The sequence below is a fragment of the Schistocerca serialis genome, chromosome 5, assembly GCF_023864345.2.
Source record: "Schistocerca serialis cubense isolate TAMUIC-IGC-003099 chromosome 5, iqSchSeri2.2, whole genome shotgun sequence".
Lineage (NCBI taxonomy): Eukaryota > Metazoa > Arthropoda > Insecta > Orthoptera > Acrididae > Schistocerca > Schistocerca serialis.
Genome location: NC_064642.1, coordinates 111,512,801 through 111,656,979, shown reverse-complemented (window position 1 = coordinate 111,656,979; position 144,179 = coordinate 111,512,801).

Below are 144,179 nucleotides of genomic sequence, written 5' to 3'. Positions count from 1 at the left end.
TAGCAATGTGCGGCTGTTTGCTGATGATGCTTTGGTGTACGGGAAGGTGTCGTCGTTGAGTGATTGTAGGAGGATACAAGATGACTTGGACAGGATTTGTCATTGGTGTAAAGAATGGCAGCTAGCTCTAAATATAGATAATGTAAATTAATCCAGATGAATAGGAAAAAGAATCCCGTAATGTTTGAGTACTCCATTAGTAGTGTAGCGCTTGACACAGTCACGTCGATAAAATATTTGGGCGTAACATTGCAGAGCGATATGAAGTGGGACAGGCATGTAATGGCAGTTGTGGGGAAGGCGGATAGTCGTCTTCGGTTCATTGGTAGAATTTTGGGAAGATGTGGTTCATCTGTAAAGGAGACCGCTTATAAAACACTAATACGACCTATTCTTGAGTACTGCTCGAGCGTTTGGGATCCCTATCAGGTCGGATTGAGGGAGGACATAGAAGCAATTCAGAGGCGGGCTGCTAGATTTGTTACTGGTAGGTTTGATCATCATGCGAGTGTTACGGAAATGCTTCAGGAACTCGGGTGGGAGTCTCTAGAGGAAAGGAGGCGTTCTTTTCGTGATTCGCTACTGAGGAAATTTAGAGAACCAGCATTTGAGGCTGACTCCAGTACAATTTTACTGCTGCCAACTTATATTTCGCGGAAAGACCACAAAGATAAGAGAGATTAGGGCTCGTACAGAGGCATATAGACACTCATTTTTCCCTCGTTCTGTTTGGGAGTGGAACAGGGAGAGAAGATGCTGGTTGTGGTACGAGGTACCCTCCGCCACGCACCGTATGGTGGATTGCGGAGTATGTATGTATATGTAGATGATGCAAATGATTCTTGTCTCATTATCACAGTCTACACCACGAGTCTGTGTCACCTGGAGCGACATACTGGAATGCAGCATGGTAGATATCGAAATAGACGACAGAGGGATAGAGAAACAATTAAAATCGCTCAAAAGAGGAAAGGCCGCTGGACCTGATGGGATACCAGTTCGATTTTGCACAGAGTACCCCCCCCCCCCCCCCCCTTCTTGCAGCGGTGTACCGTAGGTCTCTAGAAGAGCGTAGCATTCCAAAGGATTGGAAAAGGGCACAGGTCATCCCCGTTTACAAGAAGGGACGTCGAACAGATGTGCAGAACTATAGACCTATATCTGTAACGTCGATCAGTTGTAGAATTTTGTAACACATATTATGTTCGAGTATAATGACATTTCTGGAGACTATAAATTTACTCTGTAGGAATCAGCATGGGTTTCGAAAAAGACGATGGTGTGAAACCCACGAGACTCAGAGGACCATAGACACGAGTTCCCAGGTAGATGCCGTATTTCTTGACCTCCGCAAGGCGTTCGACACAGTTACCCACAGTCGTTTAATGAACAAAGTAAGAGCATATGGACTATCAGACCAATTGTGTGATTGGATTGAAGAGTTCCTAAATAACAGAACGCAGCATGTCATTCCCAATGGAAAGAAGTCTTCCGAAGTAAGAGTGATTTCAGGTGTGCCACGGGGGAGTGTCTTAGGACCGTTGCTATTCACAATATACACTCCTGGAAATTGAAATAAGAACACCGTGAATTCATTGTCCCAGGAAGAGGAAACTTTATTGACACATTCCTGGGGTCAGATACATCACATGATCACACTGACAGAACCACAGGCACATAGACACAGGCAACAGAGCATGCACAATGTCGGCACTAGTACAGTGTATATCCACCTTTCGCAGCAATGCAGGCTGCTATTCTCCCATGGAGACGATCGTAGAGATGCTGGATGTAGTCCTGGGGAACGGCGTGCCATGCCATTTCCACCTGGCGCCTCAGTTGGACCAGCGTTCGTGCTGGACGTGCAGACCGCGTGAGACGACGCTTCATCCAGTCCCAAACATGCTCAATGGGGGACAGATCCGGAGATCTTGCTGGCCAGGGTAGTTGACTTACACCTTCTAGAGCACGTTGGGTGGCACGGGATACATGCGGACGTGCATTGTCCTGTTGGAACAGAAAGTTCCCTTGCCGGTCTAGGAATGGTAGAACGATGGGTTCGATGACGGTTTGGATGTACCATGCACTATTCGTCCCCTCGACGATCACCAGTGGTGTACGGCCAGTGTAGGAGATCGCTCCCCACACCATGATGCCGGGTGTTGGCCCTGTGTGCCTCGGTCGTATGCAGTCCTGATTGTGGCGCTCACCTGCACGGCGCCAAACACGCATACGACCATCATTGGCACCAAGGCAGAAGCCACTCTCATCGCTGAAGACGACACGTCTGCATTCGTCCCTCCATTCACGCCTGTCGCGACACCACTGGAGGCGGGCTGCACGATGCTGGGGCGTGAGCGGAAGACGGCCTAACGGTGTGCGGGACCGTAGCCCAGCTTCATGGAGACGGTTGCGAATGGTCCTCGCCGATACCCCAAGAGCAACAGTGTCCCTAATTTGCTGGGAAGTGGCGGTGCGGTCCCCTACGGCACTGCGTAGGATCCTACGGTCTTGGCGTGCATCCGTGCGTCGCTGCGGTCCGGTCCCAGGTCGACGGGCACGTGCACCTTCCGCCGACCACTGGCGACAACATCGATGTACTGTGGAGACCTCACGCCCCACGTGTTGAGCAATTCGGCGGTACGTCCACCCGGCCTCCCGCATGCCCACTATACGCCCTCGCTCAAAGTCCGTCAACTGCACATACGGTTCACGTCCACGCTGTCGCGGCATGCTACCAGTGTTAAAGACTGCGATGGAGCTCCGTATGCCACGGCAAACTGGCTGACACTGACGGCGGCGGTGCACAAATGCTGCGCAGCTGGCCATTCGAAGGCCAACACCGCGGTTCCTGGTGTGTCCGCTGTGCCGTGCGTGTGATCATTGCTTGTACAGCCCTCTCGCAGTGTCCGGAGCAAGTATGGTGGGTCTGACACACCAGTGTCAATGTGTTCTTTTTTCCATTTCCAGGAGTGTACATAAATGACCTTGTGGATAACATCGGAAGTTCACTGAGGCTTTTTGCGGATGATGCTGTGGTATATCGAGAGGTTATAACAATGGAAAATTGTACTGAAATGCAGGAGGATCTGCAGCGAATTTACGGATGGTGCAGGGAGTGAGAATTGAATCTCAATGTAGACAAGTGTAAAGTGCTGTGAATACATAGAAAGAAAGATCCTTTATCATTTAGCTACAATATAGCAGGTCAGCAACTGGAAGCAGTTAATTCCATAAATTATCTGGGAGTAGGCATTAGGAGTGATTTAAAATGGAATGATCATATAAAGTTGATCTTCGGTAAAGCAGATGCCAGACTGAGATTCATTGGAAGAATCCTAAGGAAATGCAACCCGAAAACAAAGGAAGTAGGTTACAGTACACTTGTTCGGCCACTGCTTGAATACTGCTCAGCAGTGTGGGATCCGTACCAAATAGGGTTGATAGAAGTGATAGAGAAGATCCAACGGAGAGCAGCGCGCTTCGTTACAGGATCATTTAGTAATCGCGAAAACGTTACGGAGATGATAGATTAACTCCAGTGGAAGACTCTGCAGGAGAGACGCTCAGTAGCTCGGTACGGGCTTTTGTTGAAGTTTCGAGAACATACCTTCGAGGAGTCAAGCAGTATATTGCTCCCTCCTAAGTATATCTCTCGAAGAGACCATGAAGATAAAATCAGAGAGATTAGAGCCCACATAGAGGGATACCGACAATCCTTCTTTCCACGAACAATACGAGACTGGAATAGAAGGGAGAACCGATAGAGGTACTCAAGGTACCCTCCGCTTGCGGAGTATGGATGTAGATGTAGATGTTGAAAGGGACACCTCCACCAGGCCGTTCCTGATGTACTACGACCAACAGCTGAAATAGGTTAAATGAACAAATTCACTGTCGTCCTGACTTCGCATTTCTCTCTCTACGGATGAAAATCAAAGAGTTCTCTTTCTGTTTAATCTGTTGGAAATGAATCTGATTCTTCCTTGTTTGTGTCAATCACTGTTGATTGATTATGAATGGTAGTACTTGTGGTTGTGTGTTTCCCATACCATGTGTATTGGTTATTCTTTCTATGGTAATACCCAGAATACAGTTTATTTTCTATTTATGTTTGTAAAGTGAAATGAGTTTGAGGATTTTTCACCAGCTCAGCTGATATTGTTTTTGGAAAACAGTGGAGGCAGTTTTTGGGAGGAGATCGTGGTCTCCAGGGCCTGTTATCTCTCGACGTGTATGTATGGATGTAGATGTAGAGCCCGTGATCTTGCAGGCCAAGGAAATTGAAATATTTTTGAGCTTTGTTAAATGGTATGTGCTAGCGTTTTCTCTTGCTCCACAGAAAATAACTCTTCTGCAATCAAAACTGGGCCTAAACGTAACTTCCCCTTGTTCATCAGTATGCATTTTTGCTTTTGCACATATCTGATGAGGGTTGGATGCTTCAGTTCTTTCATTTTATCTGCTTTACAAATACTCACTATATTCTAACTAGGTTTAACGCGTTCTTCGTTGACTCTTCAGGGAATAATCTAATGTAGGCAGCGGAGTGGTCCCGTGGTTAGCGTGAGCAGCTGCGGAACGAGAGGTCCTTGGTTCAAGTCTTCCCTCACGTAGAAAGTTTAATTTTGCCGGTACGGTAGCTCAGCGTGTTCGGTCAGAGGGTTAGCACCCCTCTGTAATAATAAAAACTGAGCTAATCGATCAACAACGAACTTAAATGGATGTCTTACGACATCCACCCCGAGCAGATGCAACGAACAAAAGCGAACAAAATGAGATTAAAAAAAAATAATTAAACCATCTACAACTACAAAAAGTTTCATCAGTGGTTATTGTCTCCTTTTTCTTTTAGTCTTGTGTGGTAAACTGAAACTTTTCACTATGCCCATTTGATTATTATTCTAGTTTGCCTCACGCACTTGACAAATCAAAACTATATTGAAATATAATAAATAACTGAGATAGGTTAATGCTTATTACTCGTGTCTGTACTTAGGTTAATGTTGTTCTCAAATATATAACACAATATTTTAAAACCACCATTAAAATGACTCAGGAGGCAACATTAAGATGGCAAAATTTACTATCCGCTGCTGAAACCAACACTCTGTCACAATGAATTTCTATGCTGTGGCAGCTATTTAGAGAGTTGCCCAACACCAGAAAAATAACTCGAGCCTTAGCCATTAGTGGCACCAGCAGTCAAATCTTACAAGGGAACCTCCCCATCGCACCCACCTCAGATTTAGTTATAAGTTGGCACAGTGTATAGGCCTTGGAAAACTGAACACAGATCAATAGAGAAAACAGGAAGAAATTGTGTGGAACTATGAAAAAATAAGCAAAATACACGAACTGAGTAATTCATGCGTAAGATAGGTAACATTAGGGAAAGTGGAAGGTCGGCAGCGCCATGGTCCCGTGGTAGCCGGCACGGTAGCTCAGCGCGTTAGGTCAGAGAGCCGGTTGGCCTCTGTAATAAAAAAACTGAGTGGAAGGATCAACCACCGAGCTTGAACAGGATGTCGTGCGACGTCCGCAGCGACCGAACAAACGATCAACGCCGCACAGAATTAGCCGAGCAGTCTGGGGCGCTGCAGTCATGGACTGTGCGGCTGGTCCCGGCGGAGGTTCGAGTCCTCCCTCGGGCATGGGTGTGTGTTTGTCCTTAGGATAATTTAGGTTAAGTAGTTTGTAAGCTTAGGGACTGAGGACCTTAGCAGTTAAGTCCCATAAGATTTAACACACATTTGAACATTTGAACACAGGTGATCACGTACGTATCACAAACATTTCGGACACGTAAAAGAACATCGGAGAATACAATCTTTCACACCATCAGATGTTAAGCCGACACGGTAGCTCAGCGTGTTCGGTCAGAGGGTAATGTGCCCTCTGTAATAAAAAAAAACTGAGTTAACAGATCAACAACGAACTTAAATGGATATCTTAAATAACGACGTCCGCCCCGAGCAGATTAAACGAAATAAAGCGAACAAAATGAATTTTTTTTTTAAAAAAAGAAAGTGGTTAGCGTGAGCAGCTGCGGAACGAGAGGTCCTTGGTTCAAGTCTTCCCTCACGTGAAAAGTTTAATTTTTTATTTTCAGTTTATGTGACAAACTCTTATGTTTTCATCACATTTTTGGGAGTGATTATCACGTCTACAAGAAAACCTAAATCGGGCAAGGTAGAAGAAGCTTTTTACCCATTCGCCAAGTGTACAAGTTAGGTGGGTGGACAACATATTCCTGTCACGTGACGCACATACCGTCTAACATTCTGCGTGGTGTCTGTTAATCTATATTGTGTCTCCCTACCACTTTCGCGCAACGACGCTCTGAGCGTGTTTTTTTAGGGAATTGACTAGTTTGAACCTGGGACCTGTTGTTGGTAAGGAGACGTCAGACCACACATGACATATAGAGTTCAGAGGAGTTCAGTGAGACTAGCGATGATATAACCAAATACTTAATGATTTCAGCGTCAGCTCTACTGCACTCCCTGTAAAAGAATCTTAATACTAACTAAATTTAGTGGAAGGGGTTCAAGGCTTCCCTATTTTTAGTTAGCTGGTAAAATAACGTCGAAAAAGCAGTTAAGTTTACCATTGGAAATTTTATTCTACTCACAAAACATTGTTTATAAATTGCACTATTGATAAAAGGAAATGTTTTAATACAGGATGGTAAAAACCAACTGTGTTCAACAAAAATGTGAACGAATATTCCCTGATTTGGTTTCCATGTTCTACAATGGATCGAAGGATGACCTATGCCATATCACATCTATAATCTAGGTTTAAATTAAGTTTCACAAAAGAGAAAACTATCAAAATGGTCTACAGTGACCCTCAATTATCTTTAATTACTTATCTAACTTGTCGTAAATTGCAGTGGCTGATGTGGCTTCTCAATAATTATATAACAGAAAAATCATCGCGTTTCAGATTTTTACTTCAAGTGGCAAATGTGAACACCATGAGCTTTAATTGACGATCGACTCTAGTATTACGCAAAAAGGGGGTGTAACAGATGAGACTTCTGCAGTTCTGAGTGAAGCTTTATGCGCTGTTATGCGGCATCGCGTGCGTTCATTACCTTGTCGGTGTTCGTGAGGGGGCGGCGGACAGCACAGCTCCGCTCACCTCGCCGTCTCTGAAGCAACTCTCCTCCTAACTTCTCCTTACTACAATTTACTGAAGTTGGTTTAAAATAAACTATCTGGCTGTGTTTTCATCTGACCAATCAGGGTCTCAATGTTAACCTTAAGCTCTGCCTACAAAAATTATGTCTATCCAATGAGAAACGTTATACTTTTAGTGGTGGGGCAATGTTTTTAAAGTTTGCAACGTAACAGAGACGCGAAAAAGTCTCACGCTAAAACTTGCGGCTGGGATGGCCCTTTTAGTGTTATCGTAAGATCTATACTGTTCTTCTGGAGGGCTCTAGCTTTTAACATGGGCTGGGGGGTGGTTCTAGCGGTTAGCTGGCGATGTGGGTGTCCGTCCCTTATCGTAGGGCCTTCTAACTTAACACGGTTCTGCTCTCGGCTTCTGTTCTCGTTTCACCCCTCGGAACTGCGTCTGTCTCACGGTGGGAAGGTATGACATGCATTTAGGCATTCTTGTGTTAGTCTGTGGTATTCCATTTGCTCACTCGTTACTTTGGTTAATTTAATGTCACGATTTATTCGGAGCTATGTGACATACTACTGGATTTGCTTATCATGTCAGGGTTTTCATGGAAGGTGTTGGGTTTGCCTGACACCTTACAGCCGTCACCAGTGTCGTATAGAATATATCAGACGTGTTTTCCTGTGGAGGAATCTATTGACCTACGACCTTGCGATGAAATGTTTTCGTTTCCCATTGGAGAGGCACGTCCTTTCGTCTACTAATCGCACGGTTATGCGGTGCGGTCGCAAAACACAGACGCTGAACTTATTACAGTGAACAGAGACGTCAATGAACCAACGGACAGATCATAACTTTGCGAAAATAAAGAAAGTAAACCTTTCACTCGAGGGAAGACTTGAACCAAGGACCTCACGTTCCACAGCTGCTCACGCTAACCACGGGACCACGGCACTCCTGCGCACACGTTAATCCTTGACGTTGCATATCTTGCGCATGGTCTACTCAGTTTGTATATTTTGCTTATTTTTTTCATAGTTCCACACAACTTCTTCCTGTTTTCTCAATTGATCTGTGCTCAGTTTTTCAAGGCCTATCCACCTTCCCAACTTGAAACTAAATCTTAGGGAGGTGCGATGGGAAAGTTCCCCTTGTTAGTAGTGGTATTATTTCACTGTGCCACATCTTTGCCTACTGCCATCAGACACATTTAAAAGTGCAAAAAATCGAATACTAGTTATCGGAACTATTAGTTTCTTCCACGGGAAGGAAAGAGGAATGGTAGTGGGCGGTTATAAAGGAAGGACCCGGGCTGAGCAGGACACACCCTGGTATGAGGACGAGAGGAAACAAAGGTAGAAGCTGTCAGAGAGTGGCAGGATGAAGGAAGTGTATTGGTAAACAGTGCATCAGCTTTAGTCTGGGTTAACGCTATTTACATGTGTTTACACTTAGGTTTACGTTAATAATAGTACACTGACGGAAAGAATCGCAATATCAAAAAATAATTAATGTAGAGTAACGGAATTTCGGGAATAAATGTAAAGTATTGCGAATTCATAGAAAGAATGATCCTATATTGTATGATTATATGATAACGGAACAAACACTGGTAGCAGTTACTTCTGTAAAATATCTGGGAGTATGCGTACGGAACGATTTGAAGTGGAATGATCATATAAAATTAATTGTTGGTAAGGCGGGTGCCAGGTTAAGATTCATTGGGAGAGTCCTTAAAAAATGTATTCCATCAACAGAGGAGATGGCTTACAAAACACTCGTTCGACCTATGCTTGAGTATTGCTCATCAGTGTGGGATCCGTACCAGGTCGGGTTGACATAGGAGATAGAGAAGATCCAAAGAAGAGCGGCGCGTTTCGTCACAGCGTTTTTCGGTAAGCGTGATAGCGTTAAGGAGTTTAGCGAACTCAAGTGACAGTGCTCTGCATCGCGGTGTAGCTTGATGTCCAGGTTTCGAGAGAGTGTGTTTCTGGATGAGTTATCGAATATATTGCTTCCCCCTACTTATACCTCCCGAGGAGATCACGAATGTAAAATTAGAGAGATTCGAGCGCGCACAGAGGCTTTCCGGCAGTCGTTCTTCCCGCGAACCATACGCGACTGGAACAGGAAAGGGAGGTAATGACAGAGGCACGTAACGTGCCCTCCGCCACACACCGTTGGATGGCTTGCGGAGTATAAATGTGAATGTAGATGTAGAATATATTTGACTTCATAACTTATTTAAGTGATTAACATTGCGAGATCACACGTAAATGCAAGCACGAGATAAGGCATTGATAAAGTGAAATGCTGGTGCACTAATAACCGGTGTAACCACCAGAATGTTGACTGCAATAATGCAAACGTGCATTTACTGTGTTGCACGGTTGCCAGATGTTAGTTTGTGGAATGGAGTTCCATGCCTGTTGCACTTGGTCGGTCAATACAGGAATAGCTAATGCTGATTGTGGATGACGTTGGAATTGTCGTCCGATGATGTTGCATATGTGCTCCACTGGAGACAGATCTGGTGATCGAGCAGGCCAAGGCAACATGTCGACACTCTGTAGAGCATGTTGGATTACAACAGCCTTATGTAGCCGAGCGTTACCAACGCACCTCCTGGAATGCTGTTCATGAATGGCAGCACAACAGGTCGAATCATCGGACTGACTCACAGATTTGCAGTCAGGGTGCGTGGGATAACCACGAGAGTGCTCCTGCTGTCGTACGAAGTCGCACCCCAGACGTTAACTCCAGCTGTAAGTCCAGTGTGTCTAGCACGCAGACAAGTTGGCTGCACGCCCTCAACTCGCCTCCTCATAACCAACACATGGCCATCACTGGCACCGAGGCAGAACCAGCTATCAACATAAAAGACAACAGTCCTCCACCCTGCGTCCAGTGAGGTCTCGCTTGACACCACTGAAGTCGCAAAGGGCGGTGGTTTGGGGTCAGTGGAACGCACGCTACAGGGCGTCTGGCTTGGAGCTTTCCTTGAAGTAACCGATTTGTAGCAGTTGGTTGTGATAGTGTGGGGCCAACTGCTGCTCAAATTGCTGCTGCAGATGCAGTACGATGTGCCAGAGCTGTATGCCAAACACGATGGTCTTCCCTCTCCGTAGTGAGACGTGGTCGTCTGGAACCCAGTCTTCTTGCGACCTTTCATTCTCGTTACCATCGTTTCCAACTATCATATACAGTGGCTACATTTCTGCTAATATCTTCTGAAATATCACAGAAGAAACATTCAGCTTCCCGTACGCAAAACCCTGCCATGTGTGAATGTGAAATCGTACCGAAATAATGGAACTGAATTGCCCCAACAAATCAATACCTCAAAAATCACTCTAACATGGAATCCTGAGGTGTGAAATTAAATGACTATTTTTATTCTGTCGACAACCAATAATAATAATTAATTGAAGTAGTAAGTAGGCTGCTTCTGTGTTGGCAGCGCTGTGTAGCGCTTTGCATTGGATCTCTGACTGCGCTTTCTTTGTAAGAGACTCTGTGGCTGGTTGGCGTCGTTGTTGTAAGTTAATCGCCAGTAGTGTTGGGTAGTTGGAAATTAGAGTCGCCAGCAGTGATGGAAGTACTGTTGGGCAATTGGAGGTGAACGGCCACCAATTATGGATGTTAGGTGTGAGAAGTTGGCATTGATGGAGGGTAAAATTAACAGTTAAAATCGTTTTGTTACTCTGATCTTCTTACAACAAGTGTCCTGTGTTTCTAAAGTTTAAGTTTAGATTGAAATATAAACGCAATCAGTTTTTGCTTAACGTTTACAAAAGTCTTTTTACGCTGCTGGCCATTAAAATTGCTATACTAAGAAGAAATGCAGATGAAAAACGGGTATTCATTGGACAAATGTATTATACTAGAACTGACATGTGATTACATTTTCATGCAATTTGGGTGCATAGATCCTGAGAAATCAGTACCCAGAACAACCACTTCTGGCCGTAACAGCCGGTGTGACCAAGCGGTTAAAGGCGCTACAGTCTGGAACCGCGTGGCCGCTACGGTCGCAGGTTCGAATCCTGCCTCGGGCATGGATGTGTGTGATGTCCTTAGGTTAGTTAGGTTTAAGTAGTTCTAAGTTCTGGGGGACTGATGACCTTAGAAGTTAAGTCCCATAGTGCTCAGAGCAATTTGGCCGTAACAACGGCATTGACACGGCTGGGCATTGAGTCAAACAGAGCTTGAATGGTGTGTACAGGTACAGCTGCCCAAACAGCTTCAACACGATACCGCAGTTCATCAAGAGTAGTGACTGTCGTATTATGACTAACCAGTTGTTCGGCCACCATTGACCAGACGTTTTCAATTGGTGAGAGATCGGGAGAATGTGCTGGCCAGGACAGCAGTCGAACATTTTCTGTGTCCAGAAAGGCCCGAACAGGACCTGCAACATGCGGTCGTGCATTATCCTGCTGAAATGTAGGTTTTCGCAGGGATCGAATGAAGGGTAGAGCCACGGGTCGTAACACATCTGAAATGTAACGTCCACTGTTCGAAGTGCCGTCAATGCGAACAAGAGGTGACCGAGACGTGTAACTAATGGCATCCCATACCATCGCGCCAGGTGATACGCCAGTATGGCGATGACGAATACACGCTTCCAATGTGCGTTCACCGCGATGTCGCCAAAGACGGATGCGATCATCATGATGCTGTAAACAGAACCTGGATTAACGCGGAAAAATGACGTTTTGCCATGCGTGCACCCAGGTTCGTCGTTGAGTACACCAACGCAGGCGTTCCTGTCTGTGATGCAGCGTCAAGAGTAACCCCAGCCATGGTCTCCGAGCTGATAGTCCATGCTGATGCAAACGTAGACGAACTGTTCGTGCAGATGGTTGGTGTCTTGCAAACGTCCATATCTGTTGACTCAGGGATCGGGACGTGACTGCACGATCCGTTACAGCCATGCGGATAAGATGCTTGTGATCTCGACTGCTAGTGATACGAGGCCGTTGAGATCCAGCACGGCGTTCCGTATAACCCTCCGGAACCCACCGATTCCACATTCTGCTAACAGTCATTGGATCTCGACCAACGCGAGCAGCAATGTCGAGATACGATAAATCGCAATCGCGATAGGCTACAATCCGACCTTTATCAAAGTCGGAAACGTGATGGTACGCATTTCTCCTCCTTACACGAGGCATCACAACGTTTCACCAGGCAACGCCGGTCAACTGCTGTTGGTGTATGAGAAATCGGTTGGAAACTTTCTTCATGTCAGCACGTTGAAGGTGTCTCCACCGGCGCCAACCTTGTGTGAATTCTCTGAAAAGCTAATCATTTGCATATCACAGCATATTCTTCCTGTCTGTTAAATTTCGCGTCTGTAGCACGTCATCTTCGTGGTGTAGCAATTTTAATGGCCAGTAGTGTACAAATCATATTAAATCGATTGTTATTATATTAGAAGCAATGTGATAGAAAAAGAATCAGTGAAGTGAGTGGTAGAAAAAGTTATTGGAATAAAGGTATGAAGCAATTGGAAGAGCACTACCGTATCCCCGTTGCACATTCAATCACTAGTACGAATGCAGCCCACCAAGTCTTTTAGTTACCCCTGTGGTTGACTGAGTAATAAATGGAAACTTAAGTATCACTGGACCGGGGCTAACAGTGCCGTAGAAACGGTACGTCCGCTTTGCAAACACCAACGCCCCACCTGTCGCCGATGCTGATGCATATTCTCACCAGTCTGCTATGGCGGTAAGCCGACCGTGTGCGGTCGCATGTGAAGAACGAGAATCTCGCTCGTCAGGACACCGAGAAGTCCCATCCACCGTCGGAACTCAAAGTTCCCGGCGTCTGAAACCAGCGACCAGATGAATTTAGCATATAAATGGAAAGAGGCAAGCCAGACAGCTTGTAACCTTTCACGTAGTCCTGTTACACGACCTCGTTTAAACTCAGTGAGGTGTTGATAATGGGGTCTTTGTCGCCTTAAAGGGAGTCTTGACTAACATCAACTCACTACGTCCAGTCTCAAACGTAAATAACGCTCACGACGGATACAGCGTATATTTAAAGCAAACCTTATTTGCATCCTTATAGTGGCGCCACTAACGCCGGTCATATGCGACTGGCATGAAATCTGAACAGACATCATCTTTCAGACGTAGAAACACGCCTACCAACTTTCGTTTATATGGCACAATTCCTTCTTGGTGTTGCGATTTTTTTTTGATTCGGTTTATTCTCACACACATTTCTAAAAAATCCATCTTGTCGCTCCAGTTATAATGAGAGAATGACAGGAAGTTCTGGGCATAAATAGCGAATTTCCTTTATTTCCATGCTGGAATATAGGATTAAAGTTATTAGTGAAAGATGTGATACATTTTGTCATGGCACCAAAATGAGGAATATACGTTGTAACACGATACGTTATGTCACACGATGACGAAGCATCATTACCATTTTTTGTAGATGAAAAATCAGTACGGCCCCAAATCCTAATAATTATACATGGTGGAACTAAATTCTTTATTTTACAAAAAGTAAAGAACTTACAAATTTGTAGTTTGTGGTAAATGAAAGAATTAATCGTCAAGTTTGTTTTTGGATGTCTTAGTTGCAGATAGAAGCTGAGTGGAGAGCACTGCAATCGCTATTGTCAAATGACGACATACGAGAAGAAGGCACATTGTGTTCTGCGATATTACGAGAAATAACCTCCAGTTATACTGCAACGAAATTTTCAAAGACCATACGGTCGAGGAGCACCTGATAGGAGTACTGTTGCGTGGTACACGAATTTTAAACAGACCGGCAGTGTGTTGAATCTTGCACGAACAGGGCAGCCTCAGGCTCAGTGAACAAAGTGCCGGAGCTGTGCAAACAGGGCTTCTTACGAAGCCCTTCCACATCTACTCAACGCGAATCTGGTGAAGTAGGGATTCCTAGGACCACAAAGCGAAGAATTCTGCATAACAGATGGCACCTGCATGCTTATACGGTTCGGGTAAGTCACTCGTTACAACCAGATGATGGAGTTTGTCGAGCAGCTCTTGCGACTGACATTACGGTGTTGGCACCTGTCCAGACCAGCAATGGGTATCTTCGACGAACTTGTTTTTCAGATGAGGCTATTTTCTACGTATCAGGCAAAGTAAACAAGCACAATGTGAGGATATAGGGCTCGGAAAGTCTGTACGTTGCCTTAGATCACGTTAGGAATTCCCCTAAAATGAATGTGTGCTGCGGTTTAATGTGCAACAGAGTCATTCTAAATCTACATCTACATGGATACTCTGCAAATCACATTTAAGTGCCTGCCAGAGGGTTCATCGAATCACCTTCGCAATTCTCTATTATTCCAATCTCGTATAGCGTGCGGAAAGAATGAACACCTATATTTTTCCGTACGAGCTCTGATTTCCCTTATTTTATCTTGGTGATCGTTCCTCCCTATGTAGGTCGGTGTCAGCAAAATATTTTCGCATTCGGAGGAGAAAGTTGGTGATTGGAATTTCGTGAGAAGATTCTGTCGCAACGAAAAACGCCTTTCTTTTAATGATGTCCAGCCCAAAACCTGTATCATTTCTGTGTAACCCTCTCCCATATTTCGTGATAATACAAAACTTACTGCCTTTCTTTGAACTTTTTCGATGTACTTCGTCAGTCCTATCTGGTAAGGATCCCACACCGCGCAGCAGTATTCTGAAAGAGGACGGACAATCATAGTGTAGGCAGTCTCCTTAGTAGGTCTGTTACATTTTCTAAGTGTCCTGCCAATAAAACGCAGTCTTTGGTTAGCCTTCCCCACAACTTTTTCTATGTATTCCTTCCAATTTAAGTTGTTCGTAATTGTAATATCTAGGTATTTAGTTGAATTTACGGCTTTTAGATTAGACTGATTTATCGTGTAACCGAAGTTTAACGAGTTCCTTTTAGCACTCATGTGGATGACCTCACACTTTTCGTTATTTAGGGTCAACTGCCACTTTTCGCACCATTCAGATATCTTTTCTAAATCGTTTTGCAATTTATTTTGATCATCTGATGACTTTATTAGTCGATAAACGACAGCGTCTTCTGTAAACAACTCAGATTGTCTCCCAAATCGTTTATATAGATAACGAACAGCCAAAGGCCTGTAACACTACGTTGGGGGACGCCAGAAATCACTTCTGTTTTACTCGATGACTTTCCGTCAATCACTACGAACTGTGACCTCTCTGACAGGAAATCACAAATCCAGTCACATAACTAAGACGATATTCCACAAGCACGCAATTTCACTACAAGCCGCTTGTGTGGCACAGTGTCAAAAGCCTTCCGACAATCCAGCAATACGGAAACGATCTGAAATCCCTTGTCAATAGCAACGCTTCATGCGAAAAAAGAGCTAGTTGTGTTTCACAGGAACGATGTTTTCTAAACCCTTGTTGACTGTGTGTCAATAGAACATTTTTTTCGAGGTAACTCATAACTGGGCCTTTCTTTATTAGTACGACGTAAAACCAGTGCAAAGTTGTAAATTTCACTTTTTTTTTATTCACCCTATGTCTATTTTCGGGTCGGGAGCCATTTTCAGATCATCGTAACATAGCCAAATATTGTATTTCCGAAGATGCAAAAACATGTCAAAATGTGCAGACGAACAGTTACAGCGCACACAGATAACTTTTTGTCGAAAAATCAGTAACAACTTACATCTATTTGGATATGCTAGAACAATTTGTAAAACCGCAACTGAGAGACTTCTAGCCTGATGTGGTTTTCCATCAGGACGGTACAGCGCCACATTGGAGATTGAATCCTAGAAATTTTCTTAATGAAACATTTCTTGACAGGTGGATTGGTGTGATGGTCCCACTGCCTGTGCTGCAAGATCACCAGACGCTTTTTTTTTTTTTTTTTTTTTTTTTTTTTTTTTTTTTTTTTTTTTTTTTTTTTTTTTTTTTTTGGCTACGCAAGGAGCAAGGTTTACGCTAGGCAAGTAACTGGTCTGGATACAGTACGAAGAAGAATAGCAGACGTTGTTGCTGGTGTCACATAAGGAATGTTGCCAAATATGTGGAGTGAAATCAAATATCGATTAAACATTCTTCGAGCTACAAACGGCTCACATACAGAGTTCACTGACATCATAAAAAAAACCCTCAGTGATTCACGCTTTCGTTTGTCGCAATCCACAAATCTGTGAATTGTGTGCCTTTCCTTATTTTATAATACCTGTGACAACATCTACGTGCTCTGGGCATTAACATAAAGTATTTATGGCTCTCCCTAAAGGCGTGCCGGCCGGAGTGGCCGAGCGGTTAAAGGCGCTACAGTCTGGAACCGCACGACCGCTACGGTCGCAGGTTCGAATCCTGCCTCGGGCATGGATGTGTGTGATGTCCTTAGGTTAGTTAGGTTTAAGTAGTTCTAAGTTCTAGGGGACTTATGACCACAGCAGTTGAGTCCCATAGTGCTCAGAGCCATTTGAACCATTTGAACCTAAAGGTGTCTAGAAATTCCTTACAATGTGGTCTGTAATTCTACAACTCTTCTAAAACCATAACAGCTACTGAATAATTGATTTTGTTTCCATAAAATGTTAATCCTACACCTTGTATACGTTCGTCTTTAGGAATTAGGAGGGCTGTTGTTAGAGACGGCGGAAAGCAGCAGTGGTGATCCCAATTGCAATACAAAAAGGCCAAGGCCGACAAGAACTACAATACAATAACCTTTATTTAGAATGTCACATTTGGTTCCTTTATACAAAATGTTGTATAAACTTTATTTTTCACATTAAAGGACACAATATTTTTCTGAGAAAATATTATAATCGGCTTTCGATTGTAAACCTAACACAAAAACGTCACAAGGGTTAGCACTTTGCAGTAATGCATTACGTGCCTCGCATAGTTTTGCTAGATGGGATCAAGTACGAACCTTGGCGTTATGTGCAGACTGCTTTCGTTTTAATTATATAATAAAAAAGGTATCTATTTTTTCCACTACGCCTATGGTAAGAAAGAGCTGAAGCGTCATACTCGTTTCGAAAAAACAACGTAATTTTTATCAGTTGTATCTATCTTAGGTATCTCAATTGATTCATGTTCTTCATTGGTGAGAGAAGTTTGCTACAGATACAGACATGGTTAATTTATAATTACCTAGTAGCATTACATCCTTTGATGAGATTCGGCAGAGATTTATTTGGTTATTTGAGACAGTAGTCAGTAGTACAAGGGGCTGCACTATTGACACTAAATGGATGTAAATGAGCTAGTGAAAGTGAGTGCGACTTTGTTGCATTTAATGCACACAAGAAATCAAGTTGGAAAGCACAAGAGAAATTGGGATTTGTAGATGCTTTGTTATTTAAGTAAGTGAAATGCTTCAACAAATTTAACTAGCATAGTGGATGCTGGATACATACCTGTTCCAAAGTTTTACCAGAATTCCAATACGTGATTTCGAATATCTTGTACAAGCAATTGAACCGAGAACTGCTAACCCAACTCAAATGTGAGAGAATGTACGCCTCTTACGACCAGTACGACGACCATCCTTCAGGTTTTAGCTACTGGTGACTCGTACAGAAGTTTAATGTGACTCTAAAGTTCACTCTTCTTTTGCTAGTGCCTTTGTCCCGGATGTTGCGCAGGGTCGGCATGGTTAATTTTAAGGGCTGGCAGGTTGTCCTCCCTGTCGCCACACCATACCCCACGGGACGGAATTAGTGTACCCCAGCAGTCTGCGACTAGTGTAAACCATGAGATTAGATTAGATTAGATTAGTTTTCCGTTCCATAGATCCGTGCTGAGGAGATCCTCGTGGATGTAGAACATGTCAATTTTTTTTAAAGCTGAAATAACAATACTAATAGTATGAATATATACAATACATCATTTGTTTCTATTAAAAAATTCGTCAATGGAGTAGAAGGAGTTGGCCACTAGTAAGTCTTTCAGGCTCCTTTTAAACTGATCTTTATTTGTTACTAAATTTTTTATGTTTGCTGGCAAATTATTGAAGATGAGTGTTCCTGAGTAGTGGACCCCTTTTTGAACTAAAGTAATTGCTTTTAAGTCCTTGTGCAGATCATTTTTGTTCCTGGTATTGTATGTATGAACTGAGCTGTTTGTTGGAAAAAGGGATATATTATTTAGGACAAATTTCATTAAGGAGTAAATATACTGAGAGGCAGTAGTTAGTATACCCAGTTCTTTGAAGAGGTTTCTACAGACGTCCGTGAATTTACTCCACAAATAATGCGAATTACACGCTTTTGGACTCTGAAAACTTTTGTTTAACTTGAAGAGTTACCTCAAAATATTATACCACATGACATTATGGAATGAAAGTAGGCAAAGTATGCAAGGTTTTTCATTTTTATGTCGTCTATGTCTGCTAACACTCGAATTGCAAATACAGATTTGTTAAGGCGTTTCTGCAGTTCTGTGGTGTGCTCCTCGCAACTGAATTTATTATCAAGTTGTAATCCCAGGAATTTAAGACTGTCAACCTCTTCTACTGCTCTTCTTCATACTTTGTGCATATGCTGGGTGGAAACCTCTTACAGGTTCTGAATTGCATATAGTGAGTCTTTTCGAAGTTTAATGTCAGTGAGTTGGTTTTAAACCATTTATTAATATCCATGAAAATATCATTAGCAGATCTTTCTAGAACTACACTCGACATACTATTTATTGTAATACTTCTGTCATCTGCAAAAAAAAAAAAAAAAACGAACTCTGCTTCTGGCAGTGTAACTGATGAGAGATCATTAATGTACACAAGAAAAAGCAATGGCCTGAAGATAGATCCTTGTAGGACACCACATGTAATTTCTTCCCATTCTGATGATGACAGATGACTTAGTTCACTAGTCTCTTGCACTGACGCCCTTCGTTTCCTGTTAGCGAGATGTGACTTAAACCATTTTGCAGCACTGCCCATGACACCATAGAATTCTGATTTATTTAAAAGGATGTTGTGGTTCACACAATCGAGTGCCTTTGACAAATCATAGAAAATACCTGCTGCTTGTAACTCGTTATTTAATGAATTAAGTACACTTTCACTGTAGGTGTAAATAGCCTTCTCGATATCAGAACCCTTCAGAAATCCAAACTGTGTTCTTGATAATATGTTATTTGTGGTCAGATGGTTGAGAAGCTGCCTGTACATTATTTTTCTAAAATTTTGTGAATGCTGGCAAAAGTGAAATCGCTCTGTAGTTTGATGGTATCTCTTTATCCCCTTTCTTGAATAGAGGCTTAACATCTGCATATTTTAGCCAGTCAGGAAATGTCCCAGTTATAATTGACTGGTTACACAAGTAACTTAGAATTGTAATAAACTCACAAGAACATGCTTTAATTAACTTTGTTGATATTTCATCGTAACCACTAGAATGCCTTGTTTTTAAAGATTTATTATGGAAGTTATTTCTTTTGGTGAAGTGAGTGACATATTCATGTACCTGAAGCTATTTGTAAAGGCCAGTTTCAGATATTCCAGGGCATTATTTACTGATCCTGACATTCCCATTCTATCGGTAACAGATATAAAGTACTTGTTAAATAGATTTGGCACACTATGCCCATCGGTTACTAATGTGTCATCTACCCTTAGTGTTATTTGCCCCTGTTCCTTTCTGGTTCTACCAGTCTCCTCTTTCACTATATCCCATATTGTTTTTATTTTGTTCCCTGACATTGCTATCTTCTTCGTGCATTTGTCTAGATGTCTGAATAACTTTTTTTTAATATTTTACAGTACTCCTTGTATTTAGCTAAATCATCAGCACTGGAGCTATTCTTGGTCGACAGATACATTTTCCTTTTTGTCTTACAGGAAATCTTTATTCCTTGTGTAAGCCATGGTTTTATTATAGACTTCTGTTTAATTTGAGTAACTGTTAGAGGAAAACAGTTTTCAAACGTGGTACTGACATTGTTCATGAATGTGTTATATTTTTCATTTATGTCATGAGCACCATAAACATCTTTCCAGTTCATATCTTTGAGCAGTTTGCTAAAACACTCAATTTTTGGTTGATTGACTACTCTCCTGTACTCAGATTTAGCAGTCTTGATAATCTGCTTAGAATTTACATCTGAAACAAGGAGCTGCATGTCATGATCTGATAGTCCATTTATTACAGGTTTTATGATATGATTTTGTTCCTTTGATTTGTCTATAAAAATGTTATCGACAGCTGTCCTTGAGGATTTAGTGATCCTAGCTGGAAAGTTTACAGTGTGAGTTAGATTGAAAGACAACATTACTAACTGCAGTAAATGTTTACTGGAAGATTGCATTATAAAATCTGTATTAAAGTCACCAGCAATAAAAATTTCTTTGTTTCTTCCTGTTCAATGACCCAAAAGAGCTTCTATATGATTTATGAATTGATTATAATTTCCTGCAGGTGCTCGGTAAATAGTTACTAGTATATAGGATCTGTTATGGAACTCTATTTCTGTTGCACATGCTTCTAGATGCTGCTCTAAACAGAATTTATTAATGTCAATGTTCTTGAATTTATGGCAGTTTTTAGTAAGTGTGGCAACTCCTTCTACATCCATATCTACTCTGGAGAAGTAGGAAGTTAGCTTAAATCCTGAAATGTCTAACATATCTATACCAATGGTCACTTGATGTTCAGAGAGGCAGATTATGTCAATTTGGTTAGATGAATTCATTTCATCGATACAAATGAGTAGTTCACCAACTTTATTTCTAAGTTCCGGAATGTTCTGGTGTGATAAAGATAACTGATACTGCATACTAATGGGATTATAACTGCATACCCCGGAATCATTTTATCGATACAAATGAGTAGTTCATCAACTTTATTTCTGAGTTCCGGAATGTTCTGGTGTGATAAAGATAACTGATACTGCATACTAATGGGATTACAACTGCTTTGGCGAAGATGAACTGGCAGTTACTGATTACTTTCTGTCAAACATTGTTTAAATGGAGGCTGTATGCTAAAATCTGACTCCTGTTCATCTGTTTTCTCAAACTGAGTGTGTCTGCCAATCTCTCTTAAAACTCGTTTTCTTTCCCCCTTCCCTATCCTATAAAAGTCATCCCTCTGACAACTGTGACCACTGGTATTTTACCACTTGTGACAGTGTCCCCCCTTAAGTTTTCTGCAATCAACCCAGACAGTTTTCCCTTCCCTTTCCTATTGAGGTGAAGGCCATGCCTAGTGTAGTCCCACCTATTGATAGCAACCACAGGAATCAAACCAATATGGGACCCTATATCCGTCCTAAGCAGCCACTCCAACTCCAAGTTCACCCTCCCTACAGAAGAGTTCAAATGAGGCCGATCATGGCGTCTCAACACACACACAAATTCCACACTCGTATGCTTCGTTGCTGATGCTATCTTCACCAGGTCACTCTCTATGGAATATTCAGAGTCTCTGTCAGTGCTATTTCCTGGACCACCCACTATAACCACGGCATCCTCCTCTGTGAAACCCTTGCATAAAGAACCTACATCCTCTATCCTCTGTTACCTGACTCAGATCTGCACTAGGCTTGAAAAATTTTGTGACCTGGCACTCTGGACCTAGATTTTCTTGCAGTAGTTGGCCAACATCTCTACCATGGGAACTACCTAACAACAGAACTTTCTTTTTCTTTACAAATTTCCCTACCTTTTTCAAGTCCTTGAAAGCTTGTTGTGTCCTTTCTACAGCTTCGGCTACATGAGGCTCATCCGATTCTGACTGAGGCAACAGGTCAAATCTATTTCCAAGATTTATGACAAAGCTGTCTGATGCTCTCCTTTGCGTGTTCCCCCTATTACCTGTTGCCACGTCCCACCTCTGTTCACCCTTCTACCTCTTTAACCTGTCCAGATCCTCCCTTGCCTTGTCTAGGTCAGCTTGAAGAGCTGCAATTTTCCCTTCCTGTTCCAGTATTTTCCTATCTCTACTGCAGATCCTACAATACCACTGGTGAGCCTCATTTATGTCCCCATTTCCCACGCCACTACATTCGTCCCAATGAAAGAAACTACAGCACCCATCACACCATACCCCGGAAATAACGATCCTACGTCATGTCACACACTTCTCACTCATGGTAAAAACAGAAATCGTATGAACTGATTTAAGTACTGGCTAAAACGTAAACAAAGGATCCTAGAAACTATTCAGGAAGATATAAATGAAGTGAGAAAGTACTGAATAAAAAAAACTGGTGATTACATATAAGTTTAAGTCACTGTTTACTTACGATACGCGCGCGTGAAATTAAGCCTAAAATCTGTGCTATAGGCGCAAGAAGGAAAATAAACTTCTTAGCCCGTTTAATCTTCTTTAACACTTCCACTAATTTAACAACACTTATATTATATTTATAACACCTGTAAACGTTTAAAAATAGCTAAATAACAACGCTCTTTATAATTATTTAGTGCAGAAATACTCGAAGAGTCCGCGTCGGTGCAGTGTTTCCACAGAGAATGAAATAGAGCGAACGATTTTCACATGTCTGGGAGGTGTGTAGCTGAGGCGGGACGTGGGGACCAACCCGGTTTTCACCTAAATGGGATGTGGAAAACCGCCTAAAAACCACATCCAGGCTGGCAGGCACATTGGCCCTCGTCGTTAATCCGCCGGACGGATTCGATCCGGGGCCGGCGCACCTACCCGAGTCCAGGAAGCAGCGCATTAGCGCTCTTTTTTTTATTTTTATTTTTTTTAAAGTTAAAATTTCACTCAGCAGCCAAACACTTTAACCATTTTTTTGCTTTTTTTGTTTTTTTATTTTTTTTAGGCAAATGGAACTACAAAAAAAAAAGAAAGAAAGAAAGAAAGAAAGAAATGAAGTGCCACCGCCACTTTTCATCCTATAACAAAAAAATCTGACCCACTTCAGGCGTTGGCTCCTGACTAAACCTACGCCAAAGAGCTGCCTATATAGCAGGGGAAATATGGTAAATCAAGGTTAGGGCTATCCTTACAAACAAAACAAAATCTTCCTTTTTATGAATTTTATTTTTATTGTTTTTATTGTTTTTTGTTTTGTTAATGTTGTTGTGTAATTGATTAGAGGCCTTCTGCGCCCCGCTGCGAATATGTTGAGTCACGTCTGCTCGAAATTGATGTGTTCCGTTCAATTGTTCAGAAATGTTCGTTGGTTCAAACAGGAAACCTTCTTCTCTCTTGGCTTAACACATTCGAGCTGCGAGGCGGGTCGTGGAAAGCACTCCCAAGGAAGTTCGAGAAAAATTGTCTGTATTTTGGGTGACGGACAACGACATAATGACGATCATTGAGGTATGTCCAAAAATCGAGTACAGAGTCTACAGTTTGTCCAAATAGGTAGCGAATCCAATTCACAGCATTGGTCTTTGTCCGAGGAAAATAGTCACGTTCCGGAAATAATAATGAAAGGGGAGTAATCAGATCCGGAATATCCCGCGTTAGAAAAGCCACAATACGACGAATCAAGTGCCAAACCTCCGCCGCCGGTCCGCTAACAAACCGATGTTCGTCATTGTCTGGCACTCCACACGTGGAACACAGAGGTGATTGGGCGAGGTAGATACGATGAAGGCGAAATTGGTTGATTTGCTTACCACTGACAGTTAGGCACCAGACAGATTGAACATTTGTGTCAAGGCAACAGGCGAACACCGTGCGCCATACATGACGCCAGCCAACCTGGGGGAACTTTTGTTCAATCGGATTAGGTGGACGACCTAATTGGAGGACATTGTATACTGCATTTATCTTGAGTAAAAGCTGTCTTGGTACGGTGAGGCGTAGATAACTGAGTTCAAGAAAGAAGTATCGTAAATAATGGAACTGGGCCGGAACATCCGAGATCATCACTGGGGCTGACAGTGAGACCGGCGTATATGTCGACAGGAGGAGACCAGTGAGGCTCATTGGGCAACGTGTCCATACCGTCATCTGGGAGCTGACAAATAGGGCGCGAGCTCTATCCGGCACGTGAAACAGACCTATCCCACCTCGTTCACGGGGAAGAGTAAGGGTTGCATAGTTAACTTTGAACAACAGCCCAGAGCTGACGAAAGATGCCATCGCTGCCAACATGCGACGTGCTACAGTAAGCGGGAAAGGTAGAACTTGTGCAACATGGGGAACTCGGGATGCGATATATATATTGACATATTGAGCTCGTTGGAGAATATCTAGGGATCGAAGGCGATGGTCCATAAGTCCTGCTCTGATCATTAAAAGGAGGCGTCGGCAGTTGATGGTGGCTGAACGCCGGAGATCGGATGAAAAATCTATTCCCAAACAGCGAATGGTATCAACGGTGGTGAGAGGTGTAACGCACTCCACGGGAAATCCCGTGCCAATGAACATAACTTGTGACTTACGTACGTTTAAAGAGCTACCCGACGCCTCGCCATAAGTCGCTACCCACGTCAAAACAGCTCGAACCTCGTCGGCATGACGTAAACAGATGACTACATCGTCAGCATAGGCCGTGTAACAGAATCGATAGCGATCTATGGACAACCCTATCAAACGTTGTCTTAGTCCACATAGCAAGGATTCTAAGGAAAACGCGTACAAAATCGCTGATAGAGGGCAACCTTGACGTACGGATCGACCTATTTTTATCGGAGGAGTGAGTCTGCCATTGTACATAATCCTGGATGAGGCACCCTGCAGAAGGCGCATCACTACCGTGATAACGGCGACTGGGAAACCCATATGGTGGAGAACGGCCGTAAGGAACGAATGGTCAACCCTATCAAAAGCTTGACTAAAGTCCAAAGACGCAAGTGCCCCAGAGAGGCGTTGTGCCTGGGTAACGGCGATCATATCCCTGTAGCGGCACAAAGCCGTGCGGATATTATTATCCCCTCCCAAAGATGCTTGGTCTGGCGACACAACATATCGGGCAACGTGTTTAAGTCGTGCCGCCAAAAGGTGAGTGAAGATTTTCATATCACTGTTAAGGAGGGTGATGGGCCGATAATCACTGATAAAGTTGCCACCATGCGGTTTATGTACAGGAATAATAATTCCTTCCAGGAAAGCGTCCGGCACAGGTACTTCTGGAGACATCAGTTCCCGATAGATGGGCTCTAACAAATCACGGAAGGTGCGATAAAATTCGAGGGGAAGACCGTCGGGTCCTGGGGAGCGATTGATGGTTCCTGCTCGGATCGCATCGCGGACTTCATCATCAGTCACCTCTGACATCAAGTCAATCGCCGCATCTCCTGGGATACCACCGAAGTTGAGCTGTGAGACTTCCTCGATCAACTCTGGGGAATGTGGATTTGCGGCGTAGAGCTGCTGGTAGTGGGCGTGAAGCACATTCCCTATTGCAGATTGGGTTACGTAGCGACGCCCTTCTTGGTCTGTTAGGACATGAATCAATTTTCGGCGTCGATTTTGGCGTTCTTGGACGATATGGTACATCGAAGGATTTTCATGAGGCATGCGTTCAGCAGTACGAGATCGTACTATCGCTCCTTCCAAATGCCTTCGCATCAGATTGGAGATTTGGGCCTTAGCATGGTTCATCCTTGTATGGCGCTCAGGGGAGGCTGGGATCGTGGAGCATTCTCGTAGAATCCTGTAGTAAAAGTCCATAGTGCTCTTCCTCCAGGCGACAACATCTTTATCATACCAGATCAAAGTTTTCCGAAGAGCAGGTTTTGCACACTGGATCCACCAGGATATGGTAGACGGATACGTGGGACGGCGTCTATTACATGTGATCCAAGTGTCTTCTTTTAAAAGTCGACAGTCAGGTGAATTAAGAAGTGCCGTGTTCAGTTTCCATAAACCACGTCCGTGCCATACTGCCTGTCTTGTGAGAACAACATCACAGAAGTAAGCCTCATGATCTGAGAAAGCAACATGCCAGATTTCAGCCTGTCGAGTGTGTTGAATTAGGGATCGCGAGATGTAGATGCGATCCAGTCGGCTAGAGGAGTGCGCAGTGTAGTATGTAAAGCCCAAAAGATCACCGTGAACATGTCTCCACGTGTCGACAAATTGTAGCCGTTTCCAGAGCTGCGCATGGTGAATGACGCGGCAATTGATCCTGAGATCACTGGGTGCAGTTGAAGCCTGCACCCATGACCCAGTCACCGTGTGGTCCCATAAAAAGGTGTGTAACTTCATTCGCGAAAAGGCATTGCGTTCACGACGGTAGCTGGAGCCCGACGGCGCATAAATGTTGACGATGCGTACACCAAAGAGAGTAAGGGCCATACCTCTGCCGTTGGGGAGGTATAGGACATCTTCGGCAGGATGACCATCTCGTAAGATGATGGCAACACCACTACCGGTGTCCGAAGCGGGAGAAAGATGCGCCGTGAAGCCATGTGGTGGTGAAAAATCGGCGACATGCACTTCCTGAAAAAGAGCAATATCTATGTACGCATCATAAATCATATCGCGGAGCAGCGGTAGTTTGTGGGGTGCACTAATGGTCGCGAGGTTAATCGTTGCGACACGATAATGCTGGTGTTGGAGTCCCACAGGCACAGGTGGGGCTCCTTCTTCAGGAGCGAGAAGTCGTTAATCGTGCCGGTCCGCTGAAGAGGCTGCTATTGTGGAGAGTTTGCGGGCGCGGGCGCAACCGATGGGGGCGCTACATCCACGTGAAGAGGAGACGTAGTTTTCGGCTCAGCGGATAGTCTCTCTTCAGCGTCGACCTGTGGGGGCGGCGGCCCCAGTAAGGAGGGGTGTTCGTTGCCAGTGGTCGCCTGTGGCGGGTCGTTCGCATCAGACGTTTGGTCAGGAAAGAGCGGTTTGTCGTCCATCTTCGGGTCTGCATCCCTGGTATCCATCCGTAGAATGGATTCATCAATAAGCCTCATGGCGCCAGAAATACGGATCACTTTGTTAGAAGGACTGAAAGACTTCATTTAGAGAAGTTGGAAAAAACAGTATAACTTTTATTTTAATTTTGTTTGTTCACTAGCAACACAACACTGTTTACGCTATCATTTTCTTCTTGAGGCAAGTCTCGAGACAGCATGAAACTCATGGCATGAAATGCAAACCATATCGCCGGCCGCGGTGGTCTAGTGGTTCTAGGCGCTCAGTCCGGAACCGCGCGACTGCTACGGTCGCAGGTTCGAATACTGCCTCGGGCATGGATGTGTGTGATGTCTTTAGGTTAGTTAGGTTTAACTAGTTCTAAGTTCTAGGGGACTAATGATCTCAGAAGTTGAGTCTCATAGTGCTCAGAGCAATTTGAACCATTTTTTTGCAAACCATATCGGTTAAAGGCCATCTGCGCTTCCCACTCTTCCTATGCAAATTTTTTGCCTTGCGTTTGCCGTAGGTTCGAAGACTTTGGAATTTTTTGTATGCTTCATCAAATGTGATTTCGAGCTCATCGGTATGAGGCACAGCGCCTTTATATCACGTCTATAGCAATTAATACGAGTGAGCAGCTTCCTGCAAAGATGAATCTTGGCTATCTAGTAACAGATGTACGATCCGATCCAGTAGCTGGTTGCAAGTAGTTATGGCTATGACCAAAAGGTGTCAGCATCGTACAGACTATAAAATTCTAAGTAGTCAAAACAATATATTTCGGAAACAATGCTTTATCTTCTGTGAGTATTGCCTCTCCTATTGATTATTGGCGAGCTGATAGTTTCATTATTAGTGTGAGTGAAGGTGTGAACGCGGAGTAATATAATCAACGAATATTATGATGTCTATAAACGGTGTGCACGTTAACGTACCAACTGTGGATGTTTGGAGACAGTGGATCACACTCTCAGGGGAAATTTCTAAAGTGCAACTAGCCAGTTTATGGTACTGGCAAAACAAGAAACATCTTACGGTTATTTAAAGAGGGAGTTATTTCGATATTAATGGAGTTTCTAAATTTGTTCGTTAAAAAATTGTTCACGAAGGCTATAACACTACTGGCCATTAAGATTGCTACACCAAGAAGAAATGCAGATGATAAACGAGTATTCACTGGAAAAATATATTATTCTAAAACTGACATGTGGCTACATTTTCACGCGATTTGGGTGCATAGATCCTGAGAAATAAGTACCCGGAACAACCACCTATGGCCGTAATAACGTCCTTGATACGCCTGGGCATTGAGTCAAACATAGCTTGGATGGCGTGTACAGGTACAGCTGCCCATGCAGCTTCAACTCGATACCACAATTCATCAAGAGTAGTGACTGGCGTATTGTGACGATCCAGTTGCTCGGCCACCATTGACCAGACGTTTTCAATTGGTGAGGGATCTGGAGAATGTGCTGGCCAGGGCAGCAGTCGGACATTTTCTGTATCCAGAAAGGTCCGTACAGGACCTGCAACATGCGGTCGTGCATTATCCTGCTGAAATGTAGGGTTTCGCAGGGATCGAATGAAGGGTAGAGCCACGGGTCGTAACATATCTGAAATGTAACGTCCACTGTTCAAAGTGCCGTCAATGCGAACAAGAAGTGACCGAGACGTGTAACCAATGGTACCCCAAACCACCACGCCGGGTGATACGCCAGTATGGCGATGACGAATACACGCTTCCAATGTGCGTTCACCGCGATGCCGCCAAACACGGATGCGACCATCATGATGCTGTAAACAGAACCTGGATTCATCCGGAAAAATGACGTTTAGCCATTCGTGCACCTAGGTTCGTCGTTGAGTACACCATAGAAGGCGCTCCTGTCTGTGATGCAGCGTCAAAGGTAACCGCAGCCATGGTCTCCGAGCTGATAGTCTATGCTGCTGCAAACGTCGTCGAACTGTTCGTGCAGGTGGTTGTTGCCTTGCAGACGTCCCCATCTGTTGACTCAGGGATCGAGACGTGGCTGCACGATCCGTTACAGCCATGCGGATAAGATGCCTGTCATCGCGACTGCTAGTGATACGAGGCCGTTGGGATCCAGCATGGCGTTCCGTATTACCCTCCTGAACCCACCGTTTCGATGTTCTGCTAACAGTCATTGGATATCGACCAACGCGAGCAGCAATGTCGCGATACGATAACCTGCAATCGCGATAGGCTACAGTCCGACCTTTATCAAAGTCGGAAACGTGATGGTACACATTTCTCCTCCTTACACGAGGTATCACAACGACGTTTCACCAGGCAACGCCGGTCAACTGCTGTTTGTGTATGAGAAATCGGTTGGAAACTTCCCTCATGTCAGCACGTTGAAGATGTCGCCACCGGCGTCAACCTTGTGTGAATGCTCTGAAAAGCTAATCATTTGCATATCACAGCATCTTTTTCCTGTCGGTTAAATTTCATGTCTGTAGCACGTCATCTTCGTGGTGTAGCAATTTTAATGACCAGTAGTGTATTACTCTCGTTTGTCCACGTTTTCATTGCTGTACACTACAAACTTATGACAACAAACAACTAAAAAACATACGGCCATGTACATGTACTACGCGCACAAACTTAGTCGACATTAAGCGTGGTGGGCAACTGTATATGGGAAATGGCTTTGTGGTCTCTCACAGGCGACCGTGCTGAGCGCCGACTTTTATTGTTTTCGTTCAGCAAGTGACTGCAGCGCTGTCTTGTGAGAGAAGGAAACAGAGGTGAAAGCGAGAGGAAAGCATTTACTGTCGAAGACAGACATTGCCCAACAATACGAAAATTCTCCATTCTTGGTGAATACGCCGGCACCCTCTCGGGCATACATTGGCAACTACCTGCAAAATCGGCAATATTGCGCAGCCAATCACAAAATTGGCGTCTATTGCAGCCACTGAGCGGGGTGGTTAGCACACTGGACTCGTATTCGGGAAGACGACGGTTCAAACGCGTGTCCGCCCATAATGATTTAGGTTTTCAATTTCGCAAAATCGCTTCAGGCAAATGCCGGGATGGTTCCTTTGGAAGGGCAGGCCGACTTCGTTCCCCATCCTTCCCTAAACCGATGAGACCGATGACCTCGCTGTTTGGCCCCTCCCCCCGAATCAACTAATCTATTGCAGCTACGTTTCAAGGATGTAGGCAGCAACGCCATTGCGGCCAAATATCGCCGTAAAACATGGCCCATCTAAACGCATAAATATGGAGACAGAAAAAGAGACGAAAAAATCCTACAAAGTGGAAGACAGGCCGTGCGGAGCTATACAGTTTGTTTACAAACTCATGACCACCGTCATACCTTAGCAAAAGACCTTGTTGAAAACCCAAGGAAATTCTGGTCTTACGTAAAATCGGCAAGCGGGTCGAAGGCTTCCATCCAATCACTCACTGATCAGTCTGGCGTGGCAACGGAAGACAACAAAACGATAGCTGAAATTTTAAATTTAGCATTTGAGAAATCTTTCACGCAGGAGGATCCTACAAACATACCGCCGTTTGAGTCTCGTACGGATTCCCGTATGGAGGACATAGTGATAGACATCCCTGGGATTGTGTAGCAGCTGAATGGGTTGAAAATAAATAAATCGCCAGGTCCTGATGGGATTCCAATTCGGTTTTACAGAGACTACTCTACTGCATTGGCTCCTTACTTAGCTTGCATTTATCGCGAATCTCTTGCCCAACGTAAAGTCCCGAGCGACTGGAAAAAAGCGCAGGTGACGCCTGTATATAAGAAGGGGAGAAGGACGGATCCTCAAAATTTCAGACCATTATCCTTAACATCGGTTTGTTGTAGGATTCTCGAACATATTCTCAGTTCGAATATAGTGAATTTCCTTGAGACAGAGAAGTTTCTGTCCATGCATCAGCACGGCTTTAGAAAATATCGCTCCTGCGGAACGCAACTCGGCCATTTTTCACATGATATCTTGCGAACCATGGATGAAGGGTATCAGACGGATGCCGTATTCCTTGACTTCCGGATAGCGTTTGACTCGGTGCCCCACGGCAGACTCCTAATTAAGGTAGCAGCATATGGCATTGGTTCCCAAGTATGAGAGTGGCTCGAAGATTTCTTAAGTAATAGAACCCAGTATGTTGTCCTCGATGGTGAGTGTTCATCGGAGGTGAGGGTATCATCTGGAGTGCCCCAAGGAAGTGTGGTAGGTCCGCTGTTGTTTTCTATCTGCATAAATGATCTTTTGGATAGGGTGGATAGCAATGTGCGGCTGTTTGCTGATGGTGCTGTGGTGTACGGGAAGGTGTCGTAGTTGAGTGACTGTAGGAGCATACAAGATGACTTGGACAGGATTTGTGATTGGTGTAAAGAATGGCAGCTAACTCTAAATATAGATAAATGTAAATTAATGCAGATGAATAGGATAAAGAATCCTTTAATGTTTGAATACTCAATTAGTAGTGTAGCGCTTGACACAGTCACGTCGATAAAATATTTGGGCGTAACACTGAAGAGCGATATGAAGTGGGACAAGCATGTAATGGCAGTTGTGGGGAAGGCGGATAGTCGTCTTCGGTTCATTGGTAGAATTTTGGGAAGATGTGGTTCATCTGTAAAGGAGACCGCTTATAAAACACTGATACGACCCATTCTTGAGTACTGCTCGAGCGTTTGGGATCCCTATCAGGTCGGATTGAGGGAGGACATAGAAGCAATTCAGAGGCGGGCTGCTAGATTTGTTACTGGTAGGTTTGATGATCACGCGAGTGTTACGGAAATGCTTCAGGAACTCGGGTGGGAGTCTCTACAGGAAAGGAGGCGCTCTTTCCGTGAACCGCTACTGAGGAAATTTAGAGAACCAGCATTTGAGGCTGACTGCAGTACAATTTTACTGCCACCAAGTTACATTTCGCGGAAAGACCACAAAGATAAGATAAGAGAGATTAGGGCTCGTACAGAGGCATATAGGCAGTCATTTTTCCCTCGTTCCGTTTGGGAGTGGAACAGGGAGAGAAGATGCTGGTTGTGGTACGAGGTACCCTCCGCCACGCACCGTATGGTGGATTGTGAAGTATGTATGTAGATGTAGATGTTTGTTCACTGAGCAGTATTTTAATAGGTCATTTGATTTTCGTGAAGTAAATTAGCTCCACTTGTCACCAGAATGGAACTTCGGTGCAGGGTACCAATATCTGAATCGGAAGTCCTGAAATCAAATGTATACCTGACGTTAGCTTTTCAAATTAATTTTCTACATCTGTACAGCATCGTTTTACCGGTAGCACTAACAATGCTTTAGACTCAATGACATCAAGCGAAATAAGATCATGCTGTACTACGTCAAAGCGTATAGCTGATTGGGAAATGAAACCCACGGCTATAGAGATTTATTCCCGAAAGGAGAAAACCAAACTCAGTTGTTTGGAATTCGATTTCCAGCTACAGCTAATCTATTTAAAGTGACGTCTCTTTTATATCAGCTGAGAGTGCACTGTGAAAGAGATCAGCGTAACTCGTTTTGCAGAGAACGTTCATCCGTCTGCAGCCGTTTGTACGAGCGAACGCTGGATAGCAGTGATCCTGATCTGTTTAGCAAGTGAACACCATTTGTCAACAAACTGACGTTGTAGGATTGGAAGCAGTTAGGAGTAAACTGGGCAAAGCACATACCATTTAACTACGTTACATTTGAACATTTCCCAGTACTATACCGTATTGGAACGGACAGTTGCTTGTGTGCGATTAATCTACAAATGTTATCCCCTACTTTCCATATTGCACACGAGATATTTAAATCACTCTTATACCTGACTCTGCTAACAAAATCACTACAGCGCTCTCCATAGTTCTGTTGGATTATAAAGAAAAGAAATGATGGATTTTTGTAGATTAATTATCAAATAAGAGTGTGGCTACAATGGACTCTTCGACGGTAGTGAAGAAAATTCTGGAAGAGAGTAATGATGGTGACTTACACTTTCTCTGGAAGTCATATATTTTACGAAAACTTTTGAGTCAGTTTCAACAAAACGTGTACCGACAGAACTTGAGAAAAAGGACACATTCAATCTATGTCAGTATGATCAAGAACTATGTGGAAATGCTGTAATTTTCGAAATACTTCATTACGATAGAGAATTCAGAATTGAACGAGGATCAGCAAAGGAGATTCTTGAGTATTGTTCATCTGTCTGGGGTCCATACCGGTCAGAACTGATAGAAGAGGTAGAGAAGATCCAACGAAGAGCGGTGCTGTTGGTCATGTGGTGGTTTATTAGGCTTGAGAAAGTTAGAGACACGCTATTCAAACCGCAGTGGCAGGCGTTAGGGGAGAGTCATTGCGTATGACGGAGAGGTCTACTACTGAAATTTCGAGAGAGCACTTTCCGGGGAGCATCGGATGTCGTGTTGCTTTCTCCCACATACATCTCACTCAATGACCACCACGAGAAAATTGGCGCTATATGTGATGTAAGTTCGAGAACCTCTTGTCGACCCCTATTCAATAGTCTGGGAATTCTGACATTGCCCTCACAGTATATATTTTCTTTAATGTCGTTTGTTGTTAGCAATATTAGCTTATTCCCAAGAGTTAGCAGCTTTCACTCAGTTAATATTAGGCTGAAATCAAATCTGCATGTGGATTGCAGTTCCTTGACTCTTGTGCAGAAAGTAGTGCACTATTGTGCTGCATCCATTTTCAATAAGCTGCCACAAGAACTCAGCCGGCCGGTGTGGCTGAGCGGTTCTAGCCGCTTCAGTGTGGAACCGCGCGACCGCTACGGTCGCAGGTTCGAATCCTGCCTCGGGCATGGGTGTGTGTCATGTCCTTAGGTTAGTTAGGTTTAAGTAGTTCTAAGTTCTAGGGGACTGATGACCTCAGCAGTTAAGTCCCATAGTGCTCAGAGCCATTTGAACCATTGGAACAAGAACTCAAAAATATTAGCAGTAGTCCAAACGCTTTCAAGTCTAAACTGAAGAGTTTCCTCATGGCTCACTCCTTCTATTCTGTCGAGGGGCTCCTGGAAGAGGTGAAAAATTAAGCAAATTCCAGTGTTACATTGTTGATTTTCTTTATTAAAACTTACGAATTGTCGCCTGAATACGTTTCTTGTATTTCATTTTATCTGTTTCTACTATCGTGTTATAATTTCATGTATTGACTCGTTCCATGACCATGGAGACTTCTCCTTAATTTGGTCCCACGAAACAATAAATAAATAAATGAACAAATAAATAATACATAGGCTTACCGACAGTCATCCTTCCCACGCGCCATTCGCGAGTGGGACAGGGAAGGTGGATCAGTTGGTGGTACCGAAAGTACGCTCCGCTACACACCGTTCGCTGGCTTGCGGAGTGTGATGTAAATGTAGATGTAGAGGTTCAATATCACCGTAATTCTCCTTAGCTCCCCTGTTTTCAGATCCTTAAACTGAGAAAACGTAAGAAGAATACCTTTTAATGGCTCTGGACGACATCCGTTTTCTGGATGTCATTACAGTGTTTGTCTGTAGTACTGATAAAAATCAACAGCGACTGGGAGAACTTAATAGCACAAGCATTTAACCTGAAAATCAATAACAATGAGATTGAAATTATGTACTTCCTCCTTCAAAAAGAAACGAGTTAGTGGCTATAAAATGAAAACCGCTGAGTGGATCGGAATGCTACTGCCTAAGATTGTGATTTCTGTAATGTGTGCTGTGGCCCAAACTCGCCGCTAGGGGGACATGAGCTCACGCTCACGTGATGATAGGGCGAGGTAGTGCACGTGTCAATTTTCTACTGCATTCAGTAGCGCTGAGAACAGAGGAACGGAGGCTTCAAAAGAAGAGCAAGGGTGTGTACTAACAGCGGAAGGAATGCGAGGAACGGAAATTCATGAAGAGCACTGCATGTCCGTTGCAAGGGTCATGGCGTGTCACAAGCAATGCATGACCAATGTCGTTAGCCGATGATGCATGAATTGGGACTCCACACAGCATTGCACCATTGTCCATCAGGTGGGTGCCCTCACTATTGACGACCGGCGAATTACGGTACCAGCCAGCACCCCAGAGGTCGGATTGTGCGTCGGAATTGCAACGAACGTTCGGTTCTCTTAGTACAGTTGTGCCATTCTCCGGTGGATGTTTCCGTTTCCCGCACTCTATAGTTGTATGGAAAGACGCTGCACCCCTTTGCTCTTCTTTTCAAGTCTCCATTCCTTTGTTCTCAGAACGACAACGTGCAGTGGACGGTCGACGCGGGCAGGTGCTGGCTCCGTCGTCAATTGAGAGTGCGGCTACATCTCTGTAGCGAAGAGTTTGGGTCCTGACCGTCCTTATAGGTACTCCAACTTCTTTCATAGGCAATGGCATTACTGTCCCTTTAGCGGTTTTCATTTTACAGCCTCCAGCTCCTTTCTTTTCGAATGACTCTAATACTAAAAAAAACAGTTCTAGCACCGGCCGATCAAAGCGATTGAAGGCGATGGCTGGATGCAAAACAAAAGAAATAAACGGTGTAGTAGAGAGGACCTTGAATATTCTTGGTAAATTAAATACTTTTTTTCAAAACAGAAATGTGTCTGAAGGGGTTTGTTTACCAGGTGTAGAAGTACGAAACCGGAATTTGTTTGCAATAATTGTCGTCTCTTGGTTGAAACTGATAAAGAATATTGCATTGAAAATAATCTCCAATACTATTTATACATTTCTCCCACCTTTTCGGCAGGCTGTGAACGTCACGCCAAAAAAAAAAAAAAACAGCTCTTCTGTCAGCGAGCCATTTTCGTTCATTTTCGTACGGATTGAAGCGTTGTTCAGCGAGAGCGTGTCCCAGTGATGCAAATAGATGATAATCGGACGAAGACAAGTCTGGAGAATAAGCCGCATGCTCTAGTATTTCCCACCTGAACGCCTAGATCGTTTCCCTGACCCGTTTTGCTGTGTGTGATGGGGCGTTATCACGGAGGAATATGGCTTTGTGTTGCCTTTTTCCACATTCCGGTCGTTTTTCACGTAATGCTCGATTCAAATCGATCATTTGCTGTAGGTACCAATGAGTGTCAGCGGTTTCACCAGGTTTTAGCAGCTCGTAATAGATGACACCCTCTGATCTCACAAAACACAAAGCATTGTCTTCTTTCCAAAGCGGTTTGGTCTTGCAGTGGATGTCGATGGTTTGCCTGGATTCACCCACGATTTACGACACTTAGAGTTCTCTAAATATATCTATTTTTCATCACGTGTCACTATTTGATGGAGAAACGACTTTCTTTTGTGTTTGGCGAGCAGCATTTCACAAGTGGTCTTTCGATTTGCTTGCTGTTTTTCAGTTCATGCAGAACCCATTTTCCCACTTTCTGCACCTTTCCTATAGCTTTCAACCGAAGAGAAACGGCTATTTGTGTCCAATTCTACCTCGAGTTCCTGTTCAGTTTGAGTATCATCTTCATCCAGTAAGGCGTCCAATTTGTTCTCCTCGAAATTTTTCAGTGGTTTCCCGCGCTCGTAGTTTCTCACGTCAAAATCACCACTTTCGAATTTTTTGAACCATTCGAAACACTGTGTTTTCCTAAGAGCATGTATGCCGAAAGCAGCGACAAGCTTTCGATGCATTCTGCAGCAGTTTTATTTAAATGATAACAGAAAACCAATGCCGTCCGCAAATCGTAGTTCGTAGGCACAAAACTCGACATGTTTACGGGTTTGAAACAGATACCGATGTATGGAACTTGCGTTACTGTGTGTTGACATTCGTCGTCAGCCGTTACAGGAAGCAGATGGCGCTGCAGACGCGGTCTCACGGGCCATACACTGACGGCTAGCACTATCTATAGGGAAATTCCTGTTTCATACTTATACACCTATTAAAAAATTACTAGTTCCGACGCATCGCAGTGGAACATAAACTTTTGGTTTCGAACTCTGCTGTTCCGATACTGTCTCCGAATGTACTAGCTACAGTATCTCGTTTTTTTTATCATAATTGAAGTAAAGACTACTCCAAGATAAATAACCGTCGAATGGTACTGCAAACATGTGACTTAATTGTAGTAGATAAGCAACGGAAATGAAATATGTGTGTGTCTAGGGCCTCCTCACGGGTGGTGCAAGTCTTTTTAGTTGACACCACCTGGGCGACTTGTGTGTCGATAGGGATGACGAAGGAACACAGCAGTCAGTCCCAGACTGGAGAAGGTCTCCGATCTGGCCGGGAATCGAACCTGGGCCTCTCGCATGGGATTCTGCCGCACTCACCTCTCAGCTATGGAGGCGGACAGATAAGCGACTAAAGGGCACACAGTCCTCCAAGTCGAGTATAAAGGTGACAACTGTGTATACGAAGCTTCATAATAGCAGACGACAGTGAGAAGTGATCTGTTACGCTTACGATAATGGCACTACAAAATTACTTGATTAATATTAACTGATCTGTTTTAGCTACCTGTATGAAATAATAAACGATATTACAGTGCCACTCAATTTGAATGATTTGTCGAATGCTGTTGCCAAGTTGTCAAACCAAAAGATAAGTTAATTATTTACCATACGTAACCTTCTACAGTTGACTGACTATGATTTTTTGTCTTTTTTGTTTTGTAGGCTTATCTTACTGTTGTAGTTTTACAAGTAATATGGGATGTATATTCTACCTTTTGCGACCGTAATAAAAGTCTAATTTCGACCAGACCCATTTAGATTCATCTTCGGTGGTCACTGAAACAATTGTGATTTTTTTCCTTCTGTATATTTTTTTTTTATATTTAGTATCAAATGGGTTCTTTTTGAGAGCAGTAGTCTTTTTACCCTTTTTCTTGCCTTAATTCTGATTTTACTTTATTAACTGTAACTTTTATACCGATAAATAATCATTGACATACAAGTTTCGTAATAACTGCACCGTATTTTTTGTCTCTGCTGAGTTTCATCAAGGGCCAGAGAGACACCAGAAAAAACGTTCCGTGGGATGACGGAGTCTTGCTGATGCTACAATAAAATCTGTGAACGCCGCTGCACCAACACGGACGGTCTTGGTAATGCCCTACATCGAAAATTTAAAATCAGTAAACATCAGCTTAAAATTCAGAGTGATGAAATTAGGAACTGGGACTCCATCGTGTGCGATGCACTGAAAGGCACAGCAGCCACGGAACGATGCTAGGATAGGAGTTTGAAGTTCTATAAGGAAAAAGGGCGGTCAATACCGTCAGCAGCTTAAACCCGTGTCTTCTATAAGGAAAAAGGGCGGTTAATACAGTCAGCAGCTTAAACCTGTGTCAACTTTATTTTATCAGAATACGCACATTGACTTTAGGCCAAATACACAACAACTAAAAAGGATGAATGGGCCATATAATCGGTCAACTTTCGTCTTTTAAGCTCCCTGTTGCTGTGCACATCAAAGTCGATTTGTGAGCGCGTCTCGTAATGTTTCAGCGTATTGGTACTGCTTCTGTTATGATACTGACTAACAATAACCAACTTCGCTGGGGTTTTAGATATTTTTTGTCTGTAGTTTTATAAATGCCCATACTGTAACTCATCTTTAATCTCCTTCCACGAGAATTACCCGTAGATGTTATAAACAAATCGGAACGGCCATGTTTTCTGACGTAAGTAATAGCATCTTTTGCATATTCACGCAAATGCATGGAACTGCCGGTGAACGTTGAAGGCAAAATTACTAATCGTCCTAGATTTTCAACATTTGCGTTATTGGCTATCGTATCGCGTAAATGAATTTATTCATCCGGTCGCAATTCTTTTGTGGTTTTGACAAATGTAGAGTAACCTTTATGACTATTTTTGTATGTATATCGACAACAAACTGTTGAAACAATTGTCGACAGTGAAGCATATGATTATATTCATTTTGTCTGTCCATCATACGATGCATATAAAACATTTCCGCAGTGACTTTTTTAATTGTTGGACTACCTGATTGCGGATCAACTTGGTGTATATTGAAATGGTAGCCATCTTCACTTTGCCAAAATATTGTTGCATACTGTAACGCATCATAAGCGCCATTTCTTTCAACGATAGGCTGCACTATACTGTTTCTTCGCTGCATCACAGTGTCACGACAGCTAATTTCATTGTCCACAATTACTACGGCCACTTCGTTTGACTGAGTTTAATTGAACCGTCTTTCATGCTCGCCTGTTGGTCTCTCTCTTTTATCTTTTGGGCTCTCTCCCTTTTTTTGTGTCATCAGTCTTCTGACTGGTTTGATGCGGCCGGCCACGAATTCCTCTCCTGTGTGAATCAATTATTTGCTGGATGTATTCGATGTACTCCGATCTCTGTCTTCCTCTATAATTTTTGCTCTCTACAGCGCCCTCTAGTATCATTCTTTGATATCTTAACAGATGTGCCATCATCATATCCCTCCTCCTTGCCAGTACTTTCCACACATTACTCTCCTCTCCGATTCTGCGCAGAAACCCCACATTCCTTACGTTATCAGTCCACCTAATTTCCAACATTCGTCTGTAGCACCACATCTCAAATGCTTCGATTTTCTTCTGTGCCGGTTTACCCATAGTCCTTGTTTCACTACCACAAAATGCTGTACTCCAAACGTGCATAACCAGAAATTTCTTCCTCAGATGAACGTCTATGTTTTGTACTAGTATACTCCACTTGGCCAGGAATGCCCTTTCTGCCAGTGCTAGTCTGTCTCTTATGTTCTCCTTGCTCCGTCCGTCATTGATTATTTTGTTACCTAAGTAGCAGAATTCCTTAACTTCACCTACTTCGTGACCCTCAGACTGATGTTAAGTTTCTCGCTGTTCTCATTTCTGCTACTTATCAGTACTTTCGTCTCTCTTCGATTTACTCTCAGTCCACATTCTGTGCTCATTAGACTCTTCATTCCATTTAGTATATCATGTAATTCCTCTTCACTTTCACTCAGGATAGCAATGTCATCAGCAAATTGTATCATTTGTATCCGTTCACCTTGAATTTTAATTACAATCCTGAACCTTTCTATTATATCCATACTTGCTTCTTCAATGAACAGATTGAACAGTAGAGACGAAAGACTACATCCCTGTCTTACCCTTTCTTAATCCGAGCACTACGTTCTTGGTCGTCCACCCTTATTATTCCCCCTTGGCTCTTGTACATGTTGTATATTATGCGTCTCTCCCTATAGCTTACCCCTATTTTTCTCAGTATTTCGAAAATCTTGCACCATTTTACATTGTCGAATGCTTTTTACAGGTCGACAAATCCTATGAACGTGTCTTGATTTTACTTTAGTCTTGCTTTCATTAGGAGTCTCAAGGTCAGGATTGCCTCGCTGATGCCTTTACGTTTGTTAAAGCCAAACTGATTGCCATCCAAGACATCATCTGTTTCTTTTCCATTCTTTTGTATTTTATAATTGTCAGCAACTAGGATGCATGAGCTGTTAAGCTGATTGTGCGATAATTTTCGCACTTGCCAGCTCTTGCAGTCTTCGAATTGTGTGGATGATATTTTTTCGAGTCAGATGGTATATCGCCTGACTCGAACATTCTACACACAACGTGAATAGTTGTTTTGTTGCTATTGCCTCAATGACTTTAGAAATATTGATGGTGTTATCTATCCCTTCTGCCTTATTTGTTTTTAAGTCCTCCAAAGCTCTCTTAAATTCTGATTCTAAAACTGTATCCCCTATTTCCTCCATATCGACTCCTGTTTCTTCTTCTATCACATAAGACAAATATTTCCCCTCATAGAGACCTTCAATGTATTCTTTCCACCTATCCGCTCTCTTAATGTTACCACCCTTGCTTTTGGTTTTACCGAAGGTTGTTTTGACTTTCCTATACGCTGAGTCTCTCCTTCCGACAATCATTTCTTTTTTGTTTTCCTCACATTCTTCCTGCCATTTCGTCTTAGCTTTCCAGCACTTCCTATTTATTTCATTCCTCAGCGACTAATATTTCTGTATTCCTGAATTTCACTGACGTTTTTGTACTTACTTGTTTCATCGATCAGTTGAAGCATTTCTTCTGTTCTTCTCAATTATCTTCTTTGTGGCTATGTTTTTCTTTCCAACTTCTGTGATAGCTTTTTTTAGAGGTGTCAATTCCTCTTCAGCTTTACTGCCTACTGAACAATCCCTTACTGGTGTATCTACAGCCTTCGAGAACATCATTTCTTAGTACTTCCGTATCCCACTTCTTTGCATATTGATTCCTCCTGACTAATCTCCTAAAATCCGTATATTGAGCAAGCAGTAAAGGAAACAAAAGAAAAATTTGGAGTAGGTATTAAAATCCATGGAGAAGAAATAAAATCTTTGAGGTTCGCCGATGACATTGTAATTCTGTCAGAAACAGCAGAGGACTTGGAAGAGCAGTTGAATGGAATGGACAGTGTCTTGAAAGGAGGATATAAGATGAACATCAACAAAAGCAAAACGAGGATAATGGAATGTAGTCGAATTAAGTCGGGTGATGCTGAGGGAATTAGATTAGGAAATGAGACACTTGAAGTAGTAAAGGAGTTTTGCTATTTGGGGAGCAAAATAACTGATGATGGTCGAAGTAGAGAGGATATAAAATGTAGACTGGCAATGGCAAAGAAATCGTTTCTGAAGAAGAGAAATTTGTTAACATCGAGTATAGATTTAAGTGTCAGGAAGTCGTTTCTGAAAGTATTTGTATGGAGTGTAGCCATGTTTGGAAGTGAAACATGGACGATAACCAGTTTGGACAAGAGGAGAATAGAAGCTTTCGAAATGTGGTGCTACAGAAGAATGCCGAAGATAAGGTGGGTAGATCACGTAACTAATGAGGAGGTATTGAATAGGATTGGAGAGAAGAGAAGTTTGTGGCACAACTTGACTAGAAGAAGGGATCGGTTGGTAGGACATGTTTTGAGGCATCAAGGGATCACAAATTTAGCATTGAAGGGCAGCGTGGAGGGTAAAAATCGTAGAGGGAGACCAAGAGATGAATACACTAAGCAGATTCAGAAGGATGTAGGTTGCAGTAGGTACTGGGAGATGAAGAAGCTTGCACAGGATAGAGTAGCATGGAGAGCTGCATCAAACCAGTCTCACGACTGAAGACCACAACAACAATCTCCTAAACTTCAGCCTACTCTTCATCAATACTACATTGTGATCTGAGTCGTCTATATCTGCTCCTGGGTACGCCTTACAGTCCAGTATCTAAAAATGTGTTCAAATGTGTGTGAAATTTTATGAGACTTAACTGATAAGGCCGTCAGTCCCTAAGCTTACACACTACTTAACCTAAATTATCCTAAGCACAAACACACCCACCCATGTCCGAGGGAGGACTCGAACCTCCGCCGGGACCAGCTGCACAGTCCATGACTGCAGCGCCTCAGACCGAGCCCAGTATCTGATTTGGGAATCTCTGACTGACATGATTTAATCTAACTGAAATCTTGCCGTCAGTATGTATACCTGAACTATCGTTGTTGGTATTGGTTTGCTGTCGTTTCTGATAAGAACAATCCGACGTATACTACCGGACGGCGGCCGATTTAAAAGGCTACCACCTAGCAAGGGTGTGTCTGGCGGTGACACCACAAATCGGCGTACGGTTGTGGCATAAGGCTTCCGCCCGCCGTGGGGAGGACCCCATGTTGACGTATGCGACGAGGTGGGGAGCCTAACATCAGGCGAGGCTGTGCCACCCGCACACTGCCATTCGGACTGCGGAGAGCTAGGAAACGCCTGAAAACCTGCTCTAGGGTGCACGCCAACATGCGGTGTATGCGCCCGCAGAGAGACAGGAGCGGCCGAAGGGTCGACCTCCATCGGGCCGGGGCACCCGACAGGCGAAGACGACATTTGGTCCGGAGCGGGCAAGAGTTCCTTGTCGGAGGACAACTGGTCACGGGAAGCGATCGGCGGCGCGTGACCCAGGGAGGCACCCGGCGGTTGCAGCGACGCGACCACTGCGGGCGTCGCCGGCGGGAGAACAGGCGGCGGTGGCGGCGGTGGCGGCGGCGGCGGCGGCGGCGGCGCGTCGCCATGGGGCAAAATGGAAGGCAGCGTCGGTAACACCTGGGGCTGAGTCGAGCCAGTAGATGGGTCCCCAGGGCGCTGGCCGGACGGCACCGTCGCTGAAAGCAGACGGGGAGCGGCAGATCCCGTGCGACGACAGAGGCGCAGCTGATTGAGATGCTGACGCACCTCATCAGAGGCCCCCAAAACCAGATACATAGCGCGGCCGAGGCAGCGAAGAATGCGCCCTTCGAGCCAACGCCGTGAACTTCGATAGTGGCGATAGTAGACAACGTCGCCTGGGGCAAAAGCAGGTGTTTACCGCTGCACAGGAACCTGATGCGGCGGATGTAGCAAAGACCTCAAGGTTCGATGAGGGAGACTGTGGAGCAACTCAGCCGGCGAGCGACCATCTCGGGGCTGAGAGCGATACGAGGACAAAAAGAGCAATAACGCGTCCTCCCGAGAATGCGACTCTTTTTAACTTCAACATCTGTGACTTGAAAGTCCTGACCAATTGTTCAGCGGCACCGTTTGACTGTGGCGAAAACGGCGCGGATGTCAGATGTTGAATACCATTGGCCTTGCAGAATGACTGAAATTCTGCGGACATGAATTGTGGGCCATTGTCGGAAACAATAGTCTGTGGAAGACCTTCAATGCAAAAGATAGCAGATAACGCTTAAATGGTGGCAGATGACGTCGTGGAAAACATCCGGATAAAAAAGGAAAATTACTGAATGAATCTACCACAACCAACCATCGAGCATTCCAGAAAGGACCAGCAAAATCGATGTGTAAGCGTTGCCAAGGGGAAGGGGCTTTTGGCCATGCAAAGAATTTCCGCGGTGGTGCTGATTGTTGTTCGGCACACACCATGCTAGAAGAGCACATATTCGTAATCGCGGCATCGATTCCGAACCAAGTACAGTGCTGACGAGCAAATTGTTTCGTTCTCACTATACCCCAATGTCCTTGGTGGAGAAGCTGTAAGACAGAGGACTGTAACGAACGTGGGACCACGACCCTGGACTGATCATTATCAGAACGCAACAGCAAAACACCATGTCGAACAAAAAGTCTTTCCTTGTGAGCAAAAAATCGGCGATCCAACGGGTCCCCGATCCGTGACTTTGACAAGGGCCATTGCATAGCAACAAAACGCAGAACGGTAGCCAGGACAGGTCGGCAACTGTGGCTGTAGCTACACGACGAAAATCAATCGGAAACGATTCGACCACGTCATCGGTTTCTGAGTCAATGAACATGCAAGCAAGTTCGGAGGAATCGAGTGCTCTATCCTCAGCAACAGGCAAACGGGACAACACATCGGCGTTTCCGTGCTTAGCAGTGGACCGATACAAGATATCGTAGCGATACTGCGAAAGGAAAATAGACCAGCGAATGAATTTCTGCGCTGTACGTGGAGGTACAGGCTTGGTCGGATGAAAAAGCGATGTCAAAGGTTTGTGGTCTGTGATTATGGTAAAGTGACGACCATACAAGAAATCATGAAACTTTGTAACACCAAATACGAGAGCTAATGCTTCTTTCTCGATCTGTGAATAATTGCTTTGCGCAGACGAGAGCAATTTGGATGCAAAGGCAATAGGGCGATCGTGCGATCCATCTTTGTGCGCTAGCACAGCACCGATCCCGAAATCCAATGCATCCACCATCAACAAAAGGGGCTTCTGGGGATCGAATGGCGTAAGGCAGGTATTGGAAAACAACGCCGATTTCAACTGGCGAAAGGCGCGTTCGCATTCCGTCGTCCAGACGAACGGAACACCTTTACAGCGTAAGCGATGAAGCGGAGCTGAAATGGAAGAGGCATGTGGCACATATCTGTTATAGTAATTTAGTTTTCCCAGCACACTCTGTAGCTGCTTCAAATTCCGCGGCGAAGGCAAGTCCTGTATGGCACGAAGTCGCGTGGGACTGGGATGTATGCCTTGGGCATTGAGTACATGTCCCGGGTATGGCAAATCACGAACAAAAAACACACATTTGCCCTTCCGCAAGCGAAGACCATTTTGTCGCAAGACCTGAAATAATGTTCTGAGATTGGCCAAATGTTCTTCTTCCGTCTTTCCGGAGATCACAATATCATCCAGATAGTTTGCTGCAGTAGGGACCGACGCACAAACAGTTTGTAGATATTGCTGAAACAATGCAGGGGCGGATGCACATCCGAATGGCAGTCGTTTGAATCGATACAAACCAAGATGCGTGTTAACCACCAAAACGCGCTGGGATTCTTCGTCCACCGGTATTTGCAAGTACGCATCTGCGAGGTCCAACTTTGAAAAATATTAACCCGGGCACAGTTTGCCAAAAAGATCTTCCGGCAGGGTAAAGGAAAAGTTGCAATCACTAGTTGTGGATTCACTGTTGCCTTCAAGTTCACACAAAGTCTCAATTTTCCAGAAGGTTTTGGCAAAATTACTAAGGGTGATGCCCAGAGAGAAGCCTGCACACGTTCAATTACACCTTGCGATTCCAAATCGTGTAATGTTTTTGCGACCTCATCACGCAATGCGTGGGGAACATTGCGCACTCTGAAAAATTTCGGTTGCGCGTTTACTTTCAGTTCCAAATGTGCTTAATACACTCCAGGAAATTGAAATAATAACACCGTGAATTCATTGTCCCAGGAAGGGGAAACTTTATTGACACATTCCTGGGGTCAGATACATCACACGATCACACTGACAGAACCACAGGCACATAGACACAGGCAACAGAGCATGCACAATGTCGGCACTAGTACAGTGTATATCCACCTTTCGCAGCAATGCAGGCTGCTATTCTCCCATGGAGACGATCGTAGAGATGCTGGATGTAGTCCTGTGGAACGGCTTGCCATGCCATTTCCACCTGGCGCCTCAGTTGGACCAGCGTTCGTGCTGGACGTGCAGACCGCGTGAGAGGACGCTTCATCCAGTCCCAAACATGCTCAATGGGGGACAGATCCGGAGATCTTGCTGGCCAGGGTAGTTGACTTACACCTTCTAGAGCACGTTGGGTGGCACGGGATACATGCGGACGTGCATTGTCCTGTTGGAACAGCAAGTTCCCTTGCCGGTCTAGGAATGGTAGAACGATGGGTTCGATGACGGTTTGGATGTACCGTGCACTATTCAGTGTCCCCTCGACGATCACCAGTGGTGTACGGCCAGTGTAGAAGATCGCTCCCCACACAATGATGCCGGGTGTTGGCCCTGTGTGCCTCGGTCGTATGCAGTCCTGATTGTGGCGCTCACCTGCACGGCGCCAAACACGCATACGACCATCATTGGCACCAATGCAGAAGCGACTCTCATCGCTGAAGACGACACGTCTCCATTCGTCCCTCCATTCACGCCTGTCGCGACACCACTGGAGGCGGGCTGCACGATGTTGGGGCATGAGCGGAAGACGGCCTAACGGTGTGCGGGACCGTAGCCCAGCTTCATGGAGACGGTTGCGAATGGTCCTCGCCGATACCCCAGGAGCAACAGTGTCCCTAATTTGCTGGGAAGTGGCGGTGCGGTCCCCTACGGCACTGCGTAGGATCCTACGGTCTTGGCGTGCATCCGTGCGTCGCTGCGGTCCGGTCCCAGGTCGACGGGCACGTGCACCTTCCGCCGACCACTGGCGACAACATCGATGTACTGTGGAGACCTCACGCCCCACGTGTTGAGCAATTCGGCCTCCCGCATGCCCACTATACGCCCTCGCTCAAAGTCCGTCAACTGCACATACGGTTCACGTCCACGCTGTCGCGGCATGCTACCAGTGTTAAAGACTGCGATGGAGCTCCGTATGCCACGGCAATCTAGCTGACACTGACGGCGGCGGTGCACAAACGCTGCGCAGCTAGCGCCATTCGACGGCCAACACCGCGGTTCCTGGTGTGTCCGCTGTGCCGTGCGTGTGATCATTGCTTGTACAGCCCTCTCGCAGTGTCCGGAGCAAGTATGGTGGGTCTGACACACCGGTGTCAATGTGTTCTTTTTTCCATTTCCAGGAGTGTAGTTCTTAGCGCAACCGATGCCCGGTGCAAAAATGTCTGCAAATTCTTCACATAGACGAGAAACACTGTCTGAAGGCACAGTCTGGGTCACTGATAGGACCTGATTTACTATAGACAAGTTAAACAACTGAAATAAATCGGAACCAAACAAGTTCACTGCAGAAGAAGAACGAAGGACGTAAAATGACACAAGTTTTGTTTGTCCTTTGTATGTTGCAAGAAGACTGCACTCTCCTAACACAGGCATCTCTTGACCTGAATAACTAGTTAACTTAACATTTGCGGCACACAACGGAGGTGTGCCCAGCAGTTTGTAAGTGTCTTGATTGGTCAGTGAAACTGCAGCCCCGGTATCAAGCTGGAATGGTATCACTTTGCCGTTAATGTCCAAGTCCACAAAAAGTTTATTGTCCTGCTCATGACAAGAGCGACTGTCTCGTGCAGCGTGAACTGACACTGGTACAAATTCACTTGCGACTTGACAGGAGTTCCGGCGATGTCGATGCACACTATTTGTGGGATGAACACATTCACTGTTAGAGAGAGTGGCACTGGGCGGAGCGGAATGAACTACATGAATTTCCATGGGCGAAGTTTCGCGAGCCTGAGTATCCTTGGTTCGAGTCCGATTCCAGCGCGAAGCAAAGGGCCTGGAATGGTTTTGAGCTTCCGGTCTGAGCTTTTTCTGGCAAACACTCTGAACATGTCCTTTTTTATTACAGAAAAAGCAAATAGCTTGGCGTGACGGACAATTCTCACGCGAATGTCTAGTAGCACACCGCGGGCATGATTTTAGGACTGCATTTGCTTGCCGGCGTGGCACACGTGGCTGAGAGCCTGGCAGCAGCGGCGCGGCAGGGCGTGAGGGCTGTTTACTGCTGCGTGCAGCTCGCTGGGCGAGCAAAGTTTCAAATGATTCTCGAGCAAAGTCAAATGTGTCCTGCCGATCCAATATGTCCATCACTTGTTGAAGGGAGGGATTGACGAGTTTCAAAATCTGTTCCCTCATACGAACATCAGAAACGTTCTGTGCAATTGCATCACGTACCATAGTTACTGAATAAGGGAGTCCACATTGACACTCAAAAGCGCAATCCCTAGTAAGGCCTTGCAAGGTTGCAACCCACTCCCGATTAGTCTGACCTGCCATACGTTTTGTACGAAAGAAGGTATACCTTTTCGCAACTACATTGACTGATTCTTTGAAATATGCATCTAATGCAGACAAAATTTCTTCGTAGGACAGAGTTGCTACGTCACGTCGGGAAAATAATTTGACTATCACACGGTACGTGTTCACTCCGACTGATGATAACAAAAAAGGCTGCCGCTCGTTACCTTGAATTCTGTAGGCGGCGAGATGGAATCCAAATTGGCGTGACCACTCCGTCCAGCTTTCCAGTGCAGCATAAAAAGGTCGAAAAGTTGGTGCAAGTGCGTGTTGTGGCTGCGTTAGCGGTGGAGCGGCGGCTGCCGCATCGTTTTGCATTGCACGTTGACCCTGGACGAGCTGTCCAAGGGCATCCAGTAAGGCCTGAGTCTACTGATTCTGTAAGCGATTAAAATTCGGACAGTACATCTGGAGATTGTGGCGAAGCCATTACACAAGTAAATCAGGGCAATATCGATAAAAAAACTGTTTTTACTCTCGTCGCCAATGTTGTGGTTGGCAGGAGAGCCAACACCGTGTTACTAGAGGAGGCCGAAATGCACGTGTTTTAGCTCATGCAGGCTGGCGTGAGGTCTGGAACATAACAAGGAAATTAGAATTTCGAAAAAACGGACGTAGCTGGTGGAATACTTAACTTTAATCCATTAAAGATGAACGTCGGTCTTGATGGTACATGATTCACAATATCAATAGTAACTGATAATGGCGCCTTGCGAGGTCGTAGCAAATGACGTAGCTGAAGGCTATGCTAAACTATCGTCTCGGCAAATGAGAATGTAAGTAGGCAGTGAACCATTGGTAGCAAAGTCGGCTGTACAACTGGGGCGAGTGCTATGGAGTCTCTCTAGACCTGCCGTGTGGCGGCGCTCGGTCTGCAATCACTGATAGTGGCGACACGCGAGTCCGACGTATACAACCGGACCGCAGCCGATTTAAAAGGCTACCACTTAGCAAGTGTGGTGTCTGGCGGTGACACCACACAATCCTATCACTGAACTGTTTACAGTAACATACTCTCTGCCCTGATTGTGCCGTGATCTGATCTCCTAAGTGAAGATTATTTATTACTTGTGTATTCTGTTCATTACTTTTATTGACATCCCGCATACTCAACTGACAAGAAATCCTTGTCTTCTTTCCATTTCACTTCGCTGACCGCTGGTATATCTACATTAAACATTTCAATTTCTATTTTCAGATTTTATAGCTTCCCTACCACGTTGAAGCTTCTGACATTCAACGCCCCGACTCGTAGAACGTCATCCTTCAGTTGGTTAGTCAACGTTTTTCTCATCTCAACGTTTTTCTCATGGTCACCTCCCCCATGGCAGTCCGCTCCCAGAGATGCGAATGGGAGCCTATTCCGGAACATTTTGCCAATGGAGAAATCATCATGACACTTTTCTTCATTTCATACAAAGTAAACTTCATTTGGAAACGGTAACAATGACCCAATTTTATGATACACCCTAAACACCTGATTAAATTCTTCCTCTTCGGTTATTGCTGTTGCTCCAAATTATATCATTTGGAAGCATACGTAATACTGTCTTTTTTTTTTCAAAAAAGTTCTTTGATATCAGCGTTTCCCTTTTTTTATATTCGAAGAATTCAGGTGGAGGTAATTTTAGTGCTGGCAATGTAATTTTACCGTTTGAGCAGGATATACTTGGTGTTTCTCATTTAAATTTTTTAGCCTTACAACATTTATATAGTTTATCCATTATCCCGATTGCTGTAGTTCCATGTTCGTTATATTTTCAGCTTTGATCCTAATGAAATACCCCATTTTTAATAGAGTGACGTTCTTGCCTTCTTGCGCATCCAGCATTTGAAGATGTCTTCAATGATTGTGCCGTGATCTGATCTCCTAAGCGAAGATTATTTATTACTTGTGTATTCTGTTCATCACTTTTATTGACATCCGATCTTTTTCCTGTTTTTATGTATGATTGCTTTCTTCTGCGATCTGTCTCCCTAATTTCTTTACGTTGCTCTTCTGTCAGATTATTTCTTCTTCGTTGAGAATTTTGTCATAATACTGCTTGACGTTTTTCTCTTACTTGATGGATTTCGTTGTTCCGTGCCGTCTTTTGTCTTTTCGACGCTGTAAGGGGTCGCGAAAAGTTGCTTTTACGTTTGGGAATTTTTTATCCTGTATATTTTTACGTTCTTTATTAATACACACAGATTTTAATTATTTCTCATTTAATTGTTGAATTGACACTGAATCACAGTTTTCGCGAGAACTTTTTCCATTGTTACTTTTTTCCTGCGGTTATTATAAATTATGCTGAGGAGCGCTAGGCACAAATTACGCCACGAAGTTTGTCTTGACAGCCCCGAGACTTTTGATAATATTACAGTTTTTGCCGCTCACAACCACCCATCGTGAGCAAAACATCATAGCGTACAATCAGAGACTTAAGGCTGCTCCCATGCTTAAATGACAATGGTCTGCAGCGAACAGCTTGACTACATGGGCCGTTGTGGCCGAGCGGTTGTAGGCGCTCCAGTCTGGAATCGCACGACTGCTACGGTCGCAGGTTCGAATCCTGCCTCGGGCATGGATGTGTGTGATGTCCTTAGGTTAGTTAGGTTTAAGTATTTCTAAGTTCTAGGGGATTGATGTCCTCAGAAGTTAAGTCCCATAGTGCTCAGAGCCATTTGAACCATTTTGTACATACATACATCAAAAAAAGTTTTGCATCACCCCGGTATCCAGAACTCCTGAAGATAGACGTTGGCTGTGGACATTGTATCATAGACACAGTCCCTTTGACTGTTGAGAGATGTCACTAAACCCGCCCAAAGATGTAAACAACCATGCATGAGCAGCGTCTATCAGACGGAGGGGGTCGGACAGCCGATCAGTTACAGTCGTTCCACCAGGAAGGAGGTACACGGCACGTGTTGTCCTTAGTTTAACCATGCCTAGACGCTCAATACCGCGGTTCGATCGTGTCCGCATCGTTACTTTGTTCCAGGAAGGGCACTCAACAAGGGAAGTGTCCAGCCGTCTCGGAGTGAACCGAAGCGATGTTGTTCAGACTTGGAGGAGATACAGAGAGACAGGAACTGTCGATGAGATGCCTCGCTCAGGCCACCCAAGGGCTGCTACTGCTGTGGATGAATGCTACCTACGGATTATGGCTCGGAGGAACCCTGATAGCAACGCCACCATGTTGAATAATGCTTTTCGTGCAGCCACAGGACGTCGTGTTACGACTCAAACCATGCACAATATTCTGCATGATGCGCATGACGTCCACGGCGAGGTTCATCTTAGTAACCACGACACCATGGAGCGCGGTACAGACGGGTCCAACAACATGCCGAATGGACCGCTCAGGATTGGCATCACGTTCTCTTCCCCGACGAGTGTCGCATATGCCTTCAACCAGACAATCTCGGAGACGAGTTTGGAAGCAATCCAGTCAGGCTGAACGCTTTAGACACACTGTCCGGCGAGTGCAGCAAGGTAGAGGTTCCCTGCTGTTTTGGGGTGGTGGGCCGACGTACCCATCTGGTGGTCATGGGAGGCATCATAACGGCTGCACGATACGTGAATGCCATCCTCCGACCGATAGTGCAACCATATCGGCAGCATATTGGCGAGGCATTCGTCTTCATGGGCGACAATTCGTGCCAACGTCGTGCACATCCTGTGAATGACTTCCTTCAGGATTACGGCATCGCTCGACTAGAGTGGCCAGCATGTTCTTCAGACATAAACCCTATCGAACATGCTTGGGATAGCTTGCAAAGGGCTGCTTATGGACGACGTGACGCACCAACCACTCTGAGGGATCTACGCCGAATCGCCGTTAAGGAGTGGGACAATCCGGACCATCACTGCCTTGATTAACTTGTGGATAGTATGCCACAACAAATACAGGCATGCATCAATGCAAGAGGACGTGCTACTGCGTATTAGAGTTACCGGTGTGTACAGTAATTCGGACCACCACCCCTGATGGTCTCGCTGTGTGGTGCTACAACATGCAATATGTGGTTTTCATGAGAAAAAAGGGAAGAAATGATGTTTATGTTGATCCCTATTACAATTTTCTGTACAGATTCCGGAATTCTCGGAACCGAAGTGATGCAAAACATTTTTGATGTATGTACATATTGCTTCGGTGTTATGATTGCCTCAATGCTTACGGCGAGTCTGCCTGATTGTCATAACGACAATGAACGGCGCTCGAATAGAAAGTCTTTTATCTCCCCTTATATTTACTCTGTTGACCGACATATTTATATTATGTAACGTATAGCTAATTTGGCTTTTAACATTAATCTGTTGATCTGAACATGGCCTGTAGTACCTGAAACTGGTCCTCGAAAATAAATTATTGTCTAAACTGTATTATTCAGGCAGTCTGAATATACAGATCATTGGGGTGTTACACAACAGCGTGATGGCATCTTCTAGACAGTGGCCGAGTTGGTATGGGATTAGAGTTCTTTAAGGTAGTTCACGCAGAAGTGGAGGTGTAATACAAACCCATCTAGAATTTCAACGTCTGTGTAGAATTTGAAGAAGTGGAGATGCAGGCAATATCGGAATAGCTTAGGATGTGGTTGTTTGCGGGTTTAGTGGTGAGAATAAGGGTAGCAGGATGTAGACCACAGGTGTGGCCTGTTTGTGGTTTCAATAAATTTCAAATTTTGTGTTGGATGGTAAGGAGATGTGCATTCCATATTAGTTTCCTCTCGAGTCTGAGTCCTAAACGCTCTGTTAGTGGCAGGAATGGGTTGGATGGAGATGGAGAGGTGAACATTGAAACTTCCCCTTAGAAAAATTAAGAATGACACTGCTGGAAAAACACTTACGTTATTTGATTTTAAAACCGCTGAGCAAAACTCAACGTACTCAGACATTTTTCTCTTTACTTATTCCGATCATCACTAAACTGACACACAATATTTTTAGCGCCATGCGATCTGACTTTCAACAATCCCGACAACAGAATGGCCCTGACTAACAATAACCTATACCTTTCATGAATCACTTACCTCACAAAAATCTTCGTTACTCGAACTACTGCAATACAGAGAGCGCCAATACTGCACTGAAGGCACTAACTACTGATAGGCATAGTTAGCAAATGAAAGATTTTGATAGAGAACAAACAATGTATTTACCTTAATAGCGTTCAAAAGTCTATATATATATTATTTTGTGGCATACAATTAAACAAATTTCCTTTTTCTGACGGACACACGTCCAGATAGACCGCTCAAAACTCTGGCATCTGTCCCCCCACATCCACCACTGCTGGCAGCCAACCTCCAACAGCCCAACGCTACGGGCTGTTCACATCCAACAACCCAACACTGCACAAGCGAATATTCCAACAATGAGTCCAACCAGCCACAGACTGCACACAGCACAGTCAGTGATTTTCATACAGAGCACTACGTGGCCGTACCAACATAGAAACCTAAACAGCCTACTTAAAACATTAGCTCCGATCTGAGACAGGTTACGTTGTCTTCCCGTAATTTGCTTCTCGGCCGGTGTTAATGATACTTATACTGCCACCGGTGAAGAAGCCACAGAACTCACGCTGTAGATGTTATTAAAGTCCCTAGCTGACAGATACATATTACAGCTCACAAACGTTTCTATATTGTAAATATTGCTAGTAAGAAATTCGATTCTCTAGTAGCGTTAACGGATCTATATCTTTCACTCTATACAAAACGTTCACAACCACTTATTCCCTCTCCTGCTGATCTACGTAAGACAACTTACATCCATTTTTTTCACTTTTCTACTGACCCCTCGTGATCTGCATATTTATACAGATATTCCACAACGCAGTGCAATGCGGAATTCACTTTGAGCTGCCAGTGACAATCTCGCTACAGAAATATATATCCCGTTACATAAACCTCGCGGATTCACGCTTTTAACCTTCCAGAAAGTTTCAAAATAGCGTGCACCCCGCCACAGGGCGAAAAATTTATTCGGGAAATGTTTACCTAGGCTGTGGCCACGCAGTTTCTCTGAGAGATTCCATCCACCCGGACCAGCTCCAACGAGGTATGTTGAAAAGCTTCTACCAGCAGCTTGTACTACCGTTCAGTCGGTAACGGCAGTACTGCGAAATACAGCGCCTTCAATCCGAGTCCCAGTCTAGCCTAGAGTTTTAATCCGCCAGCAAGTGTGAAAACAGCGCACACTCCGCTGCACACTGAACGTTTTATTCTAAAATCACGGATTCCTTCCTCTGTCCATTTCGGGGCATCTACCAACGGTGCGTGATTTCCAGAGAGAAGCACGAGGGAGTAACACAAGGCTTTTGAACGTTAAATTCGCCGCTTAATATGTCACTGCTAGGGGTGCCTGACTTGTGGAAGAGGGCTACTGAGTGATTTGCAGATTTTTGTTGCTTTAGCAAAAGTAGGAGGAACGTTTGATGCTGGCCTCCACCTTGCTGCTGTTTTTGTCGTTCCTCATATTTCGGCTGCTGTGCATGGATTCCGGAAACAGCGATCGTGTGAAACCCAACTCGCTTTATTTGTTCATGAGACCCAGAAAATATTAGATACAGGCTCCCAGGTAGATGGCATTTTCCTTGACTTCCGGAAGGCGTTCAATACAGTTCCGCACTGTCGCCTGATAAACAAAGTAAGAGCCTACGGATTATCAGACCAGCTGTGTGGCTGGATTGAAAAGTTTTTAGCACACAGAACACAGCATGTTGTTCTCAATGGAGAGACGTCTACAGATGTTAAAGTAACCTCTGGCTGCTTCAGGGGAGTGTTATGGGACCACTGCTTTTCACAATATATATAAATGACCTAGTAGATAGTGTCGGAAGTTTCATGTGTCTTTTTGTGGATGATCATGTAGTATACAGAGAAGTTGCAGCATTAGAAAATTGCAGCGAAATGCAGGACGATCTGCAGCGGATAGGCACTTGGTGCATGCAGTGGCAACTGGCCCTTAACACAGACAAATGTAATGTATTGCGAATACATAGAAAGAAGGATCCTTTATTGTATGATTATATGATAGCGGAACAAACACTGGTAGCAGTTACTTCTGTAAAATATCTGGGAGTATGCGTACGGAACGGTTTGAAGTGCAATGATCATATAAAAGTAACTGTTGGTAAGGCGGGTGCCAGGTTGAGATTCATTGGGAGAGTCCTTAGAAAATGTAGTCCATCAACAAAGGAGGTGGATTACAAAACACTCGTTCGACCTATACTTGAGTATTGCTTATCAGTGTGGGATCCGTACCAGGTCGGGTTGACGGAGGAGATAGAGAAGATCCAACGAAGAGCGGCGCGTTTCGTCACAGGGTTATTTGGTAAGCGTGATGGCGTTACGGAGATGTTTAGCAAACTCAAGTGGCAGACTGTGCAAGAGAGGCGCTCTGCATCGCGGTGTAGCTTCCTGTCCAGGTTTCGAGAGGGTGCGTTTCTGGATGAGGTATCGAATATATTGCTTCCCCCTACTTATACCTCCAGAAGATATCACGAATGTAAAATCAGAGAGATTCGAGCGCGCACGGAGGATTTGAGACAGTCGTTCTTCCCGCGAACCATACGCGACTGGAACAGGAAAGGGAGGCAATGACAGTGGCACGTAAAGTGCCCTCCGCCACACACCGTTGGGTGGCTTGTGGAGTATAATGTAGATGTAGATGTAGATGTTGTTGGTACCACAAGTTCGCGAACCAAGGTACAGGAGGTGGACAAAAACTTGGGAGCACTAAACACACAACGCATTACTGTGCCTAATCGACAGGGAAAATCGTTGGTAATCAAAACATATTCCAGTCCTCTCGGATTGGCTGAATACAGGTTCTGTATCGTTTTCAAGGGAATATTATACCATTCTTTCTGCAAAATAGTGGAAAGTGCAGGTAACGATAATGCACCCTTCTCTCCAAACCACACAACAAAGGCTCAAGGCTCAATAAAATTGAGATCTGGTGATTGTGGTGGCTGTGGGAGAGGTGAAGATTCAATCTCGTGCTCACATAACCAGTCCTGGACGATAGGAGCTGCGTGGACAGAGGCCCTGTAGTCTTGGAACACAGAATCACCATTGGGGAACAAACATTGTGCTGTGGGATGGACGGACCTGATCAGCCAAAACAGTCACATGATCTTTGGCAGTAAAGCGACCTAGCAGAGTAACTATGGGACACTGTGTGGCTGCCAAAATCATTACCGAACGTCCGCCATGTTTCACTCTTGGGTCGTAAAATCGACCAGAAGTTGGAGACAGTGTGAAACAACACCCATCCAACCAAGTCCAGGTTTTATGGCTTCGGCGCCACGTTTCCCTGTTATGACGTCACTGATAAGTTGTTTTGGAATTCCACCTCGCCTGCAGTTCCCTGCTTATAGAGCTCCTTTCGTGAGAGTGACATTCAATTCTGCAGCGATTTTTGCAGCTGTCGTCCTCTGATTTTTCAACACTAACCTCTTCATTGACCGTCAGCCACGATCACTCAACAACACTTTCGTCCGTTTTGTGACTTGTCAGACGGTATTATTCCGTTTTCACGGTACGCGGTATAAATCCTAGATACGGTGACACTTGAAACACCAGTGAAACGCCCGCTACACCTGCTGGGTAGAACAAAAAATAGTTCAAATGGCTCTGAGCACTATGGGACTTAACGTCTGAGGTCATCAGTCCCGTAGAACTTAGAACTACTTAAACCTAGCCAACGTAAGGACATCACACACATCCATGCCCGAGGCAGGATTCGAACCTGCGACCGTAGCAGTCGTGATGTTCCGGACTAAAGCGCCTAGAACTGCTCGGCCACTACGGCCGGCGCTGGGTAGAACAGGTGATTAGGACTGTGCAAAGGGCCAAATAAGGTGGCGGTCAGTTTCACTACAAAATTGTAATTTATTGTAATTAAATAACACATTTAAACCAAAACGGCACATAGCCGAACCGTTACAACTACGAGTTTCAAAATTCAATTCTTTCACGGCTGAAGACCGCCAAACAAGGAATCTTAAAAAACAACAAAATAAATTTATAGTGACTAAAGACACGCAGTTAAAATTGCAAATTATATATATATCACAGCTAGACTGAAAGAGGCAAAAGTGGATGGAACAAACATATACAAGATGCAATACCAACGGCTGAAGGCCACAATTCAATTTCAAAATTTTAAAATATATTACCATAATCTTTAAAGGCAGAAGGCAGCAACGTTTTCGCTTAAGGGGAAATTTTGAGAATAAGGCCTTAAGCGGCTGAAGGACCAGTTAATTTTCCAAAAATTAAAAAAATACTTTAACCTTTAAAATAAGTTTTAAGTGGCCGAATGCTCACTAAATGAAAAAGCAATGCAACGTCAATAACTAAATTTAAGAATACGGTTTTAAGCAGCTGACGGCCCACAATTGATTTTCCAAAAATTCAAAATACCTTAAACCTTAAGTTTTAAGTGGAAGGCAGCACACTAAATGAAAAGATAGCACAACAACAGTAACTCTCAGCAAAATATCCACTTGCCAAAATTCAAACTTACTTATACAGGTTGAAGGCCCTTGATTTACATAAAGCACAACCAAAAAAATTTTTTTTAAGCATTGGCTATAACAGATTGTAAACATTCATGAAAAGGACAGTACAGACAACGGCACTCAGACGCCTCCCAACTACACTTGATCCGTCGGTAACCCAACCAACAGACAGTAACGGACCGACCGACCAAACGACTTGCTAGCCACCAATCGGTACATGAACAAGGACCAGACTGTTACGGGCGTGATTATCCGCAATGAAATATGTATTAAGCTGTCAAAACTGCACACCGTGTTGGACAGCGACAACAGGTGAGGAAAGGAGACAGCCTGAAATTACGTTTTAGTGGCCAGGAATGGTAACGAGAACACTAAGGGCCGTAAGGAAGAAAATTCCGCTGGTGCACTTGAATTTGAAATAAGATAATATAGTTAACTCCACCAAAAAAGAACACTGCCTGAATTTACGTCAGTGACCAGGGCAGACAACCAGAACACTAACGGCCACAAGGCAGAAAATTCCGTTGGTACATTTGAATTGTAGTGAAACAATATAGTTAATTCCACAGCACAGCAGCTCGATTTCACCACTACAAACACTCAGTGTTGCTCACAGGAAAAGCTCGCCAACAGCGAACCACCGAAATGAATGACACAACATGAGCGGTCGTGGCTTGGGTACTTAAGACACCACTCAACTTTGACGTCCTGGGTGGGTGAGCCAAGAAGCTCGTAGCAATGCGACAGCTCCACACACGCGCCGACACTGCGCAGGGACCGCCAGCGGACCCAGCCGACCGCTCCGCACGGACATTTCCTCCATGGACCGCACCAAACGACCGACTGCCCGCACACACACTAAATATACAGGGTGAAAAGCATTTAAACCGGCAAACTCTGGGAGGTTGCAGGGGACATCAAAACAAATATTTTTCCCTAATGTCATTTTTTCCTATGAGGAGTATTTTATCTGGTAGAGGAAGATTTCTCTGGCGGCAAATTAATTAAACCAACAAACACTTTTCCAATTTTTTAAGACCAAGAGACAACGCATTAACACAACCCAATTTCAATTACAGTAGATTTTCAAAAATGTCTCCTTTGACACGTAAACAAAGGTTACACCGTCGCGTCATGTTCTGTCTGACACGGGCAAAAACCCCAGGAGTATCCTGAATTGTTCCTGCTGCTGCTACTATCCGGGCAACAAGATCTTCTTCTGATGCAACAGGAGTTGCGTAAACAAGGTTGCGCACCTTTCCCCACACAAAAAGTCCAGAGGGGACATATCTGGGGATCGAGCAGGCCATGGTACAGGACCACCTCTGCAAATCCATTTTTCTGGGAACCGTCGGTCCACGAATCGTCGCACACGATGACTGAAATGTGCCGGCGCCCCGTCATGTTGGAACCACATGCGTTGTCTTGTAGGGAGCAGGACGTCTTCCAGCAATTCTGGCAATGCTCTGGCGAGAAAATTGTAATAGTGCTGGCCATTGAATAGCCTAGGTAGCAGATACGGCCCAATTAAACAGTCCCCAACAACACCGATCCACACATTAGCGAAGAACCGCACTTGATGAGCGCTAGTAACAGCGGCATATGAGTTATCCTCACTCCAAACATGCGAATTGTGCATGTTGAAGACTCCATTACGCCCGAACGTTGCTTCGTCGGTAAACAACACAGAGGCTGGAAATGTAGGATGCATTTCACACTGTTCCAGGTACCACTGCAAAAACTGTGCTCTGGGTAGATAATCAACTGGTTCCAGATTGTGGACACGCTCTAAGTGAAATGGACGTAACAATTGCTCTCGAAGGACTGTTCTTACATTCGCCTGATTCGTCTCCATGTTACCTGCAATTGCACGAGTGCTGATTGAAGGATCCCGCTCCACATGCTGCAAGACAGCTTCCTCAAATTGCAGTGTTCTTACCGTGCGACGGCTTCCCTGTCCAGGTAGTCTGCTAAACGTCCCGGTCTCACGCAGACGTTGGTACACAGCAGCAAAGGTCGTATGATGCGGGATACGGCGATTAGGATATTTTTGTTGATGAACCCACTGTGCAGCTCGTCCGTTGTGGTGGGCTACGTAGTTGGCACCAACCACACCAGTGTACTCACTCCAGGTGTATCGCTCCATTAGTAAACAGAGACAATGCACTACTACACTGGTAGACAGCAGTTGCCTACAACTGAAGAGTGTAATACGCCCTCTAACAACTGAAGATCGTAATGTGCCCTCTAACGACCGAAGATCGTAATATGCCCTCTAACAACTGAAGATCGTAATATGCCCTCTAACGACTGAAGAGAGTAATATGGCCTCCACCGGTTTAAATAAGTCTCATAGGAAAAAATGACATTAGGGAAAAATATTTGTTTTGATGTCCCCTACAACCACCCAGAGTTTTTCGGTTTAAATACACCTATTCACCCTGTTTGTGCAAGACCAACGATGGTACAAGGTGCAAATATCGATACATATCGCTTCAGCCACACGTAGAAGAAGAAAGAACCACAGCATAACCGCAAAAATGACGCGAACCAAACGCAGATAGACAGCAAAGTTTAAAGAACGCATAGTTCGGCGTGAGCACGGCTCAACCACACACTTCGTATCCATTGATTACCGAAGCACCACCCATACCAGTACCAACAGTTTCTCCACATTCGAAATCACTGGGCTCAGACATAATATATTCACAACTAGACAGTCCATTATTCTGACGACTACTGACACCTGTGACGTACTGAGGATATTTTACAGGAGCTGTCGCGGTCAAATACAACAACGCATCCTGCAAGCTTGTCTAGCGTCTGCATTTACGGTCAAGCACGCCGCGGTGTTTCCATATTTCTGTCCTGTATGTGTATTCAGAGAAATGTTTCACCCCAAATGATATGTTTCGAACATGTCATTCACCGTCTGGTTGTGGGTAATAGCTCTTGTTCCTCGCAGAAGACTTTTTGATACCCTCTTGCAACATACCAGCACTCTTCTTTTGCAGTTAAGCTTTGGGTCAAACTTTGGATGAAAACTTTCATCTTTCTGAAGCTCCCGGTGTTAGGGACCAGAAGCAAATCATCCTTTACTTCAGAAGTTGAAATAGGAGGCAGTTCACCAGCTAGACAAGCAAATCGTCTACCTAGCGGAAGCATGACCTTTGAAAATTCTTTGAGTAAGCGAAGCTTGGTGAGAAGTGTTGGAAGTAGCTACCAGACTTCACGTTGCGAAATGCTTTTGCCCACAATCCATCTCCACTCAGGTCATTTCATTGTAACTTAGCGATATTTTTGGTCACGACTAGCCAGCTCGCAAAGGAATCTTGCACTCCTAATGCAGCCTTATTGTATTTCCAGGGGCATTACCTGATGAGACGTGGGACTTAGGGGAGGCAGGAAAAGGTGTGGACGGGGCCTTACGCAGTTACCTACCGTTGGTTGCTAAGGTTTTTTTTTTTAAAAAAAAATCACGTACACTTTATTTGGAACCAATTGCATATAAGGTTGACAACAAGGAACAAATATGAAATTTGACTGTTAAGACAATATCTAATTAAAAATTCTTTAGACAAATTGCATTCACAGCTGAAGGCCTCATTGAACAGATACTCGAATTATTTGTCGGCTGAAGGCCCCAGTAGTAACTATTCCAACAATTTGGTGACTGAAGGCCTAGATAGAAAATTCTTACTAAAATAATAAAAGGACATTTATATTAAGAGACAATATCTAATTAAAAATTATCAAGTAAAAATTGCATTCACAGCTGAAGGCCTTATTAACAAGACATACAAATATTTGTCGGCTGATGGCCACAATAGCAGTAATAACTCAAACAAATTGACGGCTGAGAGCCTGGAAACTAAGTATTTTTTAAATCCATAATAACATTCAAAAAAATTTTTAAACAATCATCACGATCAGGTCAAATCAAGGGGAAGTGGTCCTCAGACAGTGTTCCAAGGGTCGACCTGGGAAAGTCCCTCAAACGTAAGTAAGGTGAGACAGGCAGCCCAGTGTTATACTCACTTAACAGGATGGCAGCTCAAACCAGCCACAGCTAAACGCAAGACCGACACACTCGCAAAATCTACCTAACGTCCGATGCCCAATACAACGATGGAATAACCCACGCCAGGCAGACGGGCGTAAAACTAAAAACATTGTACAAGATAACATGTTCAAACGCAAGAGTAATCACAACAAGTTGCCTCCACGAATCCAGTACGCAGACAGCGTTAAAATGACTTCTCATTCAAAACCACACTACATACACATAGATCTGCGAAAACAATACCACAAACAACTCAGGCAATATTAAAACCAGTCACTGTGGAGCAACAGGACGAATTACAAGTCGACACAAACACAGAGGAGCTAGAAACGGTCGCAAAACCAAATACACGTCGTCCACTGAGACGACCGACCGAGCAACCAACCAACGGTCGTTCCCGCTCAAGTCAGGCACGGAAAGGTCCCAGTATGAATCGTCGACTGACAGCTTATTGCCATGAGGTCACTTCGACGGACGGAGACACGCACACAAGTGAAGGTTCCACTACTGGAATATAACGATCCATTCAGCTCAAACTCGCTGAATCCGGTCCTTGACGTGGTCGTGCACTCTCACGACGACGTCCTTCCCTAGGGCGAGTACCGGCTGTGCGGACTTCACTGCTGCTCCCTCCCCAACTGAACTCCGACACACGACGACCCGGAAATACTAGAGGTCGCTCCAAAGATAGTACCACAGTACTCGCTATCGATAAACGCCGCTGCTCCCGCTCACAGACAGACAAGGCGAGCAAACGTAGTGGTGCCAGTGAACGGACCAAGAAAACGAGAGGTCACAATCCGGATACACGCCGCCAACCTGTCAACGGCACAAACGCGAGCCGCAGCACGGCTCACCTGAAGTCACCATGTATTTTCTATTTACTTCCATTGCTTTTGAAAAAATTTACCACACTGTTTTAAAACAGTGTAATTGTAATTCAGCTGTATTACGCAATTGGGTCAGATTTCAATTGTGGAGCAAAGCAGCATGGAGAACCTTTTAGGACGTTTCAAAAAAAAAAAAAAAAAAAAATCTCCACTCTTGTGAACTGCACCCAAAGATATAACGTATAGCCAAATGAAAACGAGACAGATGGAAGTAAACTTTATTATTTTTGTAGTAATCGCTGTAGCTGTTGATACATTTATTCCACTGTGAGACGCGAGCGTCAGTGCTTTCATAGAAAAACGTTTACGGTTACCTACGATACCGCGATTGCACTCAGGCGTAAACCTCATAGTCTGAAGCATATCAACGGTCCTGGGTGTCTTTCTTTGAGCTCTAAAAATATGCAAATCGTATGGGGAGAGATCGGGACTGACCGGAGGATATGTAAGGGCTTCCCAGCGACACTTCTACAGCAGTGGTCGTCAGTTATATGAATGCATGGTGTTTGTTCTTTCGAACGTGTCCAGCCTCCTCCGGGAATCTGAAAGCAGGGAGCATGGAGGATATGGACAGGGATGGAGTAGGCGCCGCTAGGTAGGAGTGTGGGTAATCAGAGAGGCGTGGCGAGACAGTAGGCTCAGTTGCGGAGAACACTGTGTCCCCGATGGCCCAGTGGTCAACGCACCTGCCCAGTGAGCAGGAGATCCCGGGTTCGGATCCCAGAACGGCACACCATTCCACCCGTCGCCGCTGATTCGGCGTAATGTTGCGATGCACCTGACATCAGTAACCTCTTCCCTTCCCCCCCCCCCCCTCCTCCTCTTCAATTTACAATCAAGTATTGGTGCGCCACCCGGTTCTAAGCTGTAGTTTATAATGACATGCATCTAACAGCTAACACCCGAATCCAATAACGTCAGTTAACATTAAGAGCTTCTTAAGACTGTAGTTTTTCGTCTCAGTAACAAACAAAAATACTTGGACAGTAACATTTTAAGATGTACTTAACTTTCATTGACTTCGTTGAATTCGCCGTAGATAAGTAAAGTTGGACGCTTACCTCAGCGGCAGAGGGGTAAGTAGCACGACCGCTGCAGAGTTAAAGGATGTGAGAGGGTGCACGTTTTACTGTTTGTCTTCCACTGATGACTCACGGGCGTGCGCGACTGATACCGGTCACCTGTTATGATGTAAATTTTTATATGGATTCGGGAATGTGAATTACTGAGACAGTTGTTTATTTGAAGCAAGGAAAGTGTTGTTATATTAAGGCTGTTGTAATACAACACAAAAAGATGAAAAATGGCATTCAAAACATTCAGTAAACATTTCTGACAGTGCCTCTATTGAATAATGGATTTAGATATAAGTACAGTTAATCAGTTAATAATGTGCTCACGACAGACAGTACAACAACACTTCGTCAGGCACAGTGTTAAAACTTTGGGGTTGTTGAGGGTGGTAGCAATCTGAAACACAGAACAGTCGACACGAAATTTTCCGAAATTTAACGATCAGTACCCGAGGGCCGGCGGTCAACTATGTCTCCATTACTCTAGCTAACTGTTAGGGGCTGATAACATACTGATTTACGTAGGTTAACAATTATTAAATTCATAATTTTAAAGTTAGTAAAAAACAGTCTTGATCGCACAGTCAGTTTTAAAAAATATGACAGATTACGGCCCGTAGCAGTAAAATATAGGCAAATAATGCAATGCAAAGATAAAAATTAAAAGTACTGATTTACATCGGTAAGTCAGAAACCATTAAAAAGAATATACGGTAAAATGATGTTTCGTTACCCATGTGGATGGCGTTGATGACGCTAGGAACAACTGGGCTGCTGATGGCTGAGCAAACAGAATGAAAGAGGGCGCGCATTAGCCACATGACGTCAGTGTCAGCGAATGGGAAGCAATTTACGTGTCGTATGTTAAGATTTGAACGCCCATTTTTAAAAATACACATAATTTCAGTATTGACTATTGAGCAACATAGTTTGAAGATCACTGTTCTACAGCGTAGTCGAAACGATCTTGGCTGCTGTGCGCTCGTCCATCGCCTTGTCCACAATGGTATAGATGTATTGACAGCTATGGCGATTAATGAAAATGGTCCAAATGGCTCTGAGCACTATGGGACTTAACATCTGAGATCATCAGTCCCCTAGAACGTAGAACTAGTTGAACCTAACTAACCTAAGGATATCATAAACATCCATGCCTGGGGCAGGATTCGGACCTGCTACCGTAGCGGTCGCGCGGTTCCAGACTGAAGCGCCTAGAACCACACCGGCCTGCCAATTCATCCCAGGAATGGGATCGTTGGGAAACAATGAAAACAGTACAGTGCATGTTCTTCCGAGAATAAGAGGAAGTCTTTTGGTTACATGAAATGTATTCGCCGTGGTGAATACGAATAACCATCAATTATAGAAGGGACTGACGTCAATGAAAATTTATGCCGGGCCGTAACTCTAACCCTGATTTCTCACTTTACGCGAGCGGTCGTCTTAACCGGTTTCGCACGACTAATGCCCAGCCCCAAACTTCCACATACAGGGTGTTCCATTGATCGTGACCGGGCCAAATATCTCACGAAATAAGCATCAAACGAAAAAACTAAAAAGAACGAAACTCGTTTAGCTTGAGGGAAACCAGATGGCGCTATGGTTGGCCCGCTAGATGGCGCTGCCATAGGGCAAACGGATATCAACTGCGTTTTTTTAAAATAGGAACTCTCATTTTTATTACATATTCGTGTAGTACCTAAAGGAATATGAATGTTTTAGTTGGACCACTTCTTTCGCTTTGTGATAGATGGCCCTGTAATAGTCACAAACGTATAAGTACTTGGTATAACGTAACATTCCACCAGTGTGGACGGTATTTGCTTCGTGATACATTACCCGTCTTAAAATTGATCGCTTACCAATTGCGGAAAAGCTCGATATCGTGTTGATGTATGGCTAATGTGATCAATATGCCCAACGGACGTGTGCTATGTGTGCTGCTCGGTATCCTGCACGACATCATCCAAGTGTCCGGACCGTTCGCCGGATAGTTACGTCATTTAAGGAAACAGGAAGTGTTCAGCCACATGTGAAACGTCAACCACGACCTGCAACAAATGATGATGCCCAAGTAGGTGTTTTAGCTGCTGTCGCGGCTAATCCGCACATCAGTAGCAGACAAATTGCGCGAGAATCGTGAAACTAAAAACGTCGGTGTTGAGAATGCTACATCAACATCGATTGCACCCGCACCGTATTTCTATGTACCAGGAATTGCATGGTGACGACTTTCACCGTCGTATACGGTTCTGCCACTGAACACAAGAGAAATTACGGGACGATGACAGATTTTTCCCACGCGTTCTACTTAGCGACGAAGCGTAATTCACCAACAGCGGTAACGTAAACCGGAAAATCCACGATGGCTGCGACATGTGGAACATCAGCGACCTTGGCTAGTTAATGTATGGTGCGGCATTATGAGAGGAAGGTTAATTGGCTCTCATTTTATCGATGGCAATCTAAATGGTGCACTGTATGCTGATTTCCTACGTAATGTTCTACCGATGTTACTACAAGATGTTTCACTGCATGACAGAATGGCGATGTACTTCCAACACGATGGATGTCCGGCTCATAGCTCGCGTGCGGTAGAAGCGGTATTGAATAGCGTATTCCATGACAGGTGGATTGGTCGTCGAAGCACCATACTATGGCCCGCACGTTCACCGGATCTGGCGTCCCCGGATTTCTTTCTGGGGGGGAAGTTGGAGGATATTTGCTATCGTGATCCACCGACAAAGCCTGACAACATGCGTCAGCGCACTATCAATGCATGTGCGAACATTACGGAAGGCGAACTACTCGCTGTTGAGAGGAATGTCGTTACACGTATTGCCAAATGGACTGAGGTTGACGGATATCATTTTGAGCATTTATTGCATTGACATGGTATTTACAGGTAATCTCGCTGTAACAGCATGCGTTCTCAGAAATGATAATTTCACAAAGGTACATGTATCACTTTGGAACAACCGAAATAAAATATTCAAATGTACCAACGTTCCGTATTTTAACTTAAAAAACCTACCTGTTCCAACTGTTTGTCTAAAATTGTGAGCCATATGTTTGTGACTATTACAGTGCCATCTATCACAAAGCGAAAAAAGTGGTCCAACTGAAACATTCATATTTCTTTACGAACTACACGAATACGTAATAAAAATTGGGGTTCCTACTTAAAAAAAAACGCAATTGCTATCCGTTTGACCCATGTTAGCGCCATCTAGCGGGCCAATCATAGCGCCATCCGCTTTCCCCCTTCAAGCTAGACGAGTTTCGTTCTTTGTAGTTTTTTCGTTTGACGCTTATTTCGTGAGATATTTAGCCCGGTCAATATCAATGGACCACCCTGTATAGTCGCTCGCGCGTCACAACTTGTACTCGTATAAGCACATTGTGTCGTTAACGTACAGGGGAGGACATTTTAATTGAAAGTCGCTGATTGGTATTGGAGGATAATTATGATATTGGAGTGCGTGTGTTGTTACTTATCAGCCGATACCAGGCAGCGACTTTCAATTAAAATGTCTTCCCTTGTAGGTTAATGACATAATGTGTGTACGAGTACAGGTTGTACAGCACGAACGACGACATATGGAAGTTTGGGTCTAGTTCTGAGTCGTGCACGGATAGCCGTAACAATCCACCAATACGGTCACGCAACGGCAACCCGAAGCTGGCTGGCACAAGCTGTGGCGTGCGGTACATGCACATTTTCTGCCTACGTCGGTGCGTTCGTTGTGGTACTTGGCTGTTAACGGGAAGTTCGCTACTCGTCAGCGTCTACACTCCATTCATCTGGCGGACGACCCCTTGTGTCCAAGATGCTCACGTAACTGAGGAAGTCGGGTTGAGGGGTACACTTAGCATGGAAGGTCAAGGCCCCTATAATGTGACACCTTAAGCACAACAACTACCAAAACAATAAATTAACAATTTATTCAAGACAATATTTATAAAACAGCTAAGAGACAATCAACACGTGGCCATCTTTAAGACAATACCAAAATCACAGATAGCTTGCTTCTCAAGCAAAGAAATTATAATTACCAAGACTGACTTAAAGAGATGATCCACAAAGATTTCAATTGTTAAAGGAACAATAAATTACATCCTGGAGGTGATTTAAAGGAATGTGACACAGATAATTCTTTTTTAAATAGCAGTAATTTGCAATTTGACTGTGATTTATGAAACGCATACCAGTTCACTAAGAACCCAAATAACACAAGCAGCAGAACAAGTTGCCAATTAATTACATTCATTCCCAAGAAAATTAAAAAACCTTTTTTCTTTAAATATACATTAAACACGTTAAATGTTTACCAAGCGGGGAGTGACGTCAGGCTGCCCTGGGAAAAAGGTGACAACTTTAAATGCCGGAAGCAGCAGACCAGCCATCCAAAACAACACCTAAACGCCGGGGCCCAGCCGGGAGTCACTTCCCATTAGATGGCACGTCACAGCTTCTGTGCCGCTCCCACACACCCCAACTCGCAGAAAACTGAAACACAAACAGACCGCAGAAGACACGGCAAACACCAACAAAGATCAATTAATATAAGTTAAGAGATCAGTAAATAACAATACAAATGAAGAAGCAATTGCTCTAATACTGAGTGAGTGCATTCAAATAAATGCGCGTATGTAAAGGAACTGCGTATAAATGAGTTGTTGTTGTTGTGGTCTTCAGTCCTGAGACTGGTTTGATGCAGCTCTCCATGCTACTCTATCCTGTGCAAGCTTTTTCATCTCCCAGTACCTACTGCAACCTACATCCTTCTGAATCTGCTTAGTGTATTCATCTCTTGGTCTCCCTCTACGATTTTTACCCTCCACGCTGCCCTCCAATACTAAACTGGTGATCCCTTGATGCCTCAGAACATGTCCTACCAACCGATCCCTTCTTCTGGTCAAGTTGTGCCACAAACTTCTCTTCTCCCCAATCCTATTCAATACTTCCTCATTAGTTATGTGATCTACCCATCTAATCTTGAGCATTCTTCTGTAGCACCACATTTCGAAAGCTTCTATTCTCTTCTTGTCCAAACTATTTATCGTCCATGTTTCACTTCCATACATGGCTACACTCCATACAAATACTTTCAGAAACGACTTCCTGACATTTAAATCTATACTCGATGTTAACAAATTTCTCTTCTTCAGAAACGCTTTCCTTGCCATTGCCAGTCTACATTTTATATCCTCTCTACTTCGACCATCATCAGTTATTTTGCTCCCGAAATAGCAAAACGCCTTTACTACTTTAAGTGCCTCATTTCCTAATCTAATTCCCTCAGCATCACCCGACTTAATTAGACTACATTCCATTATCCTTGTTTTGCTTTTGTTGATGTTCATCTTATATCCTCCTTTCAAGACACTGTCCATTCCATTCAACTGCTCTTCCAAGTCCTTTGCTGTCTCTGACAGAATTACAATGTCATCGGCGAACCTCAAAGTTTTTATTTCTTCTCCATGAATTTTAATACCTACTCCGAATTTTTCTTTTGTTTCCTTTACTGCTTGCTCAATATACAGATTGAACAACATCGGGGAGAGGCTACAACCCTGTCTTACTCCCTTCCCAACCACCGCTTCCCTTTCATGTCCCTCGACTCTTATAATTGCCATCTGGTTTCTGTACAAATTGTAAATAGCCTTTCGCTCCCTGTAATTTACCCCTGCCACCTTTAGAATTTGAAAGAGAGTATTCCAGTCAACATAAATGAGTAGCTTTACAAAATACGAGTCTTTACTACTAACTGAGTCAGTGCTTTCAAATAAATGCACGTATATAAGTGACCCAAATTTTACAGCAATATATAAGGGACGTCGACTTAATGGAAATCAAAATACGCTGAAAATCTCATACAGACAATACATAAAGTTTTGAATTCTGTCCCAAAAGCCAAAAAATATAACACACACACCTTCGCGCTAATCAGCTTCCTAATAGTAATCCAACCGGTGGATTTTGAAACGGAAGTAGTAACTGCTGGTCTCCGTGCGGTCACACACTTTGCCGGCTGCTCTTACTTCAACAACGCGTACGTTAAGGCAACCAAGCAACAAGTGCAGTGGCTGCAACGCAAATGGTTCAACGAAACGAAGGCACCAAAATCACTTACACCTTCGATGGAGAGCGTCATTCGAGATGGTCTCCAAGAATGGGTGTCTCCGAGAAAACGGGCACCAAGAGAATTCGACGAACAGTGCCCGGAGTTGACACCAGGCAGGTCCACAACAAACTCACTACCGTCTTACGACGTAGGCCCGGCGTGCCGCTGCTGGCCGAGCACGCGTGATTTCGTCTTTCGTCCACTCAAGCACGTTCTTGCGCCCCGTAGCGAGTTCAACACCAACCGCCGGGAGTGCGAAACACCCGCGAGATCACCACAGGGCAAAGATCCTAGTACAGCCGGGTAGTCGATAGTGTCTTGCCAAAGACTTGATATCCAGAAAAGTCGCACCACGGCTCAGCTCATTCCTTGATTCCGATCGCAGCGCCTGAATTGTGACGCGATCGACTCACGCAGCGCGCGCTGGGCATTACTCTTGCGACGACTGCCAGAGTCTATCTCCCCTGTCGATATACTGCTTCCCGACAGAGTATAATTTTCCGTGAGCCAGGATGAATGCCGTTAATTGACTGAAAACTACGACCCTTTACTACATACGTGATGCACACAAAAGCACCCTCAACTTTTGGGCTCTTACTGATGTCGGCACATGCGGTATCAGCCTCCATCCAAAATATAGGACCTACTTCGCTAATTATTTAGATGCTTCATCTGCGGACCCTCCTGTTCATTGGGACGTTCCGGGCATGAGACGTGTGAGACGCCCTGCTAAACCCGCAGGACAGGACAGGTAGTTTAAGTTGTGGAAAGGGGCCAAAGTAAGCGGCTGTCAGTTACACTCGAACATACAACCTTTTATTTGATCAAACATTACAAGAGCCAAGAATTTAAAAAAAAAACAGAGCTTTAATTTTGGAACTTAATTGGCGGCTGAATGCGCCGTACAATCTCATGCCTTAAGGGCAAGACCATGTTAATTTAAAAACGGCTGAAAGCCAATAACTTAAAGCTCAACCAAAACCAGAAATTTAAAAGTCGAAGCCTTATATTAAAACAGTTCCTTAATTAGGCTGAAGGCCCAAAGAATCTGACACTTTAAGAGCAAACAACTTAAATTCAAAATCGACTGAAGGCCCAACACTTAATGCTCAATACCATTAATTTTAAAAATGCCAAAGGCTCCACGTAAAACATTTCTTAAATTAGGCTGAAGGCCCAAGCCATCTGACGCCTTAAGGGCAAAACAACCTTAATCTAAAAATCGGCTAGAAGCCATACAAGCAACAGGAACAAACAAGAAAAGGCAGTACACCCAAGGGCGTTCAGAAGTTCCGAGGGCCGGACTGGAATTCAAACACTAACGCTCACTTAAGTGAGACAGGTAGTCGGCTCAACCATTGTCGATCCGACGACAACCCAACCGACAGACAGTCAATGGACCCACCGACAAGATAACCTCCACTTCACCCGACCAGCACACAACACAGAGTTCAATGGAACAATGTAGAAGGTATTGGCGCCCACAACCAATTATACATTGAACTGTCAAACTACACACCTTGCTGGACAGTGACAACGTGATGTCTGAATTTACGTCAACGGCCAGGGCAAGTAACTGGAACGTTAACGGCCACAAGGCAGAAGGTTCCGCTGGTGCACTTCAAACAACCAAGTGCAGTTAAACTCCATCGGAGGGTGGATAAAATTTGGCGACTTGAAAACACACTTTGTTGCTCTCAGGAATATCCCAACAACCGATTGGTTGGTTGGTTGGTTGGTTTGAGGAAGGAGACCAGACAGCGAGGTCATCGGTCTCATCGGATTAGGGAAGGACGGGGAAGGAAGTCGGCCGTGCCCTTTGAAAGGAACCATCCCGGCATTTGCCTGGAGAGATTTAGGGAAATCACGGAAAACCTAAATCAGGATGGCCGGACGCGGGATTGAACCGTCGTCCTCCCGAATGCGAGTCCAGTGTCGAACCACTGCGCCACCTCGCTCGGTCCCCAACAGCCGACAACTAACTCCAAACGACACTATGTGGACAGTCGTGACTTGCTGGTAGATTAAGTCAAAACTCAACTTTCATGTCCAGGATTGGTGAGCCACCAGCCTCGTAGCAATGGGAACAGCATCACACACTCCGACACTGCATAGAGGCTGCGAGCAGGCCCGGCCAAACAACGCGCCGCGGAGATTCCCTCGCTGCTTCACGCCAACCGACCAACTCCCAGGCCCGGAAACGGTGAAAGGACGAAATATGCGTTGGCCGATGAGATGACCAACCGAACGACCAACCAATGGTCGTCCCACTGCAATCTCCCTCCGTCGGAAAGTTCATGTGTGTCGCCAGCGGTCGGCGAACACTGGCTGTCTGTGCCTCAACGGCGCCCTGTCCTCGACTTCACTGCGGCTGGCATCTCCAACTGACTGGCAGACACACGACGACCCGGAAATACCATCGCTCGCTCCATAGATGGTACGACAGTGCACTTATCGATACGCACTTCTACTGCCGCTCACGGGCAAGTAAGGCAGGAAGTTAGTGACGCCAGTAAATGGAATAAGAAAACGAGGCGGCAGTACCGTAATAGAAGACGACAAACAATAAATGGCGTGAACATGTACCGCGCACGGCTCAACGTGGTTACTCATGAAGATTCTTGGAGCATATTGATCCGCTGCGGACTGAATACGGGTGCAACCCTACCGACAGAGGAGCCAACGATTTGGACACTCGTTACGGCAGTCGTAGGGCCTTTTTTTAAGTAAACAAAGAAAATAAAAAAATTCCATATTCTCACCTGCAAATACATTTCATGTACAGGGTGTCCGAAAAGTCTTTCCCTGATACCATAAATTGATAACTCAGGCTAGAAGTAAGACACAAATATGAAACTGGTGTCTAATTGTTTACAAACTATCAAAGTTTTTTTCACACATCAGTAAACTTCCACATGAGCACCCTTGGTAGCACGTAGCACATCTAGGCGATATTCAATTTCCGTCCACACATTAGCCAACATCACTGGAGGGCTCGATTCAATGACTGTGGTTATCCGTTTCCGCAGGGTTTCAAGATCTGGTACACGTGTTCGGTAGACCTCGTCCTTGACATAACCCCATAAAAAGAAGTCTAATGGGGTTACGTCAGGAGCGCGTGGAGGCCAAACCGTTGGCCCATCACGACCAATCCATCGGCCAGGAAAGGTCATATCGAGATAGGCACGGACGTCCAAACCCCAATGAGGCGGTGCACCGTCTTGCTGAAACAAGACATCGGGGTGATACTGAAGCAGCTGAGGAACAGCATACGGTTGCAACATGTCGAGACACACTGCAGATGTGATGGTAGCCTCAGCGAAGAAGAATGGCCCGATAATTCGATCGTGCAATAGCGCGCACCAAACATTCACCTTTGGACTGCCTCTGGTGCACTCCATGACCTCGCCAGGGGGTTGTGAACCCCAAATGCGCACATTATGGCGATTCACTACTCCACTGACAAAAAAGGTCGCTTCTTCGGAAAAGGCAATTCGTCTGAGATAACCATCATCGTCCTCAATACGTGATAGCATTTCGACCAGAAAGTCATGTCGACGTATACTGTCATTGGGCAACAGGGTCTGAACGATTTGCACTTTGTACTCACGAAACAATAAACGTTTGTGTAAAATGTCATGGAGAGAGCTTTTTGGCATCTGTAATTCACGTGAGGCCCTGCGCACCGATTTCTTCGGACTTCGCAGAAAAGACTTCGTTTCAGCTTCCACCCTGTCTGCTGAGGTTCTTGGTCGACCAGACCTCGGAAGGTTCTTGAACTTCTCATACCAGGCTTTAATGATCTTGACATCAGGTGGATTCCTTCCAAATGTTGTCTGGAAGTGTCTCTGCACTGTGGTTGGTGATCGTGTCTCATGGTACCACAGGACACACTGTGCCTTCTCCTGATCGGTTAACGTGGCTTCTTGGGCACTGCGTCTCATCCACTACTTACGTACTACGAACCTAAAACAGAAAAAAACTTAGATAGTTGTAAACAATTCGACACAAGTTTCATATTTGTATCTTACATCTAGCCTGAGTTATCAACTTATGTAATCAGGGAAAGTCTTTTCGGACACCCTGTATTTCATAGCAGCTGTAGTCGCTGCAGTGTCTGTTCCATCGGATGCGCATGCATGGAGTTGTACAGGGGAATGACGACACTGGAAATTTGTGCCGGACTGGAACTCGAAATCGGATTTCCAACTTTGCGCGGCGGGTGGGGCAGCGGTCGACAGCCGAGGCCTGGCCATCCCGTCACCGTGCTCTAGAAAGTTTTGTTTACTTTGGAAATGGTTGCTTCTTTTAGTTTTAATATGGCACAGAGATTCATCGTCAGTAGAACTGGGAACGACATCTTTCTACAGACATGAGAACAGATCACTCTCTCGGTTTATCGCCGACTGAACAGTGCGTGTCATCTTGAGGTCGATAGAGAGCTCGTGTCTCATCACGGCGAGAATTTGAAAGGTCGTGGAGCTGGTTTCGGTTTCAGTGTGAAATAACACCTGCGAGGAACAGGGGGAAAGCGGCGGCGGCCGAGGCGGAGGCTGTGACGTCACCACGGTGCGCAGAGAAAGTGGCCCGCCTGCGCGCGACGGTCGGCGTCACCGCACAATAAATCAGAGGAAAATTTAATTACGGGCATAATTAGCGTGTCGGGCGCAGCTCCGGGCGAGGAGTCGGAGCTGCAGTTGGCCGGGACGGGGCAACGAGAACACTACAGGCCGGCGGCGAGGCGCGTCCACTTCTGGGAGCGCGAGAGCTGCCGCTGGGTGCGAAAAACTGCCAGCTACTGGCGGGGCGGCGCCGGCGGGGAGCGAGGAGCGCGGGCGAGTCACAGCACGAGGAGACTACCGTACTACTTCGCACCTAAAATTAACCTCTCTGATGCTTCCTTTCTTTATTATTATTTCATACCACGGGGCGGGGGGTGGGGGCTGTCAGTGGTACAATATTCCAATCTCCAGGCAATGGTGCTCTTAAAAATACAACAAAGATGAAAGAAAAAAAATGTGAGAACTTGTTTTCGTTTCTAAATTTAAAAGATTAAGAACGAACAGCCAAAAGGACGAAAAATATACACACAAGAGTGTTGAATCCAAGGTTCTCGGGTGTCCAGCCGGATCCGATCGTCGAAGTTCCACGATATTTCGGCGAATAACCGTTCCGCCATCATCGGGTGGTGCTGATGGAATGATCTGTTTGCGCTGTGTCCGTGGTATTTATGTCTGCGGGGTCCCGAGTCGTACCCCGGCGCGGACGGCCGTCGGAGCGCCGCGTGTGTGTGTGTGTGTGTGGGGGGGGGGGGGGGGGTAGTTGCAGCCACGCCCGGTGGTAGGCGCAGTTCATCTCCGTCCGCCGTGGCGGAAGGATCTCGCGTCCCCTCGCGCCGTTGCTCTTTGATGGTGTTCAATAATGGTTTCCAGGCCTTGCTAAGTTGAAACCCGGTGTCCCTGTTGATGAGGTTATCTGTTACGCGAATTTCTATGGCCTCCTTGTAGATACTGTCCTAGTAGGCACTTGTGGCCGTCAGGATTTTTGTCTCTTCGAGTTTCGGTGTGTGTCCGGTTTCAATGCAGTGTTCTGCTAAGGCCGAATGACTGGGTTGGCGTAAGCGGGTGTGACGTTCCTGTTCCTGGCATCGGTCCTCTACCGTGCGAACTGTTTGGCCGATGTAGGATTTGCCACAGCCGCACACGATTTTGTATACGCCCGCTTTCTTAAGGCCTACGTCATCTTTTGCCGTTCCTAGTAGGTCACGAATCTTTGCTGGTGGTCGGAAGACTGTGTCAATCTTGTGTCGCCTTAACAGTCTCCCTATTTTTGACGACACGTGGCCAGCAAACAGCACAAAGGTCAGAGCTTGCTTCTCTTCTTCGGGCTGTTCTTCATCTCGGTTCTCGCTGCACTTCTGTTGTCGGAAGGCCCTTTGGATTTGGCGGTTGCCATACCCATTCTTGCGGAACACGGTCTCCAGGTGTTTGAGTTCCACTGGCAAGTTCTGTTCATCAGAACCACGGACACAGCGCAGACAGATCATTCCATCAGCACCACCTGATGATGGCGGAACGGTTATTCGCCGAAATATAGCGGCACTTCGACGATCAGATCCGGCTAGACACCCGAGAACCTTGGATACAGTACATTCGCCGGAAAAGCCTTAGATCACATATGACACAAGAGTGTTCTTAAAAATACAACAAAGATGAAAGAAAAAAAAATGTCAGGGCTCGTTTTCGTTTCTAAATTAAAAAGATTAAGAATGGACAGCTAAAAGGACGAAAAACATACACAATTTAAAATCCACAATTGCAGAGTGATGATATTTTCTATGAAAAAACATTGGGCCACAGCTGTTTCAATTAATATCTGAAGGCTCTGTGCTGGGTGACAAGTATTATGGGAGGAAAGAATATGTTCCATAGTGCTGAGGGGTTCAGGTTGAGAAGGTTCGGGTCAGTTAGGTAGGAAAACTATGGAGATGAATGTAGGGGTTGGGATGGATAGTGTAAATACAGGCGGTGGGAAAGACAGTGCGCGAGGAGAAGCTTGGTGTGTGTGTGTGTGTGTGTGTGTGTGTGTGTGTGTGTGTGTGTGCAGGGTAGTGGTAATAAGAGTAAATGGATAAAGTTAGATGGAGACGGAAAAAGAGAGAAGAGCCCTGATGTGGAGTGCGATAGGTGGACAGAGTTAAAGTTGGCAAGAGAGATAAATAACAGGGGAGAGGTCATTGTCTTGGAGAGGGAGTTGGGTGAAGTTGCGTTGAGATAGGATGTGGAGTATGTATAGGTGCAGTGGCGGAGTCATGTGTTTGTCAAGGTGCGGCAGCATATAAGGTTTGATGATCAGAGGGAAACGTCGAAGTTATTGAAATCCGGTTTGTGGATAGTATACGAGATGCGATGGTGTTCGGTGTGGGTGTGGAAAGGTGGGAATTTGATGAGATGGTAGAGGATCCACCTGGGGGGAAGGTAAACGGATACGGAAAGCGAGACGGAGTGCATGGCTTTCAAGAGGATTTGGAGTGGCTTATAGAACTTTGGTGGATAAGAGATACACGCAACATTTGTATAGCAGAGGATGGGCCGGATCAAGCAAGTATCGTAAGTGTGGAGAGTAGTGGAGGGGTGTAATCCCCATATTCGGCCTATTAGCAGGTTTAGTCTAATGTGGACTTTCCGCTGAGTGGTTAGTGGGTGAGGTTTCCACGTTTGTTGTCGGTCGAGGGTTAGTCCAAGATATTTTAGTGTGTTCGTTAAATGGATATGACAGTCGTAAATGATAATGTAGAAGTTATGAAGACAAAAGATGTAGGTGGTTCGTCCTATAATTATTGCCTGAGTTTCGGAGTTTCTCAAACATATAATTAGGCTTAAACATTAATCTACATCTACATCTGCATGGTTACTCTGCAATTCACACTTAAGTGCCTGGCAGAGGGTTCATCGAACCATTTTCATACTACTTCTCTACCATTCCACTTTCGAATGGCGCGTGGGAAAAAGGAACACCTAAATCTTTCCGTTCGAGCTCTGATTTCTTTTATTTTATTATGATGATCATTTCTCCCTACGTAGGTGGGTGTCAACAAAATATTTTCGCGTTCGGAAGAGAAAGTTGGTGATTGAAATTTCGTAAACAGATCTCGCCGCAAAGAAAACGGCCTTTGTTTCAGTGACTGCCACCCCAATTCGCGTATCATATCAGTGAAACTCTCACCCCTATTGCGTGATAACACGAAACGAGCTGCCCTTCTTTGCACTTTTTCGATGTCCTCCTACAATCCTCCCTGGTAAGGATTCCACACCGCGCAGCAATATTCCAGCAGAGGATCGACAAGTGTAATGTAGGCTGTCTCTTTAGTGGGTTTGTCGCATCTTCTAAGTGTTCTGCCAACAATGCGCAGTCTTTGTTTCGCCTTCCCCACAGTATTATCTATGTGGTCTTTCCAATATAAGTTGCCAGTAATTGTAATTCCTAGGTATTTAGTTGAACTGATAGCCCTTAGATTTGTGCGATTATCGTATACCCAAAATTTATCGGATTTCTTTTAGTGCTCATGTCGAAGACCTCGCACTTTTCTTTGTTTAGAGCCAATTGCCACTTTTCGCACCATACAGAAATTCTATCTAGATCATTTTGTAACTGGAATTGATCGTCTGATGATTTTACTAGACGGTAAATTAGAGCGTCATCTGCAAACAGTTTAAGGGGGCTGCTCAGATTGTCACCTACATCATTTATGTGAATCAGGAACAGCAGAGGGCCTATGACTTTACCCTGCGGAACGCCAGATATCGCTTTAGTTCTACTCGACATTTACCGAATCACTACGAACTGTGACCTTTCTGAGAGGAAATCACGAATCCAGTCACACAACTGAGACGATACTCCATATGCACGCAATTTGATTGATAGTCGGTTGTGAGGAACTGTATCAAAAGCTTTCTGGAAATCTACGAATATGGAATCGATCTGATATCCGTTGTCAACAGCACTCACTACTTCACGGGAATAAATTACTAGCTGCGTTGCACAAGAATGATATTTTCTGAATCCGTGTTGGTTGTGTCTCAATAAGTCAGTTTCTTCAAGGTGATTCATTATAAAAATGTGTGTGAAATCTTATGGGACTTAACTGCTAAGGTCATCAGTCCCTAAGCTTACACACTACTTAACCTAAATTATCCTAAGGACAAACACACGCGCCCATGCCCGAGGGAGGACTCGAACCTCCGCCGGGACCAGCCGCACAGTCCATGACTGCAACGCCCGAGACGTCTCGGCTAATCCCGCGCGGCGTGATTCATTATGTTCGAGTACAGTATATGCTCCAAAATCCTACTGCAAAGTGAGGTCAGTGATATGGGTCTGTAATTCAATGGGTTACTCCTATTTCCTTTCTTTAATTTTGGGCTCTAGTTTTTGTAGTAATTGTTGATGCTACAGTAAATATACGTAACTGTACCTTCCACAATTATTTTGATACGCCAGCCATTGTTTTATGGAAAATATTCGTATTTTTATTCAGAGGTACAGTTATCTGTATTACGATTCAAATACCCTTTGAATGGCGGGTAACATACGGGATGTCGAGCGAAAAAGTCTCCGATTTCAAAATTAAATATCTCGAAAACTAAGATCAGTAGACGAGTGGAACAAATGGTATGTATATTATGAGTTGTAAAAATTATATGCGGAAGTTATATAGAAGTTTCTAAATAGTTCGAAAAGATCTTAAAAGATGGCGCTATAATATAAATACTTAGGCGTATAGATATAAATAGTGCAACGCAGCTCAGAGCGATCAGTTCCATCGTTGAAAGGAGTTTATCGTGCCGAAGGAAGAGGATGAAATGGTGCATTCCATTGAACAACACGTTTTCAGGTACTGGAATACTACAAGTTAGAACATAGTCCTACGTCGACATGGGGAAGTTCCTAATCACGATTTAACGTTCCAAAGGGACCCGATGCGAAAACCATTCGCAAGCTCCTCGCCAAATTCCAACGGACAGGCAGAGTGGCTGATGATACAGAGGAGAATGTTGACCCCACGAAAACTATAGTGACTCCTGAAAATGTCGCCACGATATCTGGAAGTACTCAGCAAAATCCAAAGAAATCCGTTCGGTGAATTGCAGCAGAGACTAGTTTGAAGCGTTCCAACACGGAGAAAATACTGAAACAGAACCTACACATGTTTCCATTCAGCTCCTGTAAGAGCTGTGTGACACAGGGCTGAGTTTGTGAACCAGATTCTGACAATGACTGATAATGAAGGATTTGATGTTGGCTGTATCTGATTCACAGATGAAACACACTGACACCTGAATGGAGTCGTGAACAAACACAACTGGCGATTTTTGGGTTCGAAAATCCTTATTGGATTGAAGCGAAACCACTGTGCTCTACCAAAGTCACTGTTTAGGCTGCGGTATGCAGCAGAGGGATTATCGGACCCTTTTTCATGCTAGAAATAATCACAAGCGAACGTTACGTTGCAATTTTGGGGCAAGTTTTTGCCATACAGCTAGCATCGAAGGATCGACCAGGCACCGAGTGGTTCATACACAAGGCACTGATCGAGTGTTTCGCTTCCGTGATGAATAGAATTATTGCGTTTGATTACTGCAAATTTACTGGCGTAGGGGTGGATTGGAGTCCATATTTGCTCGATCTGACTCCGTGTGACCACTTTTGGTGGGGCACATTGAAAGACACTGTCTACTGCAACTATCCCAACATGCTGGACGAGCTTGAATCGGCCATCTGTGTGGCATCTGAATCCGTTTTCGGTGAGACACTACAGGATGTGATGGCAAATTTCATTGTTCGCTTGCACCATCTCAATGCAGCAAGTAGTGGACATTTCGAAAAGATTTGATATAATTGCAAAGATCGCTTGCAGAGGACGAGTTTAACTACATTGTACGAGCTGCACAGCGTACAGTGCCATCTGCAGCTTTTCGAACTATTTCGAAACTTCTGTATAAATTCTTACAGCTCTCACCGCTTATTGCACTTGTTTATTGATCTTAATTTTCGGGATATTTAATTTTGAAATCAGACTCGTTTGCTGGACACTCTGTATCTCTCTCATAAAATTATTGCAGATGTAACAGATCTTAAATTCGGTATATATAAACGCATATACAGGGTGTTACAGAAAGGTACGGTCAAACTTTCAGGAAACATTCCTCACACACAAATAAAGAGAATATGTTATGTGGACATGTGTCCGGAAACGCTTAATTTCCATGTTAGAGCTCGTTTTAGTTTCATCAGTATGTACTGTACTTCCTCGATTCACCGCTAGTTGGCCCAATTGAAGGAAGGTAATGTTGACTTCGGTGCTTGTGTTGACATGCGACTCATTGCTGTACAGTACTAGCATCAAGCACGTCAGTACGTAGCATCAACAGGTTAGTGTTCATTACGAACGTAGTTTTGCAGTCAGTGCAATGCTTACAAATGCGGAGTTGGCAGATGCCCATTTGATCTACGGATTAGCACGGGGCAATAGCCGTGGCGCGTAGGTTTGTATCGAGACAGATTTCCAGAACGAAGGTGTCCCGACAGGAAGACGTTCGAAGCAATTGATCGGCGTCTTAGGGAGCACGGAACATTCCAGCCTATGACTCGCGACTGGAGAAGACAGAACGACGAGGACACCTGCAATGGACGAGGCAATTCTTCGTGCAGTTGACGATAACCCTAATGTCAGCGTCAGAGAAGTTGCTTCTGTACAAGGTAACGTTGACCACGTCACTGTATGGAGAGTGCTACGGGAGAACCAGTTGTTTCTGTACCATGTACAGCGTGTGCAGGCACTATCAGCAGCTGATTGGCCTCCACGGGTACACTTCTGCGAATGGTTCATCCAACAATGTGTCAATCCTCATTTCAGTGCAAATGTTCTCTTTACGGATGAGGCTTCATTCCAACGTGATCAAATTGTAAATTTTCACAATCAACATGTGTGGGCTGACGAGAATTCGCACGCAATTGTGCAATCACGTCATCAACAGATTTTCTGTGAACGTTTGGGCAGGCATTGTTGGTGATGTCTTGATTGGGCCCCATGTTCTTCCACCTACGCTCAATGGAGCACGTTATCATGATTTCATACGGGATACTCTGCCTGTGCTGCTAGAACATGTACCTTTACAAGTACGACACAATATGTGGTTCATGCACGATGGAGCTCCTCCACATTTCAGTCGAAGTGTTCGTACGCTTCTCAACAACAGATTCGGTGACCGATGGATTGGTAGAGGCGGACCAATTCCATGGCCTCCACGCTCTCCTGACCTCAACCCTCTTGACTTTCATTTATGGGGGCATTTGAAAGCTCGTGTCTACGCAACCCCGGTACCAAATGTAGAGGCTTCGTGCTCGTATTGTGGACGGCTGTGATACAATACACCATTCTCCAGGGCTGCATCAGCGCATCAGGGATTCCATGCGACGGAGGGTGGATGCATGTATCCTCGCTAACGGAGGCCATTTTGAACATTTCCTGTAACAAAGTGTTTGAAGTCACGCTGGTACGTTCTGTTGCTGTGTGTTTCCATTCCATGATTAATGTGATTTGAAGAGAAGTAATAAAATGAGCTCTAACATGGAAAGTAAGCCTTCTGGTATCAAAACACTCTGCCTATTTTCACGGAAATATTTCGAATATACGACAGGTAGGCTGTCGTCTTGGAGACATCATCCTCTTCGTTGTTGTCCCGCTTGTATGTATGTAGCGGCCGCTGTATCTGTGAGATGAATAACCATTTTCCAGGTGAACAGTTTGCAGGTGCTACAATTTTGCTGGCTGGTTATTGGTATCTGATATGGTACGCGGTTGGTGTATCCAAGTCTTCAGAAAGGCTATTGTTTATGCTGGCGGATGCGGCCAGTAGCCTGTAGATACAGATCTGTGTGAACTGGCTTTCGGAACACCAAACGTCCACGTGTACTACTGTGGTCGCCCACACCCAGTCAGGAAACCCCTTCTGTTTCGTTATGAGAAGGCCGAGGAACCCGTGTAGCACCGTCAGAAACAAAACAAGATAAGTGTTATTTCTTTTAATCCTTAGAAAAGTTTTAGCCGTTGTGTCTTCCACGGTGGCTGGTGGCTTCGTAAGCTTGAGTGGAATCTGTAGAATTCAGAGGTAGACACAGTGCTGACGAAGATGTTTGCATCAGCCTTGAGCGCAGGCCAGCAACCCGTTGGTTTGGAAGGTGCTACCCATCAGCAGATCTGCTGTAGATGAGGCAGATGAGGCACACGTGTGTTTGGCTCATATGCCGTCCTGAGAGTGCTCTGTCCTGCTCAGATGAGTGTCTGTATTGAGTAGATGGATCATAATAATGGATGTCACTTTAAATGCTGATCCTAGCTCTCCAATTCGGCAGGCCATCTGAACCGAACATGCTACAGTTGGTGCCCTGAACTGGAATGGTAGACTTGTGGACTAGTCATCATTGGCGGTATCAGTACTGGTTGCTGGTTCATAGTCGTCTGTGACTCTGGATTGGTAGTAATCACATCAGCCAGCAAGAGTACGACCAATACTGGAACAGCCTCACACAACATGCTACAATATAATAAACAGATAATCCAGTGCAAACGACGTGAATGCCATTGATCCTACGAATCAGTTTACTAGGCTAGTGGGTTGGAGTATTTATGGTGTTGACATATGGCTTTGCTGCAAGGCCTCATTTGTAATGACCGAATCGGTCTCGCTCAGTAACAGTTGTCAACGGTCTTCAGTTTTCCTATATTGGATTAATCAATTTGTTTTAGTATCATAACTGCTTCGTCAGTCCCCTGATAAGTGTTCTTCCGTCCTATGTAGTGATAGTGTTGCAAGAGTAAAGGAAGTACTCGTAGTCAGGTCAGCGCTTGCCTTACACTTTTCTGCTGAGCTTACTCAGATGTCGCACTCTTGGTGACCTACTGATCCTGTTGAAATGTTTACGTCTAGCAGCTTGCCCATGTTGATACTTCCATGTACTTGAGCAGTACTGGGCTGTAGGGACCTAGACACATTTTCTCTCTCCCATTCTCTTACTCTTCCCTATCTCAATAAAATTCGTCCCCAATTTTACTCCTTCCTTGTCCGCTAGGTAACTACCTTACATATTTACATTTACTTTGAACCTTTGGTAACTTTAAGCACAACAGAAATCTAACCCTAGTTTAAAATATTCTTCCCTGTTTGCTTCTTTATAGATTATGTTCTCTAGAATCTCTTAGTCGCCGGTACGAATCCATCCAATGGGAATTTCACGAATGGTTGCTTCTTTTGCATGAGTGATTTTTCGTCCTGGCGAAAGTGAACTGCACAAATAAATGCCAGTATCTCAGTAACGCTAGTGGTTGATACACTGATCGTAATGATATTCCGTCCACGTTTCTCTTGATATTGTTATACTTGCTGTAACATTTGATCTATCGAAATTTGTGCTTTCTCCGAAATGAATACTTCATCCAGCGTTTGTAGCAAAATGGGGAACAAGGTACTGTTCCGGGAGCTTAGGTTTTGGATGGATAACGCACAGAAGCTTCTCTGGCCAGTACAACATTGGCCGTATTCCTGTAATTGTAGCAGGAAGGTGAAACTGTCTCCCGGCAGTGTCACACTTGGTTCCATTAATCAATAATCCATTGTGTCGCAGTTCTGATTTTATCGTATCTATAAATATTGTATAGTTATAGCAAGTAACCATAAGGTTCTCTGGTGAGTACGGAGAAATTCCATAGATTGCCAACCTCCTGAAAATGTGCATTCAGGTGCTTCCATTTTTTCCTAGGAGTAAGTGAATTTTACATGATCACTTGTCGGTTCGTACCAACTCAGCTGGACAAGTGGGTACTGACTCCCTGATAGAATTGTTAACATCACTTATTGGCAGAACAACGAGCGTATCCTTCGTTGTGAAACAAGTAATACATCGCTTGTCTAAATCTGTACTCACTTATTAATAAGCTTCCATTTCACTGGATGCAGATGAATTGTGAAACACTGGTATGGAGTGTTTAAACGCTCTGGAAACTGTATATCAATGTATACCCTAGCCTGATCTGAATAGACTTTATCCGAAGTAACGTGATACAAAAATGCTATATTAGTTTTCACTGGAGCTACAACCTGTCATAACCCTGTTGTAAATTCTTTTCCTACTTGCTGTAATCCAAATAAAAACTGCTATGGTGTTAACAGTGTGTCTCACTGTCCATCTTTGGCATGGTGAACTGCTTCCTGTACACTTCCAGTTTCTCTTCTGGCATCTCCCAAATTATTAGCTAGTTCATGTAGTAGTATGGCCACTATTAGTTTCTCCCCTAGTCTCAAAAATGATTTTATGTCTCTGAAATCCTTGTTTAATGTTTTTATCGTCCCATCCACATAGTTCTGTAACTTGGTTGTTATTTTGTGCATAGTTATTGTAATGTTGAACATCCTATGTTCCATATTCGTGATCTGTGCAACTTACATTTGTTTCTGTGTTACTGGCTGTTTCCTGTATCATCCCTAGTGTATTATTTAAACTCAAGAGATCTTCATTATCTGCCATACCAAATATTGTTTTCAACAGATTTCCACCGGCGTCTAACCAACCTCTTTTCTTTTGCTCTAGTGACTCAGGAATCGTAGCTGTCAGTTGTTGAAATTGAACCCTCAGCTCCTCGGAGCAACACTTCAATTCGTGATATTCATTCTGTATATCTGTTAGTATTTCCCCTTTGATTACGTTTGTAGATAAGTCTGTAAACATATCCTTTAATCGTCGTACTTAATTCCTTACCTCCCAGATATCAAATGTCTGTTTTGGCGACTACCTGTAGTTCGTGAAAGGAACGTCCGATTGCTGAGAGAATAAGATTCCGTTTTCCAAGGGTTGATTCTTAATTACCTCTGCATCACATACATTTAAGACGACTTTCTTCATGATTACATGTTTCAGCATCATGTTCGATGCCACTTAGGAGAAAGGAACTATCATGAATCCCTGCCCTTCCTCGGGATGAAGATGTATCCAATAGAAACTACATATACTATGTCAAACTAAATAAAATAGTATTGACTTAGGTAACCCAATATAAAATAAAATACATATAACCTATTGCTTATCCCTAAGTCCATATGGTATGTTCTGTGCTAGTTTCATTCCATATCGTAAATTCGTCTTCTGCAGTAATGTTGATGGTACTTGTGGTAACGCATTAATGGTACCGTTAAAATGGTTGATCCAACTATCATGCACTATCAAAGTTTTCATCGGTAGCTGCAAATTGACAGTGACTGGTGAAGTCATCTCCACTACCTGATTCAGTCCTTGAAACTTCATCAATAATTCGTTAGTTTTACCCTTTGGGATTTAAACGTTCACCAGTAGGACCTATTGCCCTGTTCTGTATTGAGGTAACTTACTTGTCCAATGCTTTCTTAACGTTCCAGTGCTTTTGCAATAGCACGTTTTGCCTGTTACAAGACCTCTTTAAACGTTTTTGCAAATTGCTTCACTTGTTAGTCTGTGTACCTGACTTCAGCTGGATCACATCAGCAGATGAAGGCATCTTTCGCCTGTGTATTACTTTGTATGGCGAAATACCTGTTCCTGTGTGGATTTTAGAGTAGTACACACTCACCAAATAACTTAGATAGCTATCCCAGTCGGCCGAAGTGGCCGTGCGGTTAAAGGTGCTGCTGTCTGGAACCGCAAGACCGCTACGGTCGCAGGTTCGAATCCTGCCTCGGGCATGGATGTTTGTGATGTCCTTAGGTTAGTTAGGTTTAACTAGTTCTAAGTTCTAGGGGACTAATAACCTCAGCCGTTGAGTCCCATAGTGCTCAGAGCCATTTGAACCATTTGAACCATACCTATCCCAGTCTAACAGTTGGCTATTCAGATTTTGCTGTGGTATGGTGGACACACTTCAACCATTTGCTTGTCAGTTAAATACATCAACAAGCAATTTCTTTATATTTACAGGCGACATAACTGGTTCATCAGATAAGGTATAAAATTGGTTCCTTGATCTGAGAATATAGTTTGTGATACTCCAATTTTAAGTACCCTGCTGTTCACCACAGATTTAGCTACAGTGCTCGCTTTTTAAGCTGGCATTACTATCATTGCTAGGTATTTCGAAAAATGATCACTCATAATATATACTTATTCCCCGATACTCCTGTTAAATGTAGTAAATGGTACCTGAATGTCAATTCCTGTCATGTGAAATGACTTCTCCGATTCTAATAACCTTTTTAGCTGTATTTTCTGGTGACAGTCTATTCGTTGAGACATAGGATGCACTTCTACTGTATTGCTCCACATCACCAAGTCGTGTTCTCCACCAAAGTGTCTCTGTAATTTGTCTGTCAGTAGCTCTTTTACCTCTATGTCCTGACAGTACATAGTCATGTAATTGTCATAACACTTTGGTTCAGAATGCTGCAGGAACAACTACATGCAGTCTGCATTTAGTTGACCCACATGGTAAATCTTCGTGCATAAGAAACAGTGGTTGCTTGTTGTACAATTGGCTTCTTTGTCCATCGCTTCTGCCTTGTTCCCGTCTGTCAGACTTCATCAAGATATCTGTAAAGCTGCAGTTTGCTACTAAGTGTGTCCAAATTTGCGTGCTCAGTACCAGTCTTTGAACTAACTCATACTGAAACTCACTTAATTTCAGTACCTCTCTTGCAAGTTGGCTTGAAGGATTATTTAGTTCCAATAACCACTTCAAGGATACATGATCCGTAACAACTTTAAACTTACAACCATGTAAGTAACAACGGAAATACGAAATACCACACATTAAAACTAGCATCTACTTCTCTGTAGTTGAACAGTTGTGTTCAGCCTTATTTAGGTGAAGAGATGCATATGCCACTGGATGCTCCTTTCCATCTATATTTTGACATTTCATGGCACCTAAAGCAGTATTGCGTGCATTCTATGATAGTAAAAATTCTTTGCTAATATTAAGAAAAATTAATAAAAAATCTGACGTTAATATCTCCTTTGAATTTGAAATGCTGTTTGGCATTCTGATATTCAGTGAAATGTAGCCCCTTTTTTTAGTAGTCTAGTCAGTGGTTGTGGAGTTGTGCAAACGCTTTAATGCATTTTTTCTACTAATTTGCTAACTGAAGAAGTGATTGTAGCTGTTTTACTGCATATGAAACGGCAAAAACACACACAGCTGCAGTGAGACAAAGGTCTGTCCTCACTCCATCTTGCCTAATGATCTGTCCAAGGTAATTAACTTGTGAACATGCAAGACGACATCTGTCAATGCTAAATCTGAGACAAATTATCGTTAACCTATTCAATACTTCCCTTAGGTGTTGTAAGTATTCATCTAAATCTTTAGCAAAAACTATGATGTTATCCAAGTAGACCATACACTTTTTACATTCAAATCGTGAAGGACTCTATCTAACAAGCACTTCAATTTCACAGGTATTTTGCAATATTGGTAGTGACCCGACGGTGTTGTAAACTCTGATTCAGGCCTATATTCCAGGCATACTTCAATTTAGTGATAACCACTCCTTAAATCTATTGTGGAAAAAAATTTACACTGTCCCAGGTTCTCCAAAGTTCTGGTTATATTAGGAAGTAGATACGCATCAGTTACTGTGCATTCATTTAAAATATCTGTAATCACAACAGAATCGATATTAAACTTCCTGGCAGATTAAAACTGTGTGCCCGACCGAGACTCGAACTCGGGACCTTTGCCTTTCGCGGGCAAGTGCTCTACCATCTGAGCAACCGAAGCACGACTCACGCCCGGTACTCACAGCTTTACTTCTGCCAGTACCTCGCCTCCTCATTCTAGAATCGATATTTCTTCATTTTGTCGGATGACATCTTCATTTCAGTTACTATACTTGCTGACCAAGGGCTGTCGCTTTGTTTTATTATACCTTCTTCAGGCTGCGGACCTATTAATTTTTCTATCAACAGCTGGAGGTGCTTCAGTCAGCTATATTGCTTAAGACACACTGGTGTGTGATTGACCATTGGAATTCAACGTTCTACTATAGGCGTGGATAGAAGTGGACCTTTTGAACTAAATAAATCTTTGTACTGCACTAAAATGACTCCATGACTGGCAGATCGTTAAGCCTTTAAGTGACTCAACACAGATGTGTTGACAGTTTGCTTGTCATTATGCTCTATCATTGACCTATCTGTCTCTTCTTAACCGAGTATTTCTAGCACAACTAGTTCCAACCCCTTCTGAGGACTCACTTTGTCCATTCCAAAATGTACCAGGCATATTGGCACCTTAATCTTGCCATTCACGTTCGTTGTATCTGCTATACTTCTTCGTATAAAACAATGCTGTTCATCAATGCTATTCGTCTAAAATGCCAGTGGTTGTCTTGCTGTAGGACATTGAGATCTACTGTAACCAAAATTAGCTTTCCTGTACCTGCTGGTAGTGTCATACGAAACTACTTTTAACGCATTTGTACACCGTTTATTTGGTACTACTTTAACAATTCGAAACAGCTACCATTTCACGTCCAGAGTCTGTTAATTCCCATCTTGCACCCATAATCAAGTCAGACACTATTTCACACGAATCACCAGAGTACAAATGGCAGCTCTGCAATGCATTGTCCTTTTATACAATTTGTACGCAATACTACCGCCGTTTGAAACGTGCGTCATTGAGTTCAATAATTTGCTGCCAAAGGTCGATTTTAGCATGATGCCTAACCAGAAAGTCAGATTCACATATTGCAGAAAATTCTCTCCCACAGTTGGTAACACTTTCATTTGCTAACGAAAACATATGTTTCCTAGGTTAAACTTGTGCTGTGTCCTCCCTACTAAATGTATTCTATCTCTGCCTACTACAAACAGTCTTGACTTGTCCATGACGCCTAGATTCATCTGCAAACAATCTAAGAGCGCTGCTCAGATTGTCTCCCATGTCATTTTGTAGATCATGAACAGCAGAGGGACTATGACACTTCCTTGGGAAACACCAACTATCACTTCTGTCTTACGTGATGACTGTTGTTCAGTTACTACGAACTGTGATATTTCTCAGAAGAAATCACGAATGCAAGCACACAACTAAGAGATACACCATAGGCACACAATTTCAGTAGAAGTAGCTTGTGAGAAAGTCTAAAACTATGGAATAAATTTGATATCCCTTTAGTTAGCACTGATTACTTCTAGGGAATGAGGGGCTAAATTTTCACAAGAACGACATTTTCTGAACCCGTGTTGGCTATTTAGCTTTTTCTTCTAGGTAGTTCTTAATGTTCAGGCATAGCATATATTCCAAAATCTTATTGCAAATCGATGTTGGTGATAGGGGTCTGTAATTCAGCAGATTACTCCTATTTCCTTTCTTGGGTATTGGTGTTACTTTTGAAACTTTCCAGTCTTTGGGGATGGATCATTCTATGGGCAAGCGGTTATATATGATTGCTAAGTATGGAACTGTTGTATCAGCATACTCTAAACAATCCCGACTAGTATACAATTTGGCCCGGAGGCCAAGTCTTTCTTAAGTGTTTTAAGCTGCTTCGCTACACCAACGATATCTACTTCTAAGTTCCTCATGGTTGTTCTTACTTTGTATTCTGCAATTTTTGCCTCTTCTTCATTTTTGAAGGAATTTCGTAAAACCGTGTCTAGTAACTCTGCTTTAGTGGCATTATCATCAATAACATCACTATTGTTACCGTGCAGGAGCTACGGATTGCGTCTTGCTACTGGCTTTACTTCACATATGACCTGAATTCCTTTGGACTATATACTTCTGCCGTAAACCCTCTGCTAATCCTGAAAATACTGGCTCCTAGTTAAGAACTTTGTGATACATGATATAGGTCTTAGCCTCGCCTGTGATATGCAACTTGGCCATCTGCAAGCACTTTTCATCTGACCAGCGACTTAACTTGCCCATCGCTAATTGATCGTTTACAAATACAGGGTATTATGAGATTTGTGGCTGCAAGATCGGTAGATGAGGAAGAAACATTTACTACATTTTAATTTCACTCAAACACGATTGTGGCTGCTGTACTGTTAGTAAAGCTTGTAAATGCTGATTTAGCTGTTTATTATGTGCTTTCTCCTGTTTACTGTCCTCTAACAACTTAGAAACTTGATCGATAAGAGTGGTTATTATATCACTAGTACTAGCTGCTCACATCTGTGCCGCTTCTGAGCAATTTACTTTTTCCTTTTTTCACGAACAAACTAGTGCTGCTCCCAAACACTAACCTAATAACTACAGTTGCCACCAAGGTAATTACATGTAATTTTTAAGCCTAATCATTGTTCAACGAGGCTTTGAGCAATAATCTGCTGGGTGTCTGTACCTTCTACATGTAGTACAAGTCGCAGGTATATATTTATCACAAGATGCACTACTAAAAATTTCACAACCCCCAGAACGAAGCACATTTGCCAGCCACTCTCTTTAAATTAAGATTAGTCAACTGGTTCACTTGGAGTTCTAAAAGCAACTTTCTAGTCTTTAAGTCATATTCTGGGGAATGCAATAATACAGTTCTCCTGAGGACAAGTAGTTTTTTTTCTGAGCAAACTTATGTAACTGTTACATACATTGGTGTACCAGGTTGGAACTTCTTCTGGAATCGTTGTCCGCCTTAGGTTTGGCCAATATTGCTCCAATTCCAATTGCTGCTGGGCATGAACACCTCTGACAATTTGTCGGAGTCGTCCACTCCTGGGCTGTACACCCCTACTATTTCACCAGGATGAAGGCACAGAAACCTGTGTTGCGTAGTCAGACGCAATATAACAAGATTAAGTATCACTACTTTTATTCGTCAGAATAAATGATCTCGGCGTGTCTTCCGTGGTGGCTTCGTGAGTCGGAGTGCAATCTGCTGAAGCCATAGACAGGGCTGGCGAAGGCTGCTGCATCAGCCCCAAGCGCAGGCCAGTGACACGGAGTGTGGCGGGTTGCCCACCTGTTGGCTCAGAAGGCACTTCCCGTCGGCAGGCCTGCTGTAGATGAGACTACTCTGTCCCTCTGAGGTCAGTGCCTGGGTTACCCAGTCAGATGGACCACGATGATTCATGCCTTGATGTTATATTGCATTCTGGTCCTGGCCCACATGTCAGTAGGCCGACCCAATGATGCTGAAGTTTCAGAACAGTTCGTGCCCTAAACTGGAACGGCGTTGATAGACTCGTGAACAACCCATCAGTGACGATTTCAGTATTGGTGGCTGGTTCCTAGTCATCCTTGGCTACGGGCTAGTGGTCATCACGTTGGGCAGCAAGAGTATGAGCAACCCTGGAGCTATCTCACACAAGATATTAGAATATAATAATTCAAGATTCAGGTACAACCGACATGAACGCATCGATCCTACTAATAGACTGACTCTAGGCTAGCAGTGTCGAATATTTATGGCGTTGAGGACTCATTTTGCTGTAGGATGCCATCTGTAATGAGTTACGAGTTGTCACGGGTCTTCAGTTTTGCTGTATTCACTTGATCAGTTTGTTTCAGTATCAACTGCTTTGTCAATCCCCTGATAGGTGTTGTTACATCCTACCTAGTGCTTCTTGCAAAGACTGAGGCAATAAAAGTCGTGGTATAGCGACATGCACGTATACGAATGACAGTAGTATCAGGTACAGAAAGTATAAAAGGGCAGTTGATGCTTGGAGTTGTCATTTGCACTCAGGTGTCTGACGTGAGTATGGCCGCACGACGATAATAAACAGACTTTGAACGCGAAATTGTAGTTGGTGCTAGACGAATGGAACATTCTATTTCGGAAATCGTTAGGGAATTCTATATTCCGAGATCCGCAGAGTGAAAAGTGTGCCGAGAATACTAAGTTTCGGGCCTTACTTCTCACCTCTGACAACGCAGTGACTGACGACTTTCAATTAACGACCGAGAACAGTTGTGTTATTGTAGAATTGCCAGTGATAACTGACAAGCTATACTGCGTGAAATAACCGCAGATATCGATATGAGACGTACGACGAACGAATACGCTAGGACAGTGCAGCGAAATTTGACGTTAATGGGCTTTGGTAACAGACGACCGACGAGAGTTCCTTTGCCAACAGCACGATATCACCTGCAGCGGCTCTTCTGGGCTCGTGACCGTATTGATTTGAGCCTAGACGATTGGAAAACAGTGGCCTGGTCAGTTGAGTCCAGATTTCATTTGATGAGAGCTGGTGGTAAGATTCAAGTGTGGCGTAGACCCATTGAAGCCATGGACCCAAGTTTTCAACAAGGCACTGTGCAAGATGGTGGTGGCTCCATAATGGTGTGGGCTGTGTTTACATCCAATGGACTTGGTCCTCTAGTCCAGCTGAACTGATCGTTGACTGGAAATATTTACGGTCGGCTACTTGGAAACCAGTTATATCCATTTATGGACTTCCTAAACAGCGTTTGAAGTCACATGGAGCCATGTGACTAGGTCATTACCGTTCGCGACTGGTCTGAAGAACTTTCTGGACAGTTCGAGCGAATGAGCTGGTCATCCAGATCGCCTGACGTGTATCCCATTGAACATTTATGGGGCGTAATCTAGGTGTCAGATCGTGTTCGAAATACTGCACTGACAACACTTTCGCAATTTATTGTGGACGGTTACAGAGGTAGCATGGCTCAATATTTCTGCAGGGAAATTTTTTTTTTGTTTATTTGGCCATCGAGTGTGTACTCAATTTAGCCATCGGCAACACACAGGGACAATATACACATAATTGAATAAACAAATACAGAAATGCATATTTACAAGAATAAAAAGCTTAACTGGTACAGTTTTGTACATAATGTTTTAAAAATGGCTCTGAGCACTATGGGACTTAACATCTAAGGTCATCAGTCCCCTAGAACTTAGAACTACTTAAACCTAACTAACCTAAGGACATCACACATAATGTTTTAAAAATTGAATTGAATTGAATTGGAAAATAATTAAAAGTGTCTTGGCTTACAGTTCACACCAATTCTGAAATATCTTCATCAGCAAGACATATTTATAATTTACGTACACCATTAAAACCTACAGATGGTAACCAGTACTCTTGATGAAGTTAACTATCACATTATATAGACGAACGTCTTTAGTACACAAAAGAGAAGAAGCTGATTGAGGATGATGGTAGCCCATACTCAGCAATCTCTTCAGAAAGACCAACCGTTCACGGTCAAATTTGGGGCACATAAATAAGATGTGGTTGACATCAGCTTCCGACTCAGGATCACACTCACCTGCTGGTGAACTGTAAACGTTGATCCGATATAGATGTTGTGGGAAAGAGGCATGATTGAAGCGGAGTCTTACAATGGTAGAAATCGTGGATCGGTCCAGATGTGTCCTCATGAACCACGGCTGTGAAGGAATCCGAGGTTGTAGCACTGCGTAATAACCGCCTTTTGTCTGTTGAGAAACGTTCCACATTTCCTGGCATTGTTGTCTTGCGTGATCCTTGACTTCACATAAGTAGTCTGTATAAGGAAGGTGCAGATCCAGGACGGTGCCTAAGGTTGCCGCTTGTTTGGCTAATGCATCAACTTCATCATTATAGAGGATACCAGAGTGGGAAGGTGCCCACAACAAATGGATCGTCCGGCCCGTGCGTGTGCTGCGAATATATTCAGATATCACATCCAAGATATAACTGTTGGTTGTTTTGTTAATTCCGTGCCACGTCGAGTTGTTGCACTGCGCCGGGAAAAACGAGGTCAGACATACACTCCTGGAAATTGAAATAAGAACACCGTGAATTCATTGTCCCAGGAAGGGGAAACTTTATTGACACATTCCTGGGGTCAGATACATCACATGATCACACTGACAGAACCACAGGCACGTAGACACAGGCAACAGAGCATGCACAATGTCGGCACTAGTACAGTGTATATCCACCTTTCGCAACAATGCAGGCTGCTATTCTCCCACGGAGACGATCGTAGAGATGCTGGATGTAGTCCTGTGGAACGGCTTGCCATGCCATTTCCACCTGGCGCCTCAGTTGGACCAGCGTTCGTGCTGGACGTGCAGACCGCGTGAGACGACGCTTCATCCAGTCCCAAACATGCTCAATGGGGGACAGATCCGGAGATCTTGCTGGCCAGGGTAGTTGACTTACGCCTTCTAGAGGACGTTGGGTGGCACGGGATACATGCGGACGTGCATTGTCCTGTTGGAACAGCAAGTTCACTTGCCGGTCTAGGAATGGTAGAACGATGGGTTCGATGACGGTTTGGATGTACCGTGCACTATTCAGTGTCCCCTCGACGATCACCAGTGGTGTACGGCCAGTGTAGGAGATCGCTCCCCACACCATGATGCCGGGTGTTGGCCCTGTGTGCCTCGGTCGTATGCAGTCCTGATTGTGGCGCTCACCTGCACGGCGCCAAACACGCATACGACCATCATTGGCACCAAGGCAGAAGCGACTCTCATCGCTGAAGACGACACGTCTCCATTCGTCCCTCCATTCACGCCTGTCGCGACACCACTGGAGGCGGGCTGCACGATGTTGGGGCGTGAGCGGAAGACGGCCTAACGGTGTGCGGGACCGTAGCCCAGCTTCATGGAGACGGTTGCGAATGGTCCTCGCCGATACCCCAGGAGCAACAGTGTCCCTAATTTGCTGGGAAGTGGCGGTGCGGTCCCCTACGGCACTGCGTAGGATCCTACGGTCTTGGCGTGCATCCGTGCGTCGCTGCGGTCCGGTCCCAGGTCGACGGGCACGTGCACCTTCCGCCGACCACTGGCGACAACATCGATGTACTTGTGGAGACCTCACGCCCCACGTGTTGAGCAATTCGGCGGTACGTCCACCCGGCCTCCCGCATGCCCACTATACGCCCTCGCTCAAAGTCCGTCAACTGCACATACGGTTCACGTCCACGCTGTCGCGGCATGCTACCAGTGTTAAAGACTGCGATGGAGCTCCGTATGCCACGGCAAACTGGCTGACACTGACGGCGGCGGTGCACAAATGCTGCGCAGCTAGCGCCATTCGACGGCCAACACCGCGGTTCCTGGTGTGTCCGCTGTGCCGTGCGTGTGATCATTGCTTGTACAGCCCTCTCGCAGTGTCTGGAGCAAGTATGGTGGGTCTGACACACCGGTATCAATGTGTTCTTTTTTCCATTTCCAGGAGTGTATTACGAGGTATCCCACGATATTTGTCACCTCAGTATAACGTTACGGGAGTAACGAAGGCGGGTTTGTCTACACTTGTCTTATAATTCTGCTCGCACTCACAGAGAGAAGTGATGATGACGCGCTATTGATAATTAATTTAATTTAATTTGTGGTAAGATTTTATGGGACCAAACTGCTGAGGTCATCGGTCCCTAAGCTTACACACTACTTAATCTAAGGACAACACACACACCCATGCCCGTGGGAAGACTCGAACCTCCGACGCGGGAAGCCTTCCGGACCGTGACAAGGCGCCCTAGACCGCGTTCTTGGTGACCGATTGATCGTGGCCAAATGTTTACGCGCAGCGGTTGGCTCGTTTTGATACTTCCACGTGCTTGAGCAATGCCGAGCTGTAAAGAATCAGAAAAATTTTCTCTCTCCCATGTCGTTACCATTTTGATGCATAGCTGTACCATCGCTCTTACATCTTACTAAGACGGCTAAAATGGTATACAACCTTCTATCGCTATCTTCACTGTAACTTGTATGTTTTCATGAGTGTGTTTGGATTTTCCAGAAACTCCTCGAGGCTATAAAAATCAAGAGGCCAAACTATAATAGTTCCTCAACATATAGCCAAAATTCTATTGGTTTAAAACTGCTAAGCCGACTACTGATAAAATCAATAAGAATTCTTAAATTGACATGGGCACTTGCCTACAATGAGACTGAGGTAGTCTAGGTGTGAAGGCCTTGATTCACCGAGCCAGCCGGTCTGGGTGGCCGAGCGGTTCTAGGCGCTACAGTCTGGAACAGTGCGACCCCTACGGTCGCAGGTTCGAATCCTGCCTCGGGCATGGATGTCCTTAGGTTAGTTAGGTTTAAGTAGTTCTAAGTTCTAGGAGACTGATGACCTCAGAAGTTAAGTCCCATAGTGCTCAGAGTCATTTTGTCACCGAGACAACGCCCTCTCAGACGTCGATAACATGCAAGGGAATTCAGTGACGAAAGACAACGTTCGTTGTGATTCCAGTAAGGAATCGTCTTGTATCATCTACGATACGCAAGAGATTTTTTTATTTTGCTTTTTCCGTGGATGATTATTTAAGAGCGAAATCGGTAGGAATAAATACGAAATTAAAAAAAAAAAAGAATACAGCGTTGTGTTCATGCATTTTCTGTGATATATTTCGGTTGCTGACTGTCGCCCAAAAAAAGGTATTTGAATGATGTATTCATTTTCCCCACGGGCTGTTCGAGATTGGAACGGTAGAGAAATAGCTTGAAGATGTTCCAATAAACCGTCTGCTAGGCACTAATTTGTATATTGCAGAGTAGTAATTCAAATTTAAATGTAGAAGTACATAACTATCAAACGCTAGAAAAACAGGAATAGCTTGAAGATGTTCCAACAAACCGTCTGCTAGGCACTAATTTGTATATTGCAGAGTAGTAATTTAAATTTAAATGTAGAGGTACATAACTCTCAAACGCTAGAAACACAGTTCTTACTATTATTCATATTACAATGTCACGTTTATAGCAATTATCGTTCATTTATCACTTTCCACTTCCAACTGGAAAACTGTTTCCCTCTTAATTAACAGCACATGGTCTCGTTCTATTAAACTGTTATGTTCGGCATCTTTTTTGTCTCTTTGGTGGGTCCTTCAGACACTGTTTCCCTAAAGCCTTCCTCCAAAACATACTCGCACTCCTATCTTCGCACATGAATCACTTACGGTACTATCACTTATAATCAGTCGACGGGTGATCACACTTATCCTTATCACCGTAGTGTTAGTCACCGAGTTTTTACAGAAATGCTCGGTTTTCTGGTACCTTTGGTCACCAAAAGCAACTTCCTGCTGTTTTGTTTCACTATATCATACGAATTAAGCGTTAGTGTTCTCAGGTTAATTGGCTTGCCCCTTAAGGTGGGCGAACGTCGTGTTAGCAACCCACTGACGACAGATTCCCCTAGCTGGAGTTCTGTCCAAGTTCCACAGTGCGTTGCAGAGTGTCAATTTTTGCGCTATCTTCAGTCAGAAAATTTACTCTCAGGTGTGCATATTACCCATTACGTACGTTAAGCGCCTCAGACTACGGCTGTTAAGTGAACAGTTCGCATTGCGCACCAGTTGCTTTCTCTGCAGAGCTGTGACCTAGCGCTCGCGCTTCGGTTACGTCCCGAACCTCAGGCACATGTTCCACAAAAGATTTAACATTGTTGGGCATATCACTAACTTTATGAACACAGACTCCTCTTTCTTTTCCTATGTTTACTCCGCTTCTGACGAAATATGTGCGTCTGTACCGTGTCTTCCACAACATCTGCAACACAAATATCAACTTCAACAACTTACTTTGCATTCCGCGTGGTGTCTACAACAACGTCATTGACTGCAGCACCACTGTGCACCACACAGTAGTAGCACAAGTATTTCTTTTTACATCTGACCCAGGCTCCATGGGCCCTAAGCAACGCCCATTATCACCCACTGGGGAAAATACTACTGTAATTGAATCACCCATTCACTTCGGTACGCCCCACATGCTGTTACTCCGTCTGTCACTGCAGCTACTTCGGACCCTAAAATTCCAAGTGGCAGCGGAGCAGATAGTTCTTCGGTGCTCTCTATAACAGGGATTCCCAACCTTTTCAGCTGGCGGACCCCTTCTTCAGTCGAAAATCCATGGCGGACCCCTAGCCAGTCGAAAGCACAGTAACTTTAAATTTCAGAGCGAAACCCATAGGAAGTGAAAGCTTCTTAATGCAAGTACCATGTTCCCAATGACCCCCCCCCCCCAGAAGTATCAACAGTCTTTGGTTTAGAGATGAATGAAAACAACTTGGAATTAACGATCCAATTTGATTCCCACTGTATCCAGACACTTACTAGTGGATTTACTCCTTTTGTTTAACACACTATAGCCTGATTAAAATTACTTGGTAATTGAAATTTCTCACGATGGAGCTATCTTCCTCCAAGAGCAATCAACGTCACGTCCAAACTGTTCGCTGTTGACAAGCTACCGCTTACGGTCTGTTCACTTCCACTATTTGGCTACTGTTGTGTAAGGAACATGCATATTTCGTAACAGTCGTGTGTGTGTGTGCGTGTGTGTGTGATTTTTCGTGAAATCCGAAGAAAAATGTTCAAATGTATGTAAAGTCTTCCACTGGTCGTCCTACCACCTCATTCATTTCAACTGGAAACTTCCCTTGTTGTGAAGACGATGGAGAAACTGCACCCTTCTTCAATGATCCTGACTTCAGCCCCCGATCCACGCTAGAAGTAATAAACTGGTCAAAAATCGACTTCCGAAATAGGTAGTGCACTGACAAAGCAAGTTTAACATTTAATGATGCCTGGGGCGGCATAAGTGCCAGCGAGTGCTGTGATTGGTCGACAAAGCTCGCTCCGCGCATGCGTAAAAGGTTTCAGCCCATCTAGCGCCGTGAGCCGGCGCACAAACGACCCCCGTATTGTTGCTAAACAGTCGATCAGAGAAGTCGCATTCTCCGGCACTAAACTGTGTATACGTTCTCACTTAGAAACCGCAAAGGCTGCTTGGGGAAGTAAAAGTACACATATTTTTCACACGAAAGAAAAATTGTGATGAATTTGATTTTCATATTTTTATTCAATAATTTTACTCATTTTTTACACGATTTGGTGAAAGGTGGCCGCGGACCCCCTAGAAAGGCCGGCGGACCCCTAAGGGGTCCGCGGACCACAGGTTGGGAAGCCCTGCTCTATACCATCCCCAGTATTAGTAATACGTGTATTTTACAAACTCTCAGGGATTTACATAGCGGTAGTACCCTCTTCATTTACTATCTTAATTGTCCCACTTAAAAGATCGTCTTATCGGTCACATAGTTTCGTCTTACTCATCACAAGGTTGATACACTTCACTATATCAACGGTAGCTGGACATCTGGAACATCTAGACACATACCTGTTCCTCTCCCTTTCATCTTTCTCCTTTTCCGCTAACTCTTTTTCCCTTCCTTTCATTCTTTCCAAAATCTTCCTATTACTCACCTCGAAAGGCACACTTTCAATCCACCAGTCCTTGAGTCTTCTTTGCATTTCCTGTGCCTACTCTAGAGAATTGCTGAAAGTTGTTTCCTTCTCCTTAGCCCGAAGAGCTTGCAATCTCTTAGACAGCTTTTCATTGGCCACTTGTTCAGATGACTGATATTTAAACCTTCTCTGTGTTGTCGAAAACCCCACTGCCAGTGGTACTACCCATGGCATGATTACCATCCATCGACCACACACACACACACACACACACACACACACACACACACACACACACAAACGAAGAAGACACCTAAGCCTACCATACGTCAACGCTTACTCTATTTTACATGTTTACATAATCATATTCCTTGGTCCACACCATTGTCCTTCCCAATGGCGCAAACTAACACACCATACCTACAATACGTAGACTCTGGTGTTGTGAAATGTCTGTTTATGAAATACAACAACGCAGCTGAACAAAATCAAATTATGAAGGCACTTAACTGTAGCACTACCACAATACTTCTTATTGTAACTTAACTTCTCTGAGTGGCCGCTCAGACCTACCACTTATACACTGAGAACAATGAGTACTTTTTGGCAGCACTCAGCTTTCCCTTCTGAATCGCTACACAGGGTTAACATCTCACATACTCCTAGACAATGAGAACCCCTTGCTCATGACAACACATTTTGAAAACTGACATTGTTACTTACATACCACAGAACACTGTTTGCAACTACCCACCACGTGTTGAACTTACTAATACAATTACACTCTTTGCAAAAGACCATTGATTCTCCATGATGTTCACAGTAAAAAAAAAAAAACTGCAGTTGCAGTCCTGTAGTAATCAGATCATCTCCTTCATCCATTGACGGTGGTTTTAGGCATTGTCGGTCACCAACTGAAGTCGATCTGTGGGTGAATAACCATTTCTGTGCAAGATTGGGTTGCAGCAGAGTGAGGTTGAAGGAGCAGCTTAGTAGAACAATATTAAAAGTGCACGTCGTATAGTGTCAGCTGGCGCCAAGTTAGTTGACCCTGATGTATGCTCTCCGGAATGCTGATGCCCACAGCCAGCTAGCAGTACACGACCAGTTATGTGCGCTGCCTCCCCTTATGTGTGGCGTCAGTGGCACAGAAGCTGGTTGGGACACATGAAGAGGATGCCAGCGTCTCAGGGAAATCCCTCATATGTGAGGGTGGCACAAGACGCTGTGGCATCCTCACCACCATAGAAAGGTGGGCGGCTGTACCACACTGGACATGGCCTATTGCCTCCTGGCAGGAGACTAGCGGCTGCTGGACTAAGCTGGGAAGAGGCTCTCTAGTGGAGAGGCACCAGGTCCAGAAAGTGGAATTCTTATAATTTGATGACCTCATGACCGACCAGTGGTGTTTTCCGCAAGCGCTCGAACGTATGACAACTTTCCATTAATATTTATAGTTTTGGGGACGTTCGTTACAATTTTTTTGGAAACCTCGCTGATCTTCTCCCAGCATTTCGAATATCCACTTTCAAGATGACCGTCAAAAGCCACATGTAGATTATCGTAAATAAGATACTTTTAATGTTTAAGCATTACTACAGTGTATTATTTGATTAAGTATACTAATATACCACAGTTTAACGTCTAAAATTACACAGTGTACTATCTAAACAACAGATCCTTGAGATCGCTAAGCAGAAATAGATTTCACAATAAATGATGTTCATTACTTTGAGAAACACACTCGCCATCACAGCAGCGGACTTATAAAGGAAAATATCTACTTACTCCAAGCTACGAGGATCACTCCAAAAGGAATGTACACTATTTTTGTAAAAATACAGTTGTCATTCTGCATGTGTGAAAGTTTTACAGTGTGTAGATACATCCTTTCTGCTTGTTTTCAAACAGTTCAACCTGTTCCCGTGAGCGGCGCCGTCACAGCATGTCTTCAAGATAGCTGCTACATTTTATGTTCGTCAGAAGCAACGTGCTGTCATAGAATTCCTGTGCTGTGAAAACGAGACAGTGCGAAACATCCACAAGAGGTTGAAAAAGGTGTATGGAGACGCTGCTGTCGATCGCAGCACAGTTAGTCTGTGGGCAAGCAGGTTACGTGATAAGAGCGGGCACGGCAATATTGAGGATTGTCCTCGCAGCCGCATAAGATTTCAAACACATTTGAACATTTAAACCTCAAAGTTTTTATTTCTTCTCCATACATTTTATTTCCTACACCGAATTTTTCTTTTGTTTCCTTTACTGCTTGCTCAATATACAGATTGAATAACATCGGGGATAGGCTACAACCCTGTCTCACTCCCTTCCCGACCACTGCTTCCCTTTCATACCCCTCGTCTCTTATAACTGCCATCTGGTTCCTGTACAAATTGTAAATAGCCTTTGGCTCCCTGTATTTTACCCCTTGCCACCTTAACAATATGAAAGAGAGTATTCCAGTCAACATTGTCAAAAGCTTTCTCTAAGTCTACAATTGCTAGAAAGGTAGGCTTGCTTTTCCTTAATCTAGTCTCTAAGATAAGTCGTAGGGTCAGTATTGCCTTACGTGTTCCAACATTTCTACGGAATCCAAACTGATCTTTCCTGAGGTCGGCTTCTACCAGTTTTTCCATTCGTCTGTAAACAATTGGTGTTAGTATTTCGCAGCCGTGGCTTATTAAACTGATAGTTCGATAATTTTCATATCTGTCAACACCTGCTTTCTTTGGGATTGGAATTATTATATTATTCTTGAAGTCTGAGGGTATTTCGCCTGTCTCATGCATCTTGCTCACCAGTTGGTAGAGTTTTATCATGGCTGGCTCTCCCAAGGCTATCAGTAGTTCTAATGGAATGTTGTCTAATCCCGGAGCCTTGCTTCGACTTAGTTCTTTCAGTGCTCTGTCAAACTCTTGACGCAGTATCATATCTCTCATATCATCTTCTTCTACCTCCTCTTCCATTTCCATAATATTGTCCTCAAGAACATCGTCCTTGTATAGACCCTCTATACACTCCTTCCACCTTTCTGCTTAGAACTGGGTTTCCATCTGAGCTGTTGATATTCACGCAAATGGTTCTCTTTTCTCCAAAGGTCTCTTTAATTTTCCTGTAGGCAGTATATATCTTACCCCTAGTAATATGCGTCACTACATCCTTACATTTGTCCTCTAGCCATCCCTGCTTAGCCATTTTGCACTTCCTGTCGATTTCATTTTTGAGACGTTTGTATTCCTTTCTGCCTGCTTCATTTACTCCATTTTTGTATTTTCTCCTTACATCAATTAAATTCAATATGTCTTCTGTTACCCAAGGATTTCTATTAGCCCTCGTCTTTTTACCTACTTGATCCTTTGCTGCTTTCACTATTTCATCTCTCAAAGCTACCCATCCTTCTTCTACTGTATTTCTTTCCCTCATTCTTGTCAATTGTTCCCTAATGCTCTCCCTGAAACTCTCTAACCTCTGGTTCTTTCAATTTATCCAGGTCCCATCTCCTTAGATTCTCACCTTTGTTCAGAGTCCCCATCTGCCCCTGGAAATGTCTTACAATTTAAAACCTGGTTCCTAAATCTCTGTCTTACCATTATATATTCTATCTGACCCCTTCCAGTCTCTCCAGGCTTCTTCCATGTATACAACCTTCTTTTATGATTCTTGAACCAAGTGTATGAAGTACAAGAATTATATTCGCATTTGCAGATATTTTGAGACTCCATCAGCACTAAATTGTCACCAATAAATAGTGCAGCTGGAGTTTCACTATATTCGCAAATGGGAATACAACTCTTGTGGGATGACTCTGACAGTTTGAGCAGCGTAAACTCGTCCCCGTTTAGTTACCTGACAGTGTGCTGTGTGATCTGCATTACACATGTACTATCTGACCAAAAGTATCTAGTACCTACAAGTGGACATTAATGTAGGCTATGTCTTCCAATTGACAACCAGACTCTATTAAAAATAAAGAAAGGCACGGTCAGGTACACGTGTGCAGGCTGTGGACTATTTGTCTGTTTCAAAGGTCGGCCTGAGAGTTATTCAGACATAATTATAGGAAGTTCTTGGGCTGGTTTCTCATCCCTCCTAAATGGGGTTCCATGGAAGAACAACGACACAATTCTCGATAAACACTGTTGGATAATTTTAGGGAACGAGCGTTGAAGGTAGAATGCAGGTTAAAGCTAGTGCCGCTATCATACATTCCGGCTAGAGGTCGTACGTATAAGAGGGTCTAGAGCGCTTGCATACAATAACTATTTCGCTGCTCTGTATATGTATAACGCAGAAAAACTGCTAAAATACGTACCAAGCATCTTCCCCCTTACACAGTGCTCTGTGGTACATACGGACGAAAAGTGGATTTAATACTTCGAGATTTGCTTCACTTTACGAAGGCAGAACAAAGTGATTGTAAAGATTTAGGGATTCAACGCAGGGATTACTCATTTTTCCACGTGCTATTCGAGTATGTGATGACTCTGGTATCGGATTAAGGTAGGAGAGCAATTACCTCATACCACTGTTGCAGGGACCTAGATATTTTTCTTAACTGAGTCAAAAATATTCAGACAGGCCACATCAAACCTGCCACGATGCTAACCTCTTCAACTCAGAGTTGCACTTGGCCCCCCACGTCTCCAATTATTTGCTGAGTATATTTCAAACTCTGTTTTCTGCTGCAATCTTTACCCTCTGCAGCTCCCTTCAGTACTATGGAAGTTATTTCCTGGTGTCTTAACACATTTCCTATCATTATGTCGCTTCTTGCAGAGTTTTCCAGACGTTCCTCTCTTCGCCAATTCTTATCAGTCCAACTAATTTTAAAAAATTTTCTGCAGTACCACATCTCAAACCCTTTGATTGTCTTCAGTCCTAGTTTTCGCCCTATTCCATGATTCACCACCATATAATTCTGCGTTCCAGACGTACATCTCCAGAAATTTCTTCTTCAAATTAAGGTCAATGTTTGATACCAGTAGGCTTTCTTGGTCAGGAATGGCCTTTCTTTCTGTGCTGGTTCGCTTTTCATGTCCTTATTGCTTCGCTCATTACGGATAATTTTGCTTCTAAGACAGCAGGATTCCTTAACTTTATTTACTTCGTAACCCCAATTATTCTCATTTCCTCTACTTCTCATTACCTTTGTATTCTTCCGGTTTACCCTCCATTCATAGTCTGTACTCACCGCAGTGTCCATTCCATCCAACACATCCTGCAATTTTTCTTAACATTCTCTGAGGATAGCAATGTCATCAGCGAATCTTATCATTGATATTCTTTCACCCTGAATTTTAATCCCACTCATGAACCTTTCTTTTATCTCCGTCATTGCTTCTTCGATACGTAGATTTAACAGTATAGGCGAAAGACAATATCCCTGTTTTACACCTTTTTTAACCCGAGCGTTTCGCTCTTGGTCTTCCAGTCTTACTGTTCCCTCTTGGTTTTGTGCATGCTATATATTACCCGTTTTTCCCTATAGCCTGCTCCTATTTTCTCAAAATTTCGAACATTGTTCCATTACCAAGTTCAACGTCACAACTGCTTCTCTGGTGATTTCACCTTTCCTGAAGCCAAACTGGTGGTCGTCTAACACATCTTCAGTTTTCTTTTCCGTTATTCTGTATATTATTCTCGTCTGCAGCTTGGATGTAAGAGCTGTTAATATGATTGTGTGACAATTCTCGCACATATCTGCCCTTACTACCTTCGGAGTTGTGTGGATAGTATTTTTCCGAAAGTCTGGTGGTACCTCTCCTAGATTTTACACACCAATTTCAATAACCGTTTGGTTGCCACATCGTCCAGTGACTTTAAAAATTCCGATTCAATGTTATCCATCCATTCTGCCCCATAGAGACCTTCAGTGCAGTCTTTCCACATATCTATTAGCTGCTTTGTGTTTAACAGGGGAATCCCCATTGCACTATTAATGTTACCGCCCTTGCTTTTAGTATTACTGAAGGTTATTTTGAGTTTTCTGAATTTTGACCCAGTCCTACCGACAATCATGCTTTTTTCGATTTCTTTATATCTTTGCTGCAGCCATTTCGCATTGCCTTCTGTGCAACTGCTATTTATTAACTCGTAGAGGACTGATTTTGTTGTACCGGTATTTCTATCACTCGCTGAACATTTTTGTATTTCCTTCTTTTGATGAATTGCAGTCTTTCTGCTGTTACCCAAGGTTTCTTGGCAGTTACCTTCCTTATACCTATATTTGTCTATCCCACATCTGCGGTTGCCCATTTTTAGAGATGTCCACTTCTCATACTTAGAGCTGTCTGTGCCACATATACTCTAGCAGACTTGAATAAATTGGGTTAATAAACTAAAATATTTAAGAATTTAGGGAAAGCCAAATTAAAGAGTTCTCCAGAGCAATGATCAAATAACCCTTGCGTGGCACCTCTGGCTATACATTGCTTAGTATAGCATCCACAGACCGGCATTATTTCCTACAACACTATCTTGCCGTACGTTTCCTCCAACATGGGCAGTGCGTATACGCGTAGCGGTAGCTATTCTAGAAACAAAATACTTGTTTTGAAGACATAACCGAATTGTAGTTTACAGCCTCTAGGTGACAAGCGGGTGCGATTTCCAGCCATTTTCCTGCTACACATACACTACTGGCCATTAAAATTGCTACACCACGAAGATGACGTGCTACAGACGCGAAATTTAACCGACAGGAAGAAGATGCTGTGATATGCAAATGATTAGCTTTTCAGAGCATTCACACAAGGTTGGCGCCGGTGGCAACACCTACAACGTGCTGACACGAGGAAAGTTTCCAACCGATTTCTCATACACAAACAGCAGTTGACCGGCGTTGCCTGGTGAAACGTTGTTGTGATGCCTCGTGTAAGGAGGAGTAATGCGTACCATCACGTTTCCGACTTTGGTAAAGATCGGATTGTAGCCTATCGCGATTGCGGTTTATAGTATCGCGACACTGTTGCTCGCGTTGGTCGAGATCCAATGACTGTTAGCAGAATATGGAATCGGTGGGTTCAGGAGGGTAATATGGAACGCCGTGCTAGATCCCAACGGCCTCATATCACTAGCAGTCGAGATGACAGGCGTCTTATGGTGCATCACAGACAGGAGCACCTGTGTGCACGAATAGCGAAACGTCATTTTTTTAGATGAATCCAGGTTCTGTTTACAGCATCACGATGGTCACATCCGTGTTTGGCGACATCGCGGTGACCGCACATTGGAAGCGTGTATTCGTCATCGCCATACTGGCGTATCACCCGGCGTGACGGTATGGGGTGCCATTGGTTACACGTGTCGGTCATCTCTTGTTCGCAATGACGACACTTTGAACGGTGGACGTTACATTTCAGATGTGTTACCACCCGTGTGTCTACCCTTCATTCGATCCCTGCGAAACCCTACATTTCAGCTGGATAATGCACGACCGCATGTTGCAGGTTCTGTACGGGCCTTTCTGGATACAGAAAATGTTCGACTGCTGCCCTGGCCAGCACATTCTCCAGATGTCTCACCAACTGAAGACGTCTGGTCAATGGAGGCCGAGCAACTGGCTCGTCACAATACTCCCCGTCACTACTCTTGATGAACTGTGGTATCGTGTTGAAGCTGCATGGGCAGCTGTACCTGTACACGCCATCCAAGCTCTGTTGACTCAATGCCCAGGCGTATCACGGCCGTTATTACGGTCAGAGGTGGTTGTTCTGGGTACTGATTTCTCAGGAACTATGCATCCAAATTGCGTGAAAATGTAATCACATGTCAGTTCTAGTATAATATATTTGTCCAATGAATACCCGTTTATTATCTGCATTTCTTCTTAGTGTAGCAATTTTTATGGCCAGTAGTGTAGATCGACCTGAAAACTGTTCGAACGTCCATAGCTTTTCGCAGACGATGATAATGTCTATATAGAAAATCAGATGTTTATTACATGCATGTCACCTTATGGTGTGTGTTGGAGAGCACATCTGATATTTTATCCTTGTCCATGGTTTGTTCACTTGGAAAGAATGATTCTGGGTAGAAAAAAACCTGCTCTAATTCCTAGTTGTGATCATTCTGTGTTACGTGTGAGGGAGGAAGTACTATATTGCCGACAACATAATCCTCTGATTTGCAGTAGTAAACCTCTCTGTGATATGGAACGCCTCTCTTGCAGCGGCTGCCACTGGTGTCCGCTTAGCACTCACTGCAACTACACGACTTCGTGCGTGCTGCCCTTCATTGCATCTTCTATTATTCCAACGTGGTATGGGCCCCAAGCTGACAAGAAATACTAAAAAATTCTATTGAATAAGTGTTTTGTGAGCCACGTCTTCTTTTGTGGATGGATTACTCTTCCTCGTGTAGCCATTTTACCTTAGGTGGGCCTGGAAAGCCACTACTGAGTTTTATATGGTTTTTGCTGTTCCCTACAATAGTTTAATCTAACAACAATGGACCTTTTTGTGCAATTACTGTGCCCAGGTTGCTGTACTAGTACACTACTGGTCATTAAAGTTGCTATGCCAAGAAGAAATTCAGATGATAATCGGGTATTCATTGGACAAATATATTTTACTAGAACTGACATGTGATTACATTTTCACGCAATTTAGGTGCATAGATCCTGAGAAATCAGTATCCGGAACAACCACCTCTGGGCATAATAACGGCCTTGATACGCCTGGGTATTGAGTCAAACAGAGCTTGGATGGCGTGTACAGGTACAGCTGCCCATGAAGCTTCAACACGATACCACAGTTCATCAAGAGTAGTGACTGGTGTATTGTGACGAGCCAGTTGCTCCGCCACCATTGACCAGGCGTTTTCAATTGGTTAGAGATCTGGAGAATGTGCTGGCCAGGGCAGCAGTCGAACATTTTCTGTATCCAGAAAGGCCCGTACAGGACCTGCAACATGCGGTTGTGCATTATCCTGCTGAAATGTAGGGTTTCGCAGGGATCGAATGAAGAGTAGAGCCACGGGTCGTATCACATCTGAAATATAACGTCCACTGTTCAAAGTGCAGTCAATGCAAACAAGAGGTGACCGAGACGTGTAACAAATGGCACCCCATACCATGACGCCAGGTGATACGCCAGTATGGCGATGACGAATACACGCTTCCAATGTGCGTTCACTGCGATGTCGCCAAACACGGATGCGACCATCATGAAGCTGTAAACAGAACTTGGATTCATCCGAAAAAATGACGTTTTGCCATTCGTGCACCCAGGTTCATCCTTGAGTACACCATCGCAGGGGCTCCTGTCTGTGATGCAGAGTCAAGGGTAACCGCAGGCATGGTCTCGGAGCTGATAGTCCAAGCTGCTGCAAACGTCGTCGAAGTGTTCGTGCACATGGTTGTTGTCTTGCAGGCGTCCCCATCTGTTGCTTCAGGGATCGAGACGTGAGACGTGGCTGCACGATCCGTTACAGCCATGCGGATAAGACGCCTGTCATCTCGACTACTAGTGATACGAGGCCGTTGGGATCCAGCACGGCGTTTCGTATTACCCTCCTGAACCCACCGATTCCATATTCTGCTAACAGTCATTGGATCCCGACCAACGCGAGCAGCAATGTCGCGATACGATAAACCGTAATCGCGATAGGCTACAATCCGACCTTTATCAAAGTCGGAAAAACGATGGTACGCATTTCTCCTTCTTACACGAAGCAGCACAACAGCGTTTCACCAGGCAACGCCGGTCAACTGCTGTTTGTGTATGAGGAATCGGTTGGAAACTTCCCTCATGTCAGCTCGTTGTAGGTGTCGCCAGCGGCGCCAACCTTATGTGAATGCTCTGAAAAGCTAATCATTTGCATATCACAGCATCTTCTTCCTGTCGGTTAAATTTCGCGTCTGTAGCACGTCATCTTCGTGGTGTAGCAATTTTAATGGCCAGTAGTGTAGTTCAAATTAGGGAGTTCACTACGATTTTTCGGTGGCACTATCGTTCTGAACTCAGCTGCATAATGCGCAGGAAAGCGTTACATACTGCAAAACCATAACCTGTCTTCAACGTTTTTGATGAATATGATCCTACACACGCATCACTAACTGACTGGTAAGTGTTCTGATGGCTCCTTGAAGAAGTGCTGCCATTTCCCTCTCATATCTAGTCATTATATAAAAGGTCCCCAGATTCAGTTACAAATTCCGATTACCTCCTTCGTACACTACCTTTCCTAAGGGTATCTACGAATCACATTGATATTATTAAAGCAATATAACCATTGAGTGTAGGCAACAAATTACAACTTCTATGTCATTTGTGGTAACGGAATCGAATATTTTTCCATGCAGCACACGCTGATACAATATCAAGTTGCTACTGGCTTTACGGAGTGTAAAGTTGCCTGTCACGTGCTGTTCTCACATCGCAAAACGAATGTTAACTGATAATCAGAAATGTGTAGTAGAAGCAGCTTTTTAGAAAGAAGTGTTAACATAATGGTGTAATCATTGCCATCATATTAAGAGATGATCTGTTTAGGTATTACCCATCTCAGTGTAGATTTCTGATGTGCGATGTCCTACTTTAACAAAAAACTTATCTACAATGAAGAGCCAAAGAAACTAGTACACCTGCTCAATATCGTGTAGGGCCCCCGCGAGCATGCACAGGTGCTGCAACACGACGTCGCATGGATTCGCTAATGTCTGAAGCAGTGCCGAAGGGAACGGAGGGGATGGACACCACGAATTCTGTAGATCTCTCCATAAATCGGTAAGAGTACGAGGGGTGGAGGTCTCTTCTGAACAGCACATTGCAAGGCATCCTAGATATGCTCAATAATGTTCTTGTCTGGGGAGTTTGGTGGCCAGCGGAAGTTTTAAACTCAGAAGAGTGTTCCTGGGGCCACTCGGTAACAATTCTGGACGTGTGGAGTGTCGCATTGTACTGCTGGAATTGAAAAAGTCCGTCGGATCACTCCAACTGCACAGTACACGCCCCACACTATTACAGAGGCTCCCCCAGCTTAAACAGTCCCTATAGACATGCATAGGGTTGTCTCCATACTCGTAAAAGGCAATCCGCTCCATACAAGTTGGAATGAGGCTCGTCCGACCGGACAACATGTCAGCAACCATGAAAAGTCCAATGTCGATGTTGACGGACCCAGGCGAGGCGTAAAGCTTTGTGTCGTGCCGTCATCAAGGGCAGAATTGTGGGCCTTCGGATACGAAAGCCCATATCGATGATGTCTCGTTGAATGGTTCGCACACTGACACTTTTTGATGACCCAGCATTGAAATCTGCTACAATTTGCGGAAGGGTTGCAGTTCTGTCACGTTGTACGATTTTCTTCAGTCGTTGTTAGTCCTGTTATTGCAGGATCTTCTTCCGGTCGCAGCGATGTCGGAGATTTGATGTTTTACCTGATTCCTGATATTCACAGTACGCTCGTGAAATGGTCGTACGGGAAAATCCCAATTTCGTTGCTACCTCGAAGATGCTATGTCCCATCGCTCGTGCGCCGACAGTAACACCACGTTCAAACTCACTTAAATCTTGATAATCTGCCACTGTAGCAGCAGTAACCGATCTAACAAATGCGCCAGACACTTGTCTTACGCAGGCGTTGCCGGCCGCAGCGCCGTAGTCTATCTGTTTACATATCTCTGTGTTTGAATGCGCATGCCTGTACCACTTTGTTTGCCGCTTCAATGTAGGTGTATCTCTAGATGAGCAGACAGTACTGACAAAAGAAAGCCGGCCGCTGTGGCCGAGCGATTCTAGGCGCTTCGGTCCGGAACCGCGCTGCTGCTACGGTCGCAGGTTCGAATCCTGCCTCGGGCATTGATGTGTGTGATGTCCTTAGGTTAGTTAGGTTTAAGTAGTTCTAAGTTCTAGGGGACTGATGACCACAGATGTTAAGTCCCATAGTGCTTAGAGCCATTTGAATTTTTTGACAAAAGAAAACCGTCCGAAATTCCCATAAATTCTGCAAATTCGAATAACTTGGCTGTGTTAGGTACAAATGTTTTACCTGTTGGCGAAATATGAAAATTTACGCCGGACCGGTACTCGAACCCACCGTAAGCCGGAAATCCGGCTTTGAGTCACGACGTTGTGGTTTGATTTTAGTCTGTCACAAATCTCCATTCTGTTAAATATCCAAACAAAATCTTGTGTAATATCCATGTCCATACGGCAACATTCATCTACACATCACAGCCACTCCATTAGAACATCCATTTTAATGTCAACCAATTCCGCTTTGTATGATATAGGCATACAATTCTTTTATATGTTCTAGTTGCTGTGTGGGAGAAATGGTAGTTTTGTCATGACACCATGCCACTAGAATGTTTCTCCTTTCCCGTATTAAAATAGAGATATGTGATGTCGTCCCTCTCTCATTTCTGGTACTTATATTTATGCCTCTCTGCTTTTGTCACAAATCTCAGTCCCTTCTACTACATACTGCTTTTCTCTCAGTGTATCTATAAAATCGGTGTAATATTACTAAAGTAATATGCCAGAAGCGGAGTAGTCAGCTAATTATAACAAATATGTTAGGATGGTTTATATGGTATGAAATCGGAAATTTTTCAACGCTGTACACCCCTGATGCAGCAACGAGTCGCTACTAACTTGGCGATCTGTACAAGTTGCCTCTGGAGTGCTCTTACGACATTGCAAAGCACTTTTTAACGCATGATACAGAACTGTATAGTACAGACCGGATATAAGTTCCCACTGCAACCTAACTGCCTTTTTGGGAATAGTAGCAGTTTATAATGCTTTTTTCGTAAGACCCATGAAATGACAAGATGCACATCATCGAGTCCATCACATAATGGTACAATATAACCATTCTTTTTAAGCAGATCCAAATGGGAATGAAGGCTTATAAACAGACCTTTTTTGTATCTCCTAAGGTAGTAGTAAATACAATGGATATCATCAGTTTCAAAAAGTTTGCCAACATGTGATCACCTTTTACTTGCATTTATGGAGCTTCTTTCTTAATACTATGGAATGGAGGCTTATAAACAGATTTTTATTACAATCCCTAATGTGGTAAACACGAACCAATCATAATTTTTCTACGAGTACACCAACATGTGTGACCACTTTCCTCTATTACATATAGCAAATGTTGATAGCCCATATTCCTCATTTGTATCTGGACATTTTCAATGTTCTGTGCGTAAATGTATACACAATGATTACTAAAGATTTTTGTACAAGAATATATCTGTTCCTTTTCGCCATCCTACCAGACGTGGGTTGTTGATTTATGTAGTGTACAACAGTGTTTCTAATCCCGTCACCCAGACAATGTACAAATTGTTTTCAGAAGTATTTTTTCCTTCTGTCTCCAAATGTCTACCCAGATAAACGACCGTAAGCACATAAAGTGCTAAGTGCCAAAGTCAGATATTACATACATTAAAGCAAATGGACTGTGGTGGAAGTGGATGACTTTACGATGTCCGTTAGCTATCTTAAATTCGGTTTTATGCTTGCTGATTATGTCAAAAACCCGCTCCACGATAACCTAACAAAGGCGATACCCAGATACTCTTAAAGATCCAAGAAATATGCAAAAGATGGAATTAATCTTTGAGGAGCTTACTTTGTCTTGTAAGAACCTAGAGCAGTTGCGTTATTTTGCGTATGTGTTGGTTTATTGCGAGATTTTTGCGCTATCTTACTGCAGAGATGAGAAACCAGTAATGATTTTCTTGTGGATGTCAGTTACTAGGCTTTTGCGATTGTTATTGGGAAAGTAAGGTCCGATCGGTCGCGAAATGGAAACTACAGCGAAATCTACATTTACATCTACATCCATACACCGCAAGCCACCTGACTGTGTGTGGTGGAGGGTACTTTGAGTACCTCTATCAGTTCTCCGTTCTATTCCAGTCTCGTATAGTTCGTGGAAAGAAAGATTGTCGGTATGCCTCTGTGTGGGCTCTAACCTCTCTGATTTTATCCTCATGGTCTCTTCGCGAGATATACGTAGGAGGGAGCAATATACTGCTTGACTCCTCGGTGAAGGTATGTTCTCGAAACTTCAACAAAAGCCCGTACCGAACTACCGAGCGTCTCTCTTGCAGAGTCTTCCCCTGTAGTTTATCTATCATCTCCGTAACGCTTTCGCGATTACTAAATGATCCTGTAACGAAGCGCGCTGCTCTCCGTTGGATCTTCTCTAACTCTTCTATCAAACCTATCTGGTACGGATCCCACACCAGTGAGCAGTATTCAAGCAGTGGGCGAACAAGTGTACTGTAACCTGTAATCAAAAACGTTTCATTTGCAAAAGTTACCTATACCTTCCAGCTACCTCTGTACATAGTCTGCGCTCTGACTTACACATTTGTTGTAGCGTTGTATGAACTTTTCAAGAACCTTGTCATAGAGGGCAGCCACCTGTGATTTCTGGCAGTTCTCTACGCTCGTCTCGAGCTCGTTGTCTGTCCCAAAATGTTGTCTTCATAGCCAGCAGCTCAAGCAGCTCATCTCAGCAGAGATGAAAATGAGAGGGAGCCGAGTCTTGGCTGTACGGTGGGTGATCAAGCACTTCCATCGAAAACGCTGCCCCTGAAGTGTGTGACCGAATATTGCCATGAAGAAGGAAATTAATGCCAGTTACGTTATTCGGGGCTACATGAAATCGGGCAGAGTCTCTCAGCAGACACCCTTACTTGGTGGGAGACACTAATTTATAGGCATCTTTACATGTTCGCTGTGCTCTCAGAACTGAAAAGAGCGACATGACGCAACCAACGGTCGTACTGAAGACACTATCCAACAGTGAAAAGCTTCATCAGATTTTCACTGTAGTTCCCATTGTGCTACCGTCTGGAGTATATTTTCGAATAACTCACGCAATTTTTGTTCGCTAAAGCGAATCAGCGTTCAGCGGAAATTATAATTAAAGGTAAAGTGATTCTCCCGTGAATCATCTGGCGTCAGAAAGTGACCTGTTTTAGTGTTAGTAAGCCAACATAAATAGGGTAATTGCACAGGTCTACAGAAAAATATCTCATGGTGATGGAATGTCAATGACACCTCATTTTTAGAAATATTATATTTAACAAATTATTATAGCGTATGGCGTCCATACCAGTCAGATCTGTACACCCCTTCATCTCTTCAGAGTGCTTGACTCTACGTAGACAAGTAGCGATTGGTCGTTTAATGACTCAGTTGTCTGTAGGTCTTCCAAGGCCCTCTGATGGTGTGTGTGGAGGTAATTTTGTTATTTCAGGCATGGCCGCTGCTGGCGACAGTTGACTGAGGTTGTCAGTGTCTCCTTAGAAGCGAAGTGGCAGCCATTGTGAACACAACAGACACTGCACCACAGTGCGGTGGCAGTGGCAGCGCGAGGAAAGGCACCTGCAACCATGGAGACGATGAAGTACTGGACTCCTAAACACATTTTTTGATTATTTTAAATGAAGTGCATACCACTCCCACTCCAGTCCCACTTCTACACATGGCAGTTACGTGTGTTTGAAGTTACACCAGTGAGCTATACATTCTTTAAAAGTTAGTATACGTGGAAACTTTTCTTTCACTACTCCTCTGCTCTGCTGACATCTCAATTTTCAACATCACAATGTGTTGACCGTTGTTTGTAACACACTGATAATGTGAACGAACTCCCTACATATTTCTAAAAGTTCTAAGACATCAGTATTTGGTAAACCTCTGTTAGTACAGCAGTCTCAAGGGTCTGTTGTTTAAATAATGCACTGTAATAATTGATGACATTAAACTGTCAGAAATTAGTTTGTATGTTTAAATAATGTTCTGTGGTGACTGTTAGATGTAAAAGTCTCGTATTTACGATAGTCTACATGTGTCTTTGAATGGCGACCATGGAAGAGGGTATTTGGAATCGTGGGAGAACATCAGCAAGATTTCTACAAAAATTGTAACGAACTGCCCCGAAGTAGTTTCAGATTGGCCCAAAATTATAAAAAGAATTGGGATGTGTTTATATGTTGGAGTGCTTTCAGGTTCAAATGGTTCAAATGGCTCTGAGCACTATGGGACTTAACATCTGTGGTCATCAGTCCCCTAGAACTTAGAACTACTTAAACCTAACTAACCTAAGGACATCACACACATCCATGCCCGAGGCAGGATTCGAACCTGCGACCGTAGCAGTTGCGCGGTTCCGGACTGAGCGCCTTAACCGCGAGACCACCGCGGCCGGCGGTGCTTTCAGATAATACCATCGAACTGCCATTAAGTTATTAAATTATATTAATTCAACTGATAGGACAATACTCCTCTATTTCTCACAAATACAAAAATTCCAAAATGCCTGATGTCATTTTTAGGGCCATAACGCCATCATCATTTAACCACACAATAAAGCTGCATGCCCGAAGGCATGCAGCTTTACTGTATGGTTAAATGACGATGGCGTCCTCTTGGGTAAAATATTCCGGAGGTAAAATAGTCCCCCATTCGGATCTCCGGGCGGGGACTACTCAAGAGGACGTCGTTATCAGGAGAAAGAAAACTGGCGTTCTAGGGATCGGAGGCTGGAATGTCAGATCCCTCAATCGGGCAGGCAGGTTAGAAAATTTAAAAAGGGAAATGGATAGGTTGAAGTTAGATATAGTGAGAATTAGTGAAGTTCGGTGGCAGGAGGAACAAGACTTTTGGTCAGGTGAATACAGGGCTATAAATACAAAATCAAACAGGGGTAATGCAGGAGTAGGTTTAATAATGAATAAAAAAAATAGGAGTGCGGGTAAGCTACTACCAATAGCATAGTGAACGCATTATCGTGGCCATGATAGACACGAAGCCCATGCCGATTACAGTAGTACAAGTTTATATGCCAACTAACTCTGCAGATGATGAAGAAACTGATGAAATGTATGATGAAATAAAAGAAATTATTCAGGTAGTGAAGGGAGACGAAAATTTACTAGTCATGGGTGACTGAAATTCGAGAATAGGAAAAGGGAGAGAAGGAAGCATAGTGGGTGAATATGGATTGGGGGAGAGAAATGAAAGAGGAAGCCGTCTTGTAGAATTTTGCACAGAGCATAGCTTAATCACAGCTAACACTTGGTTCAAGAATCATAAAAAAAGGTTGTATACATGGAAGAATTCTGGAGATACTAGAAGGTATCAGATAGATTATATAATGGTAAGACAGAGGTTTAGGAACCAGGTTTTAAATTGTAAGACATTTCCAGGGGCAGATGTGGACTCTGACCACAATCTATTGATTATGAACTGTAGATTAAAACTGAAGAAACTGCAAAAAGGTGGGAATTTAAGGAGATGGGACATGGATGAACTGACTGAACCAGAGGTTGTACAGAGTTTCAGGGAGAGCATAAGGGAACAATTGACAGGAATGGGGGAAAGAAATACAGTAGAAGAAGAATGGGTAAATCTGAGGAATGAAGTAGTGAAGGCAGCAGAGGATCAAGTAGGTAAAAAGACGAGGGCTAGTAGAAATCCTTGTGTAACAGAAGAAATATTGAATTTAATTGATGAAAGGAGAAAATATAAAAACGCAGTAAATGAAGCAGGCAAAAGGGAATACAAACGTCTCAAAAATGAGATCGACAGGAAGTGTAAAATGGCTAAGCAGGGATGGATAGAGGGCAAATGTAAGGATGTAGAGGCTTATCTCACTAGGGGAAAGATAGATACTGCCTACAGGAAAATCAAGGAGACCTTTGGAGAAAAGAGAGCCACTTGTATGAATATCAAGAGCTCAGATGGAAACCCAGTTCTAAGGAGAAAAGGGAAAGCAGAAAGGTGGAAGGAGTATATAGAGGGTCTATACAAGCGCGATGTACTTGAGGACAATATTATGGAAATGGAAGAGGATGTAGATGAAGATGAAATGGGAGATACGATACTGCGTGAAGAGTTTGACCTGAGTCGAAACAAGGCCCCGGGAGTAGACAACATTCCATTGGAACTACTGACGGCCTTGGGAGAGCCAGTCTTGACAAAACTCTACCATCTGGCGAGCAAGATGTATGAGACAGGCGAAATACCCTCAGACTTCAAGAAGAATGTGATAATTCCAATCCCACAGAAAGCAGGTGTTGACAGATGTGAAAATTACCGAACTATCAGTTTAATAAGTCACAGCTGCAGAATACTAATACGAATTCTTTACAGACGAATGGAAAAACTGATAGAAGCCGATCTCGGCGAAGATCAGTTTGGATTTCGTAGAAATGTTGGAACACGTGAGGCAATACTGACCCTACGACGTATCTTAGAAAATAGATAAAGGAAAGGCAAACCTACATTTCTAGCATTTGTGGACTTAGAGAAGACTTTGACAATGTTGACTAGAATACTCTCTTTCAAATTCTAAAGGTGGCAGGGGTAAAATACAGAGAGCGAAAGGCTATTTACAATTTGTACAGAAACCAGATGGCAGTTATAAGAGTCAAGGGGCATGAAAGGGAAGCAGCGGTTGGGAAGGGAGTGAGACAGGGTTGTAGCCTGTCCCCGACGTTATTCAATCTGTATATTGAGCAAGCAGTAAAGGAAACAAAAGAAAAATTCGGAGTAGGTATGAAAGTCCATGAAGAAGAAATAAAAACGTTGAGGTTCGCCGATGGCATTGAAATTCTGTCAGAGACTGCAAAGGACTTGGAAGAGTAGTTGAACGGAATGGATAGTGTCTTGAAAGGAGGATATAAGATGAATATCAACAAAAGTAAAACGAGGATAATGGAATGTAGTCGAATTAAGTCGGGTGATGGTGAGGGAATTAGATTAGGAAATGAGACACTTAAAGTAGTAAAGGAGTTTTGCTATTTGGGGAGCAAAATAACTGATGATAGTCGAAGTAGAGAGGATATAAAATGTAGACTGGCAATGGCAAGGAAAGCGTTTCTGAAGAAGAGAAATTTGTTAACATCGAGTATAGATTTAAGTGTCGGGAAGTCGTTTCTGAAAGTATTTGTATGGAGTGTAGCCATGTATGGAAGTGAAACGTGGACGACAAATAGTTTAGACAGGAAGAGAACAGAAGCTTTCGAAATGTGGTGCTACAGAATAATGCTGAAGATTTGATGGGTAGATCACATAACTAATGAGGAGGTATTGAATAGGCCGGCCAGGGTGGCGGAGTGGTTCTAGGCGGTACAGTCTGGAACCGCGCGACCGCTACGGTCGCAGGTTCGAATCCTGCCTCGGGCATGGATGTATGTGATGTCCTTAGGTTAGTTGGGTTTAAGTAGTTCTAAGTTCTAGGGGACTGATGACCTTAGAAGTTAAGTCCCATAGTGCTCAGAGCCATTTGAACCATATGAGGTATTGAATAGAATTGGGGAGAAGAGGAGTTTGTGGCACAACTTGACAAGAAGAAAGGACCGGTTGGTAGTACATGTTCTGAGGCATCAAGGGATCACAAATTTAGCATTGGAGGGCAGTTGGAGGGTAAAAATCGTAGAGGGAGACCAAGAGAGGAATACACTAAACGGATTCAGAAGGATGTAGGTTGCAGTAAGTACTGGGAGATGAAGAAGCTTGCACAGGATAGAGTAGCATGGAGAGGTGCATCAAACCAGTCTCAGGACTGAAGACAACAACAACAAATTATTGTAATTCTGCTCTCCCAGCTGGATTAGAGGGCTAGGTTGCGGAAGGAGGAAGTGGCCATTTTGGGTAACAAATTATGGTAATTAAGATTAGGCTAAATGCATCAGGCTGTAAATGTGGGTTGCCTAATATTAAACTTAAGAGCATAAGTGAGTGTGCTGATTACATTAGGATAAGAGTGCAATTGGAAAACTTGGAGATGGGGAGGGGTAGGGGAAGGCAGGCATTTTGGGTCAAAGTTATGGTTTTAAAATTAAGAGCATGCGTTTTTAAATTAGATTCATGATAACATAACTAAGAGCATACATACCCAATTGCTTACATTTGGGTCATAAATTACGCTTGCATAGACAGAACAAGCAAGTGGTTTGTTTATGTAAAGACGCTAGCTCAAGTGGCCAGTAGGGCTCCTTTTCCTGAACCCTGACGGAGCAGGCATAGGCCGTGGTCCAGAAACCACTCTGCACAAATGCTCTTAGATGGGAATCTTTGGTGGAACGACAATATTCTCCGCAAACTGTGTTGCGTAAATTTAGGTCTGTATTTTAGGAAGTGTACACGACGTCGTATGTCTCATTTGTGAATTATGAAAATAAGAGAGATCAGATTGTGTGCTGGTTATGTAGTCATTTTTCGCTTATCACACGTGGATGGAATAGGGCAGAAAACTGACAATACATTATCTGATCTGGACACCCATATATGAAATGGAATCGATCGGTATATACCACGAGAGGTGGATCTGACAGAGCTGGAACATTTTGTCGTCAGCAGAGAAGCAGTAACAGATGAATGGTTCGTTCAAGAGCGTTCAGTGATTGCGAATATGGACTAGACATTGGATGTTATCTTAGTAACAAATCCATCAGGGATATCACAACTCTTCTAGAGGTGTCCAACCATTGGTGATGCGAAGGTACATCTACAGCTAAACCAAGAACCAGACAGACTTAATGTATGGTCAGACAGAATCCGACAAGCGCCACGATAGCTGATATTAGAAAAGAGCATTAAATCAATGGAAGGAAACATTGGTGAGTACCAAAGAGCGTAGGGAGTTAAGAAGAATGGCTTACAATGATCGATTAGCTGTTCATGAGCCACACATGTCTGTAGTCGTGTAAAAAGCGACGCCACTGGACAGAGTATGACTAGCAACGTGTTATTTTGAGTGATGACGCACGCTACTCTCTGTAGCAGTCAGATGGAAGAGTGTGGGTTTGGTAAATACACTACTGGCCATTAAAATTGCTACACCTAGAAGAAATGCAGATAATAAACGGGTATTCATTGGACAAATATATTATACTAGAACTGACATGTGATTACATTTTTACGCAATTTGGGTGCGTAGATCCTGAGAAATCAGTACCCAGAACAACCACCTCTGGCCGTAATAACGGCCTTGATACACCTGGGCATTGAGTAAAACAGAACTTGGATGGCGTGTACAGGTACAGCTGCCCATGAAGCTTCAACACGATACCACAGTTCATCAAGAGTAGTGACTGGCGTATTGTGACGAGCCAGTTGCTCGGCCACCATTGACCAAACGTTTTCAGTTGGTGAGAGATCTGGAGAATGTGCTGGCCAGGGCAGCAGTTGAATATTTTCTGTATCCAGAAAGGCCCGTACAGAACCTGCAACATGCGGTCGTGCATTATCCAGCTGAAATGTAGGGTTTCGCAGGGATCGAATGAAGGGTAGACACACGGGTGGTAACACATCTGAAATGTAACGTCCACCGTTCAAAGTGTCGTCATTGCGAACAAGAGATGACCGACACGTGTAACCAATGGCACCCCATACCGTCACGCCGGGTGATACGCCAGTATGGCGCTGACGAATACACGCTTCCAATGTGCATTCACCGCGATGTCGTCATACACGGATGCGACCATCATGATGCTGTAAACAGAACCTGGATTCATCCGAAAAAATTACGTTTTGCCATTCGTGCACCCAGGTTCGTCGTTGAGTACTCCATCGCAGGCGCTCCTGTCTGTCAAGGGCAACCGCAGGCATGGTCTCCGAGCTGATAGTCCATGCTGCTGCAAACGTCGTCGAACTATTCGTGCAGATGGTTGTTGTCTTGCAAACGTCCCCATCTGTTGACTCAAGGATCGAGCATCCGTTACAGCCATGCGGATAACATGCCTGTCATGTCAACTGCTAGTGATACGAGGCCGTTGGGATCCAGCACGGCGTTCCGTATTACCCTTCTGAACCCACCGGTTCCATATTCTGCTAACAGTCATTGTATCTCGACCAATGCGAGCAGCAATGTCGCGATATGATGAACCGCAATCGCGATAGGCTACAATCCGACCTTTATCAAAGTCGGAAACGTACGCATTTCTCCTTCTTACTCGAGGCATCACAACAACGTTTCACCAGGCAACGCTGGCCAACTGCTGTGTGTGTATAAGAAATCGGTTGGAAACTTTCCTCGTGTCAGCACGTTGTAGGCGTCGCCACCGGCGCCAGCCTTGTGGGAATGCTCTTAAAAGCTAATCATTTGCATATCACAGCATCTTCTTCCTATTGGTTAAATTTCGCGTCCGTAGCACGTCATCTTCGTGGTGCAGCAATTTTAATGGCCAGTCGTGTACTTGGAGTGCATTACCTGCCGTCGTATTTAGTTTAATAATGATCTACAGAGGAGTTGACGAAAACAGAATGGGGATATTTTTTGTGGTTAGGGTGTGGTCTCCATATTGCAAATGCTATTTACAGATTGATATGAACACACTCTACACCATTGTGTACTGTGTACAGAAGAGGAACAGCTCAGAGACGATGACTGTTTGTAGCAACGTGGTAATGTTCCCTGTCATAAAGCAATAATTCTGAGGCAATGGTTTGTAGACAATAACATCCCTGAAATGGACTGGCCTAGTTTACAAGTCTGCACTCCACCACTAGGACATCAGCCCAAACAGTCGTGTAGGTGTCCTTCTGTTTGTTTTCATGAATGAGCTTGCGAGCATCAAAATATGTGACATGTATCTCCTTATCATATGCCCGCAGGTGCGACATGAACCCAATGGAACACCTTGGTGATGAGTCAGAACGCCGACTTTGCTCCAGATCCCATTTCTAATATGCCTATTTTCTATGATTTCGGCTGAGGGAGAATGGGTTGACATTCCTCCACACACATTCAGACACCTTATTAAAAGTGTCCCGAACAGAGTTAAAGCCGTTAAAATGGCGAGGGGTGTTGTATCAGCCCTATGTCGACTCCCCCCAGTTGCTCCAGATCCCATTTCCAACATCCCTATTTTCTATGATTTCGGCAGAGGGAGAATGGGTTGACATTCCTCCACACACATTCAGACACCTTATTAAAAGTGTCCCAACAGAGTTCAAGCCGTTAAAATGGCGAAGGGTGTTGTAACAACCCTACGTCGACTCCCTCAGTTCTAAATTGAATCTACCAACGCTGGTCTCACTATTTATGAATTGTCCAATATCGTTTTTTGTAAATTTTCGTGACTCTTTGTTTTCACTGGGGAGCTTGTTTTTTATGGCCTTTCTCCAATATTTCTATTTGTTTCTCCTAACGGAAGAGCCAAAGAAAATGGTAAATGGTTCAAATGGCTCTGAGCACTATGGGACTCAACTGCTGAGGTCATTAGTCCCCTAGAACTTAGAACTAGTTAAACCTAACTAACCTTAGGACATCACAAACATCCATGCCCGAGGCAGGATTCGAACCTGCGACCGTAGTGGTCTTGCGGTTCCAGACTGCAGCGCCTTTAACCGCACGGCCACTTCGGCCGGCAAGAAAATGGTACACCTGCCTAACATCGTGTAGGAAGTGCCTCAATACGACGTGGTATGGACTCGACTAATGTCTGAAGTAGTGCTGGAGGGAACTTGTGCCATGAATCCTGTAGGGTTGCCCATAAATCTGTAGGAGTATGAGGCGGCGGAGATCTGTTCTGAACAGCACATTGCAAGGCATCCCATTCATGCTTAATAACGTTCATGTCTGGGGAGTTTGGGGGCCAGCGGAAGTATTTAAACTCAGAAGAGTGTTCGTGGAGTCACTCTGTAGCAATTCTGGACGTATGGGCTGTTGAATTGTCCCGCCGGAATTGCCTAAGTCATTTGGAAGGCACAATGGACAAGAATGGATGCTTACGTACGTGTCACCTGTCAGAGTTGTATCTAGACGTATCACGGGTCCGATATCACACCAACTGCACACGCCCCAAACCATTACAGAGCCTCCACCAGCTTGAATAGTCCCCTGCTGACATGCAGGGTACATGGATTCATGAGATTGTTTCCATACCCATACACGCCTATCCGCTCGATACAATTTGAAACGAGACTCGTCCGACTTGGTAACATGTTTCCAGTCAGTACCGACAGTCCAACGTCGACGCTAGAGGGCCCTGGCTTGGCGTATAAAAATGGTTCAAATGGCTCTGAGCACTATGGGACTTAACATCTTAGGTCATCAGTCCCCTAGAACTTAGAACTACTTAAACCTAACTAACCTAAGGACATCACACACATTCATGCCCGAGGCAGGATTCGAACCTGCGACCGTAGCAGTCCCGCGGTTCCGGACTGCAGCGCCTAGAACCGCAAGACCAACTTGGCGTATAGCTTTGAACCGTGTAGTCATCAAGAGTAAACGAATGGTCCTTCGGAGCCGAAAGTCCATATCGATGATGTTCCGTTGAACGTGTCACACGCTGACACTTGTTGATGGCCCAGCATTGAAATCTGCAGCAATCTGTGGAAGCGTTGCACTTATGTCCCGTTCTTTCAGGATCTTTTTCCAGCCGCAGCGATGTCGGAGATTTGATGTTTTTTCGGATTCCTGATATTCACGGTACACCCGTGAAATTGTCCCCACTTCAACGCTACCTCGGAAATGCTGTATCCCATCGCTTGTGCACCGACTACAAAACAACGTTAAAACTCATTTAAATCTTGATAACCAGTCATCGTAACAGCAGGAACCGATCTAACAACTGCGCCAGACAGATGTTGTGTTGTACAGGCGTTGTCGACTACAGCGCCGTATTCTGCGTATTTATACACATATCAAAAAATATTTGCATCACCTCGGTTCCGTGAGTACCGGAGCCTGTACAAAAAATCGGAATAGAGAGCAACATAAACATCATTTCTGCCCTTTTTATTGTCATGAAAACCAGACATTACACGTTGTACCACTATAAGCGAGACTTTCCGAGGTGATGGTCCAGATTGCTGTACACACCGGTACCTCTAGTACCCAGTAGCATGTCCTATTGCATTGATTAATGCCTGTATTTGTCGTGGCATACTATCCACAAATTCATCAAGGCGCTGTTGGTCCAGATTGTCGCACTCCTCAACGACAATTCAACGTAGATCCCTCAGAGTGGTTGGTGGGTCACGTCGTCCATAAACAGCCCTTTGCAATCTATCCCAGGCATGTCCGATAGGGTTTATGTCTGGAGAAAATGCTGGCCTCTCTATTCGAGCGGTGTCGTTATCCTGAAGGAAGTCATTCACAATATGTGCACGACGAAGGCGCGAATTGTCGTCCATGAAGACGAATAGCACGCCAATATGCTGCCGATATGGTTGCACTGTCGGTCGGAGGATGGCGTTCATGTATGGTAAAGCCGTTAATGCGCCTTCCATGACCAGCAGCGGCGTACGTCGACCTCACATAATGCCGCCCCAAAACAACAGGGAACCTCCACCTTGTTGCACTCGCTGGACAGTGTGTCTAAGGCGTTCAGACTGACCGGGTTGCCTCCAAACACGTCTCCGACGATTGTCTGGTTGCAGGGATATGCGACACTCACCGGTGAAGAGAACGTGATGCCAATCCTGAGCGTCCCATTCGGCACGTTGTTGGGCCCATCTCTACCGCGCTGCTTGGTGTCGTGGCTGCAAAAAGGGACCTCGCCATGGACGTCGGGAGTGAAGTTGCGCATCATGCAGCCTATATCTCACAGTTTGAGTCGTAACACGACGTCCAGTGCCTGCACGAAAAGCACTATTCAACATGGTGGCGTTGCTGTCAGGGTTCCTCCGAGCCATAATCCGTAGGCTGCAGTAGTAGCCCTTTGGCGGCCTGAGCGAGGCATGTCATCAACAGTCTCTGCCTCTCTATAACTCCTCCATGTCCGAACAACATCGCTTTCGTTCACTCCGAGAAGCCTGGGCACTTCCCTTCCTGGCATAAAGTAACAATCTGCACACAGTAGAACCGCGGAATTGACCATCTAGGCATGATTGAACTACAGACAACACGAACCGTATACCTCCTTCCTGGTGGAATGACTGTAACTGATCGGCTGTCGGACCCCCTTCGTCTAATAGGCGCTGCTCATGCATGGTTGTTTACATGTTTGGGAGGGTTTAATGACATCTCTGAACAGTCAAAGGGACTGTGTCTGTGATACAATATCCATACTATCCACACTCAGCGTCTATCTTCAGGAGGTCTGGGAACAGGGGTATGCAAAACTTTTTTGATGTGTGTATATCCCTGAATTTTAATACGCTTGCCTATACATGTTTTTTTGGCACTTCAGTGTATTAGATGGTTATGAAATTATTCAGTGTGCTTTTTATACAGAAGCATCTGCTTTTCAGGAAGCTATTCATCCAGGCGCTATTACATTTGACATAAATAGTATTGAGTAAAATTAATTATTAACGTTAATACAAATTATATTTTACAATAATGCATGTATCGCTATTTTATAATATAAAAATGAATGTCACAGTGGATATCAATGTGACTTCTTTGAAAATTAAATTTTGTGTGGAATGGTCATCGGTCGTAAGTTGACGCCACGTGTAGTAGTCAGAGAGTTGTTGGGAAGTGTCATAGGTGTAGGTTGATTCTGTTAAGTAATGGCCTACGTAGATTTCTTGTTGTGACTTAAAATTTACGGATATGGACTGGGAAAAACAATGTAATCGAAAGTTTGTCACGATAACACTTGGACTCAAGACAACGTCATAATGAACAAACAGCAGGAAACAGTTGGCATTCAATCATTTCATAAAGCAGGCCATGACCTTGTTACTGAAAAGTGATTGAAAGATCATTTCAGCCCCTGGAAGACTGAAGCCATCGAATATATAAGCAGAGATCGATTTTTTATGTAACTACCATTCTATGGATTGTTTTTATCTTGGAAGCTAGTGATGCTTCTCTAAAGTTGCATGCTACGTTTCTTGCAGTTTAATTGTCAATAACAGCGTTGTGAGAGGTGGTTAAAGCGTCCGCTAATAGGTGTCCGGTTACTTTTGATCAGCTAGTGTATGGCTGCTGAGTATCCTTTGCTATGACTGTACAGCAGCTTTTACAGTATATAAGTAGGTTTAAATGTAGAGTCAATCAATTAGTGGAATTTTGTGTTATCTTATACAAAACTAATTTTACCCGATAGCAACTTCAGTACCGCTAGACAGCCCTCAGGCAGATGGGCTATACTACGGCGATATGACAGAAATAGTGGACTAACAGAGTTGGCAGGAAACTTTCACATACTTTGTTGAACTTATGGCATCCCATCTCATTCTTCCTCTTTGATGACCCACGCGTCTTCAGTACGATAATTATTGATACTAACTTAGGCTGTCGTCAAAGAACGCGAACATCTGCTAAACTGCTGTTTAAATGACATCGAATCATATCATCACAGATTGTTTGCTCAAGTTCCAGTACATAAAGCAAAATCATCATTATATTTATATCTGCATATCTTACAAAAATATATGTAGGCCTATGTATGTACGTTTGACGTATCTTCCTAAACCACTGAATCGATTTCAGCCAAACGTGTTACATATATCATTTACTATCTGGATAGAAGAACTGTGGGGGAGGGGTGGGGGTAAAGGTGAAAATGGTGTGACATAGAAGCATAGCTCAGGAATGTCTGAAGCGATTTCAACCGAACTTTGTATATACATGACTTATTATTTGTGTTATCTACATAAACATCTTGTGTGGGTAAAAGGGTGGGCGTGAGAATGAGAAGCCGTGACATTTAAAAATATTAGGTAACAGCCAAAATAAGTATCGAGTCCATAGTTTCTGAAGTCGCTAAGCTCGTTTTTGACAGTCATGATGACGTTTCGCCTCTACATGTGTGAGTGTGAGTGTGAGAGAGAGAGAGAGAGAGAGAGAGGGGGGGGGGGGGGAAGAGGGGAAAGACGTATTACTCCATCTCTGTAACGCCTGAAGGAATTTCTGCGAAACTGGTTAAACTTACCAATTGCAACCTGAAAAAAATTACTGTGACACTAAGACTCTACTAGCACCCCTACGGTTGAATGTGGAGGTGAAGATGAGTGACATAAAAGCATATCTCCGGGACTGCTGCGGTGATTTCAATCATATTTGGTGTGTACATGCCCCTACTACCTCCTAGGGGTTATAATGGATCAAATATAATGACGCAATGTGTATTTATTAATTTTTAATAAGCTAAAACGTATTTACATGAAATAGGAATAACAATGTATGTAAACGTGATTTAGCGCGTCTTTCGCATAACAGTTGTAGATGAACTTTACTCCAGGTGCGAGTTTGTCGTAAGCTGCGATAACAATATATGAACTCCTACACGTGATGCAGTACTCTGGTATGATAGGTTATCTCTGATTCATTGCATTTAACAAGAAGAATTAGTTATGGTTTTACTTTTGTTCTGGATTGGATTACAGCGCTCTATAGGTGCAAAAGTGTTCGCTTAACTAGTAAACGGTATTCTGAGAATAAATCGAATATATTTAACAGTGAAATATTTTTCTTCCACAAAAGCTACTGAGATAATTACTATTACTAACAGACGGAATTCCGAGAGTTGGAATCCGTAAGGAATTGTCGCGGGCGTGAGCCTGCTTGCGGTCCGGCTTTATACGAGTGGTACCCAAAAAAACCGGAAGTATTTTTGAAAGCTATATTTTTCAGATTGTTTACAAAACAACCTTATCTCCTTTAAAATACTCTCCATCACATTTGTCCCACCGGTTCTTCCACTATTCGGAGCATTTTTTTGTAGCAACCTTTAGAAATGGTTGACAGCTCCTCCCTAGTTTTTTTTTTTTTCTTGAGTTCTTCTGTGTTAGCAAATCGGTGCCCTTTCATGCCCTTTGTCATTTGTGGAAATAAGAAAAAGTCCCACAGAGCCAGTCAGACGAGTAAGGTGCGTGCGACAGCGGAACTATGCCATTTTTTTGGCCATAAACTGTCTAACAGAGGTGGCTGTGTGTGAAAATATGCTGTCGCGGTGGAAGAACCAATCTCCTGTTTGTCAAAAATTTGCTCTTTTTTTAGGAACACCGTTGCGCAATCTTCTTAAAACTTCCAAATAAAAGGTTTGATTGACGGTCTGACCTGGGGGACCAAACTCTCATATTTTCGTCGAATCGGGCAGTTGATGGACGTCCAGAGCGAAGTTTGCCATCAATCGACATGTCGCCATTTTTAAATCGAGCAAACCACTCGCACTTCGAGTTTTCCCCATAGCGTCATCGTGGTAAACTGTTTTCAACATTAAAAACAGTTTCAGCAGCATTTATACAAAGTAGAGAACAAAATTTCACAGTAGTACTTTGTTCACTTAAACTTGCCATCATCAGATCGAGTTTTCCCCATAGCGTCATCGTGGTAAACTGTTTTCAACATTAAAAACAGTTTCAGCAGCATTTTTACAAAGTAGAGAACAAAATTTCACAATAGTACTTTGTTCACTTAAACTTGCCATCATAAGAAACGGAACAAGAACAAAACAGATCTAGGAGAAACAATCGATGCAGATGAACAGAACAAGCCAGGTCGACAACTCAGGTGACACTGAACTGGCAGTGAGCGGCAGAAATGCGTACTACACAAGCTCCGCCCACGGAAATGTTATTCCGGTTTTTTTGGGTACCCCATCGACTAGGAAAAATTTTCTCTGTTAGAGCCGTTACATCAAATATAAATTTTCTCCTTACGTGACCAGTGATTAGGACTCTGTGGAGAGCGCTACACTGCATGGTACTTTCCTGTCTGCCTGAAGTGCTCCGATGAATCGTTTTTCAAGTTACAGCATCACAACAAATGCAAGCAGCAGCGGAGTGATGCATACCGAATTCAACGGCGACAGTGTTGTTAATACACTGACATAATGGGATACCTCCTAATATCATGTTGAACGTCCGTTTGCTTGGTGTAGTGGAGCAGTTCTACGTGGCATGAACTCAAAAAGTTGTTGGAAGTCACCTATAGGAATACTGAACCACGCTGCCTTTATAGACGGCCATAATTGCGAAAGTGTTGCCGGTACGGGATTTTGTGTACGAACTGACCTCTAGATTATGTCCCATAGAAGGTCGATGGGGTTTGAATCAGGCTATCATTCCCTCGAACTGTCCAGAATGTTCTTCAAACCAATCACGAGCAGTTGTGGTCCGATGACAGTTCACTGTCATCCATAACGTGAAGTCCATGAATTGCTGCAAATGGTCTCCAGGTAACAGAAATGATCATTGCCAGTCAACGATCGGTTCAGTTGGACCAGAGTACCCAATCCATGTAAACACAGCCCACACCATTATGGAGGCACCACCAGCTTTCTCAGTGCCTTATAGACATCTTGAGTCTATGGTTTCTTGGGGTCAGCGCCACACTCGAACGCTTCTATCACCACTTAGAAACCAAAATCAGTACTCATTTGACCAAGCCAAGGTTTCCAGGCCGTCTAGCATCCGACCAATATGGTCACAAGTGCAGGAGAGGCACTGCAGTCCATGGCGTGCTGGTAGCAAAGGAACTCAGATAGGCCGTGTGGTGCCATAGCCCATTAACGCCAAATTTCCCCACTCAGTCCTAACGGATACGTTCACCGTACGTTCCAGAGCGATTTATGTGGTTATTTCAGCAGTGTTGCTTATCTGTTAGCACTGACAACTCTACGCAAACGCCACTGCTCTCGGTAGTTAAATGAAGGCAGTCTCCCAAGGAGTTGTCCGTGGTGAGAGGTAACGATGAAATGAGGTTTTCTTTACACAGTCTTGACAATGTTGGTCGCGGAATTACACACTGGCCATTACAATTGCCTCACCATGAAGATGACGTCCTGCAGACGCGAAATTTAACCGATAGGAAGAAGATGCTGTGATATACAAACGATTAGCTTTTCAGAGCATTCACACAAGGTTGGCGACGGTGGCGACACTACAACGTTCTAACATCAGGAAGGTTTCCAACCGATTTCTCATACACAAACAGCAGTTGACCGGCGTTGCCTGGTGAATCGTTGTTGTGATGCCTCGTGTAAGGAGGAGAAATGCGTACCATCACGTTTTCGACTTTGATAAAGGTCGGATTGTAGCCTATCGCGATTGTGGTTTATCGTATCGCGACATTGCTGCTCGCGTTGGTCGAGATCCAATGACTGTTAGCAGAATATGGAATCGGTCGGTTCAAGGAGGGTAATACGGACCGCCGTGTTGGATCCCAACGGCCTCGTATCACTAGCACTCGAGATGATAGCTATCTTATCCGCATGGCTGTAACGGATCGTGAAGCCACGTCTCGATATCTGAGTCAACAGATGCGGACGTTTGCAAGACAACAACCATCTGCACGAACAGTTCGACGACGATTGCAGCAGCTTGGACTAGCAGCTCGGAGACCATGGCTGCGGTTACCCTTGACGCTGCATCTACATCTACATCTACGTCTACATTTATACTCCGCAAACCACCCAACGGTGTGTGGCGGAGGGCACTTTACGTGCCACTGTCATTACCTCCCTTTCCTGTTCCAGTCGCGTATGGTTCGCGGGAAGAACGACTGTCTGAAAGCCGCATCACAGACAGGAGCGCCTGCGATGGTGTACTCAACGACGAACCTGGGTGCACGATTGGCAAAACGTCATTTTTTCGGATGAATCCATGTTCTGTTTACAGCATCATGATGGTCGCATCCGTGTTTGGCGTCATCGCGGTGAACGCACATTAGAAGCGTGTCTTTGTCATCGTCATACTGGCGTCTCACCCGGCGTGATGGTATGGTGTGCCATTGGTTACACGTGTCGGTCACCTCTTGTTCGCATTGACGGCACTTTGAACAGTGAGCGTTACATTTCAGATGTGTTACGATCCATGGCTCTGCCCTTCATTAGATCCCTGCGAAACCCTACATTTCAGCAGGATAATGCACGACCGCATGTTGCAGGTCCTGTACGGACCTTCCTGGGTACAGAAAATGTTCGACTGCTGCCCTGGCCAGCACATTCTCCAGATCTCTTACCAACTGAAAACGTCTGGTCAATGGTGGCCGAGCAACTGGCTCGTCACAATACGCCAGTCACTACTCTTGATGAACTGACGGATCGTGTAGAAACGTACCTGTACACGCCATCTAAGATCTGTTTGACTAAATGCTCAGGCGTATCAAGGCAGTTATTACGGCCAGAGGTGGTTGTTCTGGATACTGATTTCTCAGGATCTATGCACCCAAACTGAGTGAAAATGTTATCACATGTCAGTTCTAGTATAATATATTTGTCCAATGAATACCCGTTTATCATTTGCATTACTTCTTGGTGGAGCAATTTTAATGGCCAATAGTGTATGAATCTCCTAACGATTTCCGAAATGGGATGCCTCCTGCGTCTAGCTGCAACTACCATTCTGCCTTCAGAGTTTGTTAATTCCCGCCGTGCGGGCAGAATCGCGTCTGAAACCTTTGCACATGAATTAGCTGAGGACAAATGACGGGTCTCCCAACGCAGTGTCCTTTTATATGTCGTGTACGCTATTCCACCGTCGTGTATATGTGTACATAGCTATCCCAGACATCTGTCACCTCGTTGTATTTTCAGCTCGACCAGTTACCGAGCAACGTGTCTAACAAACACAAACCGCTGTCAAAGAAGATCTATTTCATTAGTTCTGTTTTGCTCAATTCACTGTAGGAGCTTGAACAGATCCATACGACAGATGTTTATGGACTGCAATTTCATAATCTTAGTCATCATTGAAAAACTTCAGTGAGTTAGACTTGACAAGATTAACAGGCTCGCGAACTAAATGTCTGTAGCCATGTAACTAGTTACCAGGATTATCTCAAGTAGTCCAATATTACCTTTTCACTACTAAAGTATTTATTTTAGCATAAAATGTGGATGAGAAAGGGCTGCTACGTAAACGACCTGTTGGTATGTCAATCCTGTATTTAGTTGAATAGGAATACTTTAGAAGTATGAAGTGTGTTTTGTCTCCTATTTGTGCTATTCTGTGTGTCACCAGGGCAAGAGAATGAGGCAGTGCATAAGCGAGTGAAGCATCGGGTAAAGTGCTAGCCAACGATAAATTAAACGTTTCTCACTAGGAGTGCTCATACCGTGCAGATAAACGCCAACGTGCAAATTTCTAGTTTCCCTTTCGTATGAGTATAGCCTTATGGAATAGTCTAATAATTTCATTTTATTCACCGGCTTGGGAACAGAATTCTGATATGTGAAGAGCTCGCTGTAAATACCTCGTGTAGCCGAGCCGTTGTAGTAAGGTTCGTAACTTGAAAATACGCATAATTTAGCGAGATAACCGGCAAGTTTCCTATTGCAACTGTCAACTATGATGATTTATCTGATAGTCTGCAGAGAAACGAGACTGAAAAACCCCTTCTTTCACAAATGACTGGGCTGTATGTCTAAGTTGGAAGTCAGGTTTACGAGCAGAAGAATAGTACGAGGGCTTTCGGAACGACATTAATGGAAGATGTAGTAAAACTACTACGTTTATGACCTCTTAAAGTCGTGAAATATAAAATCGTAAAGGAACGAAAGCTATCAAGATGTGGGTTTAATTTGCGTATTAACTCCGCAATTCAGATAAAAGCGAGGAAACGGTAACTATGACTGCCGACCATCGCTTCTGCAGTAGAAGATAAAGCCAGGTGAGACATGATGTTACAAAAGAAGTGAAAAAAACATGTAATTTTTATCCAAGTAGTTAGATTATATTAAATGAGATACACGTTACATCTGAGTTGTTTACAGAATAAGATGATGTGTGTCTTTGCAACAAAAAGTATGTCCTGCAGAAGAAGAAACACTATTATTTTAAGATTGTGTTTAACATTATAAAGAAAACAGTGAGAACGGATTGTATATGTGAGAAAGTGAGAGTATTTACTAAAGTTACGCATAAGATTTTCTTATTTAATAGCACCAGACTCCCTTAAGATTTTTGTTTCTGTGGACAAAGTTGATCAAATGCCTTGTGGCTTGGGAGAATGGCAGGCATCCCCATTGGCATCATGCAACTGAGTGGTGTACACACAGAGAGTAACAAGAGACATTGCAGGAGATGACATATTAATACTTATTGCAAATATTACTGAAAGTGAAATAAATATTCGGATAATACATTTTATGGAGTGCAACAACTGTAAAAAGTTTAACTAATAACCAATCCGCTCACATAAAAATTCAGGGAATTGAAGTATTTCAGTGATCTGCACACTATGTAGGGCCTTTTGAGGTTAGCGGATAAACATTTGGCAGTGCAATGATTTTTGAGAAATTTTCGTGGATAACAGTTTATATTTTTTTAACTGCAGAGGATTGTTATACAATTAGAGGATTGTTATACAGCAACTTTATATTTGTTTAACTGCTGAGGACTGTTATACAATTAGAGGATTGTTATACAACAAGATCAACTGATTGGGTAATCTGAATGGGGAGAATGTGAATGCTAACTACCAATGAGTGGAAGTGTTGGAGAATCTTATGTTCGGTGTACAAGGAAGACTCTTCTTCCCTATCTCAGGGAAGAGCTAATTTATTGATAATTGGTTCAAATGGCTCTGCGCACTATGGGACTTAGCTTCTGAGGTCATCAGTCCCCTACAACTTAGAACTACTTAAACTCAACTAACCTAAGGACATCACACACATCCATGTCTGAGGCGGGATTCGAACCTCCTACCGTAGGGGTCGTGCGGTTCCAGACTGTAGCGCCTAGAACTGCTCGGCCACACTGGGCCGGCTATTGATAATTACTGCAGCCTTTATACCCATTGTACCCTTTGTAGGGTAACAATATTTTTCCCTACTGCAAAGGAAAAATTGTTTTCTGGTTGTAATTTGTTCACGTAGGAGAGTCCATCAGTCAATGGTAATGTTACTAGTTGAAACGCTGAAGGAAACAGAAAATCCTCTAAGGTCTTCCATTAAGACAGTCATGCAATAATTCCAAAATTGTTATCCGAATTACGATGGAATGTTCCTACAGACGTGCATACATGTCCAAAAGAACCGGCACTGCAGCGACTAAAGCCGTCATGAAATACACAAAATGTATTCACAGTTGCGAATATTGACAACCATCAGCTGTGTCGTGGACTGACGACAATGAAAAGTGAGTCGTGCTCGTATAACTGAGTGCTAGAGTGATCCCTCGTGATTAGAATGATACCCAGGTTGGAGTCGAATCCCAGTCTGGCACAAATTTGAGAGTGCAGTGCAAAGAAATGGAAAAAAAAGAAATTGAAAACTAAGCAGAAGACCAGCGCCGAGTTGCTCCAGACACAACTATCGGCAGGCAATGGAGACAAGTCTCTTGAGAACGGACAAGTGACACTCTCCATAAACATAAGGAAGCGGAACCAGGCGTTGACTCGGTGCCTGGCAAAATCCTATGGTGAAGTGTACAGTCGTCTCGTGCAGCAGGGGACATTACAGGTAGGTTTCGCCAAATCGCGCCAAATTCTGTGAGAGAAGCCCGTGTATTGCTTGAACAAGTACAGCCAGGGCAGCACTAGGCTGGTCCAGAATGATACATCAAGAGCTTCCTGGCCTGCATGAAGAATGCTGACTGCAATTGGTCATACTAGAAATACAGTGCACCGGCAGTGCTAACTGACCACTCCTCAGGAAGCTGCTACATTCCACTGGACACACAGTCCACCATAACCATGCAGTCCCGACTGCCACGCTGCCTGTCTGCTTCCTCTGTTCCATCAGAGAGAAAAACCAAAGACCCTCTAACCGGCAAAGATTTTGCTCAACTCGCCAGGCGCGAGCTACTGAACTCAGCGCTCCAGAGAGAAAACCAAAGACCCTCTAACTGGCAAAGAACATGTTCAACTCGCCAGGCGCGAGTTACTGAACTCGGAGCACCAGAAAGAAAACCAAAGACCCTCTAACCGGTCAAAGAAAGTGTTCAACTCGCCAGGCGCGAGCTACTGAACTCGACGCACCAGAGAGAAAACCAAAGACCCTCTAACCGGCAAAGAACTTGTTTAACTCACCAGGCGTGAGCTACTGAACTCGGTGCACGGCTCACAAACCATAGCCGTCGTATTGCAATTCCCCTGTCATCTGTAGCGGACCTAATTTACGTTAAGATGCTTAAAGCGCCAGCTATTAGTTAAATTTTCGTTACTTTTTTGTTGTTTCTCCCTGTGTCAATACTATGCTGTTCAAATTTGACGTCATTCTGAGCAGTGTTTCTCTGTCTACAGCGTTTTAAGTTTGGAACTTTAATTACACTCAACCAATACATATAATATTATAAGTGGAGATCATGTTGTAAGTTGTTACACTGAATCAAGCAGTGTGTTTTTAAACAGGCTTACAAAGTGGCTCTTGCCAACTTTTATCCTTGTTGCTTGCTCACTACAGTTAGTTTTGGTAAGGTTTGCACTGCCAGAAAGTCTTGTGGGCTTAGGTGTTCCCTGGGACTTAGAAATATTTTGGGAGTGAGTGCTGTAGATTCACAGTAGGGCTATCACTGGCTGAAATTTTCAGCTGAGTTGAATTATGTTATTGTATAAAGACTTTCGTACACTTGATTAACTTTGAGGTTCTGATGCAGTTTCAGTGAATTGGTAAACGGCTCCATACCATTAGTTTACAATCGTTTCCGCCTGCCAACACGCTGATTGCTCTGAAAAGTTAATAATTTTGATTTCTTGTTTCATTTTGTGCTCAATAACAACCTGTGTGAGGCCAACATTCTGAAAAAAATTGTGTGATACCGATAAACGAATAGTCAACATTAATACTTTGATTGTAGCCCACTTTATTATACTATGAAATCATAAAGTATTTCTATAACATTCTCACTCACTTACTAATTAGTTTGTTTAACCCACTGATGTGTTTATTGTAAAGAGCCTTATGATACCCATAATTTTATAAGAGCGAAAGCAAAAGTGTATCAACGAACCCCACCTCTTCAAAAGAGCCATATACAAATTCAAAATCGAGTACTCATCCTCTGGTGGTTAGGCAGCGACGAATTGATCCAGACTTGCGATTAATTTCTCATAAATTGTTGCCGAGCATTCAGTAGTAGTGCAAATGTAATTGAAAACGCGTAAGTTAAGTAAGGTTTGGTATCTCAATGTCTTCCCTAAACCAAGATAAAAGCATAAAATGTTGTTGTTGTTGTCTTCAGTCCTGAGACTGGTTTGATGCAGCTCTCCATGCTACTCTATCCAGTGCAAGCTTCTTCATCTCCTAGTACTTACTGCAACCTACATCTTTCTGAATCTGCTTAGTGTATTCGTCTCTTGGTCTCCCTCTACGATTTTTACCCTCCCCGCTGCCCTCCAATGCTAAATTTGTGATCCCTTGATACCTCAGAAAATGTCCTACCTACCGGTCCCTTCTTCTTGTCAAGTTGTGCCACAAACTCCTCTTCTCCTCAATTCTATTCAATACCTCCTCATTAGTTATGTGATCTACCCATCTAATTTTCAGCATTATTCTGTAGCACCACATTTCGAAAGCTTCTATTCTCTTCTTGTCCAAACTATTTAGCGTTCATGTTTCACTTCCATACATGGCTACAATCCAAACAAGTACTTTCAGAAACGACTTCCTCGCACTTAAATCTATACCCGATATTAACAAATTTCTCTTCTTCAGAAACGCTTTTCTTGCCGTTGCCAGTCTACATTTTATATTCTCTCTACTTCGACCATCATCAGTTATTTTGCTCCCCAAATAGCAAAACTCCTTTACTACTTTAAGTGTCTCATTTCCTAATCGAATTCCCTCAGCATCACCCGACTTAATTCGACTACATTCCATTATCCTCGTTTTGCTTTTGTTGATGTTCTTCTTATATCCTCCTTTCAAGACACTGTCCATTCCGTTCAACAGCTCTTCCAAGTCCTTTGCTGTCTCTGACAGAATTACAATGTCATCGTTGAACCTCAACGTTTTTATTTCTTCTCCATGGACTTTAATACCTACTCCGATTTTTCTTTTGTCTCCTTCATTACTTACTCAATATACGGATTGAATAACATCGGGGACAGGCTACAACCCTGTCTCACTCCCTTCCCAACCGCTGCTTCCCTTTCATGCCCCTCGACTCTTATAACTGCCATCTGGTTTCTGTACAAATTGTAAATAGCCTTTCGCTCCCTGTATTTTACCCCTGCCACCTTTAGAATTTGAAAGAGAGTATTCCAGTCAACATTGTCAAAAGCTTTCTCTAAGTCTACAAATGCCAGAAATGTAGGTTTGCTTTTCCTTAATCTATTTTCTAAGATAAGTCGTAGGGTCAGTATTGCCTCACGTGTTCCAACATTTCTACGGAATCCAAACTGATCTTCGCCGAGGTCGGCTTCTACCAGTTTTTCCATTCGTCTGTAAAGATTTCGCATTAGTATTTTGCAGCTGTGACTTATTAAACTGATAGTGCGGTAATTTTCACATCTGTCAACTCTTGCTTTCTTTGGGATTGGAATTATAATATTCCTCTTGAAGTCTAAGGGTATTTCGCCTGTCTCATACATCTTGCTCGCCAGATGGTAGAGTTTTGTCAGGACTGGCTCTCCCAAGGCTGACAGTAGTTCTAATGGAATGTTGTGTACTCCTGGGGCCTTGTTTCGACTCAGGTCTTTCAGTGCTCTGTCAAACTCTTCACACATTATCGTATCTCCCATTTCATCTTCATCTACATCCTCTTCCATTTCCGTAATATTGTCCTCAAGTACATCGCCCTTGTATAGACCCTCTATATACTCCTTCCACTTTTCTGCTTTCCCTTCTTTGCTTAGAACTGGTTTTCCATCTGAGATCTTGATATTCATACAAGTGGCTCTCTTTTCTCCAAAGGTCTCTTTAATTTTCCTGTAGGCAGTATCTATCTTACCCCTAGTGAGATAAGCCTCTACATCCTTACATTTGTCCTCTATCCATCCCTGCTTAGCCATTTTGCACTTCCTGTCGATCTCATTTTTGAGACGTTCTTATTCATTTTTGCCTGCTTCATTTACTACATTTTTATATTTTCTCCTTTCATCAATTAAATTCAATATATCTTCTGTTATCCAAGGATTTCTACTAGCCCTCGTCTTTTTACCTACTTGATCTTCTGCTTCCTTCACTACTTCATCCCTCAGAGCTACCCATTCTTCTTCTACTGTATTTCTTTCCCCCATTCCTGTCAATTGTTCCCTTATGCTCTCCCTGAAACTCTGTACAACCTCTGGTTTAGTCAGTGTATCCAGGTCTCATCTCCTTAAATTCCCACCTTTTCCCGGTTTCTTCACTTTTAATCTACAGTTCATAACCAATAGATTGTGGCCTGAGGCCACATCTGCCCCTGGAAATGTCTTACAATTTAAAACCTGGTTCCTAAATCTCTCTCTTACCATTATATAATCTATCTGATACCTTCTAGTATCTCCAGGATTCTTCCATACAACCTTCTTTTATGATTCTTGAAACAAGTGTTAACTATGATTAAGTTATGATCTGTGCAAAATTCTACAAGATGGCTTCCTCTTTCATTTCTCTCCCCCAATCCATATTCATCTACTATGTTTCCTTCTCTCCCTCTTCCTACTCTCGAATTCCAGTCACCCATGAATATTAAATTTTCGTCTCCATTCACTACCTGAATAATTTCTTTTATCTCATAATACATTTCATCAATTTCTTCGTCATCTCCAGAGCTAGTTGGCATATAAACTTGTACTACTGTACTAGGCATGGGCTTCGTATCTATCTTGCCACAATAATGTGTTCACTATGCTTTTTGTGGTAGCTTACCCGTGTTCCTATTTTTTTATTCATTATTAAACCTACTCCTGCATTACCCCTTTTTGATTTTGTATTTATAACCCTGAATTCACCTGACCAAAAGTCTTGTTCCTCCTGCCACCGAACTTCACTAATTTCCACTATATCTAACTTTAACCTATCCATTTCCCTTTTTAATTTTCTAACCTACCTGCCCAATTAAGGGATCTGACATTCCACACTCCGATCCGTAGAATGGCAGTTTTCTTTCTCCTGATAACGACGTCCTCTTGAGTAGTCCCCGCCCGGAGATCCGAATGGGGGACTATTTTACCTCCGGAATATTTTACCCAAGAGGACGCCATCATCATTTAACCATACAGTAAAGCTGCATGCCCTCATGAAAAATTACGGCTGTAGTTTCCCCTTGCTTTAAGACGTTCGCAGTACCAGCACAGCAAGGCCGTTTGGGTTAGTGTTGCAAGGCCAGATCAGTCAATCATCCAGACTGTTGCCCCTGCAACTACTGAAAAGGCTGCTGCCCCTCTTCAGGAACCACACGTTTGTCTGGCCTCTCAACAGATACCCCTCCGTTGTGGTTGCACCTACGGTACGGCCATCTGTATCGCTGAGGCACGCAAGCCTCCCCACCAACGGCAAGGTCCATGGTTCATGGGGGTAGTAAAGCATAAAATATTGTTCTTAAAAAGTAAGTATCCGCCTAATTAAACTATCCAACAAGATTTTTATTTGCATAATTTTCGCTACACCTGAAGTATTTTCGCTACACATGTTTTCAGATCTGTTACTAGTTTTTCCTGTTGTCTACAGTTTTTTTCACAAATCAAAGGAACTCACCTTTCATTTAAAGCCAAGTTACACCGAGAGAAATGTTATTGTAAGTAAGGGAAATTTTAGTTTGGTAAGTTGGCCATACTTGTCACACCCACCTGGCTCTTAAGCAGGAACCTGTAGTTCATTGTTGAAATGCTATAGTATTATGTCACATTTGTGCTGTTAAATGTAGTTTTGCAGTTGTTTAGAAATGAGTAACCGTAATCTTTGAATAACCAAAACATATTCTCTTTTCTTCCTGGTAGCTATGTATTAGGTTGGTGCATAAGTTCTTGGCGTTTTTGTTTCACATGTTGGTATTCCGGTTGATATTGGTTTATTTATCGATTGTCATTTGTTATTTGTAGTTCACTGTTACTATCTGATTTTACATATTGTCATTTTGTCATTCTGAGATAGCGAGTGAATCCGTGGACGCTAGAAAGTGCCAAGTGGAGAAATCGGAGCAATTCTGACATATTCTTCTGTTTGAGTTCAGCAGAGGGATGACAGCAACGGACGCAGCCAGAAACATTTGAGCCGTGTATGGGGATAACGCTTCGGGATAGTACGTGGCAAGAAAATGGTTTTCTCGTTTTAAGGAGGATCGTTTTGATACCAGTGACTCCACGTTCAGGAAGATGTTCAAGGTCTGATGAAGGTCGTTTAAACTTCTTAATCCACAATTATTCACGTCAGTGTTCTGTGATGAACTGTGATCATTTCACCATCGTGAGACATTTGCCTGCCGTGGAGAAGGTTCAAAAATGAGATTTATGCGTACTGGCCGCATGCTCATAATGATAATCTCTGTCACCCCAGTGCATGATTTTCATTTTACATTTTTCAATCACTACAGAAAAGTTCACCTTCATCTCACCATATTCCTCTTTATATTTTACTTTCCTTAAAGTTGAACTTGTAAAATTCCATGCTGACTCTTATAGAATATTTGTCTCATTCGTTCTCATCTTGAAGATACCTTCCTGGAGATCTGATTGGGGAATGAGTTTCCCCCTGAGCATTTTTATTTATTTATTTATTTTTACAGTGGAAGTAGCCATTAAATTACATATCCAATAAACAAAATTTACTGCAACAGTTACACTTTTTGGTGCAGAGCTTTGCAATTTTTATGCCTTTCTTTATCATCTACATCATGTCTCATTATAGCCATTTCAGATTCCAGACTGTCTTTTGTTGTTAAAACTGAAACATGTGTAATGTTCCATAGTTTTATTAGAGTCTTATCAGTGATATAGTTTAATATTTTCCATTCTTCAGAAGTTAGATAGTAGTTTATCAGTAATAAATACATGTATTCAAGTACTCTGATAGTACTTGACACGATTCAGTTACACATCTCAAGAGACAATGTTCTTATTGTGAGGTTGAGCATGAAATTGATGACAGTTTACAATTTCTCATTTTGAACGTTAAAAAGCAGGGCAATAAGTATGTATTTAATGTTAATGCTTTAATTCTGAATGAGTAATGCCATTGAAGGGTTTATTAAGAGGCTGCTTTTCGGAGCTTAGTAAGCAGGGTGGGCAATGCAAACTCAGTAAGAAGAATAGAGAGACAGAATTAAACATTATCAAGGCTTTATCAGTTAACAGATATCAAGGAACAAACTGAAGAAAAAATGAAGGTGATCACTATGCCATGTTGTAGAACACTCTCACTAAAGACAGCCTGATGGCATCAAAGTACCGTTCCACACAAAAAAGTTTAGTGACATGTAGCCTGTAACATGATATCGGTACCCAATGTGAGCAAATTTGAAAAGTTAAGAGTGTACAAAATACAGTGCACATCCTGTGATGCAAACTATATTGGACAAACAGGAATAACTTTTTTGATTAGATTCAAAGAAGACAAAGATGCTTTGAGACTGAGGAACTATGACAAGCCAGCAGTAGCTGATCATGTGTATGAATCCAAAATCATAAAATTCAGCAGATGATTATATGTGCTCATCTCCTTGCTGGTTATCAATTGGCTCATGAACAATACCGACCATTCTTATCCTTTACCGTTACTGATGACGAGAAATGTTTTCATTATGCTAACATAAGAAAAAGAAAAGCGTGGCTGAGCCCAAACAAAGCAGAAACTCCCTGTACAAAGACCTGCACGCATCCACTAAAGATAATGTTATGCATCTGGTGGAACAGTGACTATGTGGTGTACAACGAATTGCTTCCCGGATGTATAGCCATCACTGCTGGAACTGAGACGTCTTGCAGTCGCAATCCAAGAAAAACGAATTTTAGGAAAATTAATCTGTAAAAAACACACAACATGTCATAAAGAAAGCGTGTAAACCGTATGAGGATAAATCACAACGATTCGAAACCGATAACAGTGCCCTTTGAATAAAGGAACTGAAAGTAAATTTGTGGCTGGTTGCTGTACTAACACCATCAACATTTGTCATACATGTGTTTTTGTAATAGTTATTACGATTTGTAAGTCTAGTCTAATGCAATATGTAGTGATTCTGTAGAAGGTTAGGAAATAAATTATTTATTTTAATGCAATTAAAAAAATTCTCTGTTAGAAACAAAACACGATTTCAGCTACAACTTCAGGCGTGATTTGCACAAAAATCTGATGCGAGCCAGACAAACAAAATCAGATTTGAAATCAGAATGAAATATCCTTTAAATATTACCTTACAGGCATAAAACATCGTTCCAAATGTTTTAAAATGCAACATAGTGCCATCACTCAAAATCTATCCTGTGCCACCGAGGAATGCCCTGATTCTTGCACCTCCATACAAAAAGTCAGTGTTAAATAAAGCGACCAACTAGACGTTCAAAATCAATTTCCTAAAGGTTACTTAGACTAGCATATGCCTTGCCCCTTCACGTGTAGCTCACAAACTGACTCTGAACAAAAGTACCTATGACCTTTTGTTCTTTCTGACATAAAATACTAATGAATCCGACAATTTTAATTAATCCTCAAGCTAGCTTGATTTTGTTTTGTTTCACTGAGTACCACTGTGGTATTATGGAACCCGAGTAATTAACACTGGATACATTAACAGTATTTTAATGAACTAACGTAAAAACATATATTACAGTTGTTCAGCGTAATACATAAATATTACGTTCTGGAATCAAAAAGAAATTTGCGCTAGGGTCATACTGATCCCAGGGGTTCTCAGTGCAAAACACCATGAACAGATTTTAATGTGTTGTAAGTCTCAGAGAGAGAAAATCATATCTATTTAAAAAATGTCTGAAAACAAGGGAGATATAGTTTTCCAGCGTGCTTATGGGATCATATTAACCCAGCGCTACTAGGAAGAGTACAATAACAACCGATGCAAGCAACCCTAACAATTTTTACAAAAATAAGTAGGGAATAATATTCTAATTGTTGCAGATATTTTGTATAACAGCTGTTCAACACAATATTCATCATTCCATTTTCATAAATGTCACATTTATGAAACCATCAAATTACTTAAATTGAGATCATTTTGACCTCAGTGGTGGTACTCAGGGTAAAACTATGAATAAATTTCTACGTGTTGTAAATAGAAAAATGAACAAAACATCAATGGATACAATTGAATGAGTGAAAAAATCACATATTTTGAAACTAATAGTTTTGTAAACAATGGAGATATTGTAATATTAGTAATTTTCGCCTCACAAACATTAATATACGCTCAATAGTAAACACCTGATGGCCTAAAGTTATCGAACAATTGTAAAATAAAAGAAATGAACCATCGCATAGCAGCGACAGAATCTATTATTCTTTATCTTTGCCATTCTTGTGCGCTGCCTGTAAATCTCTATGTACGTGTATTGATTAATGATATAAAAAAGAATTCTGTTGTTTCAAGACAAATGAGGCATTGGGAGCCTTACCTTTCACTGTTTGCATTCCATGAAAGGCGGACGCGGACTTACTGTGTTCCGCATCGCTAGTTTATATTTTACATGAAAATATTCAATAAAAGTGCTAATTGCTATTTTTCCAATCAGAAAACATGTAGTTTCTTGTAACTGATTACGAACAGACAGCATCAAGAGGACATTTTGACTGTTATGTATAAAGTGTTTAACCAGAATGGTTATCTATTGGGGTAATTCATCAAGCCAAGCTAAAGTTTTCCGGGCACAAAAACGTGCAGTAAGAATTATATGTGGTGTGAACTCAAGAACATCCTGCAGAAGCCTGTTTAGGGAACTAGGGATACTAACTACAGCTTCCCAGTATATTTATTCCTTAATGAAATTTGTCATTAAAAATATATCACTTTTTCAAACCAACAGCTCAATTC